The following is a 105000-nucleotide window of genomic DNA, read 5'->3' on the forward strand; positions in this document are numbered from 1 at the left end:
CAGACTTTTTTCTCCAGGGGGGGGGGGGGGCACTTGATATTTTCGGGGGGAGGGGCGGTCAACATTTTCCGGGGGGGGGGGTGGCGGACACTAGTAAAAGTATATGTTTATTATGTAAATTCCATCTTGTTCGGGTGTGGGGGGGTGTGGGGGGGGGGGGGGGGGCGGTAGACTTTCTTCGGGAGGGCAGCCCCCTCCTTCCCCCCCCCCCCCCCCCCCCCCCGAAGAGATGCCTGGAAGAAACTCTGCTTTTGTACAGGGAATCGATATTCTAAAAAACCCAATCCATAATAATTTCGTAATAATTTGTATTCAAAACTTTGCTGATAAAATTTAAAGAATATATAATTTTTTTTTTACTTTTTCGAATACGAATTATAGAGAGAGTATTGTAACGTGAAAAAAAATCGAAAGCGAGATTTTACGGCAGCCATGAAGGCTAAATTGACTAAATAATAATTTTCATCAACACGTTGGTCTATTTAGAAACAGAGTTTCTTCCAGGCATCTCTTCCCCCCCCCCCCACCCCCCCCCCACCCCCCAAAATTTTTTTACCGCCCCCGAACAAAATGAAATTTATATAATTTATATAGAAAATATATAATTTTAACAGTGTCCGCCCCCGCCCCCGAAGAAAGTCTACCGCCCCCCCCCCCCCCGAAAATTTCAAGTGCCCCCTCGGAGAAATAAGTCTGGAAGAAACACTGTTTAGAAGTTAGAGTAACATTGACACGGTTTAGGAAGATATGGAGAGGTTAAAACTTAGCAATAACCAAATCAAACGAATTCGTTCAGTAGTCATGTCCACATTTGTATAAGCGTACGTATCTTAAACGTTGACAGCTGAATTAGAGAACACAATCCAAACCATGGAAAAATTGTTGTTATTGAAAGAGCACAAATCAAAGCACGCAGTATGTGACAGGATGCAGTTAGTGATTCCTCAACGTGATGATCTGATGAAAATAGTTTTTAAAAAAAACGAAAATTAAAATTAGTACGGAAATGATACAACACCGTTTCTGGAAGGAACAATACTAGAGCAAATAAAAAAAGAATCAGGTAAACGACAAAAAATGAGAGGACAAAATAAGGATAGGTTTGATGATGGTAGAGGCAGTGGCGTAGCGAGGTCGGGTGTCACCCGGTGCGGCACTTAATGGTGTCACCCCCAGAGGCATAGCGACCCTTCCTGGGGACAAACTTCAAATTTTCGATTTGCACCCCCCCCCCCCCCACAAACTTTCGATTTGCACCCCCCCTCTAACTTTCAATTTGCACCCCCCCTCAAGTTTTTCTCTATATATTTTGCTATTTTTTTGCCTTGGTGTCACCCCCCTAAATGTCACCCCCCCCCCCCCCCCCCCCCCCCGTCGCTACGCCTCTGGGTAGAGGCATTTAGGATGGCGGAAGACGAGCGGAATGGATGAAGGAGATCAAATAATGGCGTCCCAGCTGTCAGCTTAGACTTCTACATGTCTTCGTGAGTATTTAATACTCTTTTAATACTCTTTTAATACTTTTTAAATACTCTTTTAATACTCTTTTAATACTCTTTTAATACTTTTTTAATACTCTTTTAATACTCTTTGAATACTCTTTGAATACTCTTTTAATACTCTTTTAATACTCTTTTAATATTCTTTTAATACTCTTTTAATACTCTTTTAATACTCTTTTAATACTCTTTTAATACTCTTTTAATACTCTTTGAATACTCTTTTAATACTCTTTTAATACTCTTTTAATACTCTTTTAATATTCTTTTAATACTCTTTTAATACTCTTGTAATACTCTTTTAATACTCTTTTAATGCTCTTTTAATACTCTTCTAATACTGATACTAAACATAACACTTTTTTACTCACTTCTACAATGTTTTAACCTGATTCACGGTGAGATATCAATTAAGTATAACGTCTTATAGTCCACTCGGTTTCCTCTTTAACTTCGGTTGTTGCAAAATTACATGTTGGCTAATTGAAGATGAAGAGAGAAACGTGAAACGCTAGTGTTAAAAACGTGTGATAGTGTAGCTAAGTGCTATGTCAAGCGGTATACTGTACTATAAACGGAGAGGTCACCTTAACATATTTCAACATGGACACATCATATGAAATTTTTACCTAAACTGGTTGTATGAAATGTAAACATAGACTGGTTATTGGACCGTCTTTTATAGCCTGGTTACAGTGGGTTGGATAACGGAACTGGTTACATTAATAGACTACCTAGCAGAGGCGTAGCGACCCTTCCCGGCGCCCGGGGACACATTTTTCGATTTGCACCCCCCCTCGAGATTTCGATTTGCACCCCCCCCCCCCCCTCAAACTTTCAATTTGCACCCCCCCTCGAGATTTTAATTTGCACCCCCCCCCCCTCAAACTTTCAATTTCCACCCCCCTCAATCTTTCAATTTATTTTTCCAACCCATTTTGGCGCCCCCTAAGCTCGGCGCCCGGGGACATATGTCCCCCCCGCCCCCCCCCCCCCTCGCTACGCTACTGCTACCTAGACAGTTTACATGGACTCGTTATAAAGCCTTGTTGACATTATTGGTTGCATGAGCTGGTTAGATAAACATTAGTCTAACGCTAGCCCTAGATAGATTACATGTATTAGGTACTTGGCTTTGCTACACTGACTGGCTACAATCATCAACAACGCACAGCTATGAGAACGACGGGACAACTTTTAAAGCGCTAATTACAATGACTGGTTATTTTGGTTACTTTTTAAAAAAAAATGTTTTCACAACACACAAATAAAGAAAAGAAAGAATGAAAAGAAAAGACTAAATACAGACCGTCCCTACCTTTGACTGAAATAACTACACCCCAGTAGCGTAGCGAGGGGGGGGGCGGGGCATATGTCCCCGGGCGCCGACCTTAGGGGGGGCGCCAAAATGGGTTGGAAAAATAAATTGAAAGTTTGAGGGGGGGGGGGGTGCAAATCGAAATCTTGAGGGGGGGGGGGTGCAAATCGAAAGTTTGAAGGGGGTGCAAATCGAAATCCTATGGGGGGGGGGGGTGCAAATCGAAAAGTTTGTCCCCGGGCGCCGGGAAGGGTCGCCTACGCCTCTGCAACACCCTCCAACATCCCCCTTTCCCCTTCATCCACATCCACTACAAAAGGAAGACACTTATAATCAGGTTAACCACCGACTTCCTGTTTACTCGTGTGGTACAAAGATCACGTGCATATCCCCGCCACTTCAGCAGGTTGTCTGCAGTTACATGACTGTCGAGATGTTTCTCTGTGTTTTGTTGTCTGCCACTGTATTCTGGTCCACGGTTCTAGGTAGGTTAGCATCCTTTTAATTAGAATATAATCATTGATGTTAAATTTAATGACATAAGCTTTAGTAATGCAAGATTACACATCAAAAGATTTCTATACAAAAAATTGAACAATGAACTGTAAATAAAAATTGTGACATCATTTATTGTCTTTGAGTAGAGTTCATGTTTTTTAACTTCCGCATATGAAGGAATGGTGTGGTCAGCACTATACCCAGCCGCCTTTACTTTCCCTAACGTGACCCAGGTACCCATCAGAGCTGGGTGGATTCTGGACGCTGTGCAGTTTTGAGTTCGTACCGAGATACGAACTTGAGACACTTGGGCTAGCATTCAAGCGCTCTGCCATCCGACCACGCCGTCCCATCACCTATTATCAATAAGCGACATTACGGTGCCACAGTTTCTCAGGGAGCTAACCTAATACCAATGGCAAGCGAGCGGGACAAAACATTTATCTAGAAATTTCATCTAGATATTAAAAAAAAACTAATAGTTGCACATACAGGGTCTGCACTTGCTTTTTTATGCATGTTAGGGGGTTTTTGGGTACTTTTTGATGACATTTAGCTTTGTGTGGGCGGAGGGGGGGGGGAGCTAATTATGACGCGTAACCAGAGTTTCTTCCAGGCATCTCTTCGGGGGGGGGGCAAAGCCCACCCGAAAAAATTCTACCACCCCCCGAACGAAATGAAATTTATATAATAATTTATATCGAAAATATATACTTTTAACAGTGTCCGCCCCCCCCCCCGAAGAAAGTCTACCGCCCCCCCCCCCCCCGAAAATGTCAAGTGCCCAGCCCCCCCCCCCCCCCCGGAGAAAAAAGTCTGGAAGAAACACTGCGCGTAACAATGATGGAAAGATGGTAAAATCTACTAAAATTCCTTAGCGTCATAATGACTCATATTTGGGTGATGGTGTAACACAAAAATAACATTGCTGTCTAGAGTATATAAGCACTGGTAAATTAATACTACTTTAAATACGTGTTTCGTGTTCATAGGGACGAGTACAGAAGAGAAACAAAGACTTTGTCAAAATGAATTCATGCCAAAAATCATCGGGGCGCAATCAACAAGTGAACAATGCAACTTCGGGGCTGAACTGCTGAAATGTATATTGCGAATATCAGACCGAGTGCCCACACAGGAGGAGCTGGCCCGCATGCAAACCGCAGTCGACGGTATACCGACGTCGAGACAATGCAACCTAAGTGTCGTGGCGATATCCAGGCAAGTTTTCCCAAGCTCTCCCACCGGTAAGTTTAATTTAGATCACATTTTCATCATTTTTCCTTTGTGGCCCACGGAGAGCAAAGGGCTGCAATATCATCTCTCCACCGGACTAGGTTTGAATTTACTCTTCTTATCTACGCCCTCGTTAGCCCAGCGGCGTTTGTCTCTTCTTCTACCATTCTTCCCCATGCTCTCTTTGGCCGTCCTACTTTTCTTTTCCCCAGGCGATTCCAGTCCATAGCTCTCTTTGCGATGTTATCTTCTTCCCTTCTCATAGTCAGTGTTTTTTCCAGACTTTTTTATCCGGGGGAGGGGGGCACTTGAAATTTTCGGGAGGGGGGAGGGGCGAAAAGATACCTGGAAGAAACTCTGCTCATGGTATGTCCAATACATTCCCATTTACGGGCTTTGATGTCCTTATCTATTGGCTGCTGTTTTGTGTTTTGCTACAGGTCTTTATTTGATATTTAGATCTATTTGGTGATTTATTTATTTTTTTATAAATTTGATGTTTATTTTTTAAATTTTGTATTGATTTTGGCCAAAGTAACAAGGGATAGATGAATCAGATTATGTCTGTTTCAATTACCTCGGCGTAAAAAGAGGTAATAGGATAGTACTATATCAAGATGTCTTTGTTTCCCTAACGTGAGGCAGGTACGCATCAGAGCTGAGTGGACTCAGAGAAGCCTACAAACACGTGTCTGGTATCCGAACTCGAGACCTTCGTAAGCTCTACCATCCGACCACAACGTCCTATACTTATTTGATTATTTATTTTTAATTATTAACTGATTAATTTATCTCTGTGATATTAGTCAATATATTGAGTACTAATTTGGTTCATCTTATAGATCTAAATCATTTTAAAAAACTCGCACCTTTTCTGTTTGTATGAACTAAATTTGACAATATAAAAGAAAATCATATTAATATTGGGTATTTTTCACAACGATTTTCACTGTTTAGGGCAATGGTAAAAGGTAGTTAAGTCTGGAGTATAATTAAGAATTGGGTTAGGTTTTGGGCGTGGACGATTGGGCGTGATTAAATTAGGCCAAATTTTGACGAGGTACCGTCTCTCTAAAAATATCCCATCTTTAACCTCCCTTGATATCCGCTTATTACAACAATGTTTTAACCTTAAAACATCACTGAACTAATAAAAAATAATCAAAATTCGTTTATTTTGTTTCGGCGCTTGTATTGTTCTTTTGTAAAAAAAAATTTGTAAAGTCACTAAATAAAATTCAGTGAAATACAAAATGCTATTTTAAAGTAGGCCTACTGCGATTGTGGTGTTTTTTTTTTAAATAGCATTTTGACCTTTCAGCGTCAACCACGGAAGATGCCCAGCTAAAATGCTTGCATGGAAATCTCGAAAGAGTTTACACAGCCGGTACCCTGCGAGAGGCTTGCAACTTCAGCAAGGAAATCCTGCGCTGTATCCTACGCACGTACCCAGAGAAACCCGCACCAGCTGAGCTTGGAGAGATGCAAGAAAACATCAACAGCCTCAAACAGATCCCACCGTGTAACTTGAGCACAGTGGCCGTGGCGGATGAAGTCTTCCCCACAGTTGCGATGGGTAATGTGTCTAATACAGGTAATTGTCACTTCTTTACACTTTCAATATTTAATAAACCGGGAGTGATCTCCCCTAAACTATCTCGGATATTTTAATATAAAACTACGAGGGATGGCAACTCAGGACATAGACAATATTTGTAATCCATTTTTAATTACTTAAACTTTTTATAATAGAATGGAATCTCGTAAAAAAAAGAATTGCACACTAAGTGAACGCCTAATAAAATGTGCATAATAGTGCGCAATATTATTAGTACTTTATAAAATTACGTGCGTTTTTTTTTTTGAGAAATCGAAAATAGCATAAATTAGTACTTCCGGTCAACGGAAATTATTCAAAATTTTGACAGAAGGTAGAGAATTAGATCTTTTACTTACATGTGAAATTTCATTTATCTATCTGAAATAGTACTCAAGTTATAGGCTTTTGAAAAATTCAAAGTAGAAAAAGTACCACTTCCGGTTATCGGAAATAGCTCAAAAGTTGATACGGATCTACGATTTTGATAAAATACTTATATATGAAATTTCAGCAACCTAGCTGTAACGGTACTCAAGTAATCGTGTTTACACACACACACACACACACACACATACACACACACACACACACACACACACACACACACACACACACACACACACACACAGACACACAGACATACGGTCAAGATTGCAAAATTATGTTTTTTCCGTATCAGTGAGATGTAAAACGTCGAGTTTTTTTTTTTTGCACGATTACAAGACTTTCTCTACACTTCGTATATACGAGAAAGTAAAAATTGATCAGATTTAACTTGTTTAAGTATATATATATATATATATATATATATATATATATATATATATATATATATATATATATATATATATTTATTTATATATTTACATATTTACATATTTACATATGTACATATTTACATATTTACATATTTACATATTTACATATTTACATATTTACATATTTACATATTTACATATTTACATATTTACATATTTACATATTTACATATTTACATATTTACATATTTACATATTTACATATTTACATATTTACATATTTACATATTTACATATTTACATATTTACATATTTACATATTTACATATTTACATATTTACATATTTACATATTTACATCTTTACATATTTACATATTTACATATTTACATATTTACATATTTACATATAAATACATATGATGCCATTTAGGGACCCCCCAACCACTTCACAATCTATGGTGGAAATACATGCATCCACCAAGTTATCTTGGTTTCTTATCTACTCATCATCTTTGGCTGGAAAATGAAATTAAAAAAACATTTTAAAAAATATGCATTTTGTACCAACCGGTGCGTTTCTATTTTGGGCGCTTACATTCAAACAAAACGTATGAAAATAGATGAATTAGAGTATTTTATGTTACATTGTTACACCCAAGCTTTCCAATTACTGCAAACAGTGGCTTTGCTAGGTTGGGAGTCACCCAGTGCGGCACCTCATGGTATCACCCCCCCACCCCAACCATTTTTTTGTGTAAATTTTGCAGTTGGTGTCAACCGCCCCCCCCCCCCTCACACATTTACCGGTAAAAGCTTGAATACCTATGATGTTTTACAGCAGGTTGTGGCTTTGTTTTCTCTAAAGTTAGCTTTTTATGTCAAGGTTTTACCTTCTTCCCTTTTCGGGATCGTCATTTATTCTTGTAGGTTTGTTTTTTTTGTGTCTCGGTGCCATCCCCTAAATTGTGTCACCAGGTGCGGTCCGCACCTCCCGCCCCCGCTTCGCGACGCCTCTGACTGTGAATAAGTTATAGAACTTCACTGATAACGTAGGCCTCCTTCACATAGCATAATACGTAATTCATCCAGAGGCGTATCGACCCCTCCCGGCGCCCGGGGACAAACTTCCTTCTGGCGCCCCCACCCCATTTATTTTTTTTTAATATTTATAATTCAAAATTGCAGCTAAAATGAGCTTTTATTTTTTTTCCAACCTCTTTTGGCGCCCTTAGGGACATATGTACCCACCCACCCACACCCCCCGGTCGCTACGCCTTTGAATTCACCTATTTAATGTTTCTCCATTCAGGCGAAAACAAACAAGCTCAGTGCAACAACAAATACGTACCTAAGATAGACGCAACCAGCAACCCGGATGAAAAATGCAACTTGACAAAGGAAATGTACAGCTGTATATTACGTAGCTACGAAGTGAAACCGGCAGACGACAGCTTAACTGAGCTTCAAGCACGAGCGGACAGAGAAACTAAACAGTGTGGGATTAACATACAAGAACTGGTGAATAGCGTGTTTAACGCGGCGAATAGCGTCGAAGTCTCAGGTGTCTTCAACATCGCCGTGATCCTTACTCTTGTTATCACATTTAGAATGTTAACACAAAATTAAGCTGATGTTGTAAAAAATGTTAACACAAAGTTAAGCTGCTGTTATAAAAAATGTTAACACAAAGTTAAGCTGCTGTTGTAAAAAAATGTATATGGGAGGGTTGTTCGTTTAAAAAGAAATATTCTTAAATGTCAATTATGATTCAATACTTTATAATTACCAAGGCAATAAAGAATCAAAACGAGTAACCGTTAGTTAGATATATATGTTTTAGTAAAAAAAATATTTTATAATAAGGACACGTTGCTGAGTTTTTAGACATGATTTACGGTTTGATCATCACATGCCTAAGAAGCTGTGTGTATCTTTTTAATAATTTTTTTCATATTTTGTTTGTTTGGTGAGTGAAATTACGTCCTTAATTATATACATTTCATAATATAAAATGAAACCGGGGCTTTTGTTATCTTTGTTTTTGGTTTGCTTATAAAGAGACAATCACCTATTAAGTTTAATTGAGGTTTTTCTCATGATGTGGACATTACACGCCCTCACCTACATTCGTACAACAAAAAAATACTTCATAATGATATTGCATTGCCAGCTAATATTTATCTTGTTTTTTATATTACACAATATTGCTTGTAAATTTGTTTTCGTTTTTTTACATAAAAGATAATATTATTAAACATGATAAATAATTTCTATAAAACATTTGTTATTATGGAGTGACTATTAAGAATAATTGGAATTAGATGTGATTCTCAAGTACAAAACATGGAGGTCGTAGATGGCATAAATAAACAAGCTACACTGTAGCACCAAAATTGACCGAGGAACAAATTTCGTTCATAAAGCAGAAACTAGCAAACCCCAGACGCCAACTATGGACAATTACAAGTACAATAAATTCACGCCGTAGCAGAAAGAGGCTACGTAATGATGAATCTTAGAAAAAAAAAAATATCCATGCTGAAGTCTATCGGGGTGGTCCATAAATGACGTCACACTCATAGGGGGAGGGAGGTCCGTAATTTTGTGACCATGTGTGATGAGGGGGAGCGGGGTTCAGATGGTGTGACGTCACACTTTTGCAGTATAAAAAAAAGCTATGTTAGAAAACGAGTTTTAGCCGTTATTTCGCGTTTTAGAAAACGGTTTTAATAAGTTATAATAGGAATTGATCAAAATACTCTATGTTAACAGAGTTCTGACAAGATTTAGGAGAAAATATCTATGTTTTAAGAAAAATTCAACAGCAATTTTGAGGGAAGGGGGGTTGTAGTCTGAGGTGTGACGTCATTTTAGGGGGGGGGGTCTGGCTTTTTGTGACGACGCGTAAAAATCGTCAAAAAAAGGCGTGACGTCATTTATGGATTACCCCATAAAATAATTGCCACTACCCACATCATTTGAATCGCCAGAGCCCCTGAGAGTAGTAAGCACGACGTCATAGTTCAGCTCTTCCTCCTCTTGTCCTTTAAGAATCATAATTCTAACTTTGTTGTACAAAGTAAGTTTTGATGCAGTGGTTAGAGAGCTAGTTACTTTCAGGGCTTATATATATATATATATATATATATATATATATATATATATATATATATATATATATATATATATATATATATATATATTGACACTGTCAGCATGGTAGTTTAAATCTTATGAGATTTTCTTTCAATAAATTTAAATTATAAGTTAGGTCCATACAAAGAGGCACACACTTTTAGTCTCTTCTTTTCTTACATTCCTATATGTTTTTACCCGTTTCCCACTGTATAGTTTAGGTAGGTCATAATTACAGATTTTCTGATGATAACTACAATAGAAAAACATTTACAAATATTTAAAGAAATAAAAGTTTAAAAAGCAACACTTCATTTCACTACATTAAACCTATTGTTTGAATGATAAGTGCCGACCAGAATATAAAATCAACAGCTTATAATTTTATTTAGTAAAATACTTATCCGGTATTATTAAATTTATTTAATAACTTCAATACGATTTATTTTTAAAAACCTGACATACTTGCGAGAAAACATGATCTAATTAGACTAATTAGAAATTATATACGTCATGTTGAGGTCACAGTGACATTCTATAGGCCAGACAAACAAGAGATATGTCCTATCGAGACGCCAGAAAGTGATATGGGGCGGTAGTTAGACGCGAGACTAGCACAAACATGCATTCATTAAATTACAGAGATCCTCAGTCTACACTTGCACGGTGTGATCGAATGGTAGTGTTGGCCCAGAGGCGTAGCGAGGGGGGGGGGGACATATGTCCCCGGGCGCATACCTTAGGGGGCGCCAAAATGGGTTGGAATAATAAATAGAAAGGTTGAGGGGGGGTGCAAATCGAAAGTTTGAGGAGGGGGGGATGCAAATCGAAAGTTTGTCCCCGGGCGCCGGTAAGGGTCGCTACACCTCTTTGTTGGGCCAATAAATCCCGAATTCTATACCATAGATCGGAGGTCGGCGAGGTCGAGTCGGTAAAGCTCGTGGTTGCTAAACCGAAAAGTCTCGAAGACAGCAACTCTTCTAGGAGAGACAACTCCAAAATCAAACAACTGCTGCCTTGGCAGGCTGAAATCGGAGTCAATGGCCTCAATGGCGCATAACCAGTTGACACGTAATACTTAACTGTGCTGGAGTGAATCACTTCCAACACTAAAATTAAGAACGCAGACGAAGAAGAAGATAACAGAGGCGTAGCGACCCTTCCCGGCGCCCGGGGACAAACTTTTCGATTTTCACCCCCCCCCCCCTCGAGATTTCGATTTTGCACCCCCCCCCCCCCCTCGAGATTTCGATTTGCAACACCCCCCCCCTCGAGATTTCGATTTGCACCCCCTCAAACTTTTGATTTGCACCCTTTCAACCTTTCAATTTATTTTTCCAACCCATTTTGGCGCCCCCTAAGATCGGCGCCTGGGGACATATGTCCCCCCCCCCCGCCCCCCCCCCCCCCTCGCTACGCTACTGGAAGATAAGATAGATAGCTAATGTAAACACCAACACTTTATTCATTCGTGCGTAGAGTGATTGAGGGGTAGAGTTTATGTTTGCTTACTCATAAATCTCGAGTTTGAGTTCTTGCAAATAAAAATTCTTGCAAAATAAAAAAAAAATTAAAGATGGACATAGAACTAGCCATACAAACTTTATGTTTCGATAGATCAATTCCATCGTTGTTTTTTTTTAATTCACACAATATTAACTTGAGGCTAAAGCTGTTGAGTCGTAGAGCTCATGTTTTCTCACTCATAAATCTCGAGTTCGAGTTCTCACAAGACCCTCATTGCAGCCATCATTTTTAGTAAATATATATTTAACAATTTAATGCAATTTACGGATCAAAGGAATGACGAAGAGAGAGAGAGAGAGAGAGAGAGAGTTCTACATTACGATAGTTGGTAAAACAAAATGAATTGGGTCCAGCTTTTTTAAAACTTTAGAACCACCACCAAAAAAGCATGTTACATCACGCATCGCAGACAGCTATATCCACCCCCTAACTTATCGACGCTGAACTATCCAGTTTCTTTATGTTTTTGTCTATTTAACCATCTACAATTAGTAGACGAAGAAGGCAATGACCTGTCTCATAACTATTCTCATGCTGTCAACTGTGTACATGTGACTGACATTATAGGGCTGGTTTTGTGAGGTAAAGAAGATATTTGATTTAAAATTATTTAACTTATTTAAAGGCTATAGACTTTTAATATTCAAGCGGTGCCGAGTTAGATTCTTAATTATTGTTTTAAAAAAAAACCTTGCTCACTATTATTAGATATTATTAGGCCTATTAATTACATTAATCAAAATGTTGGTTACGTTTAAATGTCACAAAAGCATTCTATTTTGTGATTTTTTTTCTAATTATTCAATTATATTATTGCATTCAAATTTCTATTTTTTTGCACTAATTTTGTTGACTGTGTATAAACTTAAAATAGCACAGACTCTATTAAAATTCGCGCGTCTTGTAATTGGAGAACATATATCAAATAGGACTTGATTATATTAAAGAGAGATAATACTAGTGTGTGAGTAAACGGGAGTATACGGGAGTTTTTGCATTAAGTTTTAAGTTGAAAGAACTGTAGCAGAATTACTTGCATTGTATTAGTAGGAGTTTTTTTTTTTTTTTTTTTTTAACCAGCTTCTCGAGAAAAGTAAAAATTTGACATATTAAAGGTATGCCTATGTGTAATAGACATGTATAGCAAATCATCGATGGGGTTTGACGCAATATATTGGATCAGCTGGGGGTAGTGTTTTTTTCAGGCACCTCTTCGGTGTCCCGCAGCACATTTACAACCTAAATGAAAAATAATTAATGTAGCAAATATATACCTCTACCGTGTTCGCCCCCCCCCCCTGAAAATTTAGCCCTTCTCTCGAAAGCTTCAAGTTTCCCCTACCCATTCCTCGGAGAAAAAAGTCTGAAAGAAACACTGGTCACTATGCTTACCAGGACTGGTCAAAGCTTAAATTGGGCGTCTATAAGAGACGTCATACCCTTAGTCGAACGGGTACGGATATGTTTGATGATAGGCGTAGTAAAAGTCGGCAGCAGAGATATGTGAACCAAACTATTGCCTTTTTTTCAAAATGACAAAACTACACTATGTTAATTTTCGATAGAATTATAGTATTGTTTTTAAAAAAAAGGAGGTGTGTATTGAGGCTTTGTGGCGTCCTTTAATATAAGACGTAGACCAGTTATTTTTTTGTTTTGTGTGTGTGTGTGTGTGACGATGTATGAAAGCTATTGATGAATGTAAGGTTGTATGGGTAGTACTTAAAAAAACCCATCGAAATCACTATAATCACCGATTATTAGTTATGCTACGCCGCTGGTGGAGGTGAAATAGGGCGTTACAGTCAGCTTTGTCTATTTTAAATAAGAAACTGAAATGACTCTTACATTTCGAATACTAAAACGATGTGCGTATGTGTTTTTGTGAGTTATAATATGGCCTAATTTAAAATCATTTTAATTATTTAAAATGTATCTATATATAAATCAGGTACTACATATAATGTTACTACATTTAATGTAGGCATATTTTTGTTTAGAAAAAAAGCAATGAACATTATTCATCTTTTCCATGTTTTTTTTGGGATGTTATATTATTCTTGATAGTAATGTTACTGTTTTATTGTAGGTTAAAGCAGAGATAATCAGAGTTTCTTCCAGGCATTTACCGCCCCCCCCCCCCCGAACGAAATGAAATTTATATAATTTATATAGAAAATATATACTTTTAACAGTGTCCGACCTCCCGAAGAAAGTTTACCGCCCCCCCCCCCGAAAATTTCAAGTGCCCCCCCCCCCCCCCCCGGAGAAAAAAGTCTGGAAGAAACACTGAAGATAATGCATCTGAAAATGCAATTCTTGTCTATGCATCTATATCTCTTACTATACATTTTTACGCAATTAAAAACCGGTTTTCTTACAGGAAAAAATAACATTTACGAAAACATTGCTGGTGTTATGAGCTTTACTTGAGGGAGGTAACCTACACTATTAAACAATGGGAGACAACCTCCGTCTCTTGTTTACATTGATACTACTGATATTAATTCCACAAACTTCCATGAATGTGCGACACAAAAGACAAACTGTTAATGATTAGTAAGTATCAGTTGCTGTTTTTATTTATATAGCCCATGTTTTAATATCAGCTTGGGATGCTATCTAATATAGATTTGTCCACGAATGGAGCGTAGTAAGAGTTTTTTTGGAATAGTGGAAAACGAAGTGTTAAAATGGGCACACACATTTAAAAACACGTATGTATTAGCCATATTCAACTAAGAGCCTTCACTTTAATTCACGTAGACCTTTGTGGCACCTGTGGAGCAAAGAACTGAAGCCACACCCTTCCACCGGACTCTCTTTAGCTGAGCCCATGTAAGCCCGGCACCTCTTGTCTCAACTTGTCCTGCATTGCCTCCTCCAGCATTTCTTGCCCGGCCTACTTTCCTCTTTCTCTGGGGATTCCTTTCTAGCGCTTTCCTCGCAAGGTTTTCCTCTCCCCTTCTCATTGTATGCCCAAATGAACCTTGCTGAACTTGTTTTATTTATAAAACTAAATCTCTGGGTAAAGCAATACATACCGCAGCGTCATCACTTACACTATGTCAAGCAACAGCTTGGCGATTGCCAACTCGGCAGTGAGCAGCTGGGTGTTACGATTATCAATGATTATAAAAAAATTCTCGGTCGATTGCCTACTCGGTGTTAAATTATTTTTACACAACAAGTTGCTTTTCATAGTGTTACTATTTGATATGCATTTGTATAATCCACTTCTTGCATTACCAGTCAGGATTGTAAACTAATAGTTTTTTAGCAACTGTCTATAATAAAATTTGAATGAAATAAAAGCTAGAAAACAAAAAGAAGCTTGGAACATAAACCTTGTCAACAAATCTCCACAGCCCCCGTATAGTGACAGAAAATGGCCACCTGTACATCCGCTCTGCCTCCAGTCGCAACATCTCTTTTGTGTCTGGTCAAGGTGGAGGAATTTATTTGGACAATGTGGATTTTAAGGTCACACTAAGTCAGGTGAGGGTCACTGGTCATTGTAAGCTCAAACTAAAAAAAACCGTTTAAAAAAAGTAAAATAAATTCCTTGGGTAGATTTGATGGATTAGATAGATAAATTAGATAATATTATCATAGATAAGGTAGATCTGAAATATCTGATAGATCAGATGTACAAGATAGATAAGATAAATACGTTACGATAGCATTAAGAGTTTAAATGTATTAGATGTATTAGATGATATAGATTATATAGAAAAAAATAGATAAAATAGAAATGACAGAGAAGAAAGATAAAAGCAAGATAAAATAGAGAAAATTGATAAAATAATGGATAAGACGGGGAAGTTAAAGTTTAAAATGGAAAACAGTTGCGCTAAATAAAAGCTAAATTAAACAGATTATATTAATAAAATTGTTTTGATAACAGTTGTTCTTTTTAAGATCGGGTTATAGATGGAAAAAAATATTTAGATACTAGTATATATATATATATATATACATATATATATATATATATATATATATATATATATATATATATATATATATATATATATATATATATATATATATATATATATATATATATATATATATATATATACCTATATTGATTATTATATACACAATTTTTGTACACATATTTGTAGATAGCGGCACACAATGTCACACTGGGGAGTGTACAAACATCTATCGGTAGGGTAAGTCTGACTTAGTTAAATACCAACCAATGTAATGAACACAACCAACCATGCATCTTGGCTTTAGGAATCAAAATGACAATGTCCAGGAGAGATTTCATAAAATCACGCACTTTCTTAAACATGAGTGAAACATTAAGTGATAGTCTGGAGACGAAACTCAAAACGAAGGACGACCAATAATTTGCCTTACAGATTTAAAATAAACGTGACTTTGATAAATATATAACAAGCAACAAAGCTTGTTGGATTGCACACAAACTCATAAAATAATGATTACAGGAACACAGGTTTAAACAGCTGCGTCTTTCAATTTATAGCAAGGGTCTCCAAACTTTTCAACCTGAGGGCCGCATTAACTATCAAATATAAGTTCGGGGGCCAGAGTTTCTTCCAGGCATCTCTTCGGGGAGGTGGAGCCCCCCCCCCCCCCAACGGAATTTAATTTATATAGAAATATATATATATATATATATATATATATATATATATATATATATATATATATATATATATATATATATATATATATATATATATATATATATATATATATATATATATATATATATATATATATATATATATATATATATATATATATATATATATATATATATATATATATATATATATATATATATTCAAATTTCAAGTGCCCCCTACCCGAGAAAAAAGCCTGAAAGAAACATTGTCGGGGACCGACAATAGACTCTAGGTCCAAGTTTGTTCTCAAATTTTTCTTCACGTAGGCCTACTTCATTCTTGATAAAGTTTGTATGTTGTTCCAAAATTTGAAAGGTACTTTGATGATACTTTTAATATTAGGAAAGTCTTCCTTGGGCAAATACTTATAAAACCCACCCGCCCTTATTTGAACTTGTCTTTAAGGAGGTCATTTGCTGGGCAACTGACCACATTAACTTCAATGGTATTTACACCCAATGCTACATTTTCCGGTTGTTTTTTAATTTTTTCTCAGCCACATTCAACAAACATTTTTTTTTCTGTGGACAAAAAGATCTCCGAGGGCCGGATGAGAGGACCTTGCGGGCCGCATCCGGCCGGCGGGCCATAGTTTGGAGACCCCTGATTTATAGCAATGTTTATCGTATCTTCTTAATTAAGATTCATGAAAATTATTTTAAAGAGCAATTGCATACTTATACCGTGTAAAACTTTACAATTCTATTACGACCATATATTTGCATGTTATTTTTTTTTCAGCTGGATAACCAGTTCAACACCAGAGTACCGTCTTTAGAGACACAGCTGTCTACTGTTATTAATTTACCTTCACGGGTCAACCAGCTAAACGCCGACCTGACACAGGTAATGTTATTGTATCTATGTGCAAAGATAATTCCAAGGTTTTACATTCCCGTGAGATAAACTGTGAAAAAGCGTTTATAAATTCGATCAATGTATGTTTTCGTTTTTACTTACAAGTGATAAATTATAACTATTTTAGATGGGATCAAGAATATCAGTTCTAGAAAGCCCCCAAGAACCGGCGTATGTGCAGGAGCTGAGGACTGATCTGCATGCTCTTAGCAGAAGAGTATCTGAACTCGAGAGTTCTGTAAGTTTTTAATCAAAGCTTATGTGCGTTATTTGTGTCTAAAACTTATAACAGGCGACCCATTGCGCAAGTTACAAAAGCTTGTCTTTGATCTGAGTCAACCTTATTTTCTTTATTATTTTTCTTATAGTTTCGTGCTATTTTTCTCTAAACAAATGTCATAGGCGTTAACATTAGTATGTTTTTTTTCTAAGCAGCAAGCTACTTCGATTTTGTTCTGATAGTTTGGAGCAGTGTTTCTTTCATGCATCTTTTTGGACAAAATAGTAAAAAAAATTGAGCTAGAAAATATCTGTTTTAATTAGTGTTAATCTCTCCCTTAGGAAAATAAAAGTGAGTCTTCGCCCCCCCCCCCCCCCACACACACACAAAGAAAATATTGTTTAAAAAACACTGGTTTTTATTCCCAAGTTTAGGTATTTGTATTATAAATTATTCGACTGTCATTTAACTATGATTTTTTTTTAAAATTATCTTTCCACTATACTTAAAAATCTAAAAATGTCAGATCAGCGTTGTAAATCTTAGTTCTGTCGACAATATAAAGTATAAAGATATATTCAATTAAATGTAGGGCCTATTTGCATTATATAGGTCTATATATATATATATATATATATATATATATATATATATATATATATATATATATATATATATATATATATATATATATATATGTGTGTGTGTGTGTGTGTGTGTGTGTGTGTGTGTGTATGTGTGTGTATAACGTGACCGCAACTTCAGCACATACATGTTATTGAAATAGTACTTTTATGTTTTATATTGTCAAGGTATTTAACATATTGTAATTTCACAGGTCCACACAGCCAACGAGGAAATAACTCACAGGGTAAGCGTTTTATTGGTACAGCTTACTGTTAACGATTAAAACATTTAACTATTTTGAACTACTAGCCGTCGGTACCCGTTACACGTAAATTATAAGCCTATATATTTTTAAGTTATACTTGTTTGAGAAAAATATTTTATAAACAGCTATTGGTCAAAACGCAATATGCTTACTTTACGTTGAACGATAATAGTGACAAAGCAAAGAAATATCTAAATAGCTAAAAATCCGACACATTAAAAATAACAAAGACCACCAATACCTATTAGAAAAACCAAATTATGTACATTAGTCAACAAAACACCCTATTAAATAATAGTAGGCTGTGTGACGTCACTTTAGATGCTGTGGTTTTTATGACGTTTTTTTGACAGAGGGAGGGGGGGGGGGGTAAAAATCGTCAAAAAGCGTGACGTCGTTTATGGATGACCCTTTATATAATTGTAGGAAAAAAAGTCACAGGAAAAAAAAACACAAAAAAAAAACACAGAAAAAAAGTCACAGGAAAAAAAGTCACAGGAAAAAAAGTCACAGGAAAAAAAGTCACAAATATATATTTGCATATTTGTTAATACTTTTATGTATTAAATATTTAGAGATTGCAAATTAACTTAGGATTAATTAAATGTAATGTAATGTGTGTAGGCTGTATACGCATAGGAATTTTTATAATTCATCTAAAAATATTTATTATGAAGTATGTAGATTGTAATTATTTTAAACTTAAGATTAGTAGCATTTAATAGAATGCTCCAAAGTCCACGTTTTTCATCGTGTTTTTTTTTTTAAATACCAACATTAAATTACCGTAAAATGGCAAGTTCATCTGACTTGCTGTCCTCAACTCATGGCAACAATAGTTATGTTTAGTTCAACCACCTTTACTGCCCACATTTATCATGCTCATTACATAACAAAACTTAGGATCAAAACAGAAAGCCGACAAGGTTCAGAGGCCGTCATTGACGCATAACGTCAACAACACAAAATATGTTCGGACAATGCCTACTGCGGAGAGGCCGACCAGAGAATAGCCTACGGCAAAATGTGCCTAAATCTCTTTTATAATTCACTTTTCTACCGCGTATTTAACTAAATACGTAACAAAAGTTGAGATTGTTGTGTTAATTATCTTAGAGTATTTTTACTTACAATTGTTATGAATCATAATACTTTTAACGTCTATAAATAATTTATGCTATCAAAAAATACAACCCACAACAATAAATATACAAAATTTTACAATTCTTAACAAATTAATAAAAAGATTTCTAAAAAGATTTTTGTGACTTTTTTTCTGTGACTTTATTTCTGTGACTTTTTTTCCGATAAAATTTTTCCAAGGTGACTTTTTTTCTGTGACTTTTTTTCCTAGCAAAAACTGTGACTTTTTTTCTGTGTTTTTTTTTTCCTGTGACTTTTTTTCCGTTTACCCTTTATATAGGCCAACGATTTCCCTACAGTAAATGTTATTTTTATGCAGACCCTCGCGTAATTTAAGTAATAAATTTACATTGCATGATCTGCAAGCAAGAAATAATAAAGTTGTATAAAGAAAGTTAGATTAATAAATTTGTAAAGCCTCATCTTAAACTGGGAAATGGCTTTTGGTGCCACGAAAAGGCTGTCGCACTCCTTGTAAAGGGGAGAGGGAAGGGTCGAAATTGTGTGACAATATGTGGCGAGGTTGGAGTTGCGAGGCTCAAAAGTTGTGTCGTTAAATTATAAACTATTTTTGGGAAAACAAATATAGCATTTAAATGTGCATTATAAAACCTTTTTTGTTGTTAGTAAATTTTAAAACCATATGTCATCAATATACATAATTGTGAACCAGTTCAGTGAATATTCAGGAAGAAATCGATAACAAAAACATAATGATTGTAATTTGACATAAAAGTTGTTTCAAAATTTGTGTAATTAAATGTAAAAAATAGATTATTTGACCTTTTCACGTTTACTAACTAAAACTAAAGCTACAAATACATATTTAAAGTGGATCCACACGTTATATTTATCAATAAGAGGGTTAACAAAATTAATTATAGTGGCAGTTATAATTATTTATTTTAAGCATGTACTCAAATTATTCTTCTTTAGCATTTCAATATAACAAAATGGAAAGATATGTAAATCGATTTATTTTATCATTAATTATTAACGAATGAAAAATGAAATAGTATCAATACCTATACCCAATACTGTTGTCAATTTTTTAGGTTACAGATTTGGAAAACAGTTTCCGTAATCTTCAACAAGTAAGTATCAGAATTTTTCCTCACCTTTCTAATCACACACACACACACACACACACATATATATATATATATATATATATATATATATATATATATATATATATATATATATATATATATATATATATATATATATATATATATATGTATGTATATATATATATATATATATATAGGGCCTGTATATAGGCCTATATATATACACACAAACACACACAAACATATATAATATATTACTATTTATAAATGCATATATATATATATATATATATATATATATATATATATATATATATATATATATATATATATAGGCGTATATATTATATAATGTAATTATTATATAATATAGGCCTATTTATATAGGCCTATATATAAGTCTATTTTCTTAACGTCGACTGTGTATAGTTCAGAATTGCAGCTCAAAATGAACTTTTAATTTTAAAAAATTACGCTTTTTGCGCCCTAAGTTTCGGGCGCATAAAACAAACGCCCCACCCGCCCTCCTGTTACCTTCGCCTAAGTCAATAGCCTATATTTTTAAAACTTTATTTTCAAGCAACTCAACACAAACTATTGTGCAAGCAATCCTTGTGAGCATGGTGGAACTTGCAGTAATACTTTCAATGGCTTTCAGTGTCGATGTCCTACTAATTGGCAAGTAAGTGTACGTGGGATTATGCGAGTGTGGATGTGCATCTGTAAAACTATACGACTAAATATTTTAACCATTACTGAAACATCAAATAGTGCTTGATATTTTACAGTCCTCGCATATTTGACTTAGGCTACATACCTAGTATTAGTTTTTTTTTTAAATACTGATTGTTGTATGCTAGTATGCTGGATTTTTGTTCGATTTTGATAAGAGTAGTAGCTATTACACGTGGGAACTAAGTGGCTATACGGACAAAATTTAAGAAGAAAAAAACATTGAGGAAAAATTGCCGCAATATTGCGTGAATCAAAGTTAGTTGGGTTTGTTTTCTTTGCTTTTTTTTCAATTTTTCTTCAATGATTAAATCTTGAAACAGTTTTACTTACGAGACACTGAAATTAACACACACATTTCATGTTATTATTTTATACGATTTAAAATGAACTTACCTGAAGACCCCCCCCCCCTTTCCGCCAACCATGAACAAAGCTATCATTTAAACTACCCATCAGTGTGGAACTAAGGGACTAAATAGCCCGCAGAAGTTGTACCTGTGTAATTGCTAAGGGGTTCATCCATAAATGACGTCACGCTTTTTTGGACGATTTTTACCTCCCCCCTCCCCTCCGTCACACGTCGTCACAAAAAGCCAGCCCCCCCCCCCCCTAAAATGACGTCACACCTCAACCTACAACCCCCCTCCCCTCAAAATTGCATTTGAATTTTTTTTAAACATCGATATTTTTCAAAATATTGTCTAAACTATTACAATTTATTAAAACATTTATCTAAAACGCGAAATAACGTCAAAAATTCGTTTTCTAACATTGCTTTTTTCATAATGCAAAAATGTGACGTCGCAACATCTGAATCCCCCCCCCCTCCCCCTCATCACACATCGTCACAAAATTACGGACCCCCCCTCCCCCCTACGAGTGTGACGTCATTTATGGATGACCCCTAATCTTTTTTTTTTTTAATGCAAAAAGAGTTTGGATTTCATTTTCAAGAAAGAATTTTTAACAAAGTCCATTTAGGCATACTAAAAAAATAATTATAAAGATCTAGATTCCTAAATGTACATTAGATCTGTTTAATTGTTTTAGGCATACACATTGTTAAAAATAAGCCCAAATTAGCAGACGACAAATTAATTTTAGTCCGTTTATTTTGAGTGACTTAGGCCATATTCTTAAACTAGTAGGCTATTAATTATTAATCTATATATATAATTCTCTTCTTCGAGCCGTTAGAAAACAAGCTGCAAACGCTCTCCCTACCTCCCCACCCCTACATGGTTTTAGTGAGCTGTGTTCACTCTAAATGTTTACAAGCAGAGCCAACGATTTTAAACGTAGGGGGGGGGGGGAGGAGGGGGGAGGGAAGGAAGGGGGGGGGTTATGGTCCTTAACGAGCTACTTATAGTGTTTTAAAGAAATATTTTCAGTGTCAGTGTTGGTACTGTCGAATTCACAAATTATGAATTATTGAAAATTAGAAACAACTAAATAGCGGCGTATGTTATGCCGCGGGCCGGCTCGTATTAATAATTAGTCTACTACTAGAATCGAGTAACTAGCTCTAGATCGATCTAGATCTAAGTACTAATAGTCTAGATTTAAGACTAGATCTATATTCAATATTCCAGTATTAGCCGCAATGATTACCTGTTGGCCGTTGGCTTTTTTAGCACTTGACTTAAGCTGCTTTTTTTAGCATCACATCAGCTTTTCTTGGACCTTAGTAGATTCTAAATAGTAACTTACTTATAACTTAGTACTTAGTTAATTGTTTACTTAGTTACTAATAATAACCAATAGTAGTATTAGTAATACTTAGACTAATATACTATATACTTAACGAGCCGGCCCGCGGCATAACATACGCCGCTATTTAGTTTTGAAAGTTGTTGTTTTTTCTACTTTTCAGTAATTCATAATTTCATTAATTTGTGAATTCGACAGTACCAACGCTGCCACTGAAAATAATTCTTTAAAACACTATAAATAGCTCGTTAAGGACCATACCCCCCCTCTTCCTCCCCCCCCCCCTCCCCCCCTACGTTTAAAATCATTTCAAACTAAATTATCTGCCCCTAATAGTCGTCACTAAACCCGGCTCTGCTTGTAAACATTTAGAGTGAACACAGCTCACTAAGACCATGTAGGGGTGGGGGTGGTAGGGAGCGCGTTTACAGCTTGTTTTCTAGCGGCTCCCAGAAGAGAATTATATATATAGATACTAGTTAATACTATGATAATAATTTATAATCTAATACTAATAAGTTAATAATTTAATTATTATTAATTAATTAACATTTGGAACCAGCTGGATGACCTGGACTTTGCTGACGACCTGGCCCTCCTTTCTCACACACAACAGCAAATGCAGGATAAAACCAACAGGGTTGCAAATTTTTCTACATGCCTGGGCCTGAACATCCAAAGTCAATGCATCAAACAACAACCCTATAACACTGGCAGAAGAAGCCCTAGAAGAAGTGGATAGATTCACCTACCTTGGAAGTATTGTTGATAAGCAGGGTGGGACAGAAGCAGACATAAAAATAAGGACGGGTAAGGCAAGAGCAGTCTTCAACCAACTAAAAAATGTTTGGGGTTCGGGAGATTTAACCCTTGGAATAAAAATCAGGATCTTCAACACACTAGTAAAACCTGTTTTACTCTATGGAGCCGAGACATGGAGAATAACTGCTATAAATAAGAAGAAAATACAATCATTTATAAACGCATGCCTCAGAAAGATCCTGCGAATTCGCTGGCCTAAAACCATCAGAAATGATGTTCTATGGCAACGGACAAATCAACTGCCAGTTGAAGTAGAGATCCTCCAGAGAAAATGGAAATGGATGGGCCACACACTCAGGAAGCCTGTATCCAGCATAACAAGACAGGCCCTCACCTGGAATCCAAAAGGCAGGAGGAAGAGAGGCAGACCAAGAAAGACCTGGAGACGTGACCTGGAAGAAGACACCAAGAAGATTGGATACACCTGGGGACAGTTGGAGAGACTAGCCCTGGACAGAGACGCCTGGAAAGCTCTTGTCAGCGGCCTATGTCCCAGTAGGGACGACAGGCAAACATGACATGAACATGAATACTTAATATAAATTTAAATAAATATAGGACATCAGAATTCATAAGAATATATTATATTCAATATAACTCAGCTCTGTCTACTATATACTCAGTAGATTCTAAAAGTAAATGGTAATACTACTAACTAAAAGTATCTAAATCTATTATAATGTCTGTAGAACTATATGTCAGTATATAATATTAATATAATATATAATATAGGCTCAGTGGCGTCGCTAGGTCAGGTGTCACCCGGTGCGGTATCATGTGGTGTCTCCCCCACTTTTTTTTTCTCTGTAAATTTTGCAATATTTTTGTCTTGGTGTCACCCCTTAATGTTGTCATCCAGTCAGCAACCCCCCCCCCCCCCCCCACCTCGCCACACCTATGATTAGGCAGGCTATAGATGAGATTTTAGATTTATCTATTATCTATCTATGTTGTCCGTAGTTTCAAGAAGTTTTAACTGTTCACATGATAATTTAGGTGCACTCCCCTCTAAGAGGAAAATATCTGAAAGAAACATTGCTTATGATGGTTTAGTTAAGTTTAGATCTACATTGAGAAACTAGATAAATAAAATGTGGCCTAGATCTACATCTATTTTAATCTAAGCATGGTCTATAAAAGACAAACAGTCAAGTAGCCATCATATCAAATTATTATTATTGTTTTGACATTAGGGGGTCATTCATTTAAGATGTCCACACAGGGGGGGGGGGGGGGATAGGGGTCCACATGTTGAATTTAACATTGAAGTGCTTACATTTTAAAAGAAACACCTAATTTGTATCCTGCATGTAAAAAGTGAAATGAAGACAGTTCTGCTATTTAAAAAAACATTGCAACGTGTGAATAAAGTACTGGATATATAACTACACTGGGTCATCCATATCATGAGCGTCATTATAATTTTTAACGATTTTTACCTCCCCTCCCTCCAAAACGTCTCAACTAAAAACAATGACCCAACACCTAAAATGAAATCACACCTCAGTCCACCACACCTCTCAAAACCGTAATTTAAACAAAACAGCATTTTTTTTTCTAAAATATTTACTGCATTGCATTGATTGATTTTTATTGAAATAAAAAAAATTCCTATGTGAGGCAACTGCTTACAATTCAAGTTCTATTATTGCAAAAGGGTGTCGTCACACTTTCTAAAATTGTCCTCCATATAAAAATTTGACTTTTTTGTGAACGTCATATATGGATGACCCCTTATGTGTACCTTGACTACCAAAAATTAATACAACCTTGCCCTGTTAAGCAACTACTAACTAGTCCTACGAGAACCCTTCTTAGAATCTTCTAGATTCAGCACCTACTAGTTACTAGATCTAGAATCTTCTATAGGCTTCTATAAAATTGCAAGTATTTGTTACTGCATGTCATGTTATATTACATATTTTAAAATTTATTTATTCCTAAGGGTGATAGATGTAATGAAGATGTAAACGAATGTGACATTTATACTGGTACCAATCTAGGATGTCACAATGGTGCAACATGCACTAATACACAAGGATCATACAGGTGTGGTAGGCTTAAATTATTTTTTGTATTCGCCTATTGGTTTTTTTTTATTATATAGAATATATTTGTGCAAATAAAAAAAGTAATATTACCCTTTCAACCCTGGGACAGGTAAAATAGGGTTCACATGCTTCTGTGATCTTGGCATATAAAAGGATAGTGCCATCAACAGTATGACCATTCACATTTACTTTCCCTAACATGAGTCAGGTACCCATTAGAGAGGGTTGGACTCAAGGATGTGATCCAATTGCAAGACTTTCAAATCAGCAATCGTGTGCACTACCATATCACTACACCATTCTTATTATATATGTGTATCTTACTTTAAATTAAAAAATGCAATAAACTAAAATAAAATTTTTTTAAAAATCTCATACATTTTTTAAAATCTCATAAATGTAACTGTTTATTTACTAGTTTAAATACATATTATTACAAAGGTTAAGTAAATTTGCTAGGCTATATTATATTTGTTAATGTGACATTAAAAAATACTCTAAAAAAATGTCTTTGAAAGTAATATATTTTTAAAATTAAATCCCTACAGAGGAAATTTTCTTTTTCTTTTCCTAAAGCTGCCAGTGTCGACCTGGTTGGAGTGGCATTCATTGTAATTCACCAAACAATTCATGTGATGGTGCTTCTCATTGGGAGATGTGTGATCATGGAGTCTGCATAAATGACAACAATCAAAATCCTTCTAGAGTAAGATATTTTTTTATACAATTGTTAAAACCTATCTTTTTTATTGGGCATATTTTTATTCTAACATATTTTACTAGTTATTCAATTACTTGTTTGCTAAATAATTTTATTGTTTATTTATAAAACCATTTTCAATTATTTGGCTTTAATTGAATCCTAGACTCACTATAGATGTTTGTGTGAACCTGGGTGGACATCAGATACAACAGTGTCTCCAGCTTGTAACATTGACATTGATGAATGCCGAACAGGAACACATTGCTCAGTCAATCCTCCAGTTCAATGCATTAATACACCTGGTTCATTTGTGTGTGGGTCATGCCCTACAGGTAAGCGCACTTACAGCTTGGTGTTTTCTATCGTCTCCAAGAAGAGAATTATATATATATAGATTTGTAGGCTTGCAGCTTTTAAAATCAGTCTATCAAATGGTTCTATACAGATTTTTCTTCATCATTTTAAGGCATAGGCTTTATTTGCCAATTTGGATACATTTAGGTTTCTTATGGCCTAAGTAGTATGATAGTGTGGGTTTTTAAAATTTTCTATTGCTCTTCTGTTAGACATCTTTTGCCCATGGTTTGAAGCTTTTTTGATAATTAAGGGCCACTTTCTTAATAGTTTCTGCTGAAATATAAATATAGTCATACACTTTGCAAGTAATATTTTGATTCTGAAATTTTATAAATAGTAGAAAATGCAATGACACTGGCCATATGTATTTATTTTTAAAGTGTTCCAAGTGACCCTGAAGTGACTCTTTGCTTTAATTTTACACAGTTAGGGCAAAACTTAAGGTTAGGGTGATACAAGGGTTTGGTTTTGGGTTTAAGTATTGTAGATAGTGATACTGTGGAAAAAAGGTAAGAAAAAAAAATTAATAACAGATTCAAAGTTTAACATTTTAACTAGCACTGTATCTCTTGTTAGTTGTTACGACTGTGGTGGCATACATGGCAATTACGAATGACAGCCATATTAACCTGTGACCATTGGGGAGACAGTATGACGGGCAGATTGGGCGTAAAACCTAGGAAGTTATCAGTAGGGTCTGACCTTTTAATTAGGTGCGACAGAACTGTGGCGACATCCCAAATTTGGCTAGGCTTGGTGGGGGAAGTCAAAGAAGCTAGGGACAGTCGGAACTCAGACACACACGGAGACACTCACTCGGATAGACATGGGGTGTCTCGGTGAGCTAGTGGAGGAAAGCGATGAGATGTCTGTAGACTTAGAATAGGATAGACTGTTAGGGACAGGTAGGGTAGTCAGACTAAGGACTATAGTTGTTGTAGATAGTTGTGTATTTTCTTACTGTGTTCCATGTGGTGGCGGGTTAACATTAGGTGTTGTATTTTGTGACAATAAATAGATATCACTGAGATTGGTGTTTATTTATTCTTATTTCATTATTCTTGTTTACGATTACCTGACTAATTCGAAAAGATTAGAGAAGGGGGTTGTAACACTGTCTTTAATGTGAACATGCAGGTTACCGCGGCAGTGGGTATTCATGTCATGACATAGATGAATGTCAAGATGGTAATAATGGTGGCTGCTCAAGGAATCCTTATGTAGAATGTATAAATACCATTGGATCAAGTACATGTGGAAGTTGTCCAGCAGGTATTTATTTTATGGTTTTAATTAGTTTGCATCTAAAAATATAATTCATTGTCATTAGGTCGATTCCCTCTATAAAATTGATCTTTCTCTCAAAGCAATGTAGCAATTAATTCAATAATGCAAATAGCATTAGTTTAGAATATTTTTACATGGTATACACATTAAACTAGAGGTTCACACTCTAAATCCTTAAAAAAGGAAAAAAAAAGGCAATTTTTGCATACACTAATTTAACTTACCTGTTGTTCAACAGCATAGCTATGAACATGCTAAGTCCTTAAATGAAATTCAAGTAAACATTGTCATTTTTGCCAAAAATTGCTAACAAAATTAATGTATCATAAAATGTCAGTAAAAAAAACCAATTAGGTTCAATAACTATATTTAAAGAACAAAAAAAAAATTATTCAATCAATTCAAACTTTGAGGAAATTTAATTTTACTCTGCCAGGCTAACTGTGCCTTATAAATTAAAGAAAAACCAGACCATCACTATTTATTTATCATTATAATTTTTTAATATCATTATTATTATTATCATTATACTTGAATTATACAAAGCATCATCACTGTACAAGACTGACAATAAGATATGCTTGTCTGCCACTTTTTGGACTAATATATTATCACTTTGTTTTCAATTTAATGGAAAACAACAATGAAGTTAATTGATCTTCCTAAATCATATGTGTGTTCATGGGTGTAAGATACTTTGTTTTGAAAAAAAAGTCATTTATTTTATTTGTTATAATACTGATGCAACCAAACATATCATACAAAAATGTTGGTAACTTTGTTTTCACAATACTGATTTGAATACAAACTTGTAAACTCAGTGGTATGCACCCCGAAGTATATACTTCTAAATGTATACTAAACACAACATATTTCTCAATTCAAATTATTAAAATTACAACAATACTAACTGTGAGTCATTCCAAAAACCTATAGGTTATCTAGGAAATGGAAAGCTCTGCACTGCTTCTTTTTATTGTTCACACAATAATGGTGGATGCCATCATCTTGCAAATTGTATCGAAGGTAACTCATAAACTAATGTTTTCATTGTAACATTGCTACGGCTTTAAAAATAGTGATAAGTAACTGTCTATTTATTGAGTTAAACTAAACAGTAAAATAATAATAGATACTTAAGTGGACAAAGGTTACACTTTTTAAAACCAATAACTTTTTTTAAAAAAAACAGGAGCTAGTGGGAGAATTTGCATTTGTCAGAATGGATATATTGGCAATGGAGAGGGTCCAAATGGTTGCATCCTACAATCAATATATGGGTCCTGTAACTCAAATCCTTGTGCTAATGGAGGAACATGTACTGTAAGCATCAAATTTATTGTATAGAAATTAATTGCCTTTGAAAATGTTAACATTTCAAAACATAGCTGTGTTTTGTATAATTTTGTAATTGTGTCTAATAAACATAACTAGCCTAGCATTCCAAATGTTATTTTGAAGATCAAAACTATATGTGATTGCCTCTGCTAATACTTAGGAAAATCTTTTATTATTGGATCAGCTTACTTATAAAGTATTAAATACACAGACATCATGCTATTATTTATTACCAAATTTGCATTTTATTGTATAACATCTAGCCTGCAGGAACAGGTGTCTTCACTTGCACTTGTCCCAGTGGTTATACAGGGCCAACCTGTACCAGCACTGCCAATGCTTGTAACAGCAACCCGTGTCAGAATGGAGGCACTTGTGTTTCACAAGGAGCTGGATTTATTTGCAACTGTCCTGAAGGTTTTACTGGATTTAGATGTGAAATACTGGAGCAAGGTTGGACCTGTTCACTTTTCATTTGAAATATAATACAAAAAAAAATATAATAAGGAATCAAATTATGTTAAGAAAAAAGTCTATACAGTTATAATCAAAATACAATTTTTAATGCTGTGTTGAATCTACAAGCGATTTTTTCCCCATAAATTTTAAAATTGTATTAGAAAATATTGACAGTTGCTGCTCAGTAGTATAGGCTTATGTCAAGAATGCAAATTTTTACACAATGCAATAGCTTACAGAGTTACAGTATAAAACATTTTTGTTGTTATGCATTTCTGTTTGAAAATTAATGCAGACTATCAATAGATGTTCTATCTGCCTTCTTAGGTTATTCTGGTAAACACAACAGATATCACAACAAAATGTTACCGTACATCTGAGGTTATTTTTGTCACAGTAAAAAAACTGTTGAGTCATAAATGGCCTTAAATTCTGTCATGTATGAGTATCTCTCAGTACTGATTCCTCCTAATAATCTTCACCCACCTCTTTTTGAAATGTAATATGTAAAATTATAGTAATTTGATTACATATTTAGTATACCCATAAGAGGTAAAGAGCTTTTATGTTGTAAAATAATATTTGGTTGCTATGTTACTTATTTTCCTATACATTTAAAAAAAGGAGGACGAAATTCAAAACCTAAAAGTGCATAGCTTAAAAAAAATTTCAATAAATTAAGAAAAGATAAATACATATACATGCGTATAGGATACACATACACACACACACACACACACACACACACACACACACATACATATATATATATATATATATATATATATATATATATATATATATATATATATATATATATATATATATATATATATATATATATATATATATAGGGCCTATATATATATATATATATAGGGCCTATATATATATATATATATATATATATATATATAGGGCCTATATATCTATCTATCTATATATATATATATATATATATATATATATATATATATATATATATATATATATATATATATATATATATATATATATATATATATATAAGCCTATATTTATAAGCATATATATAGGCCTATATTTATAAGCATATATATATATATATAGGCCTATATATACATATATATATATATATATATATATATATATATATATATATATACATATATATATATATATATATATATATATATATATATATATATATATATATATATATATATATATATATATATATATATATATATATATATATATATATATATATATATATATATATAGGCCTATATACATAAGCATATATATAAGCATATATATATCTATGCATAGATTTTTTTTAGCGGCAACCACTGGTAGTAGCACACTATTAAGTATAAGTTTTATATTTTTAGTATGTGGTGGGAGGTTGCTGCAAGAAAGTGGTTTGTTAAGATATCCTGCAACCAACAGTACTTATCCATCATCTGCAGATTGTAAATGGGTTATTTCAACCACATTTGACAAGGTATGGCTAATGTATTTTGCTAAATAATAGAAAAGTGCTATAATAGAAAAAAATGTGCATTTAATTTTATCTACACATTCTTTCATGTTTTTTACTTTCACACCCACTTAAATTGTCTTTAGTCTCCGTGTATCAGAAGATAATCTCATGAAATCATTTACGTAATGAAGTGATAAACATTACAAATTGCTCATTTATATTTCAGATTGTGCAAGTTACATTTACAGAATTCAGTTTAGCACACAATTGTATACATGACTTTCTACAAATAAATGATGGTCCAACAACTACCTCACCATTTATTGATAGGTACTGTGGCCGTCAGCTGCCTGCATCGATTAACAGTACTCAACATGAAATGTCCATTTGGTTCAAATCTGATTATTCTGTAGAACATGATAGTTTTAGCCTCACCTGGACATCAGCACAGCCTGGTAGGTTGGATAAGAATTTTAAATTGCATGCTAAATATAACCACTTTATGGGTGTCTTTATTTTTTAAAGTTGTACTTTAAATGTACACAAACAATTATTTTTCTTTTTCTTTCAGTCTGTGGGGGAACATTCAGTGGCAGTGATCATGGTGCAGTTAATAGTCCCAATTATCCAAACAACTACCCACCTAACAGAAACTGCAGTTGGATTATATCTGTCCAGCCAGGGTATAAGATATCATTCCATTTTGCTTTATTAGACTTGGAACATCATCCTGATTGTGGACATGACTATCTAGAGGTAAATTATCTGCTAGTGGTAATTACTTCATTTTGTAAGCCAACCCCCATACTCCAAATTATTGATTATTTTACTTGTGTTATGAAGTGACAATGGTCACAAATTAATATTTCTATTTTAGATTGATTCATCAGAACAAATTTATTAATTTGAGCTTTATTTCAAGAATGACAGTATGTGAAACTTTGTTATCATTTTTATTACACTTAAGTATAAATGAAAACAGGATCAAGCACTTTCTGCCTAAATTCAATTAAGATTCAAATTGTTATCGATTTTTCAAATATTTGCATAGGCCATTTTCGCCACATCTTCTTTTCATCATCTTTAATTCATTCAAATTTTAAATTTTGGTGCGATTCATTCAAGATGTGAATTGTCCTTAAATAAATTCCTTATTTACTATTTTACCATTTATCCTTATGAAATAAAAATTGTTCTGAAGATATTAAAATTTTAGATAATTTTATAAATTTAAACATTTTTATATAATAAAACAGAATTTACTTTTTTATTTAAAAAACATTTAAAAACCAAATAAAGCTGTATTGTTTATTTTATCACTGCTTTAGGTGACTATGAACATAATTTCAGACATAATTGATAAGACAGATTATTTAAGTTGGGTTAGTGTTAAAATAGGAATGTTTTATTATTATGGTAGATTTAAGTTAATTTTAAATGGGTATGATACTAAATTTAGATTGAGTTTGGGTAAATGTTCTTGAATTTTCAAATGATTAAAAATAGGTTGTTAAGATGTTTAGGTTAACAAAAAAATTAGGAATGCATTTTTTTGCAACAAATCATTTGGTGTATTTGCAATACATGTTAACTAGGTCAAACAAACTTATAGGGATGAATTTCAAACTAATTTTTGCATTTAGTTTGTTACATTTAAAGTCTGTATAGGTGATAAGTTTAAGATCAAGATTCGGATAGAGCTACTATTATTTTGAACTGGAGTTAGAGTTAAAGGGTTGTCTATAATTGACATCACAGTTTGGGAAGGGATAAGGTTAATTTTATGATGAATGGAAAGGGACTGGGGAATAAGAACGTGTCAAGAAATTGGCATTACAAATTAGTTAATTATTCTTGGTCATATAATACTTATATATAAAAATGTTGTCAACCTAGCTATAGCAGTACTCATGTTATTGTGTACACGTACTTACAGACAGATGGACAAGATTGCAAAACTAAGTTTTTCAGATTCAGGGAGGTGTAAAACTTTGATTTTACAAAAATATAGAAAAATTATTAATAATCTTAAACAAGAAGATCTGTCAAGTGTATCAAATGGAAAAGTTATAATATTGTTGGAGCCTAATAGAAATTAACAAATAAGTATACGATTAAAGGTATAGCACTATAAATCTTCAACTTTTCTTGTTCAAGTTGTATTCCATGTTTGCTTTGACATGGATCACTTTCTGTTAAAAAATTTAGTCATAGTCTCATAGATCTCAGTTTGAAAAATTAGTTGTGTGTTTTTACATTCAAATATGTCTCTTCATTTTATTGCAGTCTTTAAATACATTTTTTGTAATTGATTATTGTTATGTAAAGAGAAAATTTTTCTCTATATATGTAAGCATTTTAAAGTTCTACTCATACGGCACATTTTCTGAACTCTGGTTTTGGACAAATATATAAATAAATAAATATGTATGATTATAAATATTCAAACTAGTAAACATTGATCAATTTTAGTAGTATAATGATTCTAACTGTACAACAGATATATGATGGAGTCACAGTTTCTGCACCAGTTTTACAACGACTGTGTGGGAAGCCAACAAGTTTACCACCTCCCATCCAGACAAGCGGTCCAAATGCTTTTGTTAGATTTCATAGTGATCATATTGTACATGGCCATGGATTTTCCATCACATACTTTTCTTTTATTGGTATGTTTTCATTATTGGTCTTTCTATTATCATCAAGATTTTTCTCAAATGAATTATTTTTTCATATTTTTTGTGTGGTGCTGTTCTGCTTTTTACACCACATTGATATGCATGTCTTTTTTTTTTAAAAATAAGACATGTTTTGTTGATTCATTGTAGCTTACCAATTATTAAGCCCCAAGTACTGTTAGCAGTTTAAAGTAAGATATTTATTTACATATTTAGATACAACCTGTGGTGGAACATTCACTAGTGAAACAGGAGTGATAAGCTCACCTGGTTATCCAAGTCATTACCCCCATGGAAAAATGTGTAGTTGGGTCATCAGACGCCCCACAAGCAGCAGGATTTCATTTACTTTTTTAGCTTTTGACTTGCAGACAACAGCAGGTTGCAGTTCTGATTATCTAATGGTTAGTATCTTTTAATTTTCCAAATAGTCTAGTTTCATTTAGAAACATCATATACAGACCTTTATTTTTTTGTTATTATGGTCACCATAAAGTTGGCATATTCAGCTTACCTAAAAAAAATGTTTTTTTGAATTCCTCTAAAAAGAAAAGAGTTTTTAAACCTCTTTAGAATTAAAGTAACATTAGGCTACTATAGTAAGTAAGTAGTATTAGGCAGATTTTATGGAATAATACATTATAATAATAAGAGTAATATAATCAACTGTTTTGCCATAGCATATTTGAAATGGCTCACTGTTTGTTTATCTTTATGAACTATTATTTATATACACTTTTATCAGCTTAGAGATGGTGAGAATTACATGGGTGATTTAATAGCTGTTTACTGTGGCAGCAATCAGCCTGCTGCTGTTCAAACTAATGGCAATGTGGCTTATGTAGAGTTCAGGTCTGATGAAACAAGTTCTGGTGCTGGCTTTAGAATACAATGGACAACTGGTGAGCTTGTTATTTCAAAATATATTTAAAATTGTAATAAATTTCCACTGTGACATATATGGACCGTTTGACAGGTTATGTATATTCTAAATATTCTGTATTATTTGGCACTAAACATTGTCAATTTTTGTGCTCTGAACAGGTTTTTATGTTTCCTCACGCAGCAACAAAATATTTAATTTAGAATTTTATTAATTGGGCATTTGATTAGAACTAATATCAGATGAAATAACATAAACCACATTTTTCCAACTGTTTTCATTTGTTATTCATTAATCTATCTTTAGAAATGAGACTCAATGCTCATTTATTATAAAATACTGAATAGAAAAAAAAGTGCAAAAAAGCAATAAACACACAACTGTGCAGGTGTTTATAGAAAACAGTGGTGACCTCATCATTGAATGTTAATTTATTTATTACTTTCTTCTTCTTCATTCTTAATTGCAATGTTTAACAGGATTCCCACCAACACAATAAAGAATTATCAACATGTTATGTGCCATATGGTCTGTTAACTCAAATTTCAGCTGGCTTTTCTTTCTAAATATTTTAATTCACAGACCTATTCTTTAAGTAATTTGTTTAAAAAATTTATATCATCTCAAAAATATTTTGTATCTTTTTTTCCCATAGAATGTGGTGGTGTATATACAAATAGTTCAGGCAGTATACAGTCTCCTGGATGGCCTGGAGATTATCATGCTAGTGCTGACTGCTCATTTATTATTCAAGCCTCGGATTTACAAAATGTTTTGCTGACATTTGATTCTTTTGATTTAGAAGATCACTGTGATTATGAGTATTTGGAGGTTAATACATTCAATACGTGTCTGATAAAAAATTAAGCTCTTTAATTGGTTTCCTAATTAAATGCATTATATGTATTGTAGAAGCATGCCTACTTGTTGCAAAAATGAGTTGTGGGTTCTGTTGTTAGTCTCATAGAAAAGGACTTTTCTAACAAAAAGAAAATTATCACGTTTTATTTTCTGTTGTCATTGGTAATATTTTTTTCCTCAAAGAATATTTGCACATGATACATTAAGAAATGTTATGAAATCTATATTTCTTAAGGTAGTAGTAGTAGTTCACTTTTCAAACCTAATGGTCCATGATGCAAGTGAAGTAGAGCTCACCTGTTTCTGTGAACTCAGCATATGAAGGGATAGTGTGGTCAGCACTATGCCCAGCCAGCTTTACTTTAGGGACATTCTACTGACTTGAACCCAGATTTGAGCACATGTTTTACCTGTTAGCAGTCTAGCGCTCTACCGCTAGGCCACGCCATCCCCATTGATTTTAATAGACAAAAATTTAAAGCTAATACAAGCAGGCTTCCCGCTAGCTAGTATAAAATTTTGTTTGTAATTAGAACAAGTTGCTTTTTCACAAAGCATTTAAGCAGCCTTGATTAGATTATACTTTTATAGCCTGAAGCAAAAGCTTCTTAACCAAGCACCATTGTCTTTTAACAACACAGAAAACTGGTGACTAGCTTATCTAATAGTCTAGATTCATTCATATAAACTCATATTATTCCTATAGATAAAAAAAAACAACATATAAGCAGCTTTTCTCTACAAAATATTTCATAAAACAGCCCCATCTTACTAATCAGAAATAATTTTTTACATTACAAAATTTAATCATGGTTTTAGTTTATCCATCTAATATACAAAGTTGTTAAATCTAATAATGAGCAACCCTTAATTAGAACTGTTTTATATTTCTCAACTTTATTTTCACTTTTTCAAAATGTTTTATATTTATCAAATCTAATTTTTACAGATACATGATGGCTCCAGTGAAACTGCACCTCTGCTAGGTAGTAGATATTGTGGACAAAATACACCTGTCAATATTAGATCCACTGGAAATGCTTTGTTTGTTAAATTTGTAATAGATGATAGCGTTCAACATGCTGGTTTTCATGCTACTTACAGTATGGTTGATGATGGGGGAGGTAAACATTCAATTTTTTGTTTGTTTTTACTTACTTTATTGCAAAGTTGATAAATAAAAACAAATAATTTAAAATGCTCAGACTAGCTGTTGAGGGGTGGTGTGGCCTAGCGGTAGAATGCTAGACTGTCAAACTGAATGTCTTGAATTTGGATCCTGAGCTCAAGTCTGTAGGAAGTCCCAAGTCCACCCAGCTCAGATGGGTAATTGACTTATGGTATGGAAACAAAGGTGGGTGGGCAGAGTGTTGACCATACTATCCCCTTATATGCTAAGGTCATTGAAACAGATGCACTCGACTTCATCTGCCCCATGTGCCTTGGGCACACATGGGAAAATATGATGATGAAACTTGCTGTTTAGAAAATTCTCTAAAAAATAAATTATATATCAGCTGAATAAACTATTAAAATGTGCATTTTTGGTGTGTGCATAAACGGTTCCCAGTATAATATGCATTTGGAAAAGTGTGAAACAGAAAACATTAAAATGAAAAATGTGCAAATACAAATTGTACCAATAGTAATACACTTTAATTTTGTCATATTTTGTGGAAATATGCTTTATTATGCCACAATGCACATGACAGTGATAGGCTGGGGGGGGGGGGGTTAGAACATTTATCTAAAAACAGATGCTTTGTTCACTCTGAGTTGGAATATTACCACATTACCAAATTACCATGCCACCAGAATCATAGCTTTTGAAACAGGTAAAACTCTGTGAATATTGTTTTTGCAATTACCAGTACAGAGGTGTGGCTAATATTCAGAATGTTCCACCTGTTAGATATTGTTTTTCTATTAGATTGAAAAGCGTAGTTTTATACCAACTCTGATTTCAAAAACTTTCTTTATGCTGTAATATTTTTGCATTTATGATGACAATATATTTAATTCTGATTGTAGACAATATATTTTTGTAAAAACAAATAGTATTAAGCTACTATATTACATACTGAAGTAATTGTGGATGTTTTGACATTTACAATTAAATTTGTTGACATATACATATGTATATTAAGTGAGCGATTATTTACCCTAGTTTGTTTGTCTTAATTAATATTCCAGGAATCATCATGTCAAATTTTGTTTTTTACAAGGATTACAAAACAGATTGTGTTGGTTCATTTTTTTGGTTGTATTGTGTATAGATCTATATTTTTTTTTTTGTTTAGAGTGATAAATTGTTTTGTTTTGTCTGCCTACATTGTGTGTTCTTATTTCTTCAGAGTACTACTTTCAAATTATTTTACATCATAACAAAGCAATGACATACAGCTAGTATGTGTGTGTGTGTGTACATATATATATATATATATATATATATATATATATATATATATATATATATATATATATATATATATATATATATATATATATATATATATTGATGGAAAAAATTTGAACCCCCCCTATGAGATGATCCTGGCTATGCCACTGGCACTCTTATGTCTATAAATGCACAATTTAAGAAAACAAAAATGCCCTTGCACACTTTTTTGTGTGCAGTTTTCCATTGTGCCTTTGCCCATCTTTCTGGTCACCACATAAATAATAACGTGGAAGGAACCAGTATTTCTCTTATGAAGGAAATGTGCATGGTGGCTAGAAATTTCTGGTCACACAATCCTGTAATCTGCTGTTGTTTGTAAAAAGTTTATTGAAGCTATATGTTTAAAAAATCTTAATATGAAAAGAATTCGAACAAATATTAATGTGATAACAATTTCAATAAGAAATTTTACAAAAAATCATTTTATAAACATAGTCTTGGCATAAAATGTTTGTAGGCTACTTTATTTTTTTCTGTCTATTATTTTCAGCATCCATGGGCTGTGGTGGAACTTTAAATAGAAATTCTGGCATTTTTCGGAGTCCTGGGCAAGCAAACCCTTATCCTCGTGGCATCAACTGCACATGGTACATAATGGTTGACCAGGGGCATGTTGTGAGACTTGAATTTCATACATTTAGTTTTGAGTATGGTTATGACACTTGCCGTGACTACATTGAAATTTATGATAATATCACAGCAACAGGACCATCTCTTGGAAGGTTTTTAAATTTATTTATTGTTTCTGTTAAACTATTTGTTTTTGTGCACTTTGTTATTCTAATTATGTTTTATTACACTATTATTTGTTTTAGGGCTTTCTCACGCAATTTTTGTGCTTAAATAGAAATGTAAAAACTAAGCTTGTATCAAATTATCAAATGCTGGTAATATAATAGTATTTCTGCATTATGGTCAACATAAGAATTTCAATTATATACACTGACCATTAAACAGTAAATCTTTATGAATCAAGGGACATGACCCACTGAATTAAATAAAGAGAATATATGAGCATTTATAAACATCTGCCTCAAAAGATCATACTGGCCCAGTACAGTTAATTGAAGAACTATCACACACTTAGAGTACCAGCATAAAAAGTTTGGTCCTTGCAAAATTTATTTTTTTAAAAATTGGTTCTGTTTGTGGTCCATATTTTAGGTGGAGGACAAGCTACCTCTTTCACTATACATGCAAAAAAAAAGTAAGCAGTGTCACTTTGGCACTCAAGAGGTTTTGTTATATTTTAGATAATCATTTTATACATGGTTTAAAAGTTTTCTTGTTTTAATTCAGATTCTGCCGTGAAAGACCTCCTGTGATTACCTCATCTGACAACTATTTAACTGTTGTGATGATTACAGATTCAAGTGTTGCTTATGATGGTTTCTATGCTTCTTTTGTGGCTTTGAATACTAGTACTTGTAAGTGATTTCATTTTAAATTATGTCAGGTTCTGTTACTTTGCCTTAGAATATATAATTAGCTTTTATTTCTACCAATATGAAAGTCAGGTCAGGGCTAGATTTAACAAAAAAGGTCTCTCTGGAGCACCATGTTGAGCTTTTACTCTTTAGAATTACTGACTATACTTTTAAAATAAATATTGCTGTTGAAAGACAATAAGTTTTTTTATCATTGTTCTTAGTTTGTCAGATTAGTTCTTACAGATAATTAAAAGAAAAAAAAATTGTGTTTGAATTTACTAGACTATGCATGCTGTTACACACCCAATAACATGAAGGTATTAAAAAATATATTTCTACATTAATTTTTATTACAGTTGAGGCAACGTATGTTTAAAATATTTTCAGAATTAATGATAACTGAATGAAAAGAGATAGACTACTCAATATTGTTTTTAAAAAGCAGTATGTTTTAATGTATATAGGTTCTTTTCATTATTGACTGCCATCACAATCACAATTGGAAGTGGAGTTATTTTTGTGCATCTGTTGATATTCACATACCCAGTCAGCACACATATATTGGCCCAATATTGGCTAAACATTGGTTACCAATATTGGCTACATCTTGGTGCAACATTGGCTTAACCTTGGCCAAACATTGGTAGTGAAACTCGGCATGATGTTGGCGCAATGTTGGCACAATATTGGCTATATCCCGGCTACATATTGGCCCAACATTGGCTAGATCTTGGCCAAATATTGGCTATATCTTGGCCCAATATTGGCTATATCCCGGCTACATATTGGCCCAACATTGGCTATATCTTGGCCAAATATTGGCTATATCTTGGCCCAATATTGGCTACATCTTGGCAGAATAATGGCAATATCTTGGCCCAATAATGGCTATATCTTGGCCCAATAATGGCTATATCTTGGCTATACCTTGGCTCATTGTGTATTTTATCCTGGCTACATCTTGGCCCAATATTTGCTATATCTTGGCCCAATAATGGCTATATTTTGGCTGTACCTTGGCTCAACCTTTTTTTATATCCTGGCCTAAAATAGGCTCAAATTATGATTTTTTACATACAAAAAGCTCCATTCTCATATCAGTCATAATATTTACAAAGTTAATTTCAAAATGTGAAAGAAACTTTAATCAAAATGTAATAAAGCAGCAATACATTCACAAAAAACTGTTCATCTATTAAAATATGTATTATACAATTCATTCAAATGTAAGAAAACTATAACTATATTATAAAGTACTGATAGAAAATGAATATGTAAATAGTAGTCTAGTAGCTTTCATGTTGACTTTTAATTTTATACAAACAAATTAAAAACAAATATACAAAAATGTTCATATAATGTAACAGCTGTTAAGTACAGTTTAAATTAAACTAATGTAAAAACTTAATTTACTGTACAAGAATACAGAAGCTGTCGTGTACTATGGTAAGTAAAAATAACATTCAAACAAAATAGGCCTACTTAATTTATACATTTAAATAACAGGGGTAATAGTATTTGTTAAAAAATTTCAGCATTTTCACAGATTTACAATGTAGTAAACACTATCACTAAGGCATTTATGTTATTTTGAATAAACTTGTACTTCTATTAAAAAAATGATTTTTTAAAAATACCATTAATGAAGGTAAGCAATTTTGTTTTACTTGGGATTGGGGGGGGGGGGGGGGGGCTGATGCTTAAAATAATCACTCAGCCTCTTTATGATTATGTAGCTGTTTGTTGGGGCCCTCACTTCTTTTTCTCCCCCCTGCACGGTCACCAGACATGGCAAGCCATTCACTTGTCCCCTTTTCCAGTTCTTTTATAGTAGAATTTTTAAAAGATCTTAGTATAGAATCTGAAAAAAAATAGTAAAACTTATCAGCATCTTGCCTTGTCAATTCTTCTGTCCATATATCTGTCATTTACCTCATCTTTGTCTTTCTGTATAGGCAGACAGCTCTAGATATATACAAATAGGCCTATATAATTTTAAGTTATTGGAAGCAAAGAAGCCATTTTCATTTTACCAAAAATTGTCATCTTGAGGTTCCGGAGGTCATTGAATTTCAGTTTTCCTTTTTTGCCTTCAAATGAGTAAAGAGTCGACAATTGAGGACATATTAATTCTTTTAAAACCCTGAACAGACCATGTCGAGCATTTTTACCTCCATAGTTGCTGAGGTAAAGACTCTGTTGAACAAAAAGTATTCAGTTAATACAAAGTATTGAAAGAAATATAATACACTCTAGTTTCTAATTTAACAGTAATTTTGTTATAACATTGCTTACCATCCTCTTCTGTACTGCAGTGTCATTCAGACAACTATCCAGGCTGACCATTTGCTCCACTGTCTCTAAAGGAAAGGTGTACCCTTCTGGCAAGCTCTGGATAGTTTCTGGCATATCCTCCCCCATACCATTTAACTTAGCCTCAAGCCTATCCACTTTTCTATGCAGGCGCCGGATTTCTTCAAGCAGCTCTGCGTTGTTTTCCATAATCTTTTTAAAAAATGGCATCAGCTGATCTGTACTTTGCTGGGTGACTAGAAAATAAATAGTTTATGTCAAATCTTTACTAAATTTTTTTACAAACAAAAGCAAGAATGCTAACAAAGTAATGATTTATTTTTAAAAAATACAATACACTTACAGCCAGAAAAACTAGGGGACGCTGAAAACTGTGCATATGATACAGGGGGTTTTGGAACAGCTTTGGAAGCTTCAGGTGGTTGTGGCAAATATTTTATGGAAGGTATAGGTGACCTTGACCTCCGCCTCACCCGACTCTGCACTGCTTCTTCCTGGCAGGTGATGATTCTGATGATTCAGAATCATCATTGGGACTCCTAATGCAAAATTTTTATTTTCATTATTTATACAAACATAACAAACTTAAATGAGGCTATATATTTAGATCAAGATCTAAATTAGAGATTGTAATATATACCATCTAATTGTTGGCCGTGACTGCCGATGTGGCTCTGATCCTGAGCTCTCAACATCACTCTTATCTAGAGCCTTTCTCTCGAGTGATTTTATTTTTTCATAGGAAACTGTAATGTGATAAAAATGTCTAAATGTTATAATAAAACATTAAAAAACAATAATATAATTGTATTATAATAAGTATATGTTACTTTTAATATTTAAAATTTTTAATATAAGTAATTGTTGGTAATTTAAAAATATATTAATTCTTACCATTGCTGTGCAGAATTTTCTCATATGTAAAAATCTGCCAGCTCTCACATGGCTGCTTGGCATTGCGCACCCATGCATCTCCAGCAGTTGGTGTGCTTGGCCAGTAACATTGGTTTTTGCCAGGCAGCAGCCACACATCTGGCACCACCATCACCATCCTTACATTGTCCTCAACAGTTTCCAGAAGGTGGTACATTCTTTAACTTTAATACAGACTTAAATACATAAACTATACTAATTGCAACAAATATGAATACACAGTATTTACATAAAAATTAAAGCCTTAAATGGATTAGATAAAACAAATTCTAATATTTTTGTTCTTTGTGATTCAGAGGAAGCAGCACATATCTCTTTTTGTATGGTAAGAGAACACATTTCTGTTCAATTTTTGATACATTGAATGTCTCTAATTTACCTGAAAGATTTGACACCTCAAAAATGCTCAATTTTGAGGACAATAATGGATATTGAAAAAAATCATAACATGTTAGAAATCGCTCAACAACAAGTACTGGTTCAGAAGACAAATCCATAATGAGAATGTTTCTAAGCAAAAAGAAAGTGTCTTCAATTTTAACACAGTTGTCTCCATTATCTATGGAAAAAAAGATACCTTTAAAATTAATTTGAGCAAATTGATCACATCTAACTCCATTTGGCAATGGCCCAAGACAATGTTTTTTTTTTGGAAAAGGATAAGGCTTGTCAGTTACAAAATCTTGAGATGAAAATAATCCTTTATCTGAGACTGCTCTTTCCGATAACCTCTTGACAACTTGTTCTAATGGTGTCTGTGGTTTACGAACAAGTTTCTTCAACATACCCAAAAAATTTTCGAATGGAAAAGCACTGAAAGAATCTAGTGGTCCAAAATTCTTAACATCTGCTGCCAAATGTGTGAGCCCATGCACATTATAAACCAGAAATTCTTTACCATAAAGTTCTTTAGCTTCTTCTACAAACATACACAACAGTTCATGTGCATAATCAACATGACTGTAACATAAAGTAGGACTAGTAAGGCAATAAATACCAACAAAGAATAAAAGGTAATGACTATAATGTACTTTGTCTATATTTCCTTTCAATGCAACTATACCACTGTATAACAAAAACTGCCTAAACTCTGTAGCTTTCCACCTTTCTATATCATGCAGAGAACGGCATTTTCTAGAGAATTCACGTGGAATATATTCTTTGAAGAGTAGTAGACGGTTTGATATCTGCTGGACAGCCTGATTTCCTATTCTAAGGCCTTTTGAAACTGGACTCTTAAGCCAGAGTAAAAGAATTCTTCTTGTAACCCCTAAGCACACTAAATGCATGTAATCTAAAGGAAACTGAGTGACCATGCCAACTGACAAACTAGTCAAGGGAGATAATCCATGAAATTGATGATTTTCATCTTCAATTAAATCGAAAGCTTCATCTGAACGTAATGTTGCATTTATTTCAGGAAAGATGACTTTTTCAGCCCACTCCCCTTTTTGACAACATTTATCACAGCCCCAGTAACCTGAATGCCCTTTTGTTTTCTTAACAAAAGACCGCGCTGGAGCATCACATATAAAACAAGATATACACAGTTTAATAGGAAAAATAGAATCTTCGTTGTCTTCAAATCTGAGTGAAGTGGCACCTTTCTCGAGTACTTGCATTTCATTCACAAAATCCGTTAAATATTCTTCAATGCTAACTGGTTTGCTACCTCCATAATACAAACCAATAAGGAATGGATCAGATTCAAATGGTTTACAAATTCTTCCAAGAATTGGCCAAAATTGACTGCATGAGGATTTAAATAAAGGCAAACCATCAAAATTAATTTGCAAATGGATAACTGGAGTCTCATTTGGATGAGAATGTAGAAATTTAAATAAATGTTTCGATTTTGTTAAGCAATTTTCAATTCCAAAATGGTAGTATGCACCACCTGTAATAGCTTTAACATTTATTTTTCTAGGAGTTTTCAGCAAAGTTCTTGAATCCTTTGGTAATGAAGGGTGGTAGGTGCACAATAAGCACAGTAAGGCACTAAGTGCATCATTTTTTATTTGAAAATCAATAGCCCACTTTCTGACTTCCTCTTGTAAATTATTTTCATAGTTGTCTTCTGGCGATGAGTCTGCATCTGTCTCACAATCTACATCCGACAGAATATCATTTAAATCTGTATAATCATAATTGCTAGTATTATCATACATGTGTTGCTCAGCGCCAGTCTGTTGATGGTGAGCTTCGTTTCTAACTTCTGAATAACATGCTTGGTGACCAGTTACTGTGACTGGTGTTGATGAATAATTTACACTGTCAAACTCATTGAGAATAGGCTTCTGATTACTACTTTTATCAATAGGCCTATCATACTCATAATCATAATTCCTGGGCCTGCCTCTGACAGAAACGTCATGTACTGCCCTTATACAGTCAGCTAAATCATTACTAACCCTTTTTCGGGTAGCTCTCCAAATAGAACTTTTAGATGGTTCTTTCGTTGAAAACATATTTATTATTTAAAACAATCACCTAGACTGTTACTGTAATGCCTAACTATGTAAATAGACTTCCTCTTATTTAATGACAGAAAGTGTTTTCTACACCGCAATATGAATTTATGTACATTATTCTCCTCACTGTTGAAAAAAAAGTCAATAATTGGTGCAATACCTGTTGATGCGACAAGCTCACCTGTTGTCGGATAATCTGTTATCAATAAAAATTGACGATGTTACCTGTTGATTAAGTGGTTTTAAGTCCTTGAAAGGATTATTAACAGAATCCAAACGTCGGTAGATTAAGCGATGATAAAGACGAGGTCTTAGTGCCGCTGGCTTGATACAACAAAGGCTCTGTTGTTGAGGAAAATGGCGAGCGAAGAATGGCAAGCAAAGACCAGCGGGATGCTGGCTTGATAACAATAGAAAGGAATGTGGACATAGAATTTAGGCCGAGATGCGATGGACCAGCGTGACGCTGGACGGGTAGCCACGCACACAATTTTAAAAATATTAAACAAAATGTTTAAAACACGCAACATAGATTGTAGTTAAATCTAATTTTAAACTGAAGTATTATATTTGATTTTTAACGTATTTCATGGAACATATATTAAGTTTAACAAACCTATTTAAATAAAATTGCTGCAGTAAATACATAAATCATTGTAATCTTGGCAAGCCAGGGTAAAAACGGTTAAATATCAAGGTATCAAGGGAAGCTATTCAAAACAAAGGGATGCAAGCACGTACAAATCTTGGCCGTATCCTGGCATAAGCATGGCGGGACCTTGGCCAATTTATCGCCAAGATAGCGATATTGGGCCAACCTTGGAACGACATTGGGTTGATAAATTGTGTTAGCTGGGTATTAGTATCTTTGGATCAGTTTTTGTTAACATATTTATAAAACATCTTACAGTTTGTGGTGGGGCTTTAACAGCAACTTCTGGTGAGATTACTTCACCAAATTTTCCACAAAACTATCCTCATCATAGACAATGTGAGTGGACTATAACAGTTCCAAGAGGACGCCAAATATTTCTAAACTTTACTTCTTTTCATCTGGAGCCATCAGATACTTGCATGTGGGATTTCCTTGAAATAAGGTATGAATCAATTCTCATGATATAAGTGTATTTCTTGCTAGTCTGATCAATCAGGAGTTAAATAATTTAAGTTGAGGTTTTTCAAATTAAAAAGATAAATTTTGTTCAAAATAATTTTCAGAGATGGGGGCTCAGCAAATTCTCCACTAAAGGTTAAGCTATGTGGCTATCAGGAAGCTGTTCCTCCTATACGTTCATATGGCAATCGTTTGTATCTGAAGTTTAAAACAGATGCTACAGTCACGCATCCAGGTTTCCGATTAGAGTATGGTAGCTCTGCTTCAGGTCAGCTTAATTAAAAATATCTCAATTCATAATAATCATTAAGTTTTCTAATATTTGGGTTAGATTTGTTTTCCTAAAAATATTATTACTTAAGTTTTAGATACATTTTTTAGTCTGATGATTTGTTGATTCATATTTAAATACTAAATAATTACATATTAGTGCATAGAATTAGTAATCGTGTATTATAGGCATATAAGAATACTTTTTTAATCATGTTAATCAATTCATACTATTTCATTATTGGAACAGTATGAGTAAACTCACTGCAGATACTGAATTCTTGTTAAAAATAAATTAAAGTATTTTCCATATATTTATGTCAGAACCTTTAAGTTAAAATAAAATTAGCTGTAAAAAGTCATGTAGAGCCTATTAAAATATTTACTGCATAATTATGTGGCAACTTTCTGCTATTGGACTTCTTTCTGAAAAGAATCTAAAAGCATTTCCCTCTATCAGTTTTAGAATCTGCTAGCCTATGGATATGTAATATTTCACCAGTATGTTTTTATGTGCATTTGAAAATAAATAATGTTTGACTTGTTCCACTATCCAAGACATTTTTACTACATGTTTCCACATCCATTCATATTGTCCTTATCCCTTTCTCTTGTTCATGGTGATTGTTGCTGTTAGATGTGTGTTCCAGTAAACAATGTTACGCTGCCTCAATTTTACCAGCTCTGTATTTTGAATATATAATTACTCAAGTCAGCTGTTTTACTGTTAACTGGGAATGGTATTACAAGGATTCATGATGGTTATTAAACATTAAATTAGTGATACATGAGAGATATTTAAACAATTGTTGGGGACTAACACCAGGGCCATTTATAATTGCAATTGTATAGACCCCAATACAAATATTTGCAAAAGATTACTTGGATACAAGCTGTAACTTTGGTCTCAATGTCTGTGGGTGGATTTGTTGTCAAACCTTTTAAATCAGTTGTGACTAATTGCTAATGTAGCAATTTCTTCGAAACTGTTAATAGCAATTTATTTCTGACCACAGTGGAATAATATCTAATTTTTAGTCTAATCAGATATTAAATTACTCATACAGTTTATAAGTACTATATTAAATAAAAATAGATAAGGTGGGGGGGGGGGTGATTTCCCCTAATCTTTCTGATAAATTTTTATATAACAGTAAAGGGAAGACACTTAAGGGCAATCAGGTTATTTGTTTTTTAAAACCTGGAAATAGCATAAAGTACCACTTCCTGATGTAGGAGATCACTCAAAATTTGAGAGTAATCCAAGTTTAAGATCTTTTACTTATATATTAAATTTTGTCTACCTAACAAACAGTGGGATACTCAAGTATCTTGTTCCCATGGAAATAGAAGCACTTCTGGTTACCGACTATCATTTAAAAGTTTACCAAAACCTTAGAATACAATATAATACTTATATTTGAAATTTTGTCCACCTAACTTAAAGTAACTCAAGTTGTAAGCCGTAGAGAATTCACAAGTGGGCTACCTTGTCTTGTTACCAGAAATCATCCAATAGTTGTTAGAAAACAACAAATTTGCTATGATAATTTTTTATGAAATTTCGTCAACGAAACTGAAATAATAGTCAAGTTATTGTGTTTACAGACACACATTCACTAAGATTTTCCAACTTATTAAACATAAAAATATGTCAAAATCTTGATTTAGATTTTTTGCACCATTACTATGCATCCTTTATGCATATAATAAAGTGGGGAGGTGTAAAATGGCAAAAAAAACTATCAAATTCTCATTTACTTTTTATGCAATACTTTCTCTATACTCTGTATATAAGAAAGTTGAAATAGGAGACAATAAGATAAAGTAGAAGTGTAGTTACGCAATCGCTTTGGTAAATTAAGTTCCCTGATGTTTACAAGTCTAACAGACAACCATGGATCTAAATGTCATTTTGATTTATATCTACTGATTCTAATTTAAAGCAAGTCTTTTAATCATGTGGTATGATTTGACTTAATTTAGAACAAATGAAATAGAAATAATTAATATTTGGTACTGTTTGATATTAATACTTAAATGTTGACTCTTTTGTCTAAATTATAAGTACAAAAAGAGTAGGAAAAATAATCATAAAAACGTTTTAGTAACAATCATTGGTCGCAAAGTCTTCTGACAAGATTTCCGGGGTAACAACACATTCTTTACAAGCATTTGTTGAATTTGCAATGTTTGTTTGTTTGTGGGTTTGTGGCTAATCTTATAACTCAATTTTGATCCACTTCTAATGCAGTGAGTTTTTTATCAAACTTTCAAGATATGTTCCCCTTTGATGACAATACAAGTCTATCTATTTTTATAATTTGATTAGATGTTTAATTAGTCATTAAAAATTAATTAAACAGGTTTAAAATGAAGGGGAGATAAAAATAAATTAAATCACTGGAAAGATTACTATAATCAATAACAGAAGGGCAGATAACGAGCTAGCCAATAACCCTAATAGTCTGGTGAGCTGTGGTTAATGAGAATGTTTACAGTCTTAGAGATGGTCAATCTAGTGAATGCTATTAAGGGCAGATAATAAAGTTTTTAAACGATTTGAAACTGAGGTGAGGTAACAAGTTTAAGAAGTTGCTGTCATAAAATACGGTCACGAATGGCTGCATTAACGGGCAGATAATCATCTTTCAGATATTGTGTACTACTGATGGTTTTTTAAAGCAAATGTTTTTAGTTGTGTCGACTTCATAAATTAGGAATCACTAAACAGAGGAAAATAAAACGAATATTTAAAAAAAACTTGATAGCAACAAGCTTTTGAATGCACTGAAAAATAAGAAAATTAAACTAATTTGCTTTCTTCAATAAAAAGCTTTGGTGGCTCATGAGATCTTTTACATATTTTGGCGACAAAAGCTTGTTTTAAAGAAAGTAAATTATTTTTTTTAAATAATTATAGTTAAAAAATGCTGTTTCTTTTCATATTTTTAGCTGTTTGTATCATTATTATATATAATTTTTAGGATGCTATGGTGATTTAAATTCACCAACTGGAAGTATTACTTCCCCTGATTATCCAGACAGTTACCCACATAACACTGATTGTATATGGACCATTACTGTTGCACAAGGAAATTCAATCATAATTACTTTTGCTGAAATTGACTTGGAGAACTATTATTTGTGTCATTATGATTACCTTATGGTATGTTTATGGTATAATAGTACATACTATTATACTTATGTGCAATTAATTAAGACCTTAAATGTTTATATTTATTATATTATCTGTTCCATTTTTATAGTCACTTGTTTATTAAAACTATTTAACATAAACTATTTAAACTTTGCTGCATGCTATATGTTTCCATGCACCTCCTTTGTTCTTCTATGCATATAAAAACAGATTCGTGAAGATGGAGAAACAGGAAAAATGCTTGGTAAATTTTGTGGCCGCACCCTTCCTCACCCCATTTACACTGAGTCTAACAAGCTGTGGATAAAATTTAAGAGTGACCAAGTCATAGAAGGCAGGGGATTCAGTTTACAGTATATTACAAGTGAGTGGATTTTGTTTAAACCAGCCTACATTGGTTGACTTAATGAAACTTAATTTTAAATTCATATTTTTTAAAGAACACTTAGACTTAAACAAATAAAAATCTACATTTGTGAGCCTTTAATTTGATAATGATTTCAATTTTCATAGTTAATGAGTAGCCTATAAATTAATTCTTTAAGAGCTGTAAATGATTAAATTACTACAAAGAAAGACTATTTCATTGTAATACTTTCAATACAATCTAGCTATAGAAAGGCTTTTTATTAGTTTTTTAATACATAAATATTTTTAAATAGACTAGTAATATCGAATAGTAAAAAGAATTGCCCTCCAAATGAATGTCATAATTGAGTGGAAAATAAGTACTTTATGAAGAAACTTTAATAAATTTTTTAAAATGTTAATAAAACATCTAATTAAGACACAATTTATGTCACAGTGCTTTATTGTCAAGTCTTGACCTATGTGAAAAGTTTGAAACAAATCAGTCTGGTAGAAGTGATATTTTTTGAGAAATCAGAAGTACTGTAAAGCACTACTTCCGGTTACCAGAAGTCACTCAAAATTTGACAAAATCAACAGAATAAAATCTTATACCTAATTTGGAAATTTTGTTCATCTAACTGAAACAGTACTTTTGTTATCTGTATTTTAGAAACCTGAAATAGAGTAAGTACCACTTCCAGATATCGAAGGTCACTTAAAATTAAAGAATAGTCCAAGTATAAAATTTAGTCTACCTAACTGAAGCAGTATTCAAAGTAACATGTTCCATAGGAAATTGAGCAATGTACCACTTTCGGCTACTGGAACTTGTATACAAGTTGGAAGGAACCTTTGCACATAATCTAATACTTATATTTGAAATTTTGTCAACCAAACTTTAATAGTACTCAGGTTATCAGCTTTTGAGAGACCAGATGTATAGTATGTATTACTCAAAATTGATAGACAGCTACAAAATTAATACTATATATAAAATCTGGTCAGTATAACTGAAATGGCACACAAGTTATCGTGTTTACAGACACACAAACAGACAGGATGGCAAATTTAAGTTTTTGCAGCTTTGGAAGGTTATATAACATCAAAATTTGTCAAAATCTCAATTTCTTTTGCATGATTACAATGCATCATTTATGTTCAGTATACAATACAATGGGGAGGTGTAAAACTGAAAACTATTAAAATTTCATTTAATTTTTCTGCATGATTATAAAACTCTATATTCAGTTTACGAGAAAGTTAAAAAGTGATGTCTCATGATGTTCATCTTGTTCAAACTCATTACAGTTTCTAGAAATGGCTTCAATGGCATTTGTCACATTCAAGCTATTATCTGTATACATTCTTCTTGTATTAAATAGTTTTTTTTAAAATAGATATTGGTTTGGTAACAATTAACACTAAATTACTTATAAAAGTAGCGATCTTTTAATTAATGGATTAAAGATTACGTAATATATTCAAAGTGTACTTCTTACTTTTTGCTTCAAATAAACCCAGCATATTGGGAAATTAAATTACAACTAGCAAGTGTTTGCCTACAACAAATTGTTGTAATTATATTAGTATTGAAGCAGATTTAGCTAATTAAAACTGATGTTGATATATTCTGAAAGGACACCAAAATACTTTCTGAAAAAATAAAATGAAAATGAGGCTAGACACCAAGGTGATGGTAAAAAAGTAGGTCTAGCAACACCCTAAAGAAATATTTGTAACAAGACAATAGTCTTATTTATAGATAAAAATTTCAATCTTCAAAGTCATTATATTTTGCTTTAATTTATTTACTTTGTATATTTATATATCACATTAGTAATAAGTGTTTTAATAGCCAAGCAGTAAATTTAGTATTTATTTAATGAATTTAATATTGTATTAACTTTATATACTTGAAGTTTAACCTTTACAATTTTGAGTTTATAATTATGTACACATTTTTTATCTTCTAGATTGTAACAAAAACTTTACTGGATTTGGGGGTGCCATTGAAAGTCAAAATTATCCTAATTCATATCTCAACAATTTAAATTGCACATGGTTCATTGAAGTAAATAAAGGGAACAAGATAAATTTGGAGTTTGCTACATTTCTTTTGGAAGACCATGACTATCTTCAGGTTTGTTATAAAATAAAAATAACTATAAATAAAATTTTTTTTCTCTAAGCCCATATTTAATTATATTAAAGGCTCTACATGAGCTTCTGACTGTTAAATAGTGCTGTGTTTGTCCACATTTGGCTTTTGGTTCCGTTATGATTAGTTTTTTCAATATGTGGTGGAAAAAGAGAGGGGTAAATGGCTAAGTCAGCCCTAGAATGAGTACAAAAGTGCGACCTAAGCCAAAGTTTTCATTTTAGAGCATCCATATGGCCTGTTGACTCGGGCTTCAGTCTGATTTTCTTTCTGGATATGCTTCCATCATTTTATATCAACCCAAAACATCTGTAATGCAGCGTTACTTGATTTAGTTGTTTTCTCTACTATAACTACATGGTTTAATATATCCTGAGCTAACTGGCGTAATCTACCCAGAGTTCTAACTCTGAAGTTTAGGTTTTGCTACCTTACACCCTCTCAACCTACAAGGCCAAATACTTAAGCACACAGTGAATATATATTGCAGATGCTCCTGATTCAATTTAGTGAACAACTATAATTTAATCTTATCCATAGTCTATTGCTGGGGGCTCCAAATCATTCTGCCGGGACGCAGGCTGACATTCCTGATTCAATTTAGTCCAAAAATTAACACGTTAGAAATACTCCACTTCAGCAATCAAGTCTAGTTTTTTACTATATGTATGTCTTTTACACACATACCCACAGTGCGCATAGTCCATTTCATATTTATATATTTGCTTACAGTTTAGAAATATATGTAAATAATAAGTAATAGAACATAAATTACAAAAGTTTTAATATAAACTGTATTGTACATTGTAAAATATGATATATCATAATATATATATATTATAACTAGGAAAAACTGATGTTGAAATTCAGAATTTTTAAAGTGGTGTATATATATATATATATATATATATATATATATATATATATATATATATATATATATATATATATATATATATATATATATATATATGTATATATATATATGTATGTGTGACACTTGCAGATTACAGATGTTCAAAACTCTTCTCAAAGTAGGCGCCTTACAGGCAACACTATACCACAGTCCTATAACTCCAGTGGTAATGTTCTGAAGCTAAATTTCATCACTGATTCATCAATTGTCTTTAGTGGATTTAGACTTGAATGGGCGTTCATTGGTAATTATATCAATATTACATTATGCTTTATATTAAGATATTTATTTTACATTAAAACAATAATAGTTTGATTTTCTTCTAGAGCTCATTAATAAATAAAAAATTAATGCAGGGGATAAGTAAAGTAAAAATGCATTATCAGTCCTGATAGACAAGTCTATTCCCAGTAATTCTTACTTTGCCTAATGTGAATCAGGTACCCATTAGAGCTGGGTGGACTCAAGCACAAGATTCCAATTTGTTACTTTCAGGTTTGCAATCCAATAATATGGTTTTATTTCAGTCATGCGAAACATATTTCTATGCAACATAATTCATTATAAACAACAAATTTTTACATTGGAATCAAGAGCTTTCATGCAAGAAAGTTGTAAAATCTCAACATGAGGTAATGGGAGAGGGGGTGCCAAAAGGCTTGTCTGAAGACAATAGGCCCTCGAGCTGTTTTGTTGAATGCCCAAAAATCAATTTTAAAAAAAACACTTCAGTTGATTGCAGAAATTTAAAAAAAAATAGATCTATGTTTACATTGGATGATATGTGTGTGTGTGTGTTTGTGTGTGTCATTGCTAGTAATATTTTGTGATAGGCAGTTACATGAATGTAAAAAAAAACAGCAGTTAATTTTTTTTTTTTTTTAACTATTAGATACTTTCTACAAAAATAAAAAAAAATCTTTGAATGGTTTATATTCTTACAATTTTTTTTCCTTTTACTCATCAATTATCATACATTTATTTAACTGCCTATAAAATAATTTTTGATCTCAGGTTTTATTTAAATTGCAATTATGCAATTTAATTACTAAAACATTTAGGTTAAATAACATGCATTGAATAGAAATGCAATGAATGTGACTATGTGCAATATTAAAAATAGTAGTGAAAACTGCCATAATATTTAAATAATCTCCAAACAACATTGACAATACAAACTATTCTAAAGAAGAAAGAAATATTAAAGATACCATTGTAGTAAACTCCATTCTGGCTATGTGCCATAAGTTCAATAATGTTAAGACTGAAGTGGTATGGTGGAGTGCAGAGATGCCTATGCAAAAGTCAGTTTCTGGATTGTTCTAAAAAGAGTTCACCCAGCTCTGTTGGGGACCTGACTTTAAAAAAATGGTGGTTGATCATAGAACTGACAGTATTCTTTCACATGCTGAGGTAACTGATACAAATGAATAATCTTATTAAACGGCCAATGTGAAAAAAGGCCTTTGTGCCTACAATTGTAACCGTTGTTTGAATAAATTTGAATTTGAATTCTTCTGCTCTATTTACTGCCAGGTCTAAAAACAACTAAAATGTATTATGTTCCTACCAATGTATTTTTTAAAATTCATTCTTGCTGAAAAAATAATTTTCTTCAATTGTTACAATTTTTAAATTTCTAGGCTGTGGAGGAATATTGCAAGATCCTACGGGCAACTTTACCAGTCCAAACTTCCCAAATCCTTATAACAGAAACATTGAATGTGTATGGAGAATTATTGCTAACTTGGATCAGGCAATTGAACTTACATTTCCAACATTTCAACTAGAAGCTCACGGTTTCTGTGAATATGACTATGTGAAGGTATCATTTAAACTGTTTCATACACCTTTGTTGTAATGTTTTTTTTTAATTGATTAGTAATGATATTAACTAAGATAGTAGTATTTATTTTTAAATTGTTTTTTTTTTTTTTTTTTTGTTTTTTGTACAAATTTAGGATTTAAAAAATGAACTACACTATTTACCTATGCTTCTTGGAATATTAAAGTTCTAAACATTATATGTCAGAAATTTTTTAATAAAGGAATTTATGCACAATTTTCAACAAATTTAAAAATTATAAATACATTTGAATATTTTGTACTAAATAGGCATGCAACAATGTACTTAAATACTGTTTCAAATATATATCAAGGGACACTCTTATCATAGAACAGCTCATCTTATTATACTCATATAGATCTACATCCCATCATACTAACATGAACATCTTGTTGAAGGTAAAGTTTCAGTTTGTTTCTCAATACTTTGTGTTAATTATTTTTCAGGTTTTTGAAGGTGGAAGTGATCAAGGCCCACTTCTTACTCAGCTATGTCATGCACAATCAAACCAAATCATCACATCACATGGAAACCAGATGTTCATTAAGTTTATGAGTGGTGCTTCGAGTGATGCTTCAATAAAAAGAAATGGATTCAGTGCTACATACAGGGCAATACCTGGAGGTAACAAAATGTATATATATATGTATACCTCAGTTATTCTCTGCATTTTTCTATGGGTTGTCTTCAGACATCAAAGAGTTTTTCTTTGATTTGAAATAATGTGTGGTCAAATATTTGCTTAAAATAGATCTTTTGTTAATTTGGCTTAGAACGATGATAATGGGCCTACATAGAAACACATTTTATTACTGTGAAATGGTCTATATCATGTTGACTTTTATAGTATAAATTATTTTCATTAGAAAGCTGATCTAAAAAAAACTCTTAAAGTATCAAATTACTGGAAATGAGAATATTGTAATTCATATAAAAATCTTTTACATATTCCTTAAACTCGCCTTCAAATATAAAGAGCATAATTAAATTTAACTATAAGAGAGGGTTATTTTAAACCAAGACAAACCATGTAAGATGACTTGATATGATTCTTCTTAAATTAATAAAACAATGTATTTCAGGATGTGGTGGAAATTTCTCTGCTATGACAGCTACAATAATGTCTAAAAACTACCCACAAAATTATGACAGCAATTCAACATGTCACTGGAGGATAACTGTTGGAGAAGGACATAATGTTGTTCTTACATTTACAGACTTTGCTCTTGGGAATTGCCCCAATGACTATGTAGAAGTAAGTGATTACAAAATTTTTTACTTTAATAATATCATTTGTACAAAAACTTTTTAGTTTTTTTACAGGAAAAACAATGGGTTATTCACTTCTTTTTGTACAGTTAAATCCTTTAATTTCTAATTGTCGAAAACTAAAATTAAACCAATTTGTATCAGCGTAATGTGATTTGTTTACTGAACATTTATTTTATACTAATTTTATAGCCAGACCTGAAATAAAAACAGTATGAAAAATTTTGGGATAGTTGCCTGAAGTAATAAAAATAAAATCTAGCTACTTATTATGCCTACCATCTAACATTTTAAAAAGAAACAATTTGTATTTACTAAGTTGTACAAATGCAATGACAAATTATAAACTAAACGAGTTATATTCCATGTTATTTAATATTAAATGTATACAACATCTGCATGCCTGCTAAACATTTTAAAACTAATATTAATAAATTAAACTTATTGTAGAAATTCTCAATATGAAAAGCAAAATATATTATTTTCAAATATTTTAGTTCAATTGATTTCTATTTTAAAATCATAGTTGTTCTTAAAAAAAGTTATTTCTGAAGATTTTCATTGTTTTAATTTAAGAACAAAACTAAGTCATAGGATAGAATATTTTAAAATTCATATCAACCCATAATTGTTATCTTTTGTGTCAATAAGTATATCCTTTTATACTACAATAGCTTTAGTTTTACTATTCTATCATGTAACTTATAATTGGAGTTCATTTCCAAATATTATAACATAATTTGTGTAATTGGTAATTTGCATTAATATTACCTGTATCTTCTTTAGAAACACAAAGATTTGACTCTTATTTTTAGCATCATGAATTACACTTTTACTTAAAAATAATATATATGTATATACATATAGATCTATATATATAGTGTGCCTTATCTGGTTAGTGCCCCTGGTCATCCATGGGCCCTCTGCTGATCTGTTATTAACAGGCTTTCACCCATGCAGCCAGCATTAACAATGTTTCAAGGCTGACTGAAAAGTTCAAAATCTGTCAAAGGTGCTAAGCCACTGAATGCATTGTAGACGGTCACGTATATGTATCTAACAAAATAATATGTAGGCCTATATCAAAGTAAATCATTTCAATATTATTAATAACAGAATTTTAAGATGCTGGTTGTACATTATAGCAGCTCGCTTATTATATTACAAATTAAACACTCATCATTTGTCATTGTGGTGTGTTCATGCACTGTGGATACAAGGTAATCCTTTTGCAGGCAAGCATTGTCATTGTGAGTTTGCATTAATGCTACTGAAAACTTCCTATATGGAAATGAGATATATCTCATCATCTTTTGTAGATCTTTGATGTAATTGATTCAAATGAGGTCTCCCTTGGAAGGCTTTGTGACAATCAACTACCAAACCAGACAGAGTACAGATCAACTGGAAATCAAATGTCCATTCGCATGTTGTCATTACAAGGCGTTAAGAATAAAGGCTTTAAAGCTGAATACAAAACAGGTATTAGATTCTGTTCATTAAATTCTTTATTGTTGATCCTGAGCAACTGTTATCAGCTACAGTAACCTCATACAGACCACAAAGAGGAATTCTCAATGAAGATAGCTTTGAAGGACAATATAATAACTCAGACATCAGCACAGGGTGATGACACAAGGAATATAATTTTCCACTTAAACAGATATGACATGACTCGCTATTTCATAGACAAGACTTCAGTCTAGACACACGCTCATAGCATACATTCACACAGGCACGACTTCATTGACATAGAACACTACCTACTACCTTTCATGAACAAGACAACAATGACTATCCTTGTGCATTCTTTTCAATAACCTAACATATAACTTCACATATTTGCCCTACCTCATCGCACCACTAAAAAAATTCTTCCAATACACAAAATCTTAATACATGTACTCACTAGTTCAAAATTAATGTTCTTCTTTTGATTCCCATCAACTTATAATACTGAAAAGTGAATTTATACCTTATTAAAATAAACCGGGAGTGATCTCCCCTAAACTTTCTCGAATATTCATAATAATATATAACACTATGGGGGATGGAAACTAGGGATATAGACATGATTTTTAACTTTTTAAAATAGAATAGAATCGCGTAGAAAAAAGAATTGCGCACTAAGTGAATGCCAAACAAAATGCGAATAATAGTGCTGAATATTATTAGTACTTTTTATAAATTCACATGCGTTTTTTGAGAAATAGAATATAGCGTAAATTACTAGATCTACTTCCAGTCAACGGAAATTACTCAAAATTTGACAAAAGGTAGATAATTTGATCTTTTACTTTAAATATGAAATTTCATTTATGTATCTGAAAGAGTACTCAAGTTATAGGCTTTTGAAAAATTCAAAGTAGAAAAAGTTCCACTTCCGGTTATTGGAAATCGCTCAAAAGTTGATACGCATCTACAAATTTGATATAATACTTATATATGAAATTGCATCAATTTAGCTGTAACGGTACTCAAGTTATCGTGTTTACACACACACACACACACACACATACACATACGGACAAGATTGCAAAGTTTTTCCGACTCAGGGAGGTGTAAAAATCTCGATTTAAAAAAACAAGTTAATAAAAAGTCTAGTGACAATTTAAGCGCAATTTCCTTAATTAATTTTTTAGAATTCACAGACCTACGTAAAAATCCTTTCGAACCTCCGCTCATTCGCTATGGTAAAATCCTTTCGAACCTCAGCACTTTGCGCTAAAAACCTACATGATGCTCAGTTTAAATTTAAAAAAAATTCTTTTGAACCTCCGCTCATTCGCTATGGTAAAATTCTTTCGAACCTCAGCTTTGCGCTAAAAACCTACACGATGCTCAGTTTAAATGTTCTTAATTAATTTTTTGTGACCGAACGAAAGGATATTTTTGAAAACTTTCTTCGGCAATATTGGTCTAAATTATGGCAGGAATCAATTGGTAAATGTTTTAAGTCGCTAAGTGGTCTGGTTGCCGAAATATGGAACAAAAACTGCATTTGTTTGAGGTATTTTGGCTTTTCCGGGAAATCCAGGAAGGAATTCCGGGAATTTTTTTGGCCCACAATCATCCTTGGAACTTGCTTAACATATTTTCTTTTGGAACTAGTCCTCGATATTGCTTCGTTGAGGAGGAGATACGACTTAAAGCTGTGGACATACATCCATACATCCACACATCCATCCAGAAATGACGCATTATTAAACGCAATTTTCTTTTTTTTTTAAATTGCGCTAAAAATGTGAACGATTACAAGACTTTCTCTACACTTCGAGTATACGAGAAAGTAATAAAAGCGTTTGCTAAATTACTATTATACTACTAGTAATAATTTCTTTGGTTATTTCTAGCTTTAATGAAACCGGAAGTAATTTTGTATTTATTAAAATAATGTTTTTAAATATATTCAATTTTGGTTGAAAATATGCTTTCAGGCAACAAAAATTTGGAACCATTAGGAACCAGCTTTTCATGCCTGTTGATTTTCTTAGAAAACATTTTTTTTTTCCATTTCATAAATTTCAAGTTTAAAAGCTTAAAATTGCGCGTACCTCCAAGAAGACTAAAAAGTGATTTTAAAAAAAAAAGTAGGCTAGTTTATACTAGATATATTTTCTTATAAAATATATCAAGTATAAACTAGCCTACTGAGTGGTCTACACGATTTTCCTGTTATAAATTTCAGTGTGGTCTACACGATTGTACTCCTTATGTTTTGCCTTACTGGGCTCGTTTGAAGGTGAACTGTTCACAGGTCGGGTTGACCTTGCCGAGAAAAAACGTCACGCTTATACAAGATAGGCCTCAGGTAGAGGTTCGTACAAACTAGCAATGTCTAGTATGGATGTACGGATAAGCCACACGTTAAATTAAGAAGCTGAAGAGAAAACCATCGACGACGGTGAACTGTTCACATATACTGTTTATAAGAACGTCATGCTTACTCTAAATGCGCTGACCGCGAAGGAGACGCTGTAATCTCAGTTTTGAATAACTATTGCTATATTGCTTTTTTTTCAAATTCAAATCAATATTACGCATAATTGTAACAATTCCATCATTTGGAAAGTTTGGGGCGCTTTTTACGTCGCATTGCCTTTTATTTTTGGTGTCTCACAATTGATGTAGAAAACAATTAAATAAGTCCGTAATACTAAGAAGCAGTCTATAATTCTTTATTTCGACTATGTATAATTCAGTAATGAGCTTTTTTATCTACCACGTTTGGCGCTCCCTTTGGGTTGGTGCCTATAGCGGCCGCCACATCGGCCCTTCCCTAGCCACGCCTCAGTTAATATAATAATATAATTATTGTATATTGTGGTTTGTCGTGTTTTTAGTTATTTGTTGTATAGTGTACCTTTAATTTGTTGTGCTTTGCATGTTTTTATTTTTAGTGTTTGTTGTTTTATTTTGCTGTGTATTTTATGGTGTATGCTGTGTTTTGAACTAAGTTATGAGCGTTACGTTCTGTTCTTTTATCTCAATATACCTAGCTATAGCTTTAGCCCTCACTCCGCAATAGATTAATCTGGAGACGTCTGTGTAATTAGCCTGTACACAATTCCTTTTCTTTAAGTATCTGAAGTTAATCTTTAAAAACAAACATTTTCTTTCACCGATTCGTGCTATGTATCAGAGCTGGCAAAGGTCCCAAGACTTTCGATTGTCTATAGCTGCGTGAAATGTTTTTGTTTCAAATTAATACACCTGTCCTAAGTTAGGTCATTAAGTGTAACAAATTAATTCTATTTGGTCACACAATGGCAAATAAACAGAGCGAGAAATATATTAGCCGAGGTTGTGACCAGATTTGGTCGGTGTTGTGAAAAAAACAAAAAACTTCTTTTGGCATGTGCTATATTTAGACTCTCGATCTAAATCAGACTTTATCTGCTCTTCTACATATTCCTGCAGATCTATCTATTATTTAAAGTAAAAAAAAAAAGTTAACACAGCCACATTTTGTTATTAAATATAACGCATTTCTATTCATTTTATAAATCTATGTATTAGTAAACCGGGAGTGATCTCCCCTAAACTTTCTCGAATATTCTTATATAAAACAACAGGGGATAGGAACTCCATTTTAAATACTTTAAGTTTTTAAAATAGAATAAAATCTCGTAGAAAAAAGAATTGCACCTCAAGTGAACGCCAAATGAAATGTGCATAATAGTGCGCAATATTATTAGTACTTATAAATTTAAATGCGTTTTTGAGAAATCGGAAATAGCGTAAATTAGTACTTCCGGTCAACGGAAATTACTCAAAATTTAACAGAAGGTAGAGAATAATTAGATCTTTTACTTACATGTGAAATGTCATTTATCTATCTGAAATAGTACTCAAGTTATAGGCTTTTGAAAAATTCAAAGTAGAAAAAGTACCACTTACGGTTATCGGAAATCGCTCAAAAGTTGATACGGATCTACGATTTTGTTAAAATACTTATATATGAAATTTCATCAACCTAGCTGAAACGGTACTCAAGTTAACGTGTTTACACACACACACACAGACATACGGACAAGATTTCAAAATTATGTTTTTCCGTATCAGTGCGGTGTAAATCGTCGAGATTTGTAAAAATCTCGATTTTTTTTGCACGATTACAAGACTTTCTCTATTCTTCGTGTATACAAATAAAACGGGAGTGATCTCCCCTAAACTTTCTCGAATATTCTTATATAAAACAACAGGGGATGGGAACTCGGGATATAGTTATGATTTTTAATCCATTTTAAATACATACACTTTTTAAAATAAAATAGAATCTCATAGAAAAAAGTATTGCACACCAAGCGAACGCCGAATAAAGATGTTCATAATGGTGCGCAATATTATTAGTTCTTTATAAATTTAGATGCGTTTTTGAGAAATCGTAAATAGCGTAAATTAGTACTTCCCGTCAACGGAAATTACTCAAAATTTAACAGAAGGTAGAGAATAATTAGATCTTTTACTTACATGTGAAATTTCATTTATCTATCTGAAATAGTACTCAAATTATAGGCTTTTGAAAAATTCAAAGTAGAAAAAGTACCACTTCCGGTTATCGGAAATCGCTCAAAAGTTGATACGGATCCACGATTTTGATAAAATACTTATATATGAAATTTCATCAACCAAACTGTAATGGTACTCAAGTTATCGTGTTTACACACGGACAGACAGACAGACACACAGACAGACACACAGACATACGGACAAGATTGCAAAATTATGTTTTTCCGTATCAGTGAGGTGTAAAACGTCGAGATTTGTAAAAATCTCGATTTTTTTTTTGCACGATTACAATACTTTCTCTATACTTCGTATATACGAGAAAGTAAAAAAGCCATATTTCCTGTAAATAGCTAATACTGTTTTTTATTTCTTTAAAATGTGTACCTGTTAGTTTTTTCTTTCCCAAAATTTTGTGAAAATAGTTATATTGTATCTGCTTTACTACTAATAAATTATTTTTTTTACGTTAATAACACTAATTTTTAGGTTGATAACACTAATCAATTATGAACACCCAGACCTTAGTTTTATTTGTTCAGCCTTCTGTTAAATATTCCATTGTAAACTATTTTTTTAAATATCTATAATTGGTTATGTAACAATAATTTTAGGCTGTGGTGGTACTTTGAATGCAGACTTGGGAGGATCAATACAATCTCTCTTCTATCCGAATCAGTATCCTTACAATACAACTTGCATCTGGATTATCAGGACTCACACACTTGGTAAGTTTTGAAGATGCATTTTTCAGAAGACTTTTTTGTCAAAACTGACTTGTGGATCCTTCTCTCATCATCAATAAAATAAATATGAAAATCCTTTATAATAATGTAACGCTCAGTCAGTGGGAATAGTTTTACCCACTGAGGTGTTGTGGTTAAGACGGGCTGACCCTGAGATTTAGGACACACTGACACCGATAGTTGTTGTCAAGTACTGGCTTTATTCACTACATCGAGCCATGACGGCGACGCAGCACAACAGTAGTATGACTATTACAGATGAATACCAAAAGAACAGAAAAACCAAAAAGAAAACAGAAGAAAACTGTAAACCCTAAAACAAATGTAAAGAAAAAGTTACATTAATGATAACACCACGTGAAGGCTACAAACATACACGGGTACAATAAAATATGTTGCGGCCAATACACAGTACTGCCAACAAGTACCAATAAGTAGTACAACAATAAATACGTAAATAAATACTCAACCTAACTAGTGTGCACATGCAGCACTAGCAGTAATACACAAATAAGTATTCTAACAATAAACATAATTTATATACCCACACTACCTTCATTAGGTCTATATCTTGGTACCGTCACCGTGTCCACAGACAGCAGCCTTGCGGTAGCCACGAAACTACCCACAGTCCCATGTCACATGACACAGTCCCATGTCACACAGGTAAAATCGCCCACAAGAGCATGCAACACAACTACATCAACAGGGCTACGGCCCCACAGGGGCCGCAACTCAATGAATTAAAACTTTATTTGTTATCCCCCCTTGGCTGGTAACCATATGTGTTACACAGCCCCCCTAACAAATAAATGTAAAATGGAATTTACATTTACAGCTCATAAATAATTGTACTTAAAAAAAATTCAGTACAGTAGTTCACAGACATTAAGTCCCATCAACTCAAATATATTATTCCCGGCAAACCGGTAGAGGCTCCAGTGCTGGTACTGGTCGCTACTTGATGCGCCAGGTTGAGTCGCTCTACGGGTCGTCGTTGACGGGTTGCCCTCCGCAACTCCGCTGGTGGTTCTGGGTTGATCAAAGAGTCATCCTCGTCCGATGCTTCGTCCCTCGCATTGACCTCGTCCAGATATGGGGCTGGCCTGACCATCACCTTTTCTTGTCCGTCCCGGGCGACCACCTCTGGCACGAAAGTCGCTGCATATGGTCGGAGTCTGGTTGGGACCACCTTGATTGCCAGTTCCTCCTCTTCATCTGTCTCACTGGTTGGGATGATCTCTCCCCCTCAGCCACAGTCGTTTCTGAACTCGACATTGTATAGTCGGGTCGCTGCCAACCACGGCGGCGCCAACCCCGTCGTCGGCCTCTCCTCCGGCGTCGTCTCCGACCTCTGTTTGTGTCATGTCTGTCTCCCAAGCGACAATCTTGCTCGCGCTGAGACTGACATTCATGGTGTGGCCGTCTACCCTCCTCACGCGCACCCTCCGGCTGCAACCCTCCTCCACGGCGGAACACCCGACAGTCGTACTTCCTGCCGCTAGGCGAGGTAACCTGAGCTATGGTTGCTCGACACTGTGCTGATCTCGGTGGCCTAAACTTGGGCTGGGAGCTTGGCAGACCAAGCATCAGCATCCGCTCCCCGACGCTGATGGTGTGGCGTTTCCCTGCTGTTGACCCCGTTGCCTAGCTGCTTTCCTTGGACAGTCGCGGACGAATTGCTCTCTGGACCCACACCCGTAACAAGCTCCTCTGGAGGGCCGTTGTTTCCGGGCTAGGATATCTGCCACCTTCTCCTCCAGACGGTCGAGTTGTTCCTCCGTGAGCATCAGCGGCGTCGTCTCTTGGCGAACAGCTGCCGTTACTGCGTCGACCTGGATAGTCCTGTTAGCTGCTGCCGTGGCTACGACTGGGGACTCAGTTGTCCCGCCCAGTCTTTTAACAGCTTTCAGGACGTCCTCCACCTTCGGGCTGGCTTCCCCTGCGAAACCAAATGTGCCGCGAAGTTCGAGCTCCAGAAGAGGTGAAACCCCCTTGCAGAAGGTGTGATACACCTTCTTCTGGGCGTCGGCCGCAGTAAAAACACGCTGCTGGTTTAGCCTCGTCATCTCTGACCACAGTTGGCAGAGAAATTCCGACGCTGACTCTCTTGGATGTGGAGTGAGTTGGCTGAACTGCAGATACCTGTAGTCTGCACATCGGGTGTCGCCGAAAGTGCTTTGCAGGAGGCTTAGCACTTGCTCTGGACTCGCAGCCTGCTTTACCTGCTCATAGGCAATCCCTCTCAGGCTGCCAAAGATGCGTGGCAACGGGTTCGGAACGCTGGTGTTCCGCAGCGAACATTGCACTTGGGTTTCCTAGTCCGGGAAACTCACCTCCCCTCCTCCAGTGGGTGGAAGGCTGGTGAACACGCTCAGTTTGCTGTGTGCACACACCTCCACCGTCACGGGCCGCTGCGCGCTTGCCTATAGCTCCGCCATCCTAGTCGTCAACTCGGCCAGCTCCTGCGACAACTTCTCGAACGTTGGATCGCTGTTCGCCATGCCTATCTCTCCAGGTCAAGCCCCACGTTGGGCGCCAAATGTAACCCTCACTCAGTGGGGATGCTTTTACCCACGGAGGTGTTGTGGTTAAGACGGGCTGACTCTGAGATTTAGGACACACTGACACCGACAGTTGTTGTCAAGTTGTCAAGTACTGGCTATATTCACTACATCGAGCCATGACGGCGATGCAGCACAACAGTAGTACGACCCCTTGGCTGGTAACCATATGTGTTACAATAAGATGCTTTTAAATGCACCAAAAAATAAGAAAATAAAACAAACTTGCTCTGGTGGCTTATGGGATTTAGTACATATTTTAGCGACCAATGTTTGCTTTAAAGAAATCATCTAATACGCACATGTCGAGTTGAAAATTTGATAATTCACCCCGTTTGCCGGAAAGACGTCTATTAACTGTTAAGTATTTATCCATTACATGTTAAACATAATAAGTCTAATCAACTCTTATTATAAGTTGCAGACATAAGCTGCCATCAGCCTTTCACTTTCATGTCCTAATGTATTTTGTGTGTATGTATTCTGACAAAGTATCAACACTATTAGCCTACTATGACTACAGTTAGTCTATAGCATAGTAGTAACATTTATTAGGATATGGTATTAGTTTATCTGTATAGTATTAGGCCCTAGTTATGATTAAATTAGTAAGTATATAGGCCTATTAGGCCTATATAGTCTAGATCTAGGTCCAGGATAGATGTGCAATAACCTCTGAACAGTTACTTTTCTCTGTAAAATCTAGATTCTAGATCTAGCCCTATGTAGAATTGCTTAGATTTAGAGTATAGATCCTAAATTTTTAATGGTGATTTTTTAAATGGTCTGAATTTTTAAAACTATTTTTTTCTGAAGTCAGATCCATTGTCCTAACGAAATTTATTAAATCACACCAAGGAACATTTTTAAAGAAAAATATCGAAAAATGATTATTCATCATTTAACTTAATTTAAGACATCATCAAAGGTTACGGAAGCAATAAATCCAGAAAAAAAGCTTGCTGAAATCTGAGTAATCTGGTGTATAATGGTGTTTGAAACCTCATGTAATATGACAATTAGGAACAAAAAAGATGAAAATTATGTTGAGTTGATCTATATGTTGATAATCTTTCAGGGGAAACATTAAACTAACTTAAACAAATGATTGTAATATCTCCAAGTTTTTTTTATGTGCATTAATTATTAATAATGTAGTCGTAGGTTGCGTAAAAATTTAAAAAATCAACATTTTTAATTTTATTTTTTAGCTTCCAATGTTCATCTTTCATTTACCTACATGAATATACCTGATGTTGATGGTTGCCAGCAAAGTTATGTAACAGTTAATGATGGCACAGAACCACTTGAGCTTCATCCAAACCAACAACAAACAAGATATTGTGGAAACAACATCCCTGCACCTTATTATTCTCAAGATTTTGCCATCTATGTAGTGTTCAGGTCTGGTGCTTCTTATCGTACTGGCAATGGATTTAGGGCTGTATACTCATCATCACTTGCTTGTAAGTTATAATTATGTTTCTTTGACACTTCATTATTGTTTGTGTAAACTTACATAATCTATCAATGTTATATATTTATAAATAAATAAATTAAAAAAAAAAAAAAAAAAAAAAAATATATATATATATATATATATATATATATATATATATATATATATATATATATATATATATATATATATATATATATATATATATTTATATATGAAAGAATGTGTGCCTGTCTGTGGGTATTATATGCATTACTACACAATTCATCTGACCGCCATGAAACTTGGGGATGTTGTTGCGAATACTCCTGGGAATCATCAATCTTTTCCCTTTCATGCCCTAGATTCATAGGGCAGAAGAAGTAGAGTTAATCTTTCTCACTGACCTTGTCATAGGAATAGTGTGGTCAGCATTATGCCCGGCCACCTTTGTTTCCCTTAAGTGAGTAAGGTACTCATCAGGGACATCCTGCAACCATGAGTAGAAACAAAATCTTTTGAATTCTAAAGGAATTAACCAAGCTAAGATTGTTTTAAAAAAAAATCAACATGTTTGTTTCCCTTGGACCATAAATGTTTCTGGCAACTAAATATAATATTGGCTACAATCTGATCCAGAGGTAGGTTTTTTTTTTCTGATATTTTTTTCAAGGGTGGGTAGGATGCTGGTTACAATTAATATTTTCTGTATAAATTATAAACTGTAATAGTTCGTTTGAAGGCCAGAAGCCTTTGAGTGACCCGAGTTTCCTCCTGGCTACCAAAGTACCTGGGGTCCACTCGGGTGTCCTGTCATTATGTGACCCAGAGAATTCTGGGCTCACCATGAGTACTACATGTTTTAAAGAGTGCCTTACATGAGGTAATTAGTTGGCTACTACAATCTATTACTGAACCAAAACAGGGCGGCGCCTGGGGCACTTTTGGTAGTTTGACTGGTGTCATCCACTGGCGCCCTGATACCTGGCCGGTCGATGTTTTTTTTTTTTGGGTGCAATATGTATCAGTTATTAAAACTACCATTGCATTAGGACAGAAAATAAAGTCACACATCTAAAAATACACCATTGGATACAGTTGATTGTTATCATAACAAGTGTCCTTGCTTTTATATTTCTTCTGAGATCTCAGTATTGTGCGACGGGTAAGCTAGTTGAAAATATATTGTTTTCCTCTCATTTTATACTAAGTTCAATACTCAGGGTATATCAGGGTACTTTTTTAATACATTTTTATGTTCGGATAGTCAATTTATTAGGAGGCATAGTGGGTTCAAAAGGTTAAAGGATATATTGTTTAAGTGACCAAAAAAATGTGTATGAAAGAGGGTTTAGACTATTTTGCCAGGTGACTTTACTATGGTCACTGTAAAATAAAGGAGGTCAAGCACTACCTTACTCTTAGTCCAAGATTCATGCTATAGATCAGGGGTCTCCAAACTTTTCAGCCCGAGGGCTGCATTAACCATCAAATATCAGTTCAAGGGCCATAATATAATTTATATAGAAATATATACACATTTAAAATGCCACCCACCCACCCCCCCCCCCCCAGAAGAAACACTGTCATGGGCCGACAACACACTCGATGTCCAAGTTTGTTCTCCTTGGGCAAACACAAAAAACCTACCCGCATTTTTTGAACTTGTCCCTAAGGAAGTCATTAACTTGCAATTCAATGATCTCCATCTGCAGTACACATGGGCAACTGGTTACATTTGCTTCAAATGGGTTTGAAACAGTTTCTCTTCTTTTGCCTTTGAATCCTAGTCAGAAAACTGCAACTGAAACTGCAGCTGGTAGTCTGTGATGATCTCGCATGCAAATGATGTGGGGAACTCAGTGGTTGCTTCAACCATGAAGACCTTGCACGGCTGAAAATGCATCAAGTTGTTGCCCTGTACTTGTTCCAAAAACATGGAACAACTGTCTAGGGACTCATCCATTGCAATTGAAAAATTGCGAAATTTGTTAGCAGTTTTCAATATTTGAGTCACAATGTTTTCATCAATGTCTGCAACACGGAGGGCAATGGTATTTGCACTCAAAGCTATATTATCAAATTGTTTTACATTTTCTGAGAAAAGTTCCTCAGCCACCTCTAACAAACATTTTTTTCTGTGAACAAAAAGACCTTCGCGGGCCGCATCCGGCCCGCGGGCCGTAGTTTGGAGACCCCTGCTATAGATCACTGCTTAAACTTGTTATATAAAAGTAAGTAAAGTTCCCTTTCAAACCTGATGGTTCACTTGTTTATGTGACCTCGGCATATGAAGAGATAGGGAGGTCAGCGCTGCAACCAGCCATATATATATATATAAAAGGATTATGTTTAAAATATGTATTATGATTTGAGATTTGGAATGAACTTTTTCATACAGCTTGTGGAAGTGATGAGATAACGGCATACTCTGGACACTTTCAAACACCTAATTACCCATTCAATTATCCTAACAATATTGAATGTCAGTGGGTATTCAAAACATCACCGGGAAATTCATTGACGTTATTTTTTGAGTAAGTATTTGGAAAAGTATATGTTGTTCATCTGACTCATCAATAATGAACCATTTTAAACATTTTAAATTGTTTTAGAGAGAGAGAAAAGAATTAAGTACAGAAGTAAAATGCAATATAAACTGTCTGAAGTAAGAGATTTTGGAAGAATTGATGGTAGCCATCTTTTTAGATTATCATTAAAGCTATAAAAGTAATGAGATACAGCAATGTAGGGAATAGATTACAAATATGCCATCCGTTGCAAGTCCAGTAAATAAAAATGATGCATTGTTTTAATGGAATAAGGAAAAGGAAAAAAAAAGTGTTTAGAAGCCATAGGTCCTATTACAACTAGTTGACTTACATAACATTCATCTAAAAGAAATGATTTCTGTTTAACTATCATGAAGCACTGTTTATAATACTAATATATTTTCCTTAGTCACAAAAAGCTAGTAGAAGGGAAGGCAGTACAGTTGATTGCATTTTTGGCATACTAATTTTTTTTTCAGTGACTTTGAACTTAACGGAGGTTTCAATGATGACTATGTAGAAATACGAGCACCAGAAATAAGTAACTATATTGGCAGATGGTATGGGAACAATGGTCCTTACAACTTAAGCTCATCTTATGCTGGTGCTATTGTTATCTTTAGATCAAATGAAGCAAATACAGGGAAAGGCTTTACAGCTTTATGGAGTTCAAGTACGTAAATCATTATTGTTTTTTTTCTTCAGCTAATGATATTTCAACACACTTTTTTTTTGTGAGCCTGTTTTATGTATATATATATATATATATATATATATATATATATATATATATATATATATATATATATATATATATATATATATATATACACATATACATATATATATAAATAAATAAATAAATAAATAAATATATATATATATATATATATATATATATATATATATATATATATATATATATATATATATATATATATATAGACATACTAGCCATTCTTGCCAGGCCCTGTACTGTTATCTGAGAAAAACCAATCTGTAAAGGACAATGACTTGTGTGTTTACTAAGCAGCATATACCCGGCATGGACATTTGACAACACATAACTATCAACCTAACTCTAACTTTAAACTTAGCGCTAACCACAACCAACCAACACAAACACAAAGAAAACACAAAAGCTAACACAAACACAAATACAAATAGAAACACAAATATAAATGGAAATGCAAGCAATAACTCAGAAAATAATGCAAAATTAAACGTGAACATAAACAAACTTAAATGCAAACATAAATGCATAGTCAGGGGCGCCAAATTGCATCCTGCAGGGGCACCGGCAGACCTGCCTTATACAACTTAGTAAACAACTATAATACCACAAATTATCCATAGTCTATTACAAAATAGCACCCTGTCCATTTGAGCTTTATATTATATATGTTACGGTCCAAGCCCGAAGTCGGCCAAAGCATGCATTGACCGGTCAATGCGCCCATTGACCAATATTGCCTCCTATTGACCGACTGATTGCCACAGGAGGTACAGACTCTAAACTCAATGCAGTAATAAGTGTCTTTGTTAATAAGCATTGAATTTATGTTTAAATGTTTTTTAAAAGCTAATAACTTACACGCCAGAGATGCTTAAAAATGTTCTAAAAAATTTTTTAATGATTGCCTAAAAAAAAAACATCAGTGGTTATATTGAGTAAAGTATTATAAATATTTTTTGCCAAAATGTAATTTTACAATTCACTTTTTTCAGCTACCTCTAACTTTTTAACTGGTGATAATGGACAAATAGCATCCCCTAATTACCCATCTATTTATCCAGGAGGTTCTCATTATACGTAAGAAAATCAATACAAATTATATAATGTATGTTTAACAAATTATTTCTAATGTGTGAAGTTACACAGTGACCATTAGTTGCCTCACCATCATCACCTCTCAATGCCCATTGGCGCATAAGGCATCAAGAAGTGACATGCCTTTTTGAATGTTAGGCCACTTTCCTTCAACTGTTTCTCCATTGATCTTCTCCATTGTTCTTTTGGTCGCCCTCATTTTCTCTTACCCTGTGATGTCCTTCTGAGAGCAGCCCTGCCCAATGCATTTGCACTCATTCTTAGCACCTGGCCTAGTTATTTTCATCCCCTGTGTCTTGTAACTACATGATGATTATTAACTATCTATATTTTCCTGAAAAAAGTCAATGCTCATCAGGGCATACTAAACCCAAGTATTGATTTCAGTTTACACTGACAGACAGGTTAGGAATAATGATTATAAATATAAGAGGTAAAAATAATCTCTATGGTATCATTGCAATAAAAGTAAGTTACATAATAATATTCAAACTTTTTGTTGTCAGTTGGTCAATAACTACATCTGAACACCACTTCTTGCAAATAACATTTGTTGAGATTGTGCTACAAATGGATCCAAATTGTAATTTTGACTATGTAGAGGTATGTGTACTTTTAATTTTATTCCACTTGTTAATACCATATATAAAAATATTCTCAATGTAAAACATTAATAGGCTAGATCAGGGGTCTCCAAACTACTGCCCGCGGGCCGGATGCGGCCCGCAAAGTCCTCTCATCCGGCCCACGGAGATCTTTTTGTCCAAGGAAAAATCGTTTGTTGGTGATGGCTGAGGAACTTTGCTCAGAAAAATCAAAGACATGCCTGGAAGAAACTGGCCCCCGAACTGAAATTTGATAGTTAATGCGGCCCTCGGACTGAAAAGTTTGGAGACCCCTGGGCTAGATCTTTACCTCAAAATGGTAGTTTGGATTATTCTAATGCACGCTCATTCAAAATAAATTTTTAAAATTACTACCAACATAAAAATAAAAACAATTTGCAGTTTTTTTTAATGAATACCCCTTTAGTAAGAATATGACGTAAAATACTAAATTTTAAAATCTCTCTAGTGGATTTGCAAATTAAGGAAAATTCTAGAATACCACATACTCAAACTTCTGGTGTTTTTATTGTAACTTAATTTGACCTTTCCCAAGATTCAAATAACCAATAATTGTTTTTTAAATAAAATTTCTTACCTATTAATACTAGATTTTTGATGGAAGCCGAGATACTGGAACTTCCTTAGGAAAATGGTGTGGCACTAGCCTCCCACCATCTGTGCGCTCCACTGGCAATGTAATGACAGTGGTTTTTGTAACAGACGACCATGATAACTATAGAGGCTTTTTGTTAACTTGGAATTCCTTTTACTCTCCATGGTTCCCCATTGGTGAGTGAATGTAAATGTATTGGCACACCTTGGTGCTATTGTAAAGATGCAGAGTTTTCCACCTTTGTTCAACTATAGTATGTATTTTAAAAAGTGTCATCCTGCATAGCTACCCTCCTTATATTTTGCAGTAAACTACACCATTGTTTGAAAAGCTTATTCACCTTTTTACATGGTTGCAGTTTCGTAATACATCCCGAAACTGTTGTTGTAGGCATTTTGGCTGATAAAATTAATTGTAAATCAAATGAAGAAATTTATATTAATCATTTAAAGTCAGAAAAAATTCAATTTAAAAAAATTAACAAAACAGTTTTCAATTACAGAATGTGGAGGCACACTTACAGCCAACTGGACAAGTCAAGAACTATATAAACCTAATTTTCTTAATAATCATTATGATGCTATATGTAGATGGATAATTGTGGCACCTGAAGGATATTCTATAACCGCTAAAATAAACAGTTTAAATCTGTATGACGAAGGTTACATTCAATTCTACAATGGTTTGTACTGTTAAAATTACTCTGAAGTAAACATTGTAATCTTATAAGTTTTGAATTTTCGTAAGATGTTTTTCTAAACTCTATTCTTAAACATTCTCGTGGATCATTTAAACTAACCCATAGTATTATTACATTTCTGTCTTACATTAACTTCCTTGCATTTTACAAAGAAAAAGTTAAATGTAAATTGTCTTAAAGTTAAAGCATGTTTTCCATCTCTTTTCTTTGAGATCGGATTGTTAAATTTATTTTCCATTGTTCACCATTTTAAAAAATATAAATGTATTTGTATGAGGGGCTCATACAAAAATAAACCTGGACATAACCCCTAATCATGAGAATTCCATCTCACTTTGTCTTCTTTATGACAAAACCTCCTGGGATGGAAAACTTTTGCTTGAGGTTTAGAACATAACTTTGACAAGAACAATAATTATATTGAATCAAGGAGATGTATAACAAATGTCGATGCCTTTTGTTACTTTATGTGTGAAACTAACCACAGCTTTGCTTTGACATCTTTTCTAATTTTAACAAATGACTGAGTGATGATTTGTTGGGTTTATTCTTCAGTTTTTCTTAAAAAATTTTCATCTCTTGCACTACTTTACCCTCCCCCCTTCTCATTGAGATAAATCTGATTCATTACTCTGCTAAACATTCTGTCCATTATTCACATTATTTATTATTACCTCTACATTCTGTTATGTTTTGTCTTTTTACACACTTAAATGACACAATATCATGGTTTGCCAAATCTTTTAGATTTACTAAATATGTTATTAAAAATAACCTTTTAAATTGATGCTTTTTAATTGTGCAAACTCCAATCTACATATCAGATTAGACATGCTTTTGGAGACATGGGTTTTGTGTTATTTTTGAATTATGTAAATTTTTCACATCATTGGTATTTTTAAATTTGTTTATCTGATCTAACATTTGAATTTAATGGCTCCCAACTTAGGATATCATATATATAGTCATAGCTTTACTCTTTGATCAGTTGCTGTGTCAAACAAATACAAAAAAAAGACAAACTCCTTGACCACAGAGTATGATTTTATAGGTAGACATTAATTTATTGATAGTTCTCAATACATTGCGTAATTATTAAATACAAAATTTATACCTTTATAGTTGTTCTCATCGAAGCTAATTTTACTCCTCAGAGATTTTAGTCTAGGGTTTTTGCCACATGGGGAATAGAAAAGTGTGTTTATGTTATTGGTCTTTTTTCTTGGGCATCTTTATTTACCTATGGCAGTGTTAATTTTCTAATGTCAGGCTTAGCTTGGGATGCAGCTGATCAAATTTCTCAACCACTGTACCATCAAAATCATCCAGCATTTAATTCAAGTGCTAGTATCATGGGAGTGTTGTTTGAGGCATATTGGCTATACAGTAGCTCGGGATTCAACATTAGTTACACTCAGGGTAAGTCTATTTTCTTTAAATTATTTTAAAAACTGCACATTACAAAGTGTGTTTTTCCACACATTTTCCACAAAATGGCAAAGAACTAAGTATGTATGTCCTCAAAATGCTAAATGTTTATTTAATGTGATTAAAATAAATACGTCTACTTTTACCAATACTTTAGTGTGTGGATCTATAATGGAGCAAGTATCTGGTGGTACCATTACCAGCCCGTTTTATCCTGAAAACTTCACACCCAATCAAACCTGCATTTGGAAAATTTCTGTACGACCTGGACGAACAATTAGATTAACTTTTAACCAACAGTTTGACATTCCTGATACCAACCCATGTGCAAATCAATACTTAAAGGTAATCTTTTACAATGGAATATCTATTAAACAATGTCATTAAAATGTCATTAAATCTGAGCACAAATCATATATAAATATAATCATACAATAGTATCTTACATTTAACACTTTCATAATCATCTTATTAGTACCATCTTAAATTTTATTTGATTGATTTTTAAATTTCATTGCTTGGGATATTACAGTGTTTTAAATAAAAATGGTTAACATGACAATTTTTACAGCCATTTATAATAAACTAGTGTAGTTGTCTAGCTCATTAACGCGGACTCAGAAGAAAGGCTAGGGGGTCGGCGTGGTCGAGTCGGTTAAGCTCATGTTTGCTAAACCGAAAAGTCTCGAGTTCGAACTCTCGGGTAGATGAGGCCCGTTAGCTGGGGACAGCCACTCTTCTAGAAGAGACAACTTCAAAATCAAAGCCTTGTTGTAGTTTGTTCTTGGTTGGACAAAGGCTATGGGAGCAAATCCAAAAAGAAAAGCAGGCTGAAATCGGAGTCAATGGCCTCAATGACGCATAACCATGACACATATCCTTAATTATGATGGAGGCGTAGTCGAGTCGGCAAAAGCTCATGGTTGATGAATTCGAAAAAAATGTCTTGAGTTCAAACCCTCTGGCAGATAAGGCTCGATCACTTCCAACACTAAAAATTACGAACGAAGAAGAAGAAGAAGAAAGGCTGACGCAATATTTTAAGAGGATTTTTATCAATAGTACCAATAGTGTACATTTAGTCTTTTGAACTTTTTTATCTAAAACTTAGTTTTTTAAATGTAAACAATGACAGCACTAAATTCGATCATTGATGTTTGGGTGCGGTTTTGTTCACATTCCCGCCCAGACACCATTGGTCATGCTATATGAACACCTTCAGTGTACATTAATCAACCTTTATAACAGGCTCATTTATCAGTGGCGTCGCATGGCATTCTTAGGAACTTCTGGTTACACTACAACAGGGGCAATTGGTGCGTCCCCTGGTTTGGATTAGTCATCAAATGTAGTGGCCCACCATGTTCCGGGCCACCCAGCTGCCTGGGTGCAGGCGGACACAACTGGTTCAATTTAGGCAACAATTTTAGTAGCCCACAATATCCATGCAGTAATATACCTGTTGGGGTGCCGGAGGACGCGACTGTTTTGATTTAGTTAATTATCATTGTAGCCCACTGTGTCCTTAGTATATAGCCTTTTTAAAAATGAACATAGGTGCCATAGTGCTTACAGGAGAGCAAGGGTCCTCTGGGTCACTCAACCACTGGGGCAATGGCAGATGCGCCTGGTGCAGTTTTATCCTTGAATCAAGTAGTCCCTTTGACCACTAAGCAGGACGCTCAATCAACGGATACCAAGTTTATAGATAGATGCCAAACGGCATCAGAATTTTATTTCGTACCCTGCAGAAACCATCCTTGGTGTATTCTCATCAAGTAGTAATGAATACGTGATATAGACACACACATTCATTGGTATACGGACAAAAGGCTGACACGGACAAAAAGCCGACATGGACATAAGGCCGACATCCAAAAGGCCGACAAGACAAAAAGCCGACAAGACAAAAGGCTGATTGCTAAAAGGCCGACATCCAAAAGGCCGACAAGACAAAAGGTCGACAAGTTTTATAAAACAACAAACTACAATTACAGACATGTTTAATTTTTATTGCACTGAAGTAACTGTTTATTGCGTTGTAGGTGGGTTGAATATGACATATTTTTGTGTTTATAAAACATGTAGGGATACTTGTATTTTGTTTATTAATATCAAATGTGGTGTTTCTTTTTAACAAAAAACAAAAAATAACTTACCAATTTTGTCACACTTGTATCACAATCGCAACAGAATTAATGAATCCAACGAATATAGTATTACTTTTTTTTGCACGCTATTCGCCATGGACGAAACTACGATATAATTCAAAGTTTGTCGGTATTTAACATGTAGTCCAGTCAAGGCATGTGATCGTTCTCTTTCATTCGGTTTCTTTGATTTCTTTGCAAAATATGGTGGTGACACCACCCATTTGTTTATCCTTTGTATAATTACTCCCGCCATCTCCAGTTGTATGGACTCCATGTTCACCTTATAAGGATAGCAACTAGCATTGTCTCTTGGCGTTCCACCTTCTTGCATGTGGGCAATGATTCGACGGCTTTTGACTTGGTTCTTTGGTGGTTGTCTCACCTCGTTGACATAGAAGGAGCTATAAAAGACAGTAGTGACCGCATTTCGCAATATTTATGTGTTGATCCTTTGTGTTGACACTCCCGTAATCATCAATCGCTTGGACCCGATGGTTCACCTAATAAGGATAACAACTAGCATCGTCCCTTCTCTTGAACGTTTCACCTTATTTCGTGCCTTATTTCGATGGTTGTCAAGATAGGAGCTATGCAGTAACACATATTTTGTGATATTAGTATTTTTTATGCTTGTCGGCCTTCTGGTTTGTCTGTCTTATGGTCTGTCGGCCTTTTGGCTGTCGGCCTTATGTCATGTCGGCCATTTGTTCTGTCAGCCTTTTGGCTGTCGGCCTTTTGTCCGTGTCGGCCTTTTGTCTTGTCGGCCTTTTAGATATCGACCTTTTGTCAAACACCCCTTTCATTATGTAGATAATTTTAAATTAATTGCCAGGTGGTGTTTAAAACAAAACATCGCTTGCGAAAGATATATAAAATATAGAATTGTATAAAGCTGTGTTTTAATTATATTGAAAATTAACATTTAAAAATAAATGCAATTTTAAGTTTATTTATAATCTATTCATTATCTAGCACATCATTTTTTATTTAAACCTAACAAACAACTGGATAGAAAGGAAGAGTTTATGGAATTGTGTAAAATATAAAGGAATTTTTATAAACCTTAATTTAAACCTTAAAAATGTCTCTAAAATATTAAAAATTAACTTAAATTTCACATTAAAAAGATGTATTATATTTATAGTCTAATTTTTAAAATAATATAAATATGATTTATTCATTAAACTAAAAATAATGTTGTATCCACTTTAATTCTAACAAGTGGATACACAATTATATTTAGGGAGTTTAAAAATTATGAAACCTCATTTGATCTATTTATGTTGGTTTCAAACTTTAAAATGTTTCTAAAATATTTAAAAAACGACATACTAATTATAATGCGTAAATCATGCCAAGAAAGATTTTTTTATGCAATTGATGTCTGTATATTTTATTGTAGATTTTGAATGGATTGACACCTAGTTCTCCTCCACTTGGAACACAAAATGGAACTTACTGTGGAACAGTTGCACCACAAAGACTAGAGACATCTAGTAATTATTTGTTTGTCCAGTTTGTCTCCGGCTCCAGTGGTCTTGGATCTGGATTTTCTTTTACCGTCTCAGAAGTCAATTTGGACTGTAGTGACCACATCATAGTGTCACATTCTAGGCCATCAGGGTAGAAAAATCTTTTTAAAGTTATCTCACAAGTCTGCTTAATTTTTTTTTACAATGCTAATATTAACAAATAATGATTTTATTATTTTAGCAATTATTTTTTTTTAATTGAAGAATTCTTGAACCTCCAAGAAATAATGGAAGTACATATTATATGCCAAATCTTGACTGTAAATGGGTCATTACTGCACCAGCTGGAGAAAGAGTGAGATTGGATTTTGATGACAGATTTGAGATTCAAGCCAGAGAAGGGTAACAATATTACTTTTAATTAAGCCCTGGCATGTGGGTACCTAATTTAATCCCTAGGAATATAATTAAACTATGGGCATCAGTGCAAATCTGGCTGAACCCAGACTAGTTAATGCCTAACCTTAGTCTAAATTTAAAAAAAAAATAGATAATTAACTAATAATTAACTACTGATCATAAACTTTATTGCAAAAAAATAATAGAGTCAAATCCTTTAAAAGAACTACAAATATATTCACTACAATTAAATTATAGAAAACAGCACCTAGTCAAAACAGCTAATCAGCCATAACAATCAGAAAATATGAAAACAGATGAATGAAAAATCATAGGAAAAATTAAATGGGCGCAATCTTATTAATATTATAGAACAACATACTTTTCGGTAATCTATCGTTTTGGGTACGTAAAATCGCCCGCGGCTATTAATGTACGAAAACGTTACCTCATTGTCAAGGCTTTAATAGAAGTTTATTATCATATGTTTGTGTCAATTATTATAGATAAATGAATAATAAACCTAAATCAATGGCTAAATATATCAACATAGGCCAGAAAATGTAAGGAGTCACCTGTTTTTCATTTTACTAGTCGCGGGCGATTTTACGTACCCAAAACGATAGATTACCTAATTTTCAAAATTGTATCAAACATAACCAAATATCTACACTGTATAAAATACAACCAAATATCCAAAAGTGGGTGTGTCTCATACTCATAGTGTCAAAAATACTAAATACTCATAATAAATAACTAGATCTATTCGAAACTAGCAAAATTATGTAAACTTAACTGAATTGCCAGTGGCCTGGAAATGCAACACTGATCCAGAAAATTACATTAATAATTAGATTGGTACATGAAATATGTACAAAATAAAAATGGTCCACTTTATCACTTTACAAGAATTACAAAAACAACAATCCACTGTATGCCATGCTAGGTATGACACACAAAGTGACCCAATGCCTCGATCTGCCAATGCAGACTGGTCTGAATTTTGCAGGTTTCAACCACACAACACCCACTTACACCATACAAACAAATAATTCCTAAAATTTCAATACAAATACAAAATAATACTTATAATGATGCAATACTCACCAAAAAGCAATCCTTCTAAAAACATATAACATTTTAAATGATTAAACCACTCACATTTATAAAAACTGAAAAACTTATTTAACACAGGTTAATGTTTTAAATTAACTACTAAACCTATTTACAGTGCGTGCAACTCATACTTCATTGAATTACATGATGGTGGTACCATTTCTTCCCCTACCATTGGACAACGTATGTGTGGTACATCAAAACCAGGCACAATTTATTCAACAAACAATGTTCTTCTGGCCAGGTTTAGAACAGACCATCCAGTAAATAGCTGGGGATTTAAATTTAATTATTCTATTGGTAAGTTATTTGTTTTTCTTAAGACGCTGGTGCTCTTTGTGATTTTTACAGTTGGTAGTATGTAATTTTGAATTTGCCATTTTAAAAAAAAGTTAAACACATAAAAATATTATTACTGTCGTTTTTTAAAACTTGTAATGTAGTCTATGTTTTAATTAGCACAGTATATTAGAGATTTTAGGATCAGGCTGTATTTCCTATGTATATTTTCCTTACATAAACCAACTGGAAGATATTTGTCCATGGGTATTTTGCATGATCGCCACAACTTTGCATACATATATTATTTAATGCTAACTTCAAATTTAAAAACATAATGCTTAATTATGTCCCTAGCAACATGTGGAGGTACAATTATTGGAGCAAGTGGTACAATTACCAGTCCCAACTATCCTGGGAACTACAGGATAAATACAGAATGTGAATGGTCTATCATTGCTCCTGTGGGACACTATATCATCTTCAACATTACAAATTTTAACCTGCAGTCTTCAACCAATTGTACAGCTGATTTCCTTCACATCAATGATGGAAATGCAACAGACCCAAACATTTTTCACAGCTGTGGTTCAGTGTCTGGAGTACAAAGGGTGGAAACATCTGACAACACAGCTTACATCAAATTTAAATCTGATAGCAGCTCTACAGCTGCTGGGTTTAGGATTGTATTCCAAGCTAGTGTTGAAAGTAAGGGTTTTAGATTTTGCTTTTAGCTTGTAGAATCATTCAAACACTTAATTAGTTCTGATCTATTGTCCTATAATTAGCAGATTAATTTTCTTCTTCATCTTCATTCTTAATTGTAATATTATTATAGGGGAGTTCTTCCAATACTATTAAGTATTATGTTTTGTTTATGGCCTGTTGAATGTGACTTCAGCCTGACTTTCTTTATGGATTAACTTCCAAAGCCTTTGTTCACCCAAGAACAATCTGCAAGACAGCCATCGTTTGATTTTGCAGTTTTCTCGCCAAGAGGATACTGTTTCTGGGATCCGGACAAAAGGCCGACATGGACAAAAGGCAGACATGGACAAAAGGCTGACATGGACAAAAAGCCGACAAGACAAAAGGCAGACAAGACAAAAAGCCAACAAGACATGTCACATTAAATAAACATTTAGCATTTTGAGGACATACATACTTGGTTCTTTGCCATTTTGTGGAACAAGACAAAAAGCCGACTGATAAAAGGCCGACATCCATAAGGCAGACATCCAAGGAATAGCAACTAGCATTGTCTCTACACGATCCGATTTATTGCATGTGGGCGATGATGCGACAGCTTTTGACTTGGTTTTTTGATGATTGTCCCACCTCGTTGACATAGAAGGAGCTATAAAAGACAGTAGTTACTACATTTCTCACTATTTAGGTGTACCACATATTTTGCGACATTAGTATTTCTAATGCTTGTATGGTTTGTCTGCGTTATGGTCTGTCAGCCTTTTGACTGTCTGCCTTTTAGCTGTAGGCCTATTGTCCATGTTGGCCTTTTATCAGTGTTGGCCTTTTGTCTTATCGGCCTTTTGTCCTACACCCACTATCTCTGGGTAATAATAAGCCTCATCTACTCTGGGAACGAAGCTCTAGACTTCAGGAGAAAGCAACCATGAGCTCTCCCATCCGACTTTGTCACCCCACATATCAGATTAATTACATCAGATTATATTTTGCACACGGCTTTTAATTATGTAGTATTATTTTATGTTTAAAAAAGGCTACATGTTACCAGAAGTAAAGTTTTATGATGATAATTAAAATTTATTTCCGAAAACTTAATAGTGAGAGAGAATAAAAGATTCATGTGGAAAGAAGAAATAAAACCATAAGCAAATTGGGAGAGGTGGTTTGCCTTAACAATTGTGGTCTTTATTCATGCCCAAAAACACACAATCCTTTTCTCACCAAAAATTCTAAGCACTACTAAAAAAAGGTTTTTGTTATGCTTGTAATTTTAGGCTGGATATGTATTAGAAATAGCCTATAAACCATCTCTAAAAATATATTTGAGTAACACAAAATAAAAACTTGTGTATCAATAATATATTTTTCTTTTTAAACCATAGGCTGTGGTGGAACATTAACAGCACCAACTGGAGTTCTCACATCTCCCAATTACCCAGGTTTTTATGCTCACAACCGCAGATGTGTTTGGCAGATTGAGGTTGAAACTGGTAGAAAAGTTACCTTGACTTTTAATGATATGAAAATTAACAGTGGAAGGTGCCAAGATTATGTTATGGTATGGTTAAAAAAATATTAAAATTTATAGAAAATACTTTGTTGTTAAAAATATTGTATAAGCGCATTACAAGTGCAAGTAAACTACATTAATTTGTTTGCGATATTTATTCAATACAGGTGTTAAATGGAGTTTCTCCTTTAACAAAATATATTGGCAAAATATGTAATACTGATATTATACCTGATCCTGTAAGTTCTTCAATGAACAAAATGACTGTTATATTTTTTACCAATGGACATGGAACTAGTAATGGATTTAAAGCAACATATACATCAGATACAGAAGCAGGTGATCAATGTCAATTTTAATAGATGCATAAGCTTAGAATGTTTGCTGTTGATTAGCAATACTGATTTAATTTCACACTAAACTACATGTTTTTCTTGGATAACTGTAAGTTTCGGGGGGGGGGGGGGGTGATCCCGAAGTGACGTCACATGTGTTTGAACATTTTTATCTTTCCCCTCCCCACTGTCGCTTATTATCACAAAAACCCAGACTCCACATTTAAAAAGACGTCACATTTCAGACATGTTCACATCTTCCAAAAAACACCGATTTTAGCTGAGCATGGGTCTGACCACACTATCCCTTCATATGCTGAGGTCGCAGAAAGAAGTAAACCCTACTAAACCTGATCCGTGCCCCGCCAAGTCTCGAAAGGCAACTGAAAAGAAGTGACACCTTATCTTACAATACTTACAAGTTTTTGTCTTCTAAAAACGTTGATTCATTTCCAGAGGCGTAGCGACCCTTCCCGGGGACAAACTTTTCGATTTGCACCCCCTCAACCTTTCAATTTATTTCTCCAACCCATTTTGGTGCCCCCTAAGGTCGGCGCCCGGGGTCATATGTCCCCGCCCCCCCCCCCCCCCCCACCTCGCTACGCTACTGTTCATTTCTATAATATTTTCTCAGCTAGAACCGCATATGAATAATAAATGAGTAATTGATTAAAGCTACCGTCAAACTAATAATAATGAATTAGAACAAATCCCTTGTTTGTTTTTTTATTTGCACTCTACATTTTCTATGAGGGAAAATTAAAACATACAAATTTACAATTGAATTGATGTATTTCGAACCAGCGTCACCTACGTGGTGTTTATTACACTATCATCACAGCCAGCTAGGCACATATTATTGGGTAAAAATATATTAAAATATTTTACTTTAGCCAGTGTAAGAAAATTAAGCAAATATTGTTTAAATTAAATTTTATCCTAATTTAGCCAATTCAATTGCTAAAAAAACAAAGATTTATACAAAACAATTAAGGTCTGATATACTTAAGTAAAAAAGAAAGAATATTGTTTGTGTTATTAGCATAGATTATAATCTAGAACTAGAATCTAAATGGGATCTATGGACAGATGAAATATGGTTTGTCTAATTTATTAGTAGCTCTAGATAAATTCATTGTATTGTCGAATTAGATGATCTTTTAAGTTAACAAGCAAAGATTTATATCTAATATTTAAGGAATAAAATAGTTTAATAATTGATTGTGTTTTTATATATTTTTTTTTTCTTTTTAACTAGTTAATTTTGGCTTGGCCTTAAATCTAGTTTATTGATATAAGTGTCATTTGATTTTGATAAATTGCTCTTAGTTTCAAGTGACGTCACTATAGTTCAGGGTGAAAGATTTTAATTTTTGTAAAAATAAAGTATTTTAAATAAAAATTAAAATCGTGTTTAAATAAATGTGTGTATAACATTGGGAGGGGGGGGGGTCTGTATCTAAATATGTGTTTGACAGTTCTACACACAGTGTTAATGTTCTCTACAAACACAAAATACGAACATATGATACTCATTGCTGGCCTGTTCGGGTTATATATAATAATTTTTTTATCAATTATAACAGATTAAAACATTGTGTTAGGTGTGTAAGTGCATTAGTGTGTTTAGTGAAAATCAGTTTTATTTTATCTCTGCTATATGACCTCTTAATATTAGATGGTCAAAAGAATATAAACCATGAAAGCTTTGTATATAAGTATGGTGTCTGGTGTTATGTTTATTTTTATGTTTTTTTGTATTTATATTATTAATTTTAAATACATTTCCTTTATATTTTTTTATATACAATGTTATTCTTTAGAAAGTATTTTATAAAAAAAAATAACTAAGAGAAGTAATTGCTTTTTAATTTGTTTAGTGCAAATCTATTAAAAAGAGCTTATGAGCACGCTTATTTGACTATTCAAAAAAGGGGCATAAGTCATGGAAGTGGTTTGAACGTTTACTTATCTTTGATAAGTTTGATTGTAGGAGAAAGAGGACTCGGCTTTCACAGTGTTTTAAAACAAAGGGAAAAATATACAAGAGCGTGGGCCTGTGTCTATAGAATAAAGATAAACCGACCGCAGCTATGGTAATCTTTTTTACAAAACAACCATCAAGTCAAAAATGCAAGAAAATGTTTACAAATTTTAACTATAAAAAATTATTATGGTTGGCTGTGGGCCCCTAAATGGCGTGCCCCCCCCCCCCCCCCCCCGCATTGCGGGGTCTGGCGGCACTGTAGTTCCGCCCCTGCTTCTAACGGAACAGACAAAGAAAAACAAAATATTCAAACTTGTAAATAACCTGAATTTTCGTAGTGTATAGATAGTCACACTTACTCACTTAGACAAACATATTTGTGTGAGTATAAATATTTGAGCATGCATGTATGTAAATTACATTGACACAAATATATATATATATATACTTATATATTTATATACATATTATATATATATATAATATATATTATAATATAATTGTTTATTATATATATGTATATTTATTTATTTATTTATATGCAAAGATTGTTAATTCTCTCCTGCACATGATTATCAGACTGTGGTGGCTACCTCATTGATAGCACAGGGAGAATAACTTCCCCAGGATATAATGGCTACACTGCTACAGTTGCACGTAACCTAATTTGTGAATGGACTCTTCACAGCCACCAAAGCATTGGATCTATCAATATTAACTTGACAGTTAATTTATATGATAGTGGATGTTCTTTTACTTATTTGGAAATATATGAAGGCAAGAAACTTGCAATTTATTATAATAACATTTTATTTAGAATTAACTACCATGATGTGCATATTATATACATACATATATATATATATATATATATATATATATATATATATATATATATATATATATATATATATATATATGCCTATATATATGCCTATATAATTATATATATATATATGCCTATATATATATATACATATATATATATACATATATATATATACATATATATATATAGGTTTCTGTGTGAGTGTACTCCTAAGTTTAATAATTGTAATAGAGTACTTGCATAAATGTGACCTAAATCACGTGATACCTATATCAGCCGCCAGTAAACAATCAGCTGTTGTATCAAAGTATGCTCATCATATCTTAAGAGCCTCACACCCGCAGAACTGGAACAGTACATAAAAAACATTAACTTTTAGTAATTGAATATCCTTATATTTGTATTGACATAAAATGCACTAATATATAGATAATTTAAATCTAGATCTAGTTAGTATAAATTGTAGATTATCTAGTGATGAACAAGCTTTAGTAGCAATAGATCTAGTAGATCACAAATGTGTGACAACTTAACCCTACAAAACCCCCAATTAAACTGCTTATCTACTTCTGATGTAACAACCACTGCTGTTCTTTGATCTCAGCCATTCTGGGTAGCAAAGCATGTTACGTAATGTATGACCCTCATGGTCCAGTAGGGAAGTGATCAGACATATTCCCATGCTTCCCCCTCTTACCTTCATGATACCCAGCCCCCACCTGTTTCAAGCCCAACATAAAAATTAATCTCTTTGTGGGTAAAATGGATTGCTGCTGTTAGATCTTAGCCAACCAGGGATAGCATCTCTTTATGTAATTTATTACCCTCAGGGCCCAGCAGAGAGAACAAAGAGGAAATCAGTACCAATTATCTTTTAAATTTAACTAAACTCAGTCCAGTATCAGATACACATAGTAGGCAGACCTAAGTAATTTATTAAAGCCTTTTGCAGCAAAAATATCAACTACTTACTAGTATAAACTTTTAAAATTAAATCTAAGTAACAGATTCTAAATCTGTCTAGTGATACAATCTATTTCCATTTCAGATAATTTCGTTTGCTAAATAAAATAAATGATTACAATCTAGAGCTAGATATATTAGAGACAATTTCATTTTTTTTTATTATACGGCCTATTATTTAAACAGACTGTCTATTTGTACTTCACTACGAATAGCCTTCAGAGGGCTATTAGTATTAAAGTACAATTAGCTACGGAGGTTATCTGTACACTGCCCAATCAGATTAGCGGAAGGTATCTGTACACTGACCAATCAAACTAGTGTAAAATCCGACCCAGTGTAAGTGTAAGCCTTTCTACTCGTAATAATAGTCTAGAACTAGAACCACAAACTCGACAAGAAAGTTGATTTTGAATCTTTTTGATAGCTTCAAAGAGTTGGAACCTTCCATTAAAGCTTTGGATAGTAGCAAACAAATCAAACATTTCTTTAAATTTAACATAGATCTAGTAAAAAAAACATAGATCTAATAAAAAACAGAACAAATTAAATGGTACCATATCTATCAGATGCAAGAGACAAACAACATATCACTGGGAATAACATAAATATCACGGATTCTTGAATCGCTATCCGATAAGTAAAATAACATACGGTGGGCGGAAGACGATATTCTTGCCGAAATTTTAAGAGCTAAAAAAATTAGTATATTGTACAGAATATATCATTTTTTTATTGCTTGTTTCATAACAAGTCCTAATACTGCCATTTTCACCTACTAAACAAGGGTGTGGGGAAATTGCGAAAAGCGAAATGGCGAGGCGGGAAAATGCGAGAAGGTAATGCGAGACCTACCTGCGGAATTAAGGGTAAATAGCGAGACACTTTTTGCGAAAAAAGTTTTTTCCTTTTTTTTCCATCTTTATTTATTTAAATTTTTTTTTTAAATAAACAAGCATTTAGCCATACCCTTTAACACGAGTGTTGTATGTTGTTATTTTTTATCTAGATACTAAGAAGATAGATAGATCTATATCTAGATCTATCTATTTAAAAATCCTAACATCGTTGCTGTGCTACTGTCATCGCCCGCTCTTGTTAGCGAGAGGAAAATCCCGTCTCAGTCGGCATTAATTTAAAAATCTAGCCCGCTCATGTTTATACAAACGTGAGCTGTGTCATTGTGAATTGGTATAATCTTGTCAGCAGGAGAGATATTTTGCAACATCTATTTATGGATTTTTGTACTTGCCAAAAGTGTAAAAGTATAAACAATTCTAAAAAGTGCAATTTATTTTTTATTAAGTAATTTTAATTACAAACAAAATTTACAAACAAAATCTTCTGAAACAGTCCTCAAACACACCTCGTGACACCATCTTTCACACATAGTACACCCAACCCAGTTCATTAGACTCCCATTTATACATTTTTCTTTTGCTACTTCTTCCAATCCACATTCACAACATTTCACATTCTCATCGCAGTTGACCTCCTCGTTCATCCCACAAACAACTCTGGCACCCATGTTCTCATCATCATCATCCGCACGCTCAACATCTGTTTTCCGTTTTTTATAATTTGTATTTTTTATCATTTCTGTAATTTTGGCAATGTCTTGCTCATTGTTGTCACCAGCAGTTGAGTTTTTAAAACATCGATATTTTCCCAAAATCCTGTCTAATTTTGGTCAAAATAGAGTATTTTAATCAATTCCTATTACAATGTATTAAAACAGTTTTCTAAAACGCGAAAAAACGTCTAAAATTCTTTTTCTAACATTGCTTTTTTATAGTGTGACTTCACATCTAACCCCCCCCCCCCCTCCTCCCCCTCATCACACATCGTCATAAATTACAGACCCCCCCCCTTCTACGAGTGTGACGTCATTTATGGAAGACCCCCAAATAACACCACCACCAAAACCAAAAAATTCAGATAAGTTCAACTTGGTTTTAAAAATATTTGAAGTAGGCCAATAGCTTACGATATAGCACGAGCAACTGATAATATCGGTGACGTCACTTTATTTTGTTGTATCCAAATGGTGTAGGCATTTCCTTGTGCTTAGATTTATATGGTAAAAAAGGCTAGAAAAAAATCGTAGGCGGCGGCTATAATACAAAATTTCTATGCAACAATAGAAAATATGTTTGCGGCGGCAGCGGATCCGGGCACGGCGATCTTCAAAGACGGTAAATCAGGCGGCCTCGGCGTTCCACACAAAAGACAGAAGTTGATCTATCGTCGGCGGTATTTCCGTCGGTTTCGAACAAGGTGGTATTCGAAGTCGACAAAAAAAAAATGAGGGGAGTTCACAAATCATCAGTATGTCTAGCGACGGAAAAATCGGAAGTTTTAACAATGCAAACGAAACGTCTTTGAAGCCTGGACCAAATACCACTGAAAATCGGGTGCGGTAAATTTTTCGCAGAAATCTTCGCATTTCAACATCACCCAGCGTAAGTATCGGCTTGTGGTAAAATGCGAGACAAAAAAGTCACGTGACCGACAGTTTTCGCGCCCTTCTCGCATTTTCCCGCCTCGCCATTTCGCTTTTCGCGTCTCGCAATTTCCCCACACCCACTAAACAATGTAAAAAATAGTACACCACGACAGCTGCTTATGCTTTGTTACTTTGTTCAACCTAACTGATAATTTAAAACTGTAATACATTATTACCGAAATTGTTCTAAAGACACGACCAAAAGTAGACCAATTAAGCTTGCACCTTTTACAAAAGTAGTTCTTAACCTTTTTGGAGGTACCGAACCCTAACAGTTTTACACACGCATTCACCGAACCCTTCTTAATAGTTTTATTGTCCATATTGACAAAATCTGATCGTGAATCATATGAGTCGGGTGTGTGTCTTGACCTCAGCCGAAGCTCTGAGACTTACTTACCGAACCTCTTCGGTTCGATCGAACCCATGTTAAGAACCACTGTTCCAATCTCTTTTGATTTCTTCTTTTTATTCGTTCTGATTTCCTAAAGAACATAGGCAACATTTCGTTAATTCGCTTTTTTTTATGTACATAGAACCCTAATAATCCAGCCTTCCCCCATCTCTACTTCAAACGATTTCCTTCAGGATTTTTTGATCTCCTTCTCCTCCTCTTTTCCCGTGGACTTTACACCAGCACCTGCTCAATGCTGTTGTTTACTGTCTTTTTGATATTGTGCCCTAACCACCACTTTTCCATACTCTTTTTTCATTCTCCACTGTCTGTAACCTAGCTCCGAGCTACACAGTAAAAGAGATCTCACATTTAGCTATAGATCCTGATCAAATATTTTTTTGACAATACATTTGAATTCCACATTGTCTTAGAATTAGAATGTTAAAACGCATTTTATCGCTGCTGATTCTAATCAGAACGTCATGGGCGATGTTACTATCGTTAAATTGTTTATTACTGCTTCTTCAACCATTACAATTAGTTCTGCATTTGTTGTTGACTTTGTACGAGAAGACATTGCACATCTGCATAATCCAAGACTTCCAGCTGTTATGTCCGTTGAATTCCAGTTTGTTTCCTTTAGCTTGTTTCGCTATGCAATCAACCAGTCAACGAAATACCTACCCATGTCTTATTCAAATGCGTACAATAAATGTTTTTGATAATTTGATAAGTTATAATCCCACTATGTACCACTATTCCAAAGATAGAACATAAAAGGCTGGTCTAAACAAATTAGCGGTTGCTACAAACTACCCTCTAAACTCAGATTAGGCAAAAATATTCTGAATTTACTCATCTTTTGTAAAAGGAAAATTCATCTTAATGGAAATTTAATTGGCGTTGAGTAAAGTTTTATGGAACAAAAATCATGAACCGTAATTATTAAACCTTCTCTGGACTGTCGCACACACGTTTACACATATATACACACACACACCACACAATTATATACGCACACAAATGCATATTATATATATATATATATATATATATATATATATATATATATATATATATATATATATATATATATATATATATATTTAAGTATATATATATATATATATATATATATATATATATATATATATATATATATATATATTTAAGTATATATATATATATATATATATATATATATATATATATATATATATATATATCGGGGGGGGGGGCGCCAAATTAAAAGTTCGCCCCGGGCCTGGGATGGGTCGCTACGCCTCTGATCAGTCGAAATAAACGAATTCACTTAGACTAAGTTAGACCTGCCACTTCGAGCATCACAACCTTTCTCGGCACAGATAGCTATTTTGAATGTGGACATGTACATCGCGATGGCGGATGTTTACATCTTGAACGATTCGTAACATCATATGCAAGGTCTCTATAGGTTATTTGATATATTTATCCAATTTTTTGCTAAAAAATTAGGCAGTACCCAAGTGAAAAATAAAATTTCATGAAATAAGGACCACCCTAATATGTGTGTTTATGTGTGTGTGTGTGTGTGTTTGATTTTGTGTGTTTGTTTTCAGTATTATTTTATTATATATATATTTTTTTAACCATTTAGAATCTATATAAAAACGTATTATATAGGCCTATCTTGTTTCTTTAACTTCCATTTCACCCTTTAAAAAAATGTTTAGTCTTTTTGCCAGAACGTTAGTGTTCTTCACCATTGAAGATTCAAATGTTTAGACTTTTAAATAATTATAATTTATAGTTGTAGTTCCTCTATTTCACCTGTTGAGCTTCTCTGAAGATTATGTTTTTTCATGTTGTTTTACCATAGGGTGGTTGTTGACTAGAAGGTCCAAACCTGATACTTTGGAGTTAGCATTCAACCACTCTACCACTAGATCATGCAGTTGCATTACTGTATTGATTGATAATTTATCAGTGGTTTTATGCCATGCCATCAATTAATTATTTTTACATGGTTGCAGCAATTACTATGATTGTATTATTTTTATTTTAAAAAATTCAGGAAACCTAGCTGACAATGTGCTCAACAAGCGGTATTGTGGAACTGGAAATTTTATTGTTACTATTCCAGTCAATGATGCTGTGATAAGATTTTTAACCGGCCGCTATACAGCCAGTATTGGTTTTGAAATAAACTATGAATTTACAAGTGAGTTTTTTAAAACTCTACTTCATTTTTATATATAAAAAAAACAACAAAGATTTATGATGGCCTAGTAATGTTATATGTTACAGAAGCATATAAATTATAATTTAAAATATGTACATTAAAATGAAATACAATTCATGTTTTTGTTGAAGAGAGAGAGAGCGAGAAATAATGAAACTGAATTTAACTCCTTCTGGAAAATACAAAAAAAAAATTCTACTGTATGATATGTCTGCAATGTTTTTTAAGCTAGTTAATTTAAAGTGAATATACTAGAAGTTGCCACAATTAGTTTATTTTTACAAGCTTTTATTTAACTCACTTCCTCATCAGTCGTCAGTCTGTCGTCAGACTGTCTAGATCGAAACGCCGGAGCGAAATTGCTGGCACTTCTACTTGACAGATGCGGTTCTTAATTTGTACTTGGGTCAAGACATGAAGACAATGCATCGTGACATGAAATTTGACTTATTTGGATGCCTAATTAATTTTTTTTATGAATTAATTAAAATTTTGACCAAATTATTAGGCATTTCTATCCAACCACAGCACACGCGTCATCACGTTCAATAGCGCGTCATCACGTTCAATAGGCGCGCAATAGTTTTTAGTCATATAACTCTATTGTAAGTAAAAACATGTAAAGTACTATAAAAAATTCATAAAAAACGTTTAAATAACAAACTTTTATGTACTAATGCACTAAAAAGTAGAAAATAAATGATAGACTACAATTTAAATAAATATAAAGAAAAGCGTGGGTCTCTTCCTAAACATTAGTAAAGGTATGCAATAGATACTAAAGTGACCCACGCTTTTCTTTATAGTTATTTAAATAGTAGTCTTTAATTTATTTTCTAATTTTTTAGTTCATTAGTACATGTTATTAAAACGTTTTTATGAATTTTTTTTATATTACTGTATTACAAATAATCAGTATTCTCCAAAGAAAGGCACTGTGGCATATTTTGCATTCATATCTTGTCTAGCATTTGGAAAGTAGGCTATTTTCTGATTGGTACCTAACTCACGTTGGGGAAGTAAAGGTGACTGGGCGTAGTGCTGACCACACTATCTCTTCATATGCCGAGGTCACAGAAACTTTTACTTTTTCCTCTTCCTGTCTGACGTCAGTCTGTCGGTCGTCAATTATCGAAATGCTCGAGCGAAATTTCTGGCACTTCTAACTGAAAGATTCGTTTCAAAATTGGCACGTAGGTCAAGAAATGAAGGCAATGCATTGTGACATTAAATTTGACTTAATTGGGTGCCTAATTAATTTTTTATGAATTAATTAAAATTGTGTCCAAATTAGTGGGCTGTCTTATCCAACTGTTCCGCACTATTATGCACGTGTTATTATATTCATTATGTGGAAAGATAGTTTTTAGTCATGCAACTCTATTGTAAATTTTAAAATTTAAAAGTACTGGAAAAAATTAATAAAAAAACGTTTTAATAACAAGCTTTTATGTAATAATGCACTAAAAAGTAGAAAATAAATGATTTTCTTTAACTATATAATAATACACTACTATTCAAATAAATATAATGAAAAGCGCGGGTCTCTTCGTAAATATTAGTAAAAGTATCCAATAGATAATAACGTGACCCACGGTTTTCTGTATAATTATTTAAATAGTTGTGTATTATATATTTAAGGAAAAAAAAGTTATGTTCTAGTTTTCACCTGTTACATACATGTTTGTTATTAAAACGTTTTTAACGAATTTTTCATTTACTTTTCACTTAACAGTGCCTACAAAAACATTAAGAATTATTTTTTTAAATATTTGTTTTGCATTGGGTTCGCTACAATTGGTATGTAGCATATTATAGATCTTGTTTAAAAATCTGCTTTTCATCATGCAAAAATCAACGTAGTTTTACAAGCTTTTATTTTACTTGATTGCTCTGTCTGTCTGTTGACAGTCTGTCTGTTGTCAGTCTGTCTTTCTAGATCGAAACGCTTGAGCGAAAATTCGGGCACTTCTAAATGATAGATATGGTTCAAAGTTGGCAATCTGATATTAAATTTCACCTAATTGGATGCCTAATTAATTTTTTATAACTTAATTAAAATTGTGTCCAAATTAGTAGGCTGTCTTACCCAACTATTCCGCACTTTGTCATGTTCATTAAGTGCGAAGTGGTATTTAGTCGTGCATTTCTATTGTTAATTTAAAAAATTTAAAATACTGAAAAAAAATCATAAAAAACGTTTTAATAATAAGCTTTTATGTAATAATGCACTAAAAAGTAGAACATAAATTATGCGCTACTGTTTGAATAACTATAAAGAAAAGCGTGGATCTCTTCCTACATATTAGTAAAGGTATCCAATAGATACTATCGTGACCCACGCTTTTCTTTATAGTTATTTAAATAATAGTATATAATTTATTTTCTACTTTTTAGTGCATTATTACATAAAAGCTTGTCACCCAATGTTTTTTATGAATGTTTTTAAAATTCATTCATTCCTGCACTCGTGTCAATCACTTTGGACACTGAAATTTCATTACCTTATAGAAATGCTAAATTATTTTGTAATTGTCACCAGTGTAATGAGGGTAAAGATTGATATAAATGGTTATGGAAGAAGGCGTTAGCTCTGCATTGTTCAAAAACTAACGGCCAGCTTATGTTTTTTTTTATCTCCATAAAAATTGTATCATCGTATTTACTAGTCTCATTATATCCCTATGCATAACAAATATCAGCCCCATATTGAAGGAGAGGTGGTATTGTGTGCTCAGCTGCAGATAGTAGCTAATGCTGTTGATTTTGTTTTGTGCTCTTTACGTTCGTTCAGCTCTTGTTTCTGTATTGATTTGATCTGTTTTTGTCCTCAAAACAACTGCTTTTCAAATGCTGGCACCATTGGAAAGTAGTGAGACCATTTTATTTTTAGTATTTTTTCTGTCCGGTTCTATTCTCACAACTGCTTTTCACATTTTTACATCCACACTTTCTTCTAGTGTGAATGTAAATATAACTAATGTTTAGGAATTAATGGGATATCTAAAAAGTTATTTGACAGCCTTGTAATTATCATAAATTTACTTCCAAAACATAATGTGCTTGTAATGTGAGGTTTTACAATTATTCTATACGAGATAAATGGCCCGTTGATAGAGAGATACAACGGGCGCTAGGTTGATAGTGTTAACTTTTTCTGTAAATCGAAACCAAAAACAAAATCACCACCTCTACTTCAAATTTAACCGGAAACGAAAGATGTCATTGAAAACGAATTTCTGACCAGAATCGGCCTTTTAACCGGAATTAAGTTTGATCTACGCGTAGTTACTGCATATTGATACTAAAATAGTCGAAGTCATATCCCTAAACCTTGCACCTAATCTCAACAGCGACATAAGTCGCATTTAAGGGGGGGGGGAGGTCCGCCACGTCCCCCCCCCCCCACATACACACACTAAAGCACGTTTACCCGCCATACAACGAAATATAATTTTTGTAGAAAACATATTTTTACCAGTGTCCGCCCCCTTCCAAAAAATTTAGTCCACATTCACCCCCGAAAATTTCAAGTACCGTTCCTCCGGGGAGGAAAAACTCGAAAAGAAACACTGGTAGCATTTGTAGATCATACAAACTAAAGGTAGAGCTTACTTCTATAATATAGAACTGTTTCCTACCTTTGGCCGATAAATTTCACGCATGCAGTGTTCGTTTCAGGCTTTTTTTCCGGGCACTTGAATTTTCGCAGGGGCGAATAAATTTCTCCGGGTCATGGGAGGCCGATACTGGTCAAAGTATTTATTTTCTATATAAATTATATTACGTTTTTTGGGGGGGTAGGGGGGAATTTGACGTTCTATCGTTGGGGGATTTGACGTACTACCGTGAGGGGGGGGGGGGGGGGGGGAAGGGGCTTCGCACCTACCCAAAGAGATGCATGAAAGAAACTCTTCACGCAAAACACTTATAACATTAGACACATAATTTAGACCGTAATGTCAGTATTTTTATTATAGAGTATCGATGACGCCATTTCTTTGAGGGAGAGGGGGCGGCTTAGACGTCCAACCGGGGGGGGGGGGCTTCGCCCCTACCCAAAGAGATGTATGAAAGAAACTCTTCACGCAAACAACTTTTAAGATTATACACATTAATTATATATTTGAAATATAAATAGTGTTGCAAGCGTACTGTTTTTAAGATTAGACACACGAATTAGGCGGTAATGTCAGTGTTTTTTTAATATAGAGTATCGATGAATTCATTTCTTTTGATGGGGGGGGGGGGGGCTTAGACGTTCTTACGGGGGAGATGGGGCTTCGTCCCTACACGAAGAATTGTATGAGAGAAACTCTTCACGCAAACCTCTTTTAAGATTAGACAAAATTGGCTTTTGAATTCAATGTTTACTCGAGAATCAATTACGTCGTATTATTGTGTGCATTCCCCCGGCTTTAGACTATTTCCTACTATATGCACCATGTGACGTCATGTTTCGTTTTCGTTTTACTATGTAAGTGTTTTCTCTATAGCGTTCTTGACAGATAGATAGATAGATAAATAGATAGATAGATAGATAGATAGATAGATAGATAGATAGATAGATAGATAGATAGATAGATAGATAGATAGATAGATAGATAGATAGATAGATAGATAGATAGATAGATAGATAGATAGATAGATAGATAGATAGATAGATAGATAGATAGGTGGATGGATGGATGGATGGATGGATGGATGGATGGATGGATGGGATAGGATGGGATAGGATGGGTGGGATGGATGGATAGATACACAGAAAGACAGCGAAACTATTAGTATAGATTATGATGCAGTATTTTTGTCCTCTTTTACTTTTACAATACTGATGCATTTTGTTAAATTGACAATCTTTAGCTTGTGGAGGAATTCTGACTGAACCAACAGGCCTAATATCAAGTCCTGGATATCCAAATGGTAGTGTAGGAAGTAGCTATTGCAGCTGGAAAATCCGTGCACCAGAAGGGAGTGCTATTCAGGTTAATATTAATTGTATTTATCTACTCTATTAACAGTATATCTTACATTCTTACATTATTTGATTGTGGATTTCTGTTTCATTATACATAGAATAAGGGTGGGACTACTTTAAATAAAATGTAAGATTTTGTGTATACATAGCACAACACATAATAAACTTTTGAGAAATCTTTTTTTTTTCTTAAGAGTTAAAATAAGCAGTTAAAGCAGTGGTTCCCAAACTTTTTTGTAGTGGCGACCCCCTTTTATAAAAAGTAAGTGACCCGCGACCCCCATAGAATTTAAAAGTCGAAATGAGTAAGACATTAATAAGCACTAAAATAAGATTTTCTAGTAGACTTTCAATATGAATTATTCTTTATAACTGTTTTAATGCGATGGGTGAAATTGCATGCTATTAACTAGCCTCTAAATTCGCAATTGAGTTTCTGTTAATGCCAACCTCATGTCATTCTCAACATTCAATTGATTTCTCTGTTTCGTTTTTCAAATGGAGACGTGTTGAAAACCTATTCTCGCAAAGATATGTAGACACAAAAGGAACTAAAACTCGTAAGGCAATCTAGTTCACGTTTGGGTGTGAATGCTTCATAATACACTAAAATTGTGTGAGCAGGTTTTTATTTACCACGGTACTTGACGCGGAATCACTCCGCAAATTTAAGAGGTCATCTTTTAATTCATTGGGAATGCTGGCAATGTCAAGGGAAGCAGAAAATGGGTAATGTATCAAAGCAGATTCTTCTCCTTTCAACTGAGGGAAATAACGCGGCAGTTCGTTTTTAAGAGATTCATTATGCCCAATCCTCTTCCAAATTGTTATTTATCAGATTAATCTACCACACTGCAATATTTCAATGATTTATTTTTCTTGGCCAATTTTGCAGCTTTAATAAAAATGCCCCGAGATTATCATGAAAAGATATAATATTCGTTCATTTTCTCTGAAGCTTCAGGTTAAGCTTATGTTGATGTTTGAATATATCTTCTAGATATGATACTCTCCCCAATCACTCTTTATCGTTAAAGTACATCAATAGGCCCTGTTTCCCTTGCACTTACAAGAACAACTTCATTTCATCTTTCAATTCAATTCAGCAGTGATACAATTAAACAACAATAAGTCGTCCATTTTGCTTGCATAGCATTGTCTTATTTTAAGAAATGGAGTAGTGTGTGTTTGTATAACGCACATCGCTAAAACATATTAAACGGATCAATGTCAAATATTATCTTTGCACACATTCCTAGCAAAAATGGATACATTTTAATAACAGTAGTGTTGAATAAAACAATTTAATTAAAATGTTTTATAATTATGCCAGGGGAGGTAATTTTTAAAAGAAATTCAACTCACTCTGAATATTGCTATTTAAGTAAAAAAATAATTCCTACAGCATTGATTATTATATGTTAAGGCTCATAATTTTAATAGATTAATGTTAAGATTATTTATATTATTTTCTGATTAGTCAGCACAGAGATTTATAGTTGTTTCTTTTATTTCCATGATCTCTTCAAATCACTATTTTGTTTTGGGTTGTTGTTGATTTTTTTTTTGGTGTTATTTTAAGAGATGGTCAAATTAGAGAATGTGGGAAAGGCTCTGTCTGGCCGCCGACGTCCAGGAAAGCATAATTTGATAAAGTGTTTGAGTTCGCGTCTTTGTTTGAGTTGCGTTTGTTTGCGATGTGTTTTCATTTGTGTTTGCTTGTTGGTTTGTGTTTGGTTTTGTTCTGTTCCCAAGTTGGTACATTTTTAAAAAATTCACCGTGGCGAAGCACTGGTATGCAGCTAGTAGATAACGGTCAATAACCGCTGTTATTGTTTTTTAAACGGTTAACATAACATTGCCAAAGACTAAATTTGAATTAGTTTTTTTGTTCACTAAAGCTTTAAAGCCTGTGATGTCATATTTTATTTACTTGCGCAACTAGCTTATATATATATTAGATGTATATATATATATTATATATATATATATATATATATATATATATATATATATATATATATATATATATATATATATATATATATATATATATATATATATATATATATATATATATATATATAATGTATATGTAGGCCATTATGTATCATAGAAATAATGAACATTTGCAATAACGTATATTTTAGATCTCCAACTGGGATTTTGAATTTCCTCTTAATTGTTCAGAAGAAAATTTAATATTACAAAATGGAGGAAGCCAAGATTCTCCAAATGTTGGTAAATTCTGTAATGGCACACGTCCGCCAAGTTTTACTTCTCAAAGTAATGAATTACGACTTACATTGGTAAGGAGCAACTCTTCAGTGCCAAGGAGAGGATTCCAAGTAGAATACAATTTTGATAGCAAGAGTAAGTAAATTAAGGCGTCAATTAAACTTAAATAAAAATTCAATAACTAAAATAACAGTTGAAACTGATAAGTCTGTCGAAATCTTCAAATTAGAGCAAAAAGCTTTTAAACACCACCATAATCCACACCGTAAACTACGTCAGTGAAAAACACAAATCAAGAAACACTGGATAACGGAATACACAGTAGATAATATTCAACACACTAAAAGCTCAAGCTGAAAAGATAGAACAAGCAGGCTTTAGACTGGAGTGCAGTATAACTGAGGAAATCTTTAATCTAAGGTTACTTTTCAAAAATACTAACAATACCAGCAACATCACAACATCTTCTTAGACTTTAAAAAGGCTTTTGACGAAGTATGCAGCTACCGTGTAACTGTACTAATACAACAGCACAATTTTATACGAGAGGGCAACCGGTACAATAGTTTTCAACAATACTATAGGGGAATAGTTTAGAACAACCATAGTCATCAGGCAAGACTGCTCTCCCATCCTTTTAAGTATCTACCTATAAAGTATCATGAATTGGAAGACCATGTTGGTTTATTGACAGACAGATTATTACCAAACTACGATTTGCTGATAACGTTGATGCCATAGCAGGCAGTGAAGATGAAAATAGACGGAACATCAACATCATATGGTATGAAAATCAATTCAAATAAAACAATGATCATGACCAACAACCCAAATTGTATAGTGGCAGACATACGTGTAAATGGGGAAAGTTCATTCATTCAATACCTTGGCGCCATACTATGTGATAAGGGAGCAAAGCAAGAAATATTTGCAAGAATTGCCCAAACAACAACAACACTCAGTAAACTAAGAAGCATTTGGCGTGACAACACACTTTTAGTAGTACAAATGTTAAACTCATGCTGTCACTGGTGGTGTCTGGCCTTCTGTGTGGATGTAAGGCATGGACCCTTAACGCAGACTTCCAGAGAAGAATCCACTTTAACTTCTTTACTTCTAATAAAGCAGAATTAATAAAACAAGTGTGAAAAATGTCTTCATAAACTTTGTTCATTATAATAGGCTATATTTGGAGTATAGATAATAAGTTATTATTTAATTGTATAACTCTATAAATACAAAGATATTTTTAATACATGTGCTAAGAATAAATGTGAATATTTTAAAATTTTCTCTAATTTGAATGAAAAAGTAAAGGAGATTAAACATTTTATTAGAACGTTTATTTTCAAAAATTTACCCAACTATAAATTTTACCCATTAATAAAAAAAACAACTAAAATGACTTTTACATGTTTTAATATTTGATATAGAAATTATTTTTAATTAATTTTATGATTTTTTTTATCTTTAGGTTGTAATAGAGTGTTTCATAGTGTACATGGTCAACTGAAATCACCAAGTTATCCTAGAAGTTATCCTCACAATACTGAGTGTGTGTGGGAAATTAATGTTGATCAAGGCTATCATATTGTGCTTACGTTCAGCCATCATTTTGATTTGCAAACAGGCTTCGGCAATAACTGTACTTACGATTATGTTGAGGTAGGAATATTGCCAGAAAGATTAAAATTTACATGTTGACTTACATTATAGTATGTTTTAAACAGAATAATACATTTTATTTATACCTATTGAATGTAGCTTTTATAATTTCAAAATCCTGCTCAAAACAAACGCTAACTAGATTTAGTTATGAGCAGCCAACAATAATATTTTTTTCTTGTACAACTTTTTGAAAAAAAAAAACAAATTTTAAATTTAAAGAGCTTTATCATGTGTCATTGTAAATAGATTTTTTCTGAGCCTTTTATTATTTTAACAAAACCTATTTGCCTACTTAATTATCTTTACAAAATAATAATTTTACTATAGTAATTTTACTGTTTTTTTTTTTGCATGACAAATATTCCTTTAATCTTATCAATAGTTAATTTTATTTTAGCGATTTGATTATGAAAATAATTTATTATATTTACATGTATTTAAAATATGCAATTGAATACCTTTTAATATTATTATTTTATTATTTTAATTAATAATAAAATATCTTTATTGATTATGCTAGGACTAATAAAAATAAATTTATAATAATGGTATTGAAGTTGAAAGTATCATTTAGGTTTTGGATTCTGCTAATGACATACACCACTCACTAGGCAGATGGTGTGGAAATCATGCTCCACTAGTTCAGAAATCAAGCTCTAATAAAATGACAGTTATTTTTAGATCTGATACTGATTCAAATGGTTTAGGATTTTCTGCCAACTGGACAACAGGTACACCTATTTGCCACCGTGATTATAAAAAAAAAACGTTTGTGATTGACAAAATGTCCACATGCACTCCTGTTAAAAAATGATTTATTGTTATACTTCTTCTAGCTTTTGACATTCACTTCTTTTAATGCATTGCATTTTTAACAGAATGTGGTGGTGTCTTTATTACCCCTCAAGGAACAATATTTACTCCTGGATACCCTGTAAGCTATCCTAATAATTTAATGTGCAAATACACAATAAAGTCAGCTAGTAATCAGCTCATTACTCTAGAATTTTTGGATTTTGAGTTGGATGGTAAGTATCTTTTAAAAATAGATAGTGATAGCCAATTGTTTTAATTTTTTTATGCGTTTCTGTTATTTTTGCCAGTTCTGCTTCACGAAAAGTCCCGAAAAGCCACAAACAAAGAAGAAATTGATAGCCTCAGTAGTCGTATAATAAGTTTTAATTTAAAATTCGATGTAATTTTACTAAATCTCACAAAAGTTTTGATATTGGAAGAAACAATTATATAATTAGCATAGATTGATAAAGCGCAATGTGGTAATTAAAACTCAGGTATATTAAATACTACCTTTTATTTATTTTATACACTGAATGTACTCTTTACTAATTATCATTTTTTAATCAATAACAGTTAAGAAGTCATTTCTAAATGTCTTATATGTTTACTTTTATCTTTCCGTTTGCGGATAAGATAGGGTATAGTCGTTCATTAAATTGAATTAACCGCGTCTTCTGTCGCGCCGACATGGTGCGATAACGCCCTGAACTATCCTGTGAGTGCTATGGTTCATAAGTTTGTTTTAAAAAATTGCGATAGGCTGTGGATTAAAAGGGTTACTATAGTTGTTACCTATAATGAATCTAGGGCGACCTCAGGCGTTTTAGTGAGTGCAAAAGACTATGATTAATATGGGGTATAATCAGTGTTTCTTCCAGACTGACTTTTCTCCGGGGGGGGGGGGGGGGCACTTGATATTTTCAGGGGGGGGGGGGCACACTAGTAAAAGTATGTTTACTATATAAATTCTATCTCATTCGGGTGGGGGTGGCACCGGTTTCCGGTACGGTGTGATTAGGCTATCCGGGCTACACTGTGAGCACTATTCGTTTATGTTTAAGCTTGTTTTTATTTTTGTGCATTTTTATTTAAGTTTGTGTTATGTCTTCGTTTATTTAAAGTTAGCTTTTATATTTGCATTTATGTTTCCGTTTGCATTATTGTTTTAGTCTGTTTGCATTTAAGTTTCTGTTTCTCTTTAATTTTTGCATTAGTTTGTTGCGTTTATGCTTAAGCTTATGTTTGCATTTGTGTTTGCGTGTATATTTTTTGCGTTTATGTAAGTGTTTGTTTATGTTTTTGTTTAAATTCATTTTTACGTTTCCGATTAAGTTTGCGTTTATGTTTCAGTTTGCACTTATAAATATATTTGCATTTAGTTTTGCGTTTTAGTTTGTTTTTACTTTTGCATATATGTTTCTGTTTATATTTTCACAAACATCCTTAGTAACATATAGACCTTTATTTGAAATTTATTTGAAATTTTTATATATTACTAATTACTAAACACTGAAGATACTGAGTATACGATGCTAAATAAAAGTTAATATGTCACACCCTTACAAAAAGCTTTTAGCTAAAATGCCAGGATGGCTAGTAATATATATATATATATATATATATATATATATATATATATATATATATATATATATCAGCGGCAAGCAGCAGCATGTGTGACGTTCTTTGTTAGGTCTTGTGTGACCCCTTCCTCACGGCACCCAAGTGCGACAGAGGCGTGTACAGCCTCCTGTAACGAGCACCAATTTATCAGCCAGATAGTTGGCGAACGCTCCCGGATTCGTTTAACTGATTATACACAGATGGCGACAAGCCTAAATAAAAGAAAGCTAACACAATAGTTCACTAGGACTCGTACTTGATGTCTAGGGGAAACACTAGAGAAACTACTGATGCCAACAATACATTTAATCTGCATATAACTTTTAATGAGTGTACAAAGTCGTGGCAGGACACTAGATTTACACAGGATAAAATAGATTTACAGAATGACCAAAACCCAACTTACAATTTGTGGGAAAAAATAACATGATACACTATCACAGCTTTTAACACTTCAGAAAAATCACCACAGTTTACACAACACTGCTATAAGCATATAGTATTACTTAACCATAAGTAATATAAGAATATGCTGCTTAAACAACTTAGTACTACACGGCGACACACAGGGCTTATTATCTCTCAAAGATGTCTGGTCAAATAACTGCCTCAAGAGACCTGTGCGCGGTCTATTTATAGACTTAGGCAACATGGAAGGTCACCTTCAAATCATAAGGGTATCACCTGGTCCGACTCAACCAATCATCTCATAATGGAAAAATACTGAGTCTAAGACTTTCTTAAGACAGTGGAAAAAAACCAGTGATTATACCACAGACCATATATGGTAAAACAAATGTAAAAATAAACATTACCAGACCTAAGTAGGTCACACTCCTGTCTGTAGGTATTCGTCAACGGCTTAGGAAATCCCACATCTAGGCCGAGGACACCTCATTTGGTTCCGATCCACCCACCTGATATAAAGAAGCACACTCTGCCCGCAGGTTCAATATTACTTCACTTTATTTCTACATGAATAATCACAGTTCAGATAATTAGGTGAATCTCAACAGACCTTCACTGTCACAGGCCCACACAGTGTATCACTCCGTATCTCAATCTACTAACACTTGTATCTCACATATTCTGTCTCTCAGCTCACATCTTCGATCTCTACGTTTCTACGTTTCTGCATACATCTGTCTCGCTCTACATCTTCAGTCTTGCTCTCGCTCTCTCATACCCACAGTCACACGCAGATGTGCATCCGTTGTTGTCAACAATGTCTATCAAGGTCAAACTATTCTACTTCGGTACCAACTATTGCGTCGTTTCTATTAATAACTTGTCCATTTGTCTTCAAGTTGACAAGTAAAATTCTATTTTAGCCACACCAGAGTATATCAGTTGTATCATAACTATAAATAACTCAGTTCAGTTATGGCCTTGAACATGTCCTTGTTGACAGACACTATTACGTTGTTTTTGTAACTATACTAGTCATATATATATATATATATATATATATATATATATATATATATATATATATATATATATATATATATATATATATATATATATATACGTATATATCACGGATCTCCAAACTTTTCAGCCCGAGGGCCGCATTAACTATCAAATATCAGTTCGGGGGGCCAGAGTTTCTTCAAGGCATATTTTCAGTGTGGTGGAGCCCCCCCCCCCCCCCCCCCCAAGAACGTCTACCGCCCCACTCCCCCCCCCTCACAACGAAATATAATGTATATAGAAATATTCAGAAATAAATACAAATATAGAAATATATACGACAACACATTCTAGGACCAAGTTTGCTGTCAAATTATTCTTCGCGTATTTCATTCTTGAAAATGTTTGTTAACACAGGTATGTTGTTCCAAAATTTGAAAGGTACTTTGATG

At 33.5% G+C, this 105000-nt stretch overlaps 4 protein-coding genes across 4 annotated transcripts; 3 read left to right on the top strand and 1 right to left on the bottom strand.

Annotated features, from left to right (window-relative positions):
* The first annotated feature begins 3194 nt into the window (after positions 1-3194).
* LOC131958174 (uncharacterized) lies at positions 3195-9175 on the top strand. The gene is made up of 4 exons (XM_059323045.1): positions 3195-3302; positions 4308-4562; positions 5873-6145; positions 8220-9175. The coding sequence occupies exons 1-4, from the start codon at positions 3239-3241 to the stop codon at positions 8534-8536; spliced, it is 909 nt and encodes a 302-aa protein (XP_059179028.1). The 5' UTR covers positions 3195-3238; the 3' UTR covers positions 8537-9175.
* An 8049-nt stretch (positions 9176-17224) lies between these two features.
* Positions 17225-71592, top strand: LOC131958173 (cubilin-like). Its single transcript, XM_059323044.1, has 36 exons — positions 17225-17335; positions 18156-18188; positions 20408-20446; positions 21006-21107; positions 25638-25741; positions 26320-26449; positions 26610-26778; positions 27941-28075; positions 29027-29116; positions 29283-29413; positions 29692-29881; positions 31261-31373; positions 31579-31807; positions 31924-32108; positions 33853-34021; positions 34247-34434; positions 34776-34932; positions 35569-35744; positions 36724-36898; positions 38726-38957; positions 39535-39662; positions 46293-46479; positions 46601-46764; positions 49754-49935; positions 50137-50290; positions 52251-52417; positions 53442-53595; positions 54995-55176; positions 55644-55821; positions 56280-56452; positions 57786-57948; positions 63090-63203; positions 66997-67251; positions 69625-69760; positions 70255-70448; positions 71504-71592. Exons 1-36 carry the CDS (start codon positions 17225-17227, stop codon positions 71590-71592), a joined length of 5478 nt encoding a protein of 1825 aa, XP_059179027.1.
* On the bottom strand, positions 42587-43075 carry LOC131958179 (uncharacterized). Its single transcript, XM_059323051.1, has 2 exons — positions 42873-43075; positions 42587-42724 (listed from the first exon to the last, which is right to left on the bottom strand). Exons 1-2 carry the CDS (start codon positions 43066-43068, stop codon positions 42594-42596), a joined length of 327 nt encoding a protein of 108 aa, XP_059179034.1. The 5' UTR covers positions 43069-43075; the 3' UTR covers positions 42587-42593.
* A 1457-nt stretch (positions 71593-73049) lies between the features above and the next one.
* Positions 73050-82661, top strand: LOC131958182 (cubilin-like). Its single transcript, XM_059323054.1, has 9 exons — positions 73050-73080; positions 73330-73509; positions 74797-74946; positions 75113-75300; positions 78511-78731; positions 78845-78982; positions 80211-80395; positions 80732-81082; positions 82465-82661. Exons 1-9 carry the CDS (start codon positions 73050-73052, stop codon positions 82659-82661), a joined length of 1641 nt encoding a protein of 546 aa, XP_059179037.1.
* Positions 82662-105000: the final 22339 nt, after the last annotated feature.

This window comes from Physella acuta, unplaced genomic scaffold (assembly GCF_028476545.2).
Source record: "Physella acuta isolate Inbredline_101_S28 unplaced genomic scaffold, ASM2847654v3 ptg001297l, whole genome shotgun sequence".
Classification (NCBI taxonomy): domain Eukaryota; kingdom Metazoa; phylum Mollusca; class Gastropoda; family Physidae; genus Physella; species Physella acuta.

Excerpts from the sequence above, each read along its gene's own strand:
- LOC131958174 (XM_059323045.1), top strand. The coding sequence starts at position 3,239 with ATGACTGTCGAGATGTTTCTCTGTGTTTTGTTGTCTGCCACTGTATTC. Across the intron at positions 4,563-5,872 it reads TTTCCCAAGCTCTCCCACCG|CGTCAACCACGGAAGATGCC; the intron begins GTAAGTTTAATT and ends TTGACCTTTCAG. Across the intron at positions 6,146-8,219 it reads GGGTAATGTGTCTAATACAG|GCGAAAACAAACAAGCTCAG; the intron begins GTAATTGTCACT and ends TTCTCCATTCAG.
- LOC131958173 (XM_059323044.1), top strand. The coding sequence starts at position 17,225 with ATGGGATCAAGAATATCAGTTCTAGAAAGCCCCCAAGAACCGGCGTAT. Across the intron at positions 20,447-21,005 it reads GTTTCCGTAATCTTCAACAA|CAACTCAACACAAACTATTG; the intron begins GTAAGTATCAGA and ends TTTATTTTCAAG. Across the intron at positions 70,449-71,503 it reads TACAGCTTTATGGAGTTCAA|CTACCTCTAACTTTTTAACT; the intron begins GTACGTAAATCA and ends CACTTTTTTCAG.
- LOC131958179 (XM_059323051.1), bottom strand. The coding sequence starts at position 43,068 with ATGTACCACCTTCTGGAAACTGTTGAGGACAATGTAAGGATGGTGATG. Across the intron at positions 42,725-42,872 it reads GAAAATTCTGCACAGCAATG|TTTCCTATGAAAAAATAAAA; the intron begins GTAAGAATTAAT and ends ATCACATTACAG.
- LOC131958182 (XM_059323054.1), top strand. The coding sequence starts at position 73,050 with ATGCAGAGTTTTCCACCTTTGTTCAACTATA. Across the intron at positions 74,947-75,112 it reads CAACATTAGTTACACTCAGG|TGTGTGGATCTATAATGGAG; the intron begins GTAAGTCTATTT and ends CCAATACTTTAG. Across the intron at positions 81,083-82,464 it reads ATTCCAAGCTAGTGTTGAAA|GCTGTGGTGGAACATTAACA; the intron begins GTAAGGGTTTTA and ends TTTAAACCATAG.